At 37.5% G+C, this 109,229-nt stretch overlaps 5 protein-coding genes and 1 long non-coding RNA gene across 7 annotated transcripts; 4 read left to right on the top strand and 2 right to left on the bottom strand.

Annotated features, from left to right (window-relative positions):
• Positions 1–7,218: 7,218 nt before the first annotated feature.
• On the top strand, positions 7,219–14,628 carry LOC115918572 (proteasome subunit beta type-2-like). Its single transcript, XM_030983401.1, has 6 exons — positions 7,219–7,398; positions 8,930–9,052; positions 9,871–9,941; positions 11,100–11,262; positions 12,338–12,387; positions 13,299–14,628. The coding sequence occupies exons 1-6, from the start codon at positions 7,308–7,310 to the stop codon at positions 13,404–13,406; spliced, it is 606 nt and encodes a 201-aa protein (XP_030839261.1). The 5' UTR covers positions 7,219–7,307; the 3' UTR covers positions 13,407–14,628.
• A 928-nt stretch (positions 14,629–15,556) lies between these two features.
• LOC588659 (MRG/MORF4L-binding protein) lies at positions 15,557–21,219 on the bottom strand. 2 transcript variants are annotated; one of them, XM_011682704.2, is made up of 4 exons: positions 20,921–21,219; positions 19,358–19,479; positions 18,489–18,624; positions 15,557–17,751 (listed from the first exon to the last, which is right to left on the bottom strand). In XM_011682704.2, the coding sequence occupies exons 1-4, from the start codon at positions 21,033–21,035 to the stop codon at positions 17,588–17,590; spliced, it is 537 nt and encodes a 178-aa protein (XP_011681006.1). In that variant the 5' UTR covers positions 21,036–21,219; the 3' UTR covers positions 15,557–17,587. The 2 variants fall into 2 exon arrangements, with proteins under 2 accessions (XP_011681006.1, XP_793425.1); XM_788332.5 differs by having other exon boundaries at positions 17,523–17,745; positions 20,921–21,074.
• A 3,884-nt stretch (positions 21,220–25,103) lies between these two features.
• On the top strand, positions 25,104–42,322 carry LOC588613 (probable ATP-dependent RNA helicase DDX43). The gene is made up of 20 exons (XM_030983402.1): positions 25,104–25,718; positions 26,236–26,291; positions 27,251–27,416; positions 29,461–29,500; positions 29,929–29,996; positions 30,550–30,631; positions 31,427–31,527; positions 32,073–32,128; positions 33,000–33,118; positions 33,493–33,603; positions 34,604–34,677; positions 35,235–35,302; positions 36,008–36,108; positions 36,670–36,757; positions 37,298–37,357; positions 38,027–38,094; positions 39,650–39,759; positions 40,470–40,608; positions 41,110–41,197; positions 41,632–42,322. The coding sequence occupies exons 1-20, from the start codon at positions 25,163–25,165 to the stop codon at positions 41,899–41,901; spliced, it is 2,421 nt and encodes an 806-aa protein (XP_030839262.1). The 5' UTR covers positions 25,104–25,162; the 3' UTR covers positions 41,902–42,322.
• Positions 42,323–43,276: 954 nt separating this feature from the next.
• Positions 43,277–47,599, top strand: LOC115923132. The gene is made up of 2 exons (XR_004063806.1): positions 43,277–45,635; positions 45,822–47,599. It is a non-coding gene; the product is annotated as an uncharacterized LOC115923132 (long non-coding RNA).
• A 1,309-nt stretch (positions 47,600–48,908) lies between these two features.
• Positions 48,909–58,828, top strand: LOC585265 (armadillo repeat-containing protein 1). The gene is made up of 8 exons (XM_030983403.1): positions 48,909–49,086; positions 50,281–50,554; positions 50,916–50,990; positions 51,399–51,490; positions 52,754–52,973; positions 53,997–54,113; positions 57,026–57,100; positions 58,573–58,828. The coding sequence occupies exons 2-8, from the start codon at positions 50,480–50,482 to the stop codon at positions 58,777–58,779; spliced, it is 861 nt and encodes a 286-aa protein (XP_030839263.1). The 5' UTR covers positions 48,909–49,086; positions 50,281–50,479; the 3' UTR covers positions 58,780–58,828.
• Positions 58,829–64,645: 5,817 nt separating this feature from the next.
• LOC586439 (vesicular inhibitory amino acid transporter) lies at positions 64,646–103,344 on the bottom strand. Its single transcript, XM_786222.5, has 2 exons — positions 103,027–103,344; positions 64,646–67,616 (listed from the first exon to the last, which is right to left on the bottom strand). Exons 1-2 carry the CDS (start codon positions 103,342–103,344, stop codon positions 66,441–66,443), a joined length of 1,494 nt encoding a protein of 497 aa, XP_791315.4. The 3' UTR covers positions 64,646–66,440.
• Between the last annotated feature and the right edge of the window lie 5,885 nt (positions 103,345–109,229).

The following is a 109,229-nucleotide window of genomic DNA, read 5'->3' on the forward strand; positions in this document are numbered from 1 at the left end:
TCCAAATAATAATAGTAATAATAGCAATAGTAATATTGATAATGATAATAATAATAATATTTACAATGTTATATTGTTTTGGTAATTACTCTAAATACATGAACAAATATTAAATATAATATAAATTCAGAGAAAATATCTATATAATGTGCTATATGTTTATTCTCTCTATATACTCGTTTTATGTTGTATGTATCATGTCACATGTACATTTTATCTATTTTTTCTCTGTGAACAATGCATGTAAACGAAACGAATTTCCTTCTGGACCAATAAATTTGAATTTGAATTTGAATTTGAATTTGAATCTCTTTAAACAAAAGTAAAATTTCCACCATATTTTTGTTCTGATCGTTTTGAATAGGAACTTGATGTTTTTTAAAAAGGTTGATTCACACCTAAATAAGCGCATAGCTGACTGCTGCACAGTGACGTCATTCGCGTATCTCCGTTAAATGGGCGATCGACAGTGTACCATATTTCGTGCACATGTTCCTTACAACGTGTATGCTGCTATAGGCAAGTTAGTCGCACGCCTTCATTGCGCACCGTAGAAACTCGGGCGATGGAAGACGGCCGTTGTGTCTAATAAGCCACTGGTAACAGGGGGGCGGTAACTGGGCAGGGTACGGTACGTCAGCCAGCCTAGTCTAGACTCTCCGCGAGCGGTTTCATTGGAATTAATGGAGCTTTTCCCCTCGCTGCCGTGTAAATAAAAAATACGCTGCCCGGACGGTCCGGGGCGGTCCGTAGTGGTACCGTGTTGGGTCCGGGGAGACGGTCGGCGGTTGCGATTTTTTGAACAAAACATCCCGGACCATCCCGGATCACCCCAGACCATGGTCCGGGATGGTCCGGAGTGGTCCGTGCTCGTCCGTGCTGGTCCGGCTTTATATGGGACTGGGGCTTTAAGTCGATTTGACAACTAATAGTCGTTATTTTCCCACTTGAAGACATTTTCAAGCCCCACCTTTTTGGGGAAGTTCTAAATTAGTATTATCTTTCAAATGCAGTTGGAATTTAACTTTTTCATTTTTTTGGCCTGCAAATGGGACATAGTACCTTTAAGAAAACGATGAATGTCCATTCGTAATAGGTTCATGGGCTGACAAAGAAATAACTATAAGACGTCTATTCTTTGATGAACACAATAGTCCTTAAAACTTTCGTTCCGTGGTTATCACAATTTGCTACAATGTCCAGACTCCAACCAATTCATCATAGTTTTTGTACACGAGGGAGTGGCGTACGCAGGATTTGTTTCAAGGGGGGTGTTTTAAAATTTGAAAATCGCGCCGAAAATTTCGCAACGACTCAGCCAGCCGCTGAATAAGCGGGGGGGGGGGGGGTGTATGTGTGTGTGTGCGTGTGTGTGTGTGTGTGTGTGTGCGCGTGTGCGTGTGTGTGTGTGTGCGTATGTGTGTGTGTGTGTTATAATTGCTGTGTCTACCCGTTTTTTGTCCGTGCCTTTATCACTATTAGTAGTAGTATTAAGAAATCAATCAGAATAAGAAATCAATCAAAATTATTTCATGACAAATTTCTGTGTTTGATCTATTTATTATACATTATTTAATATGAAAATTATTATGTTCATCAAAATCAACATAAAATGCATTATCATTACGTTATCATTCATTTTAGGGACAATTTTAATTGCAGATGTTTTCATGACAACTAACATTAATTGTATTGATAATTTAAACCATATAGGCTATTTTGTTTAAAGAGAGAAGAGAAATACAGGAAAGAGTGAAAGGTAATTGAAGGGAGTGAGAGAGAGAGAGAGAGAGAGAGAGAGACTGAGAGAGCGAGAGATACTAGATTTAATATGAATAACAAACGAAAGTGATACCAGCTCTGGCTTGCATCTGAAAGTATTACGCACGGACACAGTCTTGAGTTTTAGGCTTCCGATTAGAGTTTGCTATAACCCCAGCTACATGAAAATCTCTCTCTCTCAAGTGCCATATCGTTTGACTTTGGCGATCATGCTGTTCCACAACCCTCGGCTCCTAGCCTTCTGTATTAGTAACACTCCCAGTTCTTTCACTCCTCTCTCTTCCAACAATTTCTGCAGACTGTCCATCCAAAGTATCCTCCTTCTTCCCCTACTCCTTCTTCCCACAATTTTCCCTGTCAAAGCAAGGTTCTCTAGGCCTTCTTTACGTGTAATGTGACCCATGAACTTCAACTGCCTAATCAACATCTCACGTATCATTTTCCTTTGCACTCCAGCTCGTGTAAGAACTTCCTCATTACTAACTTTATCAGTCCAGGGGATTTTCATCATTCTTCTTAGAAACCACATTTCGCAACTTTCCAAACGCTTTTTAGTATCAGAGGCTGAAGTCCATGTTTCACTACCATACGTACTGGGTAGATGTAACAATTCAATATCCTTATTCTGGTCCTCATACACATTGTTCGATTTGTCAGAATTTTGCCTAACTTTGAAAATGCAGATTTAGCGAGAGCTATCCTTCTCTTGATCTCTGTCTCGCATCTGGCATCCTCGGTAATCATGCTGCCGAGGTAGTTAAATGAGGAGACTTGTTTAATAGTCTGTTCTTTCAGTTTCAAGTTACATTTTGGACTGCTCTTCTTGGATACCACCAGGCACTTTGTCTTGGTATAGTTGATCCCTAGTCCCATTCTCTCACTTTCTTTTACAACTACATTCAGGAGTCTTTGGAGATCTTTCTCTGATTCAGAAAATAAAACAGTGTCATCAGCATATCTAATATTTGTGATTGAATGACCACCCACTTGTATCCCATTTTCATCTTCCAATTCTCTTAGAATGATTTCACTATACATATTGAACAGGTCTGGCGACATAACACAACCCTGTCTGACTCCCCGTCTGATGTTGATATATTCACTACACTCTCCTTCTACCCTGATGCATGCAAACTGATTCCAATATAGACTCTGTAGCAGTCTTAGATCTTTCCTATATATATCAAGCTTTTTCAGCTTTTCAAAAAGTTCTGAATGTCTTACTTTATCAAAAGCCTTTGAATAATCAATAAAACACATGTACACATCCTTTTGCATTTCGACTGCTCTCTCCGTTATATTTCTAACCACAAATATTGCATTTCTTGTGCCCGCATCCTTTACAAAACCAAATTGTTCCCTTCCGACCATGGGAGTTATGCTTCTTCTTGCTCTCAAAAGCAGAATCCTCAAAATAATCTTAGTGATATGGCAAATAAGGCTGATTGTCCTATATTGCTCACAATCCACGGCTCCCGGTTTCTTTGGGAGAGTAATGAAAATGGATCTGCCCAATTCATCTGGAAATGTTCCGTCATCATATATTTTGTTGATAATTTCTGTTAATCTATCAACACCATATTCCTCTAATGCTTCAAACATTTCAGTGACCACACCATCTGGTCCAGCTGCTTTGTTTTTCTTCATCTTTGACATTGCCCAACGGACTTCAGATTTAAGAATTTTCTCCCCTTTGACTTCATCTGCAAAACTCGGCATTGCTTCCCTACTATCCTCAAAAAGTTCGCCAATGTATTGCGTCCACCTACTCATTTTGTCCTTCATTTCAAACAGGATTGACCCATCTTTTCCTTTGATACAGCCAGGGTTTGAACAACCAGACTTTTTTATCTGAAATCTCATTTATTCTTTGGTAAACATTACACTCTTAATGTCAGCGAGTAAATTGTGCCGAGTAAAACAAGTAGAGTAACAAAATGAGCAATTCAGTACTCAAGCTGGAGTAAGACCTTGATTTTAGTGATACTCGTCACCCGAGTAATTTGTTACCTTCGATAAAGAGTAAATCAATGACTCAACATTGAGTACGAATTTCGTTTGTATCAATTTTGAGTAAACTACGGTTGGGTATTACGCTGCGGCAGGTGATAAATAAATCAACATTGATCTCTTACCCGAATTTACCTCGGGTGCGAGTGAAAGTTGGATCGATGGAAAGTGCAACTAGCTGTCAATATGCATGTGACACCTGTTCTACACATTTTTACATAATAGCAGCTGTATGTTCCTTTGTCTACCTAAGGAACTGGATATTTTGTACTCTTTCATTGTCCGTCATGTGCATGTCTCGTGCATGCATGTGCGCGTGCAGAAATATGCGAAAGAACTGAGATACACTCTTAGAAAAAAGGGTGCAAAAAAGGGTGCAAGATAAGAGTTTGCACCCTTTACATAAAAATGAACCCTATTGAAGGAAAAGGGGTTAAAAAAAGGGTGCAATATAAGATTTTGCACCCTTCCCACAAAAATGAACCCTATCGACCAAAAGAGGGTGCAAAATAAAAGTTTGCATATTGCATGCATATTCATGATTACTTTCCACGTGTTCACATAAAAATACATTTATCATGATTTGTTAAGCAAATTATGACAATGCACATCAATTTTTTGATTTTGTATTTTCCTTTGGCAATCATTAACCAATATATTATTTTGTCTGATCATGTTACAATTACATTCACGTTTTAGCAATAGATATATTGATTATATGATTACTAACCAAGAAACATCATGCATGTTTAATATGTATTTGTGTACGAGCAAATTTTACCAGTATTCCTCGATGATGGGTGCAGGATTGCACCTTTTAAAGGGTGCAGGATTGAACCCCTAAAGGTGCTGCTATTGCATCGGTTTGCACCCCTAATGGAGTAAAAACATGTACTTAACTTAATACATGTTTTTACTCAATATTGATTGAGCAACTAAGCGTTACCCAGAAAACATACTCAATAATTGAGCAAAAAAATCGCTCAAACAATTTGAGTCAAAACATGTACTCGTTAATTGAGTAAAATTTGGCTCAACTCATGAGCAGTTCCTTACTCGACATGAGTTGATTACGTTTCTACCCAGTACTGAGTAAAAAAGGAAACCGCTAAACAAAGAGTAAATATTGAGTAAAGGTTGACTCATTCAAACTGAGTAGAGATTTAGTCTTTTATTGAGTAATATTTTTACTCAACAGATGGGTAGATTTGTTACTCAACACATGCTGAGTAAAGTTTACTCAAAAGTCGGGTGGTTTCCTTTTGACCACCCAAAAGAGTAACATTTTGACTCAAATTGAGCAGTTTTTTTTTAGAGTGTACTATTCTTATCGAATTGATTTTCAATTTCTACACATTGTTCGTTTAGCCAGCTCTCTTTTGCCTCATTACATTTTTGCCTAATTTGTTTGTCTAGGTCCCTATATTTCTTGCATTGTCTATTTCCAATTTTCTGTCTATCTTTCATCATCAAAAGAATCTCCTCTGTCATCCATTTGTTCCTTCTTTTTCTCTCTTTCGTCGGCACATACTCTTCCGCTGTTTCTACCAGAATATTTCTCATCGTCTCCCACGTGTTTTCTTCACCTTCATCTATGAGCAACTCAAACCTATTCGTTACTTGTACAGTAAATTCTTGACGTATGTCCGGTTTACTCAACTGTTTAAAATCCAATATTTTCACAACTTTTGGTCTCTTGAGTTTCTTTAATTTGCACTGTAGTGTACATATCACCGGCACATCACTTCCGCAGTCAGCCCCTGGATACGTTTTTGATTGTTTCACTGCTCTTTTAAATCTACTATTTATGGCAACAGTCTATCTGGTTTCTGACGATGTCGCCAGGACTCTTCCAAGTGTATACTCGTCTAGGGTGTTCTTTGAACCAAGTATTAGTGATGACCATGTTCTCCCCCTCACACCACTGAACCCATCTGTCCCCTCGTTCATTCCTTTCACCAATTCCATGCGGACCTACTGCTTTACCCTCTGTACCTTGACCGACTTTAGCGTTCAGGTCTCCCAGGACAATGACAATGTCATTCGATTTGCACTGAGATTTAGCTTTATCTAAGGAATCATAAAAGGTGTCAATAACTTCGTCAGCACTATCTGCCGTTGGTGCATAAACCATATGATTGAGATGTTAAAAGGGTGTCCCTGCAGTTTCACTAGGAGCACCCTATCACTTACACACCAGTGTCCCAACACACTCTTTGAGATATCTGGATCCAGCAGTAACCCCACACCTCTTTCATGCTTTTCACCTCCTGCATAAATCAATCTGTGCTCATCTATCACAAACTCGCCGTTATTCAGCCATCTTGTTTCATTTAGTCCTAATATGTTGACATTTAGCCTCATCATCTCTTGTTTAACATTTTCCAGCTTGCCGCTCTGATACAGTGTTCTCACATTCCATGTTCCAACTCTGATGGTATTCCTATTGCATACATGAAAATAACAATTCTATTCCCTGCATCGTCCTCGAGAGTTCTGTCCCCTCTATTGTCTTTCACAATCTCCCATATCTCCCTTTCTTTGCCCAGTTTTCTGTGTCTCGTTTCACATCTGCCTGTAATATGCCCCATGACCCCCCCCCCCCCCCCCCCCCCCATCTCTCTCTCTCTCTTTCTTTTGGGAAATGTCATTACAGATCATCAAATAAACAAGGATAAAGAGAAGAAGAAAAATAACAGTGGTTTGAGTCTTTTTACATTGGTGGTCAGTTTTTCGAAAAAATGAGGGGGAACTCAGTTTATAATCATATTTATGAACTTGAGCAAGGTCTAAGTAACTCCAAAAACTTTGCAATCGTCTAAATCATTGTTTCAGTTATTTTCCTTATACAAATATAATCATATCATGATAATGATAATGATAATATTACTTGTTTACCTACGGTAACCTGATCAGCATTAATATGGTTATCATTGGAGGTCCCTGCCTGCAATCATATTATTACGGCCCTGCTTTATACACTCAACAGACAAATGCTATATATCGCATGAAACCTTCTTCCGCAATGAATAATACAGGACGGCCACGTACGTTGAACATTTTACAATAAAGTTTTGAATTATCCAGACTTTTTTTAATATCATTTACACTGGATGACTATACCTTAATAATTTGAAGGCAGACCAATAAACCGGATTGTAACTTTCTTTCTTAGTTTCTTTTTTCATTTTTGTTTTTTATATTTATTTATTTATCTGTTTTTCTTTCCATATTTTTTGTTCTTTACCTCTATTTTGTCCTTTTCTCTCTTTCTTTCTTAATTTCGCTTTTCTTTTTTCTTGGGGGGAGGGGGGGGGGGTATAATGATTTGTATGAAAGATTTAAAATAATAATAAAGTAGATTAGCTGAAGGAAACAATATTATTTTTGTTTGCTCCGATCCGCAGATTGTTTGGCAATGCTGCCATCTACGGTCAGAATCAACCATTCCAAGGTGAATGAAGTTGCATGTTTTATCCTGTGGTTGATATTTTTTATCATCATATTCCTACAAAATGGAGTTTCTTTTAGGCATTCAGGGTCCTGATTATGTTTTACTTGCATCCGACATGAATGCAGGAAGAAGTGTTTTTGTCTTCAAACATGGTAAGTGTTACACACAACCTTTTGTTTTTGGAAAAGTGTGTTGAGTTTGTGAATGTGATTTGTAAACTGAGTGAACGGTGAATGAAAATGCAATCTCCTCTTTTGTTAATCTTTAGAAAATCTAGATCTATTTCTTTCAAAAACTAGAAATCAATGTGAAATTTTATTTGTGGGAAGGGGGAAGGGGCGATAGACCACTGACAGAGGTTTTTATTTCATGATGTAGAGGGGGAAATGAACCGTTTTGATGACTGTTATCTCGGAATTGTGCCACCCTAGATCATGTAATGGTCCCATTGCCTGTAATTCGCGTTCGTTAAAATGGAGTGTTGTCGACGTCGGGCGCATGACAACTCGGCTTGCGCTCGGCAGCTCGATCCAACCAGACAAGTCCGCAACCTGGCAACTAATGAATTGATTGCTGATCTCTGAAACCAACGGAGGAGAAGGAGGAGGAGGAGGAGGAAGAACAAGAAGTTGGATTTTAAGCGCACGCCACAACGCCCAGAAAGAAAATGAGAAGAAGAAGAAGAAGAAAAAAAGAAAATGACAAGAAGAGGAAAAAAGAAAAAGAAAATGACAAAAAGACCTAACGGCTAACCATCTAAAAACTCAAGTAAGAAGAAGAGAAGACAAAGAAGGAGCAGGAGGAAAAGAAGAATGAAAAAAGAAGAAGAAAATGATGAAGCGAAGAAGAAGACCCAACCATCTAAACTAGTAAGACAAATTTGTGGGGGGGGGGGGGGGGGTTGGAAGAAGAAGAAGAAAAAGAGAAAGAAAATGGGGAAGCGAAGAAGAAGAGAAGATCCAACCATCCAAACTAAGACAAATTTGTGTGTGTTTTTTGTAAGAAGAAGAAGAAGAAGAAGGATAAAGAGAAACAAAATAAGGAAGCCAAGAAGAAGATCCAAACTAAGACAAAGTCAAGAGTCGTTTGTGTTTTTTTTAAAGAAGAAGATGAAGAAGAAGAACAAAGATCAAGAAGGTGCTGGAGGAAACGAAGAAGGAAAAAAGAGAGAAGGAGAAAGACAAGGAGAAGGAGAAGAAGAAGATATAGTTGAAATGTAAAAAGATGTTATAATCCAACCCGTCGAAACAATGCCAAATTTATGAACAATTGAAATTACTGATCCAGCTAGGTAAAAGCGATGGTAGACTACTATTGTAGAATCTTCCTTGCTCCTAAACTAAGCGTCAGAGAAGAAACTTCCTAACAAATCAAAAGTTGGAATTGTACATCCTAATTTACACTTAAACCTACATGTTCACGATTCAAGTTTTAGTGTTGATAAGACTCGATATATACAGAAATTTGTTTCCAATTGGTGTCACATAGTATACAAAATAAGGTGAGCATAAACATGATATTGCATGTTGAGAATCAGCATCATAAATGCATTCATATTTCAAATGCAAATTAATATAGATAACAATAGCAATATGTACAATCACTACAAAAAATAACAACTCTCCACCTTTTCCTTCATTCTCCTCCTCCTCCTTCATTCTCCTCCTCCTTTCCACTTTTTAGACCAAGAGAAGATGTTTCCTTTGAGCAGTAAGCTCCTCATGTTGTGTGCTGGTGAGTCCGGTGATACTGTCCAGTTTGCAGAGTATATCCAGAAGAATATTCAGCTCTACAAGATCAGGAACGGTAAGTAAATAATAATAATATATTACATTTTATAAATCCCCTTTTCATTAGATACAAAGCGCATAAACAAGAAATACTAACAGATAACAAAAAGAGAGCACATTATGATATGAAGCTTACGTTAATTACAAACAGAGAGGAATATTACAACAAATTAGAAAATATGTGTTTTCATACATTTCTTGACAACTGTTAGAGTATGACAATTCTTAAGTACAGGGTGCAAAAAGTCAGTTTTATCGGTGAGATGGCCATGTTTAGCATTCAGCAAAAATGTAGGCTAAGGGTTACCAACCTAAAACACTGCCAGGCTACCAAACAGCTCTTTAATTGACCTCTATCTTGTTGAAATTCTAATGCACTGCATACAAAAATGGGTGCGCCACATAATATGTGGCATGACAATTTAGTCCAAACCAAAAAGCAGCTATTTCTTATCATATTTTTTATAGGAGGCTATGTGAATAGCAATCCTTTTCAGGGATCCTTTCTATTTTGATATTTTATTAAACTGACATAAAAAGAGTGAGAAAGCAATTAAAAAAAACCCAACCAAAATGCACTTTACCTTTATCATTGTAGCTGGCAGCTTACAGCTTTGTGAAAAAAGTAGAACGTATTTTTGGACAATCGTTTGCATGGTAAGAAGTTTCAGAACTTCATTCAACATAAAGAATATCAAATGGTTGGTAAAAACTGATTGAACAGCAGAGCAGCATTGATATACACATATACTTGATATGTTTGACAATTGAAGGATCTTTTCTTAACAGTGATTTTACGTTACCGATAATTCTTCTCGTTAAAATCTGTTACAGGTTATGAACTGTCACCCAAAGCAGCTGCTAACTTCACAAGGAAAAACCTGGCAGACTTCCTACGCAGTAAGGTAAGTAAATCTTACATGATTTTCAACGCATATCCTTAGTGCAAAGACCACAGCAAAATTCAATATATCTAGCTGTACGAGACAGCACATGCTCCTACGACGATTGCTCAGCGATCAATTTCATCCGTTAACTGAATTTCGAACAGGACCAATCCGACCAAACACTATTCCAAGGCCTTACCATGAACCTAATCTAAGGCTAATACCCAAATGCAACCTTAACCCAAATCCTACATCTAAAGCTACATGTACACGTATGTCTTTGAGGAAAAAATGTCTGATCACTATATTTTTTTCCTTGTTGCTATCAGTAAACGGATGTTAATAGCATTTTGTTAAGTGACTAAATGCTAAGATAGGCTGCAATTCATGTGAACTTTAAATGTTGCGTAAAGAATGTTTAAAATGCAAAAAAAGCTGATGGTCAGAAATTAATCCTCCATCACAGTCTCGAGTATAAATTCTAGGTACTCTTAATTCTTTCTAATATTGTTATGCAATTTTCTTGTTTTGTTGTGTTAATCACATATTGTATGTAAATTTTTATATATATTTTATGAGAAGTGGAACTAAATAAATGAAATGAGATGAAATTATTATAACTTTTTTGTTTTAATTTTTTTAAACCAAATATATCAATGCTGCAGTCTGTTTGAGAAATGCTTTGCAGTCTCACACATTGATTTAAATAATTGCCAAATTCATGAGGCCCCTATCAACAGTCAGGTATTGGTAATAAAATATGTACATTTAAAGGGGCATGTTCCCCGTATTCCAGAGGGCGTTCAAAATACGTACCCGCTGGCGGACGGTGCTAGCTGCCTATTGACATCAACAGAATACGGCTCTTACGCAGATGGCATGTTCCGAATGCCCGGACAATGTCGATTATCGCATACATGTGCCGAAGTAATACCAATCGCAGTTCGGCTCTAAGATTCGGCTGCTGTATCCGCCCACTTTCGTGACGTCGCAATCGGCAGCAATCAGCTGGCTTGGCGAAGGCAGGCCAGGCTGCGCGTACTTTGATTGACAGCTGTATGCAAATTAGAAGTCGACCTTCGGAACCAAGATGGCGATGACTAGAGCAGCGATAACTACACTGGCGGGAACATGCCCCTTTAACTAATAATTGAGTCTCCTGTTTGCCCATCACAGACACCATACCAGGTGAACCTACTCTTAGCTGGTCATGATGAGACGGATGGTCCTTGCCTGTTCTACATGGACTACCTGGGTTCACTGCAGCAGGTCCCTTTCGCTGCTCACGGCTACGGATCCTACTTCACACTGAGTATCCTTGATAGGCACTACAGGAGAGGTGAGAGTTGGCTAGTATATTCAATTCAATTCAATTCAATTCTGGTTTATTGTAAATAAAACATTCTGAATAAAAAGTCCAGAGACTCATACAATTCAGTTTACAAATTATAAATACACACAAGAATATAAGAAATCAATACTATTAGCAATCTTCATATTAATAACTAATTCTAATTAACTAAACAACTTATATCAAATAATCGTAAAATAAAACATGTTGTAATTATTCAGTTATAACATTTAAATAATGAAATGTATATGTAAATAATTCATTGTGATTGAGCTCATTATACAATCTATCAGCACCTGAGGTGAGGCTGCGTGCATCAATTTTATTGAGCCTTCATGCTGAGTATGATAGGTGCACACATCCTCAGTGAGAGCAGATAGATTTCATCAAAAGTAGCGAAAATCATGTGTTTCATACGACACTCCTAGATGATTTTAAAAGGAGTCATTTGGAGATTACTCAATGTCATTAAAAAAAAATTGAGTTTAGTGCGCTTACTTTGGCGCACACACACCATATGCTGAGATGCCAACCCTCCCTGATTTTTAAGGAGGCCTCCTTATTTTTATTTTTTTGATACGGCACTCCACACAAACTTGAATGCCTCCCTGATTCATTGAAAGATTATCTCTATTATGGTGTATGCAATCGATAGAAACCTCCCTGATTTCGGAATGAATCCTCCCTGAAAGCTGAATGTAAAGGTGGGCATATGCATATGAGGACACTTACCTCCTCGAGCACTGCTGGACATCATACACTTACCAATTGTTTGATAGTACTGGAAAGCATTTTATTTCATTTTTTTAATTGAAAAAATATATTATATTCTTTGTGGTTCAGAATTACTGCCTTCACCAGATCTTACAGGAGTGAGTTGTATTATATTGGATAGAACAGCATGTGCTTAGGTTTATTTGAATAAGAATAAGTGGTATGACATGGAGAGTGAGTAGATCACAGACTAGTTTGGCTTCTGCCACCTATATTTCTGATTGTACTTAAATGTAAATGTCTTTGCTCACTCTTTCTCCATCTTATCTTTCCTTTATATGTTACTCAGATATGACTCGGGACCAAGCAGTTGAAGTGTTGAAGAAGTGCCTATTAGAGGTAAGTGGCCCATCTGTGTGACATCTTCATCGTCGGCTGTCCACAACAAGGCCGTTTCTACTGTTGACAATGTCGTTACGGCCTTTTGCGGGCAGCAGCCGATGATATGTCATTGATTAAACAAATCTCACATTTTAGTGCAATTGGGACATTATGATTAAAAATGGTGCTAGATGTACAAGTAAAGATAATCTGAAAGTTTGAGTGAAAACAGACCATTATCAATGATAAAAATTGGAAAAAACTGATCTGATCGATTCCTTAATTCTCCCAACTATATTATTACAATTCAATTACATTTTAGGTGAATTTAAATTGTCACAAAGCAATTAATTGGCTCTATATACCATTCCAGACGTTGAAGTGTTGAAAGATTTGTAAAAGCCTGTCTTATGTCTTATTTTCATAGAAAAACGGTTGGGTAACATTTCATACAAAATTACTCAATGTTTTCATCCACCTTCAACAATTTTACTGAGTCACTTTAATGCTAGCTTCAATAACAAACTTCAAGGGAGGGGGGGGGGGGGGGGGGGGGATGTGCATATATCCATGGATTTAATTTTCAAAATACATAAGGTTAGTCACAGGTAAAGGTTGTGTTGGGTTAGGGTTAGTTATACAGTGAGTCATAAAAACACAGTTTACAATTGGGAAAAAAGTCTCTTCACATACAAATCTGGATATTCTCATACATATAGATGTGGATTGTTCAGGGTCTGTCCTATCAAATAGAACCAAAGAATCAGAGCATGTTTAATGCTTGAGTGAGACGCAGAAATGAATTCATTTGATCCCAGTACAAGTTTTCATCACTCTGGCTTGCCATAACCAGTGAAAAGAATTTGTTGCAACTCATTATATATATGCCTATATATATATTTTTCTTCTGTCTGTCTGTGTTATTACAGGTCCAGAAGAGGTTCATTGTCAACCTCCCAACGTTCCAGATCCGCATCGTCGACAAGGATGGTATTCATGAATTACCCAACCTCCCTTTAAAGCCTGCAAAAGCCTAGCATTACCATGGCAATCCATGAAACATATTTTGTAAATAATGCATACTGTATGTTCTTTTGTTATCGTTATTCTCAAAGCCTCTTAGGCTGTGGACCATTTTGTGAATGAGACAAGACGAGAAGGTAGTAAGGAAAAATGAAGGAAACTTTAAGCTCCCATGAATAAATGTTTTAATGCAGCATTGCAGGTGCAGTGATCTCCTCCCTTCCCTTTCTTGCTTGCTGTTGTTGCAAGTTTACATCTGTAACAGTAGCGAATCACACAGTGAAATCTAATCAATGTGTAGATTCATGTTTACAAGGGATATACATATATATTCTTTTCTTCTATTTGATAAATCTATTATGCCTCCTTTGTAGAACATACACCCATGTATTTCTACAAAAGGACACCAGTTTGAGTTTGTAAAAGAGAAAGAATGAAGGGAGATCCATGTCTCGGGCAGTTGCTGGTAGTGTAGTAGGTACATAGATGATGTTTGTGTTGTTGGGGTGTAGCTGGGAAACAGATGAGATTCGGTTTAACTGGATTCCAGGCCCACTGATGTAATTATTCTACCAAGATTAACATTGATGTGTAACGGTCTCATGTGGCATAAATACTTACCATTGCCTTGCTACAGGAACCTGGTAACTCCAGTACAAAGCCTATACACAAGAAAATCCAGGAGTCCAATAAAAAGAACACAAGGTGTTTCCCTATCAGTGTCGTAGACTTATTCAACAGTATACATGTAATAATAATAATGGGTTAAATAATATTGAAGGAGTGATGCAGGGTGAAAAGTTTTTGTTTATTCTCATCAGAGCACACAGAATTTTGCCCAGCCACAATGAATGAATTTACTGTTACTTTTATCTTTCTTCCAACCTGTCATCAAATTCCCTGCTAAAGTGGACTGTATATTTTCCCTGGCAGTTTATGGATAATATGATACTTATGCCCATAAAAAAAACAAATTTCTTAAAGATTGTAACCATAGCACATGGCTATTGTCACTTTTTGTTCTACACCTGATCATTTTTGTAATGATTAAAGCGAAGATACATGTATTTTGGTTCAGCAGTTTTGGTTCATAGTTCATCTAGTACATTTTAAGTGGAATGTCAAAAGTAAATTTTGAATTCTCTTACACTAGAGTGACTAGACCTCAAGTTAATTAATGTGAGATGTTGATTTGTTTTGTACATGTACAGATGTAATAAACTCTTCAAACTATTATATTCTGTGATTTTGTATCGTATGTAAATGTGCATTAATATTAGGTTTTACTTGTACAGATTCCCTGCCTGGAAAAATGCAACTAAAACACTTTCCAAAAAACCACTTGAGGGAGATGAGAAAAGCAGTCCTTATCCTGAAGCCAGTTTGGTCTTTGTCGGCAGATGGTTTTCTGTAATTTTCACACACATTAGGCCTTTAAGCCTGTCTGTACTAGTTTGGCCAGGAGGGATTAGACCACCCAGGGTGGTCACTGACAGGTGGCTATCTCATCAACTCAGCTCTCAATTAACATTAGAAAAAGAGGATCATGGGGAACCAATGGTCACCAATTAGGTATAGAGGGAGCAAGTACCTACAAGTAGTACAATGAGGCATACTAATATTATGTCTAGTCATGAACGCGGATGTAGTTGGACAATATTTCTTTGAACTATTATTTTTAATCAATTTTGGCAGCATTCATGTAGATGACCATCCCTGCTTCTATATCTTTCTCATGGGTATTATTGAACGACACATGCTCTAGAGCCAATTGCTCCATCATCAATTTCCGACATTAATCAAATTCCTCGATGCAACTCTAGACCAATCACTGTATCCAGCACTAACCTAAACCGAAAATTGAAACCATAATCGCATCTCAAGTTCTAACCCCTCGGGCCAGTTTCTCAAAACCGTCATAAGTCTAAGTTCTAGACATCCCATATAAAAGCATGGTCATTCTATGACACGTTTCAATGGGAAGTCAAAGAAGTTAGACTTGTGATGGTCTAGAGAAACTGGCCCCACATCTCAGATGAAATACAGCCTGAAGCAATTGTCAGATCAATGAATCCTCCTCCCCCCCCCCCCCCCCTCCCCCTCCTCCACCTCCCACTCATGGAAACATTGCACATCATAAAAATCTATCCTTACAAGCATGTACTTACAGTACTTTTCTTTAGAAATTTTATTCAATTGTCAAGATTAAATAATATACAAATGTGAACAAATTCTGTATTCCTTTTTGTCATACAACGTCCAACAGAATACAAAAGAACAGAAGTCAATATCATTTCTTTATACACATGTAAAAAACAAAGTGCAATTTTACTGTGGCATGAATGATGTATCCATTTACAATGCTCAAAATTACATGTACATGTATATAAATACACATTACACAAAACAGGAGAAGTGTGAAATCACTGCACATTTTTTTTGTCCAATTTCTCTGACTGCAGAAAGCTGTTCTTATAAATGTAGTGCATACATGTACTTTTAACAGGCCGAGAGATTTAAATTTGCCTACATGTCTAGTAGAGACACCCTAAATATAGTATAGGAATCATAAGATCCACAAAAAATGCAACTTTCAGGTAGTGACGGGTTGTCCAATAAAAACAAAAATGGCAACTTGAATATGATTTAACAAGATCGAGCATTTTAATGACTCATAAAATCTAACTTTCACAACAAAACTAAGAATTTTATTTTTATAATAATTCTATTTATTTTGAATAAAACTCCAGATGATGATCATAATGGATGTAATATGTTATGCATTACTGAAGGCTTTTTCGGTAATCCATGCAAAAAGAAATTGTGGTTCAAAACATTTTTCTGAAGAAGTACACTCAAATTGTGCTAAATGTAGAAATTCAAATTAAATCTTAAAATTGGCAACACTTTGCAAAGGAAAATGAAAAAAACTCCCTGTTGGCAATTTCTCATACAGGGCCTGTACATGCACATCAAAATCATAGATAAACAATGTAAATAAATATTCCAAAACAGATGTTGCCCACATATTTATCAAGCCATAAAATTAATTTGAAAAAACAATGAAAACTGGGCAATTTTGCACACTGAAGATAAAGAGTTACGGTACATGATACGTGCCTCTGAGGACAAAGCGGGAAAGCATTTGAACAATATTGCCCTTTTATGTCATTTATGTCATTTTGCTTAACAACCGTTTATACACTAGGGGATATACATGTACATCTGATGGCATAGAAAAAAATGCTTTGACAAAAACAAAAAGAGGGGGGGGGGGGTTAAATATGTCCAGCACATTTATCTACCCGTACTAAATAGGCATGATCAAAACAACCTTCATGTTTGTCAAATTTTCAACCTGATAAATCATGCCAATATCGCTTTTCAATTTCAACCAGATAAAATTGTTGATTTTTAGAAAGTAATAATCTATTTAACTTGGAAATTAACTGTCTGGTTTGAACTTTGAAGAGGAATTCTTTAATAAAAACAGCATTTGCCAACCTTCCCTGTACTACAGTGGAACCTGATGTACATGTAATATCAGTTGAACAGTGGTCGCTATAAGAGACTGAAGTATTTGGGTCCATAATCTGTGCATGAATAATCTCAACTTCTATAGTAAATCCCACAACAGGTATGATGAAACTTTAGCCCTATTCCCTCACCCCAATCCCTTCAGATATCGGCAGTTGGTCGAGTTGGCAAAACAGCATTAAATTTGCTTCATACAAATAAAGCAATCCAACAATCACACAAGAACACCTGATGTTTTAGATTAATTTCTTTAATAAAACAAAAGAAAATCTATTGAGGGTCAGTTATACAAAAGGAGGAGTCCAATATCAAGCTCAAATTCCTTCTTTTTCACCAAACTCTGAGATATCCACACAAAAACCTGATGAATCCATGATTGAAGACTGTACAAGAATGTCCAACATAAGTGAAAAACAATACAGTTAACCAGATCACTGCTATCATTCCCTTAGACCGACAGTCGTTGTAATCACAATACAGGCATTGAGGCAATGAACCAAGTTGTGACTTGCGACAGCTAGAATTTGCCTTTGAATCAAACTTGATCCGAACAAGCATCATTCCTATTCATCTTAGAAGTTCTTCTCCGAAAGGCCGAATACATACAAGGCTACTGACAGAGCTACACATGTCCTTTCTAGCTTCCAGAAGGCATCTTTCATCTCCTGCGTTTAGTTGAGGGCGTTTCTGTTGGAGTACCAGCTTGCCGCGTTCTCTTCCTCTTGGGCGAGTTGTCCTTCTCCGATGGTGTGCCCGCAGTGACGCCGCTCGGTGTGCCAAATTTGATGGATGATCTTGCAGAGTCCGATTTGGAGCCTTCACCAAAAAAATTAAAAGATAGAAGGATTTGAATTGATTTGAATAGAAAATATGAAAGGTCAACAGGCAAATTTCCCTCCAGAAGTATTGAAATACTACCCTTAGACACATGCTATAATAAACATGTCGTTAGGCCCTGTCTTACAAAGAGTTGATATCAGTCGCATCGTATTTGCGATTGATATCAATAGCAACTATGTAAATAAGAGATGGGAGACTGCAAACTTGCGATTGATTGGAGGACTTGCAATTGATTTGGATCAATCGCAGCTCTTTGTAAGATAGGGCCTAGCTGCGGTAAAATAAAACAGTGTAACTAGAATAAGGATGCATGGAGGTGGTGAACGAAAATTGCTGCCTGAACAATACTCACAGCCGCATACTCACCTTTCTGTGTTTTAGAGATGTAGGACTGTAAAGCGTACTAGACTGTAAACTGACATTTAAGTTTTTTGGGGGCTAGTCTTTGATAAACAGTTAACATTGGCATGTGTCAATAAGGCATTAGCCTACATGTACATATTGCCCCTAATCTTTACACTCTATTTTATATTATAATTGTATTTTCTCATTGGTTTTACATTTTTAATATGATATTGGATAGTTGAAATACAGTTGGCAAATTCCATTAACAAGATATTTACACAAGCTTTATATCGAATTTTGTTGTCAATATTTTTGAGACATACCACTCAGTCCCATCTATTTCCTTTCACTAGAATGTCTGATTATCAACTTACTATCATGTGATGAGGATGAGAAGCCTTTGAAGGGTTCTCCAGACTTGCCTCTCTGTTGCATCATCTCCTGGAATTCACTCGTCGGTAGAGAGAAGTCCACCTCTTTGTTGGGGAAGGGCAAGATCTCTGACTCATGCTGGTATGAGAGAACAAATAATAGAATAAGTCATGATGTTACAAAACAAATTCTTTCTATGCCATTATTAAAATCATCTCTTTGTGCCATATTAAATTTATCATGGGGTAGTTTTACCAAAGGCAACAAGTTTATTAAAATGTTTCATGTATAAAATTAATACAGACACTGAGGGAATAGTAGTCACTTGTCAGGAAGCTAAATCAGAAACAAGAATCAAGAATTCAAGACCAGATAAAGGGTACATTCAATACATTGCAAAGTTTTTGAGTTGCTCAGATCGAGAGCAATTATTCTATTGATTATTCTATTTTTCTCTGCTGATCATCATGTATGGCAAGAAAGCAGCTCTGCCAAATGGCAGCGGTAGTAAACAAAAGGTTATTTTCATACATTAAGGAATTAATACATCCAAATCTGGATCCTAACAGTAATTAATCATAACCCAAAGCCCACCAGCAACCCCAACACTAAACCCTTGACCCTTGATATACTAAAGCCAGAAGCTAAACATCAGGGCTTCATTTCACAAAACTTGTCATCAGTGACAAAGACAATTTTTGTTATAAGCTAAAATCCTTGCTTCTGATTGGATATCAGCAGATTTGTCACTGATTTTTGTCATTTGTCATTGAAAGAAGGCTTCGTGAAACGGGTCCCTGCTGCTTACAATGCCAGAGGAAACAATGGATAACCCCTGCTACATGTAATACCATGACTGGGTATGACTTACCAATGCCTGCATGTCATACAAGGTTTCCAGGTGGTCCCATATCTGTTTGGAGGTCACCTGACGACCTGTGGCCTGGTTGAACTTCTCGTGGATACACATCATCTGAAAATTCTTGTTAACACCTGCGTGAACAGAGAGGTAGAACAAAATACAAATGTATCAACATGTTACATTAGTGCTGCCTTAGTGATTCATAATATTATCTGTTGAGCAGCAAGGAACCAATGGGACTTGTAATTTGATATATTATATTGTGCCTTCTCATGCTTATCTCCTATCTAATGCACATTTCTCTTTCCTCATCTTCTTCTCAACCCCACATGCAGCTCATCATTTCGTTTTATTTTCTGTACCCCCGATCTCTCACTCCTTTTTTTGGCATTGTGTACTCTTTGTCTTATGACAGTGTTCTTCTATCTTTGTCATTTAAAGTACTGTCTTGTCTCGTTCTTGTCTCTGTTGGCAACCCCCTTTTTTCCCTATGTAGTTCCTTTTGTAGTAATTGCTCATTATTCTTAAGTATATCACTTGAGGTGTACCGTGTTCATACTTGTACAAGCATTGCATCTTAGTGGACCCCTCTGTTTCCAATATGTATTTCTACATTTGTTGTAAATTTTTATGATTAATTTGTAATGTTTTGGTGGAAACACAAATAAATTGAAATTGAAATTGACTGGACTATAAATTAGAACTCTCCTTACAGGGACCATTGGTATGACCAGCTGTCAACAATAATCTCTTGATACCTGAACTGGCAAAATACAAGGTGAATAATATACAGATTGTTGGGTTGTCATGACTTTCTGCATTTTGTTCTCCTTCTTCTCCGGTTTCTTTGGCTCTTTAGGAGTTTTTCTTCTATCATCTGTAGATTACCTGTTCCTTTTTCCATTTCATTTAACTAGATTACTAGATCTATAAAAGTAGTAGGTCTAGTTTTGCTTTTAAAAAAGGATTAAAATTAAAAGTTAATCAGGTTAAACAGTTAATCAGGTTAAACAGTTAAAAATTACAATGGCGAACGTGATGAACAATTTAATTAGTGGGATGAAAATAATCGTTGAGGGCGACAATGTCATTTATTGTTATTTGTTAACATGCATGGTCATCAATGATCAATCATCATGAAATTATTGCTTGATTTTCCGAAACATGACTGAATGAATGAAACATGATTGAATGAATGCAAAATTCACATCTGACTGAGCGGACTGCACTGCATCATGCAAACATGGTCAACGCGCCGTGATCACATAGGATTAGTGCACTGAGATTGACTGACACACAAGATCAAGACACTCCTGGGGTTTGACATGACTCGGTCTCAGATTCAGAGTCTGAAGTTATTTATTAGACTTCTTCTTCTTTGCTTGGCCTTGGCTTCCTCCAGTTTGGAAAACTGCAGCTTGGTGCAGAGTGCAGGTATTGTTTGTACACAAAATCATTTACATGCATGATGCAATTACAAGACTGCAACTGTGCGGTGCATCATTTTCATCATGATTTTGCATGTGCTACAATAAATTTTTTGAAAGGCAAAAGCCTAAACAAATGACTCACCAACAGGTTTGTGTCCTCTCATAGCATAGAAGAGACTGACTTCAAGCTCAGTGTTCCAGATAAGATCTTCACCGGTTACTTTCACGCTTTCTCCAGACATTTTTCCAATCGCCATCTCTAACTCGGTCTTTCTCTTCAGTTTTTCACTCGAACTATGTGCAGTCGAATCTAGTCAGCGAGGCTTTATACACGTACAGTATTGTCGCTCGCACAATACGGCATTCGCATGCGGCATAAATATGCATGATGCATGTTGACATGTGTTCGCCGTCGCGTCATCAAACAGCTGCCGTTCACTATGGTGGAGGTAAAGAGACTAGGTAAAAGACTAGTTGTGAAGTTTTTAAGTTGTATGAGAGGGGGGGGGGGGGGGGGGGGGGGTGAGGCCTGAGGGGTGAGGGGGTATACAGGGGTGTGCCGCTCTAATGGTAACGTTTTACAACAAATCCCTAGTGTTTGCCATGCATGCCATGCAAACACCCAAAATTTTGGAAAATGGGCTTTACTTCGAGAAAAATCCTCCAAAATGACCCTTAAAAATATGTAAGGGTTTTGAAGCTTCAGCGGCACACCCCAGTTATAACCAAATCTGAGTAGTCCCGCCCCCGGGTATGAGAATATTAATTCCCCTTTTCTCGTGCCATTACTTTTATATATTTTTTGTTTCATTGTATATTTGTTTGTTATAGGCCTACCATGTTGTATTTCCTTTGGCAAATGATGGACCTTCTACAATCTTAAAGCTTATCAACACTTGTGTGGCTAGGAGGGATTAGACCACACAACGAGGTCACTGACAGGTGGCTATTTCATCAACTCAGCTCTCAAATAACATAAGAAATAGAGGATCATGGGGCACCGATTGGGGAAGTTTTCTATATAGAGGGAGCAAGTAGCTACAACTAGGACAGTGGGGCTTTAAACCCAAGCATGCATGGTTCGTTACAAAAGCTCAAATTGAAATTAAAATGTTTAAATTTGGGTGGAGCTTTCCAATCTCATCCGCCTCCTGATGGTTAACTTTATAGTCGATAGGTCGGAGACAAATCATTAGAGTTTGCTACTGAGTTCCTATCTGACTCTATACTCAATAAGTTGAAAGTTTTCCTTACATCTGCTTATCGCAAAGACAGTCATGTTTCAATCAATACCAAAAAAAGAAAAAAGAAAGAAATATCATTGACATTTCGTCCTATTAGGAATAACAGCTCTCGTCTTCGAAGTGTTTCCAATTATCGAAAGGCCTCTTGGGAAGAAGTCAGAAAGAGTCTCGGCATTTATGAAGCTCATTTGAAGTTTTTGAAGGCTCTTCAGCAAGTATACTTTCAGAAGAGGAAACAATGTACTGGGTACTTCAGCAGTAGTAAATTTTCATCTTCATTTCTCCGGGGGTGAGGGCAAGGGGGACAATGCGTCAATTTTTCGGGTACCCCCAAAGCGCCTTTCTACATAAAATGTGCCCCTTTTTACTTCAGATAAGTACACCCTTTTCTTTCTAAAGAGTGCCTATTTTCCCTTCTCATAAACTGTGACACTTTATATAAAGTGCCCCTATTCAAATATGACAGGTGCCTTTTTTCTTTGTAATAAATGCCCCCTTTGCCCTACATTTTAGCAGTGGCGGATCCAGGATATGCTGATGGGGGGGGGGGATAAAATGTGAAAATCACGCCGTCCGATTTTGCGTTCAGTGGGGGGGGGGGGGAGATAGTGTGAGCACTAACTAAATATATATTTTTTTAAAGGCCAGCCCCCCCCCCCCCCCCTCGTGGATCTGCGGCTGCATTTTAGAGCCCACTTTCACCTGCGACGAGTGCCGTTTTTTCAGGTGCGAGAAGTGCCCTTTTTCTTTTTGTAAAAATAGTGACCCTTCGATTATCCACCTATCCAAATCTGAGGTGGAACATAATTATGCAATGCCCAAAATTTCATAAGAATTACGAACACTTGTGTCCCATTTATGTTTGTTTTCAGCACAATCATCAACAATGTCCCTTCTCTAATTATAGGTCATAGTATGAGAAGGGGGACAATGCGTCAATTTTTCGGGTACCCCCAAAGCGCCTTTCTACATAAAATGTGCCCCTTTTTACTTCAGATAAGTACACCCTTTTCTTTCTAAAGAGTGCCTATTTTCCCTTCTCATAAACTGTGACACTTTATATAAAGTGCCCCTATTCAAATATGACAGGTGCCTTTTTTTCTTTGTAATAAATGCCCCCTTTGCCCTACATTTTAGCAGTGGCGGATCCAGGATATGCTGATGGGGGGGGGGGATAAAATGTGAAAATCACGCCGTCCGATTTTGCGTTCAGTGGGGGGGGGGGGGGGGAGATAGTGTGAGCACTAACTAAATATATATTTTTTTAAAGGCCAGCCCCCCCCCCCCCCGTGGATCTGCGGCTGCATTCTAGAGCCCACTTTCACCTGCGACGAGTGCCGTTTTTTCAGGTGCGAGAAGTGCCCTTTTTCTTTTTGTAAAAATAGTGACCCTTCGATTATCCACCTATCCAAATCTGAGGTGGAACATAATTATGCAATGCCCAAAATTTTATAAGAATTACGAACACTTGTGTCCCATTTATGTTTTTTTTCAGCACAATCATCAACAATGTCCCTTCTCTAATTATAGGTCATAGTATGAGAAGTATGCCATTTTTACACTAATTGAACGTTTGCCCTTTAGTAAACTATACCATCTAGCCAATACCAATACTCAACTGACAACTTAGCATCCTTTAAGCCAGGCCTCCCAGAATGGTATGGCATAATTGCCCTTAGGACAATACAATAATTAGGAAATGAAGGAGTTTTCCAATTCAAGGCAACTTCAAATAAACATGACCAATTGCAATAATGTCAGTTGACATTATCACCACACGCGCTTATAAGGTGTTGTTTTATCATCCTTTATCAGGCCCGAAATAGTCATACCCATTAAATTTAAAGCTACTGAGAGGATTTCCACCCAAACTCACCCACTACCCTCGCTCGCATCATAGTTATCTAAACAAGAACAAACAAATTAAAACACACCCCCCCCCCCCACTTCGGGGTCGGAATGACCGCATGCGTGTTACCAAAATCGTCTGGTATAGGGGTACTTTCCGTGCGACAAAGTCCGGCCCGAGAATTGTAAAAAAAAAAGTGTGTATTTGACTTTTCACCCGGAGATTTCTTTAAAAAGGGGTGTTTTTCTTTTTTGCTCTCATCTCTTTGGACTCCTTAGAAATTATTCCGAATTTAGGGGGTCTCGATCCAAGGCAGGAAAAGCCCGCGAAAAGCCCGCGAAAGGGGGGTTCGGAAATGTTGGCAGTCCTCAGATAGGGGGTGCTTTCAAAAAGAGGGAACGAGCATACGCGTACCCTAAATAACACTGAGTGGGGGGGGGGGGCGGGGGAGGGTGGCGGGGAGAGGAGTAGGCCCGACACTGATTTTTGGAAGAAGAAACAAAAAGTACTAACTATCAACTCAATTCTATATTCATTTGCTTACATTTTTTTGTCATAAACTAACCTCTCTTTTCTTTTTTTTTCTCTTTCTGTCATCCCTCATCTTTATCTTGTCTCCCCCCCCCCCCTTTTCCCTTCTCTCTCTCTTTCAAATTTGATCTCTCTTTATAAAGGCCTTTCATCCCCTCTTCCACTTTTCACTCTATTTGTCTTGATTTTCTTTAAAATATATAGTAAACTTATCCTTCACATTAAATATATCAATTATCAATTTTAATATCTTTATATTGTTGTATTGATATTGATATACCATTTTATAATTTACATTTCGTGATATTTTTTCGTACTTCAACTTATTAGTGAATTTCAAAATCTACTCGTTTTAATGCATTTTTATATGATACAATGTGAGCCAAGTGTTATTAGGTATATTTTTAATAAAATCGAAATTGAATTGAATTGAATTAAATTTAAAAGTTTTGCAAATATGCGATGTACTTTAGTCTGAGAGGTTTCTTCTTATTTCTAAATGAAAGGTTAGGGAGCTCGGAGGGCCTAGGGGCTAAAAACTTATCCGGGTTTTTGACTAATGTATCGAAGTGATAATCGTCGTGACATGCCCTGCATATTCCTGCTGAGCTGTGTCAGCGGAGCACATGCGTATTGTAATGTCACTTCCGTGTAAATAAACACATGTGAACCCAGGATCAAGAGGCCAAACGCGAATGACAGTCTGCACCTTCTTTCACACCTCAGAATTGTGCGTTTTATAGCACACTTTACATTCATAATGAGCGACTGGGAGGAAGAAATCGAGAATGACATGCGAGGAATGTCCTTCTCATCGCAGCCTCAAAGTCAAAACACGAACCGTTGGAGCAATGATGATTATTCCAACTCGCAGTCGACCAGCAACTTTCGGCAGGACCGTTCCGCGCCATACGGCCAGGGCCGGGCGAGATCAAGCGTGGGCCGTGGCGGCGGCACTGGATACAACGGTCGCGATGACGATCGAAGCCGAGCCAGGACGACATCATCTGGCATTGGTCGGGGCCGTGGGATTGCGTTGGAAAGGAATAATGATCGTAGAAATGATGGCAATGATGAAGGAGAATGGAGAGGTGAAAGTAGAACTTGGAATTCAGGTCGGTATGACAGCAGACGATCGTCAAGTCCCAATTGGAGAAAGAATGAACGTGAGAATAACGAAGCAGGATCGCAAGATAAACAAGAAAGATGGTATGGAGAAACAGGAGGAGGAGGAGGAAGGAGAGGAGATGACGAGAGATCAAGAGATGATAAAGGATCTCTTTTAGTGGACAATCAGTATCTGGGCAGAATAATAGGTAAAGTTATTGTTGCAGGGAAAAAGGAAGATTGTGTAGGTCTACGGTTATGTAAAATTTGTAATTGATTCTGAATTTTGTTTGTTTAAAAATGTAAAACTCAATCAAAAGTCAGTTGCCAGTGTTCTTTTCAAAGTCAAGTTCAAACAAGATGCTGCGCTTAATTAAGATTTTATTAAAAATCAGGTTCAACATTATCATGATTATGAAAGGAATTTGGTGTGATTTGGATTGAGTATCCGATTGACAATATTATTTCAAGCAAAGACAAAACAAACAGATGACGAGATGTTTCATCAAAATCGGATGAAGTTATGGGAATGTGAAAGTTTGGCATAATTCCATCAAAGATGAAACGGTGATATGTATCACATACTGCATCCAGTAGCAAAAAGACTCCATTTGAGGGAATGTCTTGATTGAGTAGAGCTGAAAAGTGAGAAATGCATAATTTGTCAAATTGTGTCTCATTGATTTGCATGCATGTGTGTTTATAACCAAAGATTTCTTTTTCCAGGAAAACAAGGGGCAAAGATCAGGGAACTAGAACAAGAGAGTGGTGCCAGAATAAAGGTAAAGAGATGAAAAACAAATGTCTGTTCAGAGCCAGAAGGGTGTTAACTCTGTGTTAAATAATATGAGTTACCTAATGCCCTTCTGTCTCCAAACAGATTATTCATTTTCTGAAAATATTGCAGGAAATAGAATAGTTCACAAATAATTCTCTGTGTGTGTGTAATTCGGTTTTTACAGACGTATCAATCAGATATGATTATTTACGTCTGGGGACCGATCTTTAACGTCACCATCCAAAAGACGTGACTCGGTTTCGAACCTGAGTCCTCGTTTGTAACTTCCATTGTTAGCTGGATTACAGACGCACTCCACAACTCCCCTGTAAAAAGGTGCTATTAATTTAATGACTTATTAATACATAGGGAAAAGATGTTTTTCTTCTGTGAATTGAAAATAATTGGAAACGGAAGCTTAAAACAAATGGAAATGACATTGGCAGTACAGTACTTAGTTAAGTTCTATCATAAAATCATGTTGTTAATCCTACACTATGTGATTGTTGATACAGGCAAAAGGTTTACAGGATTAAACCAACATCATATATTGCATTTTTCTCTATGTGCTGGAAGAATTGTGAAATAATTCCAATGTGAGTCACAGGATTGCGCAATCCTCAAATGATTTTGCCTCGAGCCAGGGGCTTGTTTGGAAATACAGTCTTGGATTCATTCCAAATGTTGTCCCTTGAAGAGTGAATGTTGAACATGTGGCAAAAGTGTAACTAGTCTACAAGTCCAAACTCTAATTAGATTTAAATACTAACACAAAATTTCACATTTAAGGGTTGAGTTTAAGAAGATCAAAATTTTGTTTTCTTACTAGCACAATTGTATCAACCAATATTGTATTAACCAATATTAACTTTTCAAAAGGGGAAGAAAAAGGTAGGGGGAGGAGGAGCATTTGGGGTTCCTTCTGGTTAAGTACTTTGACCTTTATTTGAACTTTCCTTTCAGATCATGTCCCGAGAGTCTGATGGATACGAGACTACAATCAATCTAGAAGGAGGAGAAGAAGCACAAGCAAAGGCCAAGAAATTGATAGAAGAACTGACGGATCCAGACTTCAGAGGCAACACTAGAAAGCCACAGTCTTCAAGTTTCAGCTTCAATAGTAGAAATGGTAAGATATTTTTTGCAGCAGAGATTCTCCAAAAAGTAAACAAAACTTTGACTTATTTTAAATGGTGTTTTACATCTTAACTTTAAAAGGAGAACATTTTTTTAAAGAATTTTGATTAAAAAAAGAAAAAAAACAACAACAAAAAATAAGCCAAATAAAACAAAAACAGAAGGTTGTGCAAGTTTAAAAAGAAGTAAAAAAGTTTTAAAAGAATTCAATTTGGGCTTTATGTAAAGTTTCAGAGAGTCATAATCCTTGAAATATGATAATGTATGATAGATGACATGGACATATTTCATAATAATTAAAATTAAAATTACACAAATATAGTGCTACACAAACAACAGTTTGAAACTTAATGTATCATATCTGTTATTGATCTTCAAGATTATTTAATTAGTGTATTTAATAAAAAATTGCATGCTAGTGGTGTTTTCTTAGATTTAAGCAAGGCATTTGATACAATTGATTTTTCTATATTATTATCCAAACTTGCCTGTTATGGGATAAGAGGTTTACCACTCCTCTGGTTCAAAAGTTATTTACATAATAGAACTCAATGTGTATCATTTAATGGTGTTTTATCTGATTATTCGGAAATCTCATGTGGTGTGCCCCAGGGGTCAATCCTAGGGCCCCTTCTGTTTTTACTTTATATTAATGACCTTCCATATTGTTCTGATAAATTGAAATTCATTCTTTTTGCTGATGACACCAACATCCTCTACACCTCAAATGACATTGGATCTTTATATAGCACGTTAAATATTGAATTGCGGAAAGTATCGAATTGGTTTAAATGCAATAGATTAATCTTGAATGCTGGAAAGTCAAATTTTATATATTTTCATTCCAAATATAAACCGGTTTCTACAGAGCTCCTTAATTCATATCAAATAAAAATGGATGATAATGTTCTTAATCGTGTTGTTAATACCAAGTTCTTGGGTGTTTTTATTGACGAAAGCTTATCCTGGAAAACACATATATATATCCCATATTAATAAGATAATGTCCAGGAATACTGGTGTCATCAGCAAACTCCGCCATACTTATTACCGTTTCTTAGTTATTGCAACATTGTTTGGGCAAACACATACCCAACCAAACTGCATCGTTTATATATTCTACAAAAGAGGGTTGTAAGAAATATAATGCTATCTCATTATCAATCTCATTCAAGACCACTTTTTAAACAACTTAATATATTGAATGTATACGAGTTAAATGAATATTTGTGTGCTATACTTATATTTAAGAACGAAAAAAGTCTGCTTCCTGAAAACTTATCCGATATGTTTATAACAAACAGTACAATACATAACCATAATACTAGAAATAAGAAGAAATATCACCGATGGTGTGTTAATACAAATTTTGCATCATATTCTTGCAGACATCATGCACCTGAAATTTGGAACTTGCTTCCAACTAATATAACTTCAATCTCATTTTACAACAGTTTTAAACGTAATCTCAAAAGTTTCTTGATTGCGCATGACTCTCACTGAATGTATTTATCTAGCTTGTTACCCCTCTCTCTTTCTCTCTCTCTCTCTCTCTCTTTCTTTCTTCCCCTTTGCTATCTTCTGACTTTTTCATCCTACCATGTTGTATATCATGTACTGGGTTTGTGCCGGTTGTTATGCAATTTCTGAATGATACTATCCGAAACTTTACTTCCTACTTGTTTTCTTACTATGTTTATTATATCTAATTTGATAGGAAGCTGTCCAGACAAAACCTTTTTTTGGTTTTTTTACAGCTGTGCCTTATTCTGTTTTGTATTAATTCATTTCACATGTACTGTATATACTATCCCAATTTATGTATTATATTGTACATGAAACTGTATGTTTTTACTTTGTAAAAATGGTTTTAAAGATGGAATTCAATAAACTGAACTGAACTGATATGATAGTTTTCAAGAGGTACACGTAGGAGCCATTTAAGAATTCAAACCTCCATTTTTTTTTTAATATGATGCTCTTTAAAACCTTTTTACTGATTGACTCCTTTTTTAATCTCTTTTGTCCGTCTTCAGGAGCTGATAGCAATAGCCAAGATGATGCACCTCCAAAACCGTAAGTAAATGTACTTTGTTGTGGGGAAGTCAATGAATACACTTTACATACCATGGTGTAGAGCTGTAGCTTGTTTAGGGCCTGTTTCATAAAACTTGTCGTCGATGTCAATGACACTATTTTCTTCAGGGCTGCCCCCCTCCGAACTATGCTCGTCACCAAAGAGAATCCATCATTTCACAGGTGATTGTTTTTTGCATTTGCTTGTGCAGCCCCAAAACTCTGGAATAACTTACCATGTGAAGTCAGAAAATCGCCATCTGTGAATATCTTTAAATCAAAACTGAAAGCACATCTTTTCAATTAACTGTAAATCTAAGCAAATCAGGACCTCTTGTAGCACAGTAGAATATATACTTAATTTTAGATAGTTTCTGCGCTCTGTAAATGTATTGTTCTAATTATTATTTTATTAATTTCTCTACCAGGAGGGGGCCAATCGACTGGAAGAATCTACAGGCAGAGCAGGATATATATCTAGCACAAAAATGGAAAGGTATGGTGCTTCATTTGTTCACCAATGTATTCATACTTGATGCATACATCTGAAGACATGGCATATTTTTTTGTAAATGGTATTGCTGATAAGAACGTGCTCTCTTGTATGGCAAGAACAAGTGCCCAACCAGATGGATTCTCGCTATCCAACTTTTATTGCACAATATAGTATACATGACATGTGTAATGTACAGAATTCAAATAGTTAATCAATAATTATAGGAGGGGAGATATGAGGGGTACAGGGACTAAGTTCGCTCCTCTCTTATTAGGCACAGGTGATGCCAAATACAGTCAAACCTGCTTTAGTGACCACCTGTCTACAAAGACCACATGTTTTGTTTCCTTTGAAAATGGCTTTTCATTGAAACATGTATGAAAGTAGCCTGTCTACAAAGACCACTCTTGTGTTTCCCTTGGGTGGTTGCTTAGACAGGTTTGACTACACTTGCATTTAAAGATTTATACACATTCAACACCTACAAGTTTTTTTAATTGAAATCCAGTATCTTTTAACCTTCCCAATCATTGTTGTAATTTTCAATTGGCAGATTACCCTGAAGTCATCAAGGATTTCTACCATGAGCACAGCTCTATCAAGGCCTTATCAGAAGAGGAAACAGATGCTCTCAGGTAACATATTATTAATTTCAAAGTCATGAAAAGGCACTAAATATCAACAAAAAGGGTCTACAACAACTCCAAATGCCAAAATAATCTGAGCTATGCATGTTTTTTAGCATTTGATAGCCCAAAACTTGAAAATTTTTGGCATTACAAAAGGCTGTTATTGATCAAAGGTGCGAGGGTGTCACTCTGATCTTCCGATCTGATCAAAGCCCCAACTTACTTGCCTCAGACTTGGTAAAGCTAAAGAAATGGAAATCTTTTCCATGCAGGAGAGGCTACAGCTTTCAGAGCATGTGTTTTGTAATGCATTAATCTCACATCCATCTCAATAAATTAATATCAACACACAGTTAACAACTAAATTATTCATACCCCTTGTAAATATGTTTGTGCACAGGGCCCCGTCTGGAAAGTTGATATCAATTACAACTTATTTGCGATTGCAACTACATTTGTATGTACATAAGAGATAGTAGACTAGAAACTTGCGATTGATTGGAGGACTTGCGATTGATTCGGAGGACTTGCGATTGATTCGGATCAATCGTAACTCTTTGTAAGACGGGGGCCCTGGCTGTATTCATTTGATGTTAATAAGTCAATTCTATGAACGTATGTATTTGTTTGTAAAGCGCTGTGATACCAATACTATTACTGAAAGATGTACTGATAATTGCCAATCATATTATGATGTTAACATTGCAAAATTGAACAAAGGACATTAAACCTTCAACTGTATTACATGGGAGAGAACCTCTTCTAATATCTGTGCCTTGTTCCTATCTGATTAATACACAGGGAGGTGATTGGTGTGTCAGCTGTAGATGACAGTGCAAAGGAGCTCAATCGTATCATTCCAAAACCAGTCAGAACATTTGAAGAAGCATTTGAGGATTATCGTGAGTTAAAACAATTATATATAGCCTGTATATTATGGGTCATGTCAGGGGTACTATTTTTTTATCCGCAGAATTTAAACACAGAGATGTCTACTGTCTTTCTAATAATCCTTCATGGTCTCTTTGGTGGTGAAAGTAGTCTACCGTAAAACATCAATCCAAGCCAAACACTATTTTATGACAATTAATGTTAGCATAGATGGGATATACTGGTGCTAGTGGGTAATTGGATGTGGATGGTGATGTGATAATCACTGAAAGGATTAATGCAGGGACATAGGTAGCCCATTTTGGATAGGAGAGGGGGGGGGGGGTGGAGGCAGACCAAATTTTATGACAAAGGGTAGTCAGATTTTCAAGCTTACTATTAAGGAAAAAGATGAATGTCAGATTTTGATTCAAAGTGATGTTGGTCTGACAGAGATTCTTTTCACCATTTTCGGTTTAGGCATTGCTATTATTTTGTAAGAGGGTGTGTAAAGTTAACGAATTGTGTTTCTTTGTCTATATCACATGTAATTTTGTGTCAATAATTTTCTCTGTAGCTGAAATCTTGAGGGAGATTTACAAGCAGAAATTCACCAAACCATCGCCTATACAGGTAAGATATTCCTGTCTTTGAAATGTAGCATGTGGTGTGTAATTACATGCAGTAGACCGGTTTGAAGATGTAGAAGAATTCACCTATGAATTTAGATGTATTTTTATTTGATGAAAGGTTGCCCTAATCTTGTTCTCCATAGCTACATATGGAGTGTGCATTCTACACTGTAAATGATATCCCGTCAAACATACTAGGCATGCGGGCATGAAATGATATTTGTTGTTATGTTGGCTTCTCATACAGTACTGACATCTACTGTGCATTGTGCTCAGTTGCTATCTGCAGGCTAACAATTCTGTGCTCACAGGATTAAAGGAAACCCCTCTTCCATAGAGGTCCCTCTTCCCAGGAAAGCATTCAGCACACCAGGGTGGAGAGTGTCAAATATAGATTATCCTGTCAAAGAAACATTTACAAATCAACTCTCTACACTCTTGACCCCCATTTACTACACCCTACACCCTGGCGGAAAGTGGCAAATGTAGATAAATATTTTGAAAAAGGACATTTAGTGACCATGACACCTCTTTATGTTATTATAATATGTGCTTTGTATCCTCGGTGAAAAATGGCTCTTTAATTGCAAATATTATTGTCATCTTTTTGTGAGTGTTTTTGTGTGGGTGTTTTGCTCATCTTGCTTTGAGAGGGAAAATTGTGGGAAGGAGTAGGGGAAGAAGGAGGATACTTTGGATGGACAGAATAGAAATTGTTGGAAGAGAGAGGAGTGAAAGAACTGGGAGTGGTGCTAATAGAGTAGGCTAGGAGCCGAGGGTTGTGGAACAGCATGATCGCCAAAGTCAATCGATATGGCACTTAGACAGAGAGAGATTTTTGCTCATTGTTACATCATTTTCTTTTGTTCTAGAGTCAAGGTTGGCCCGTGGCGCTCAAAGGTCATGACCTGATAGGCATAGCACAGACTGGGAGTGGGAAGACACTAGCATTCCTCTTACCAGCTCTTATACACACAGACTTACAGCCAGGGTAAGTCAGACCTGATAATTACCAGATTTGAATTGGTTTCCCGATTTTGTTTTTCTTATTTCCCCCCCCCCCAATTTTCTTACTAAAAAGGAGGGAATGTTGTTAGATGCAATTTTTCCACTTAATCCTTTGTTTGTTTTTATTTTTTTACTCAAAGGGGGTGGTTGAGGACCAAAACAACCTTTTTTTTTTAGTGCTCACTATTATCCCTGGTATACCTATCCTCTACCAGGGCCGCCTTTTAAAGAGTTGGGAATTTTCCAAATAGATGTCAAAAGAAAGGAAATTCGCAGGTAATTCTTCAACCTTCACTTTAATAGTAAAACAAGATAAGAGGAAACTTATATAAAACTACTTTGTTTCAATTTTTGCAGGGCTCGTAAGTCTCGTGGTGGACCTAACGTTCTTGTGCTCTCACCAACCCGTGAACTTGCCCTTCAGATAGAATCAGAGGTCAACAAGTATTCCTACAAGGGTATCAAAAGGTGAGTGTGACCTTTGACACTTGACCTTTCATACTGTGACCTTTGACACTTGACCTTTCATACTGTGAAATCAATGCTCCTACAAGACATGAAAAATGTCAACAAGTATTCCTGTTAGGGTATCATAATGATAATAATGAAAATAATAAGGACTATTTACAAAGTGCCATATCCATTTCGCAGAAACGATCAAGGCACTGAGAGTATCTATCAGGGATGCCATTTTTCAGGGAATATCCTGAATTCAGGCCCTGGCAAGTTATTTTCAGACCGTAGTTAAGGCTCTTTTCTGTACAAAATAGCTCATTCTAGGTGATTTTCAGGCCCTCTGATTAATTCTAACTAGCATCCCTGATATATGAAAAATCAAAAAGTAAACTATAATTAGATGTAAATTGCAATACAGAGCACATGAACAATACAATTATGAGTGCATTAAAGGAGTAGGTTGACACAAACATACCCTAGGAATATATACATGAATGACAAGATGAAATGTGGAAATATTGAATTAATCACAAAGTTTTAAAAATATATTTATTTAAATCCCAACATAAAGGAATATTCCCAATTTTCAGCTTATAAAGAATGACAAAAATATATATATACAGTAGGCTTGCGGGAGCACCATGTGTGAGAGAGAGAGAGAGGATTGAGGAGTCCTGAAAAGGACTCTCTGTAATCTTTCTTGAGGATGTGTAGTCCTGAAAAAGACTGTTGGTTATCTTTCTTAGCTTATAGTTCTAACAAATATATAAGTTCAATTAAGTTGTAAGAAACTTTGAGTGGCACGGGGACAGCTGGGGTACATGTTTTAATTACTTTTCTTTGCAGTATTTAATGCGTCTGAAACTTATATACACTATTGATATCACCCCAAGAATTGAACCAGAATTGGCATTTACTATGTGCCATGTACAAATGCATAGTTGTTAACAATTGCCCTGCAACACTAATTTTTGTTCTTTCTTTCTTTCTTTCTCTCTCAATATTCACCTAGTGTGTGCGTCTATGGAGGTGGCGATAGGAGGAAACAAATCAAGGTAGTGTCTGACGGAGTGGAGATCATTATCGGTAAGAACCATAGCTAGTTTCCAAAGATAGTTGTGTCACTGGAAGTTGTTTCTGATTGGTCAGTTATTTGATGGAGCCTCATATATATTCCCTTTGTGACTTTGAACCATTTGCCATTTTCAATTGCAATCATGTTTAATTTCTAAATGTTAGGTATTAAACTACATGTGCATGCATATAATAGATTTTAAATGGGATATTTAGTAGAATCGTTAGTTTTAGAGTCACAATGGTGATAGATAACGGGAAGGTTTCAGGGTATACATTTATGTTTCAGTTTACAAATGATCATGTTTGATATACATGTAGTGTCTCTGTGTACACGTCTCACATTGCGCGATGGCTAAGTGGTAGAGCAGTGGTCTTGTAACCGGCAGGTCCCTGATTCAAAACCAAGTTGTTTCTAAACGACTGAATAAAATTTTCTGTTGGTTAATGAATGCATGTTGAATTTGAAGTTTATTTGATTTTTTCTTCTTCTAAGGAATGAAATTGACAAAGAAAGTATACCACAAAAAAATCTATTCTATACTTATATTTTATTGTTTGTATTGTAGCTACACCAGGCAGGCTCAATGATCTCATCATGAACAAGATTGTGAATGTCATGTCAGTTACATTTTTGGTAAGTAAACTAAAGGCTTTGCATAGCTAGTGCAATTTATTTGTACAACTATCCAGTGGCTACCCCATACCAGTGGATAAGGGTTACGTGCACATGGGGTTAATGTCCTATTTTGTGTTGTCTCAGTATTTTGTTCAGGTCAATGTTATTTTTCTGGGTTGTTGTCAAGGGGTTTGGAAGTTTAACCCCCCAAAAAGAAGTCAAGTATGATCCTGATTGGAAGTCTGGATTTATTTGCACTTTCAAAATGCTTGAAATGATTTTTATTGGGATAGTGCAGAAATTAAAAAAATAAAGGAAGGAATAATAATCAGATGATATGGTCAATATTGAGCTTGTTGTATATTGTTTTTCTCTAATTAACTTTTCTTTTTACTCTATTCCAAAATAGTCAAAAATTCAAAGCTGTAAAGAAGTGTAGAAACTAAAGTTTAAATAAGCCAAAATCGTACACAGACATATATTTTGTGCTTTGCATATGCAGTTAAAACCTGCTTTAGTGACCACCTGTCTACAAAGGCCACATTTGTTGTTTCCCTTGAAAATGGTTTGGAACCTGTCTACAAAGACCATCTGTCTATACAAAGGCCACTTTTCATGTTTCGCTTGGATGGTCGCTATAGACAGGTTTGATTGTACTTACATTCTACATTTGAAGTGTAGCTCATAAAGTTGTTTATGTTATCTTCCAAACGCTCTCTGTAGGTGCTAGACGAAGCTGATCGGATGCTTGACATGGGCTTTGAACCTCAGATCATGAAGATTCTACTGGACGTGAGACCTGACAGACAAACCATCATGACAAGGTCAGTGTTAGCTTTTAAAAACTTGACTACTGTCTGAGATTTCAATGGAAATGCAAACAATTTGGAGGGTTTTATTTCCTTCAATCTTGTAATTAAAAAAAATGTATTGTTGGGTCAGAAATTGGGCACCACATGAAAAGGAGCTAGCGATTCCTTTTTTAATTATCACAAAACACGAAATCTGTTAACAATATTATTATCCCTGTCATCCATAAAATTTCTTTTTCGCAATAATATTGGTAGATTTGCCATCACTTTTATTAAGACATATACAATGTGCACAACTGCACATGAAGAAAAGAAATGTCAGAATGTGGACGTCAGTAGTTAATGACATTGAGATCATTTGCAATAACTCAACTCTGTATACAATGTAAGAAGCATGGTGTTGCGCCTCTTTTCCAGATTAATAGAAAAAAAATGATGACCATAATCACCTCATAGAGTGAAACCTTTCTTTGAGATACACTGACAAAGCGAAACAAAATCCATGGTTTCCATAGACGGGTGGTCGCTGACGCAGGTTTCTCTGTACTAACATGGTTTATTCTTATCTTACAGTGCTACATGGCCAGAGGGAGTGAGGCGTCTGGCTAAGAACTACATGAAGAACCCGATCCATGTCAATGTAGGATCATTGGATCTATCTGTAAGTTCTTGACGCACTTCTGTGTCCATTTTATGTGGATTGGAGTACAGTGAGAAAGAGAGAGAGAGAGAGAGAGAGGGAGATAGGGAGGAGAGAGAGAGCAAGAGAGAGACAGAGAATGAGAGGCAGGAGAGCTTTAGGGAAAGAGAGGGAGAGAGAATGGAATCGATAGAAGGAAGATTTCGAGAATACTTTTTGCTTTAGATAGTACAAAGAATTTTTATGATAATGAGGAAGCTGTGTTATATGCAGGATATAACGTAGCGGGCAATATATTGTAAAACATCTTTTATCTTGGCTTGCTTTATTTGTCGTGGCATGAGCAAATTAATTAGGTAGTTAACAACAAGTACAAGCACAATCTCTGTATTAAGAACGATCAATATTATGTACATGGCCATAGTTCAAAGTTTACCGGTACTGTTTTTTGTTTTGTATCTGTTTTTTTATTTGTGATATTTATTTTGTACCTTGGTTTCATTCAGTGTCAAAATAGGCTTTTATACAATGATTACAATTTTATTTTTTGTTTAATTTTAGGCTTGCCACAATGTAACTCAACTCGTTGAAATCGTAGACGAAGAGGAAAAGAGAGACAGGGTATGTATGAAACAGTTTTCACTCCTATGTATTTAATGAATGATGATATTTAAAATTTTTAATCTATATGTCAGTAATCCACAAATTTGCCCATTTTCCTTTCCTTAGTATCCTATCATTGATCAATCACAAACAAGATGACACATATTTGAATATATGTTGTGGTAAACTGCCTCAGTTGACCATGGCATTTTGTGTGTGTGTGTTTGTTTTATAAATGAATTGCAGGTGGAATACAAAATGGACAAAGAAAGTGAGAATGCAAATCTGAACAAGCCGTAAAGTTTATTATGTTGTTTGTAACCATTTCATTAAAGGAATGCACTATGGATTGTGAAAGGACTTAAGTTAGTTCAGCTAATTAAAGTTAACAACAAAATTATTTATACCCTTATCAATTTTTCTAAATCTTTGAAGTTGTTAAAATTTGATTTATCCTGATTTACATTTCTTAAAAATGTGACACACTATAGCTTACATCTAAAAGTATTCACCTAAGGCCCTAATTCACCCAATCCACCTTTCATTCTTGAGTTACGAAAAGCACGAGAACATCAAATTTACAATGGGTATGAATAATTCAGTTCTTAACTGTTCATGCACATTTGCTCACCCCTCAAGGCCATGCAATGTTTTATAAATGTTGTTTTCATCCTGTTTTTCTTCCAGCTCATTGCGTTCTTTGAGACGATGACAGAAGATGAGAAAGTACTAGTCTTTGTTGGAAGGAAAGTCATGTGAGTAAAGCTATCCCTGGATGAGTTGATAGTGATTAAAGGCATCGTTTAACAATGTTAAATCCGAGATGCATGGCCCTACATGTTATCAGTCTCTGTGGTATGGTGTAATATTGAAGCCCTAAACAAATTGCGCTTCAAAATGAACAAGAAGTGCCTCAAAAAAGTAAAAATCTTGGAGTGACCGGTTTTACCATACTCGTTTTTCCCAATAGACTGTAGTGTTATGAAAATCGTTTGGGAAACGCAAAATCTGATTTTGATTTTCAATCATAAATATCTTGATAATCAGACAGGCGATTGGCTTGTAAAATTCATGGGGTTCTTGACTGACCTAAAGGTTTATAATTATCATTGCAGCATGAGCTAAATCAAGGATTTTTTTAAAGGATCTAAGACAAAGTTACCAGATCCCTTTAAAGCTTAGGTGGTAAGATGAAATATACTCATTAGGAATTCATGCAAGGAAAATTCTACAATGTCTTCTCACTTTTTTGTCAGTGACAGAAGAAAATTGAGAGCAGCAGGAAAAAAAAAATTATTATGGGATGTATTTTTGGAATTTTTGTTGTTGACAGGTGAAAGGAATAGTATGGAAATACATGCATTAAACTGTCAACTTAGTGTTTGATAGGCTGTGCTACAGGTTGAATTCTCGCTACCCCAAATAGCGATTCTGCCGAGATCCGGGGAAAATCCTGAAAACGCGCATTGCATTATGGGATAGCTTTTCGACATTACAGCTTCCTGTGCCGTCCTCCACAACAACAAAGCGTCGCTTTCGCTCGGAAAGTTCGTGATCACAACCCTCTCTTTCATGGTAGAGTTTAACGGCCTTTTGTGCTAAAGTCACTAATTCTGCCCGAAGCTTTCCATTGCATGGTATTCCTCTGTCCGTTAAGATTTTTTAAAGTTCCGAAACTGTTTTTTTATCCATTTTGTGGTCGACGAGAAATACATGAACTGAGTGTTGTCTCTACACTGTTTACTGTATCGTCTGCTCGTGATTGTGACGCTGGTCGCTACATGCACAATTTTAAGACAATTATTTTTTTTTTACTTTTAGATTAACAGAAAAAAAACATGAATAAAAATAAAATCTTTCCTGTAAACTATTTTTTGCTTTTTATTGTATATTCAAATTGAATAAAAACAAACTAAATTTAATGCATATATTATAATCTGTACAAATTACACTGATTGGCATCGATTTTAGCGTGCGTGAAAACTCTGCACAGCGAACACAGGCGCTAGCGCCAGCGGGATGGGACTCTATACCGGAAGTTGTAGTGACGACCCGAGAGAGTGAAAATTACCTCGTCTCGCGAATTTCGAGATTTTCGTACCTATTTAGGGTAGCGAGAATTGTAACATGCATTAGATTTGGATCGCCTTTGATCATAAGCTGCATACATTGGAATGCAAATCTGGGGAATCAAAACAGGACTCCATGTACTAGTAAGCAATGTTGATTTAGAACTAAAGCTAATTGGTAAGTGTATTAAGAGAATTTAAAAAAAGGAGCTTAAAGTTGATGACCTTTGACCTTTTGCAGGGCGGATGACCTGTCATGTGACATGAGCATGAGGAACCTGTCTGTACAGAGCATCCATGGAGGGAGAGAACAGTACGACAGAGAACGAGCGCTGGAGGATTTCAAAGATGGTGAGATACATAGAGGTGATGGTGGTGGTGGTGGTGGTGATGGTGGTAGTGGAGGTGGTGTTGGATGTAGTGGTGGTGGGGGTGGTGTTGGAAGTGGTGGTGGTGGTGGATGTGGTGGTGGTGGTGGTGGTGATGGTGATTATGATACAGCTGATGGTGATGATGATGATAGTAATAATAATAATATAGTTTTGGAGGCGAAATGGGAACCTAATCACTGTAACCGTTGGGTCGCGCCCCCTGGTATAACTGGTTGGTGGTGTGCAGGTGGACCACTACACCAGGGTTACCCCCTACTCTTATACAAATGGTACAGTGGGAACCTAATCACTGTAACCGTTGGGTCGCGCCCCCTGGTATAACTGGTTGGTGGTGTGCAGGTGGACCACTACACCGGGGTTACCCCCTACTCTTATACAAATGGTACAGTGGGTTCTTAAAATGCAAAGGTGGTGACTCTTCTGTACACTGGGCTTCCATTGAACGTCCTTCCAGAGGGACAGAGTGTTTTCCACTGTGACATAGCCTGTGCCTATAAAATGGGAGAGGCACGCACACAGTGCATGCTTCAGTCATCCATTTGAACCCACAACCTTTGGTCCGACAGACAGACGCTTTACCGACTAAGCCAACTGGCCCCCTCAATGAGCCATTTCACCTCTATATTCACGTTGTCATGCTGTTTTTTTTTTTTCTTTTCCCTTTTTTAGGCTCTGTACGTATCTTGATTGCAACTGATGTGGCCTCTAGAGGATTGGATATCAAGGATATCACACACGTCTTTAACTTTGACTGTCCTAATCATATAGAGGAGTATGTCCACAGAGTGGGTAGGACTGGAAGAGCTGGGTAAGTTAGAGGATTCGCCTTTTCAACTGGACAGCACTATTGTTAATAATCTACATCTGCATATTATGCAATTAGATGGATTTGAAAATCCCATTTAGCTCTTCATATTCAAGTCATTCGTAAAGTCTTGCATAACTTTACGCACAGCTTTATGAAACATCCCCCGGGTGCCATAGAATAAGGATCATAATGAAATAATACAATATCATTATTCTTTATAATTGATTAAATCCAAGCTGTACAATTGTTGGTTTGATATATGTGATCACAAAGAAGACCAGTATACCAATATATAATTAATAACATAAGGGATCAAATTCCTCGGATTTGCAGACAAGCATGAAACCTTTAGGTAAAGAGGGAAGCGGCATGTCTAAAATTGTGACAGATATCTTTAGGTTGTATCTGCCCCCCCCCCCCCCCTCAGACTGGTGTAATCGTAATGACCGCTGTGCATGTAGAACTGTCTGTGATATCTTTATGTTGTATGTTTCCCTGCAGGCGTACCGGTACCTCTCTAACCTTGATGACGAAGAAGGATTGGCGTTGGGCTGGTGACATCATTAAGATCATGGAAGAAGCAGGCCAGGTACAGATTAGACATCATTCAATCAATTATAAACAACAGACGCCTTAATCTCTACCATTTTGTCTCAGACCCTGGTTAGGCTTTGATTGCCTTTATGTATGAATTATTATGGTTTTGTTTGCATATATCTAAAATATCATTTTTTGGAAACCTTACCCAATCATAATACCAGCACTATCTCAGATGCAGCATGTAATTTGAAGTATTATTTTCTGTTTGATTTGAGTGTACATGTCTGTCTGTTTATTCAACAACAACAGCATTAAGATTTAACAGTACAAAAAAACAAGAGAAAATACAATGTCAATACAGAGCATAACTATAATGTCAGAAGTAGTACAGATATAGCAAACACATTATAGCACAGAGACTGTTTTATATACGTAATTTTTTTAAGTGAAGTAAAGAATGAGCGCCTTTTTTTTTCTTTGCAGGAAGTACCGTATGAGCTGATTGAGATGGCAGAGAGGTGGAAGAGACATCAAGCTAGGATGGCAGATGGCGACAGGAGAGGAGGAGGAAGAGGTGGAGGACGAGGAAGAGGAGGAGGAGGAGGCGGGTTCAGAGGGGGGCGTGACAGGGACTCCGGAGGGGGAGGCTTTGGGTTCAGTAGTGGTGGTGGTGGTGGTGGTGGTGGGTTTGGCTTTGGAGGTAGGAGTGGAGGAGGGGGGAGGAGGGGTGGGGAGAGAGATGAGTGGTGGTAAGATATAGAGAGGAGGGAGAAGAGAGAAAGGAGGAAAATAGGAAGGTTAGAGAAAGAAGGATGAAGAGGTAAAGAGAAAGAATACTGGATATAAAGAATGCAGGCATCAAAGATTAAAGGGCCATCCAACCTTTATAATAAGCTCATGTGTAGGTATTTTCCTTTAATATATAAAGATAAAAGATATTGAAAAGGAGATGTCTGAATGTTGGAGAGGAGAAGGAAATAGGAAGAAAGAAAAGGGGAGGTAGAAAGATAAGCGGAAGGAGGAAAGGAGGAATGGAGAGAGAGTGGGGGAGAGACAGACAGAGACTGAGACAGACAGATCTAGCTTTACAATATTGACGATTTTGGAAGAAATATGAAAGGTTCGGAAAAGAGTAAAGGGAAATGTCAAAAAATGGTGCATATGTGGATAAGTTTGTTAACCCTTACTGTACTGGGCTATTTCGAGCACTCTCTGACTGGGGGGGGGGCCTCGGAGGCCCCCCCCTATGATCTCGGCCGTTGAATGTCCGATGAACGCGAAAATTTGCATGATTGTAGATATTTACGTAAGGAACAAGATGGTATAATTAGTTTTTTCCTAATATGCAAATTTTTGTCGTTATAGCCTAATTAATTATGCAAAATGCTAATTGTATGCATTTTACAGAAAACTCTACATATTTGTCCGTAGACTTGTGAAGAATCTTGAAAATGTATTGAATAAATGTTTCCTTCATCTCAAATTCATGAGGTTTCATTATTTTTATGATATTTGAAAATGCATAGGTTAATTTGCATAAATTATGAATACGCAAATTACGCATTCATGAATATCTAATCTGGTAATATACAGGGAACTAGAATCATTACAAAAATTGTCAGACTCCACTTTTGTTATGTTGAAACTCATTATTCATATGAAACTTCTTTTCTAACACAAAAAATAGTTATTTGATGTAATTAATAATGATAATTTATGCAAATTTGATGCGATTTTCAACTTTTTATTTTCTTATGTATTTCATTGTTTTTTATTTGTTATTATATCTATTGTTTTATTTCTAATGTATTCTTTTGTTCTGAAATACATCAAGTTACTTTGAGAAACATATAAAAGCAATTTGATATCAATTCATATCTTCACATTTCTGCTTGTACATGAATATATGCAATTATAGCACTTTTTTGATGACATGCGCATACTAATTGTTATGTAACACCTTACAGGTATATCCGATTTCGACGAAAATGGTATCAAAATGTGCGTAAGACTTGAAGGAAAAAAGTCATGAAACGACAATTCAAAATTCCGAGCGGTTGCGGCGCGATCTCCAAAAATGTCGAGGGGGGGGCCTCCCAGGCCCCCCCCCAGTACAGTAAGGGTTAAGGATATGACTGAGAAAACAACAAATTGATGAGTAAAAAAATGTTAATTGGTGGAAAAGCACTAAGAAAGATAAATTGTACTGGACAAGTGATCAACAGTGCGTTAAATCTTGATTTCACTTGAAATCACTGAGGAGTGCCACATTGTGTGGAGTATCAGGTTTCATACATGTGTGTGCCAAAAGTAGAGTATGGCACTCCACTTGTTGTTCATTTGTTTACAAAAGAGGGCAAAAGGTTGAGCAAGAAAAGGAAGGAGAATGTGGAAATGATGTTGATCAAATGGCAGTTAATAAAGGAAGATGATAGAAACACAATAACCAAAGAGGTAGGGAAAATAAAAAGTATGAACATATATTTCAGTGTGTGCAATCTTTGTTGCAGGGATCAGTGAGAAGCATAAACTGGAATTTAAAAAAAAGTTGTTTAAGTATTTAATTTTTATAAAGTTATTTTACTTTTTCAAAGCTTCCGCATCTTCATTTTGTATGTATTGTACACAGCTTTTTTGTTAACCTTTATCTCATGCAATTTCATTTCTTTAAATCAAATAAATGTTTTTAAAAGAAAAATAATAACATATGTTCATGGGCACAGTATCACTTGGTGCTTCAACACTTTTTGAGGGCTCCATATTTGTGCTCACAGAACAGTCCTTTTGAGCTTCTAATAATCAGAGATATAAAATATTCTATTTGTTCCAAAGATTGAAATTAGTGGAGTATGTACATTGTATCTGTCACTTAAAGGATATTAGAGGGTCAAGTAAAGTTCCAAATTGTTGGAAACCCAATTCAAAGAGGAAAAATATAGTTAGTATCGCTTGAGTGCAGTACATTTCTTGCCATGGATTTTGGATATATACTGTGTATTGTAGGAAACGGATTATATATTTTTTAATTGTTTTATTTCATATCTAACACATTTTGAGTTGTATTTTTATGTCACGGGTATGTTCTTTTCATCTTGAAGCTGTAAAAGCTGAGAGGGTATGGCACGCTCAAGGCTCATTCAGATATGACACGGTAAACCAACACGATAACAAAACTCTCACTTCAAAGGGGGTGTAGCATGACAAGACTACATCTGTTTCCTGGGGCCAATTGGGTATAACACAACTATGAACGACGCGACCGCAGTATTCATGTGCGTGCAACATACGCAAAACTGAAGCGTGAGCAGAACTTCGGTCTGTTTCGCGAATGCTAGCGCTCTCTGACCATTAATCAAGTCCATTCGTTTACGTACAGTTGTCCAAAATAAGTTGTAGATGGTGTTAACCAGTATTTGCCATGCTACACCCCCTTTAAAAAATTGTACAATGAATGACATCTGAATGCAACAAATGACCTACGTGTATTCACTTAGCCCCGTATTATGATATACAGAAATTGGAAGCATATTACGCTTTCCTACTGTTTACTGCGACTCATCTGAACAAGACTTTATCGCTGGTGAAGACTTTATTTCACACAACTGCTAATAAAGAAGGTATATGTACTGGGGTATTGTAAAATGATGTTTATCCAATGCACCTATGGCAATTCCTGTCCGAGGGACTTCATGATCGAGGAAGAATGACTATGTCATGACCAATCGGGTTTGTGAGTAAATGTTTTAGTTGGATGAAACAACGTACCTATGACTCTTTCTTTATGGGTTGTATTGTCAATTTGAAATTTAGCAGAGAAAAAAAGGGGGAGAAAAATGCATTTACATGTTTTACAAGACTTGTATCTAAAGCACCATAATAAATAATGTGTGCTGCAATCATACAGTACCACTGGCCAAATAGTATGTCATCGTAATGCTAAGAAGCTCTGCCTGACCTTGCGTTGATCAGAAATATCATTACACAAAACGCTGAAGTATATTGTACATGTGTATGTGCCTAGAATGAGCAGATCAGTGTGGAGGTGTTGTGGTCTAGTGGATGAGTCTCCGGACGATGAGCCACAAGATACAGGATTCAAATCCAGCCGCGGCAATATTGTCCTTTGGGAAGACTTTAATGTGCATTTGCCACACTCGACCCAGGTGTAGTAAGTGGATACCTGGTAGGATATATATATATTCCTTGAATACACTGAGCGCTACAGTTGCCAGAGATGAAGCCGGCGTAATAAATAATATTCAAAGCTCTGTGGAAGCCTGTGGAGACGTTATATCATAATGTGAAATGCGCTACACAAGAACGGCATATTATAATTATGATTATTAGTAACTATAACTTAAAATTGGTACATTCTATTTGAAAGTACAGATACGTGGCCTTCACTTATTATCTCCATCCATTATTTGATATGTTTTAAAACTGAATGTGTGTTGAACTGTATTTACCTGTCACATTGAGTAGATGAGGTGTACTATATGGAATAATATCTGTTGATATTTGCTAATTTCATTACCGGCTATTGTTCATAACTCTCTATGTGCCAAAGATTAAATGTTAAGGACCAAGTAGTAGCATTTATGCATGGTATTTAGGTAACAGTTATATCATAAGAAGTTATTATTGGTATACATGACACATATTGAGTAGATGAGGTGTACTAAATGGAATAATATCTGTTGATATTTGTTTATTTCATTACCAGTAATTGTTTCATAACTCTCTATATGCCAAAGATGAAATGTTAAGGACCAAGTAGTAGCATTTATGCATGGTTTTTTAGGTAACAGTTATATTATAAGAAGTTATTATTGGTATACATGACACATATTGAGTAGATGAGGTGTACTAAATGGAATAATATCTGTTGATATTTGTTTATTTCATTACCGGTAATCGATTCATAAATCTCTTTGTGCCAAAGATGGAATGTTAAGGACCAAGTAGTAGCACTTGTGCATGGTATTTAGGTAACAGTTATATTATAGGAAGTTATTATTGGTGTACATGACACAAAACTTCCTTGCAGAGAATGTTCAACAGGAACATCAAATCTAGTTTGTTGTATGTAAAACCATTTCTGTGCCTTTGATTGTTTAACATTTAGGTGATAAAACCATTACGAATGCATTCCATTAGTACATACTGTGTGCTCTTTAGCAAAATGTTGATTGACAAGTGCAAACGTCCGTTCAAGTAATATTGTTCTTGCTAACAATTTTGAAAAATGAAACTCGTTGGGAAGTTTCAGTACCCTAGCTAGCGTATATTCCATTGAAATCATGTTCAGATTACTTGATGCATCATTGTAATGTATGTACGTTTCAACAGGTAATGGCCGGGCTACTGATATAACCATAGGTTGACTTTTTGAAATCTTTGAGATCTTGTGTAATGTAGTTACCTGAATCTCTTTTGGCTAAAAGGGAGATATACTTGGGTTAATGGAGAAAAGAAAAGAATTTATAACATTACTTTCACGTTTTAGAGAATTTTAAAAAGTTTTTTCTACATTGCTAAGCGTTGTATTGATTTCTATTTACCCCCCCCCCCCCTCCCCTCTTTTGTTACAATGCCGGATCTGCATTTGATTGAGGTTATTTGTAAAACTTAAAGTTGTAAATGAGAATAGAAATCGTAAAAAACATTGTAAATGCTGTGTTCTTGTGGAAAATTTGGGCCATCTCTAGAGACCTTTCTTTGAAATACATTAGTCCAACTTAACGGGTATAGATTTTAGAAGGTCATATGAGTGGAATGTGTGTTTTTGCCAAGTATACTTTTGTTAAAAATTATAGAAATACCTGAATAAGGATTTACAAGTGTATTTTCAGCTCAAGCATATTTGATAAGGCTGTTATATTTAGAGGCTGAAGCTGATATTGAGTTCAAAATGTGATATAATGTAATCTTGGGACCTTTTCCTTACAACTCTATTGAATTTTTCACAGTCATACGTTGGGATGGATAGATTTAAACAAGTAGTTGGTAACAGGTAGCTATATTGTTATGCAAGTATTTTGTAAGATCCATGTAAAGCACATTTTATTTGTTTATGAATAGCATAATTTTGCAGAAATAAATTTATTATAAAGAATGTTCATACAAATTTTCTTTATATTAAATATGACAAATATAATTTTTGCATTATCCAGTTGAGAAAGAAGAAATGCCTTGTGGTATTTGATTGTTACAATGGAGCTTCCAAGCAGAATGATGCTGCATTAAAAAAAAAAGATGATTTTCGTTTTGTGAGAGTCTTCTTTTGGATTTTGATACAAATAATGCATAGCTGTCTCAACATCCGTCCATGCTATGGCCTAGTACATGTTTATGTATTTTTTTAAATGTCAATTGACAGTATTCAAATGTTAGTTTGTTATTTTTTTAAAGTTAGAATTTGTAATAAAATATTATATTGCAGATCAGAAAACCTTTCTTGTCATGAATTATTAGTGGTATGTTTGAAATCACATATGTATTTGTATTTTTACTGGAACTGTTCGGTTTTTGATGAATAGTGGCAAAGAAGTGAGAGAGAAAGAAAGAGCCTGAAAGAGCAGGAAGCTTATACCAGTGAGCAAAGAGAGAATTTAAAAATTTGCACCCCCCCCCCCCTTGAGCGCCAGGGGTAAAAATCACGTGTTTTTGCATGATTTTTTTTCTCAAGGGGGGGGGGGTGGGGGCCCCCCGCCCCCCCCCCCCCCCTGGATCCGCCACTGGGGTGAGCAAAGAGAGAGAGAGAGAGAGAGAAAGAAAGAGAGAGCAGCTAGGAAGACTATATGGGTGAGCAGAGAGAGAGAGAGAGAGAGAGAGAAAAAAAAGGGGGGGGGGGGGTATATACTCGTAAATAGTTTGACTCTCAAGGGAGATAAAGAAAGAAAGATGAAGACTCCTATAATGCCCATAAATGAATCACCCAGAATATTTGTGTAATTAATCATTTTGGATGGAAAAATACAAAAATCTCTTGATCCTTTCAAATGTTCCATTTCATTTTCAGACAAAATCCTTTTTTTTTCTGCTGACGTTGCCACTATATTATCGTTCATCATCATTCATTGTTTTGAGTACAAATCTACTCAATTTGGAAGAAAGGAAACTGAATTGTGCATAATGATATCCTTCATGTAAAAACAAAATTACCTTTGCAATTAAGGAGTATTATGTAAGCTTATTTTTTGCTCTTACATTTTGGGTACATATAGCGGCACCCCTTGTGAAAATAGTTTAGATATTACATGTAGGCCTACTATCTGGGGTCATGAATGTGCCTGGAATGAATTAAGATTGAGGGATATCTAGGCCTAATTCGCATTTTTATCTTTGATATATGTATATGTTTAGACAAACATGGGAGGAGGATAGCTTTCTATGTTTATTATAATTATAAAAGTAATAACAATGATAGGAATTATTATTAATACTAGACCCTATTATCATTAGGCCCTATTATATTATCGTTATCATATAGTTATCATTGTTATTATATTATTATTATTATTATTAGACTATTAGTGTTATAATTATTATCATTATTATTATTATTATCATAATTACAATTTTTTTTTAAAATTATTATACTTTTATTATTATCGCATTAGGCTAGGCTGGAAAATGTTGTGTATACGATTTTCCTCAGATCAAATTGAACGAAAAAACTTTGTTTTGAATGGCCGACAGAGTATTGACCAATAGGAAGAGAGCATTCAGGAAGCTGTGACCAATCAGAGACAACAATTTGATACACACCGCCATTTTTAAATACCCTGTGTGAATTGTATTTTGTGTCGTGCAGCTGAAAAATAAACGTGTTTTGATCTAAACCAGAAGAAATATCATCATTTCCAGTAAAAAGTTGAAGTCTCTGAGCCACAAGTGACCATTGCAGATGTATATCACCATTACGCCATTGATTAGGTAACTAAAACCCCTCTTTTTACCGTAAAATATAGAATCTACATGCAAGGTCGTGCCGCACCGTGAGGTACCGACGCACGCAGGTCGCAGCCCGACGGGCCGGCCGCGACCGAGGGAGTCAGACCCGCCGTATAGCCTCACGCCCGTGAAGTGACTTTACAGACAGTTTTTCTTATGTAGGCCCTAGTTAGGCTACACCATTCCAATGTGAATATGTTATTGTGTGAAATACAGGAAGAAAAAGATATCTGCATGATGATCTAGTGCGGCATTACATTTTAATGTTGTTTCATGTAAAAACCCAGGGCCAGGCCAGCGCAGAGGCGCAGAATTTAATCTTTACACTAGGGCCTACAGCCTGTGATTTTTTTTATGGCTTTAAATAATGTCAATAAATGCGCTCGTGAAGTGTCTAGCTAGCTCAGCTAAAATAGTACTGGGTTATAGACTTGTCTAGTCCGCAAAAATGCAGACCATCCTCATTTTTGAGGACGCATTTTGTCAGCGTTTATAACTTAAGGAAGATCCTCATTCTCGGACCAGTGCAGTGCAGTGCCCCTACTGATAGTAGACCTAGTACTACTACTAGTACTAGTATACTAGTAGGGTGTCTGAGAGACTCAGACGATGGACCACATCTTACAGTGCGGTGGAACGGGTTGCACAGACGAAGACCTGGCCCTTGTTAATTAATGAAACGGCCATTGCAACAATCGGGCGATTGAAGAACTTAATTAATTTAATTTGATTTTAATTAAGGAACTTTACATAACTATCTTGATCTCAGCAGACACGAACGAACGAGCGACTCGGTGTTAGCTCAATTGGTAAGGACAGTTTACATTTTGTAGTCTAGTTAATAAAACGTTGGGTTTGTTGCTGTTGTCATGCAATGGTAACTTGCGGGTTCGAATCTCAGTATTTATTCAGTTCTATTTTTTGCCTTTATAAATAGTGAGGCAAAGCAATTAATTTAAAATGAACAAAGTCTACTTGTTTGTGTTGTTACCTCTTTCCAAGCTGCTAATGGTGTAAAACTTATCAGCCAATCAGTTTGTAGAATCTAGACACTTTGCGAGCACGCTTATTGAAATTTAAGCCGTAAAATTATTCTGCTTTGAAGTTTGAAGTAAGTAAATTCTTTTAGTGGAGCTTTAGATTAAATTGTTTCATCTTTCTGATTTTCAAATACAGTGAATGCTGAATTCACAGAAAGAGCTTGGCGGATCCAAGGAGATTTGTTCTGAATTCTTCAAATTGGGTCCAAGGAATATAAACTGATTGAATCCGCTCTATGCTACGCCGCTTCTAAGGATTGACCAGACTTCACACTTTCAAAGATAATCACTTTTCTCCAGAGACTGAAACAGTATACCTCAAGGATTGAAGAGACATGGCTGTTCAGGGAGTTGTCAGACAACTGAGAGATTTGGCCAAAGATCCACAGAACAGGGAAAAGATTGTCAAGGTAATTACATGTTTATGTCTTGTTTGCTTTATTTATGTTTTCTAATGCTGTTTCAAATCAATCTAAAATGTGAATTATACAGTGTACATAGTGCAAAGTTATTTTACTGGGATTTTAAATGTTTGTTGTTTGTTACTTTCATCCATCCAAAAGATATTTGATAAAGCGCCTTTTCCTTGCAGTTACTTTGTCTACTTAATTTGTACCATATTGTTTCCCCCTCTCAATAATTGTATTTCTCTCTCCCTCTCTGTCTCTCTCTCTTTCTCTCTCTCTTTCTCCCCTTCTCTATTATTTGAAGGATATTACTGTAGATCAAAAAAAGATTATAAATTATTCTCTTCCCTATTATTTCCAACAGGATCAAGGTTGTTTACCTGGCTTAGTTTTATTCCTGGACAACGATGACCCTATTGTTGTGTCAACTGCACTGGAGGTTTGTACATTTCATTTCGAAATCTGGCTCAACTTGTATAGGGGAGAAGATGGTTGGCAAGTTTGTATAGAAATTATTCTTGCCTTGTTTCACAAACAAATTAATTTACATGTACTTACAATTGTTATGTTGTAAATGATAACAAAATTACAAACTTGGAACAAATATTTAAGAAGCATGTTGGGGCAAAACATTCCAATACCAATGCAGAGTCTGCTGCCGATGCAAGTAAATACATCTAATTCTATAAAAAAAAAAAAAGAAAAAAAAAAAAAGAAGAAGAACAATTATTGTGCTTTTGCATGTATTTCATCATTGACTGGGTACACATCTCTTTTGGGGGAAAATTTAAACTTATTTCACTGCACAGAGTTTTAATACACATGTACAATGTATTCAATCCAACAGGCTATACAGTACCTATCAGAGAGCGCAGTCAATCGTCCACTCATGAAGAAAGAACTTGGAATGCTGGTTAGCCTAGAAGCTATCACAAACAAGTAAGAAATCAGTAGATATTGTAGTTTCTACTTTCTACACATGTAGGGGGGGGGGGGGGAGGGGGTAGGATTTTTACGCCACGTGTTCGTGTAGTCCCATATACATCTTTCTGTGTACAGTGTTTGTAACTTTACCAAGACTTGGCCAAATTTCTTATAATTTTGCTGATTCCAGAACCTTGCAATACACACAAATTTTTATATGCTAGATGATCAACCTTTTCTGGTCGATTCCACACCGTTTCTTTCACAATGCAATCGCATGACCAGAACTCAACTTCATCTTTAACCCTTACTGTACTGGGCTATTTTGAGCACCTCCTGACTGGGGGGGGGGGGGGGGGGGGGGCCTGGGAGGCCCCCCCCCCCCCCTATGATCTCGGCCGTCAGATGTCCGATGAACACAAAAATTTGCATGTTTGTAGATATTTACGTAACGAACAAGATGGTGTAATTAGTTTTTTGCGAATATGCAAATTTTTGTCGTTATAGCCTAATTAATTATGCAAAATGCTAATTTTATGCATTTTACAGAAAACGTGCCAAACTCCACTTTTTGAATGTTGAAACTCATTATTCATATGAAACTTCTTTTCTAACACAAAATATTTATTTTGATGTAATTAATAATGATAATTTATGCAAATTTGATGCGATTTTCAAATATTTATTTTCTTATGTATTTTATTGTTTTTTTATTTCTTATTATATCTATTGTTTTTATTTCTTATGTATTCTTTTGTTCTGGAATACATCAAGTTACTTTGAGAAACATATAAAAGCAATTCGATATCAATTCATATCACCCACTTAGGAAGGAATACATCTAAACCTGTATTCACATTTCTGCTTGTACATGAATATAAGCAATTATAGCATATTTTTGATGACATGCGCATACTAATTGTTATGTAACACCTCACAGGTATATCCGATTGCGACGAAAATGGTATCAAAACATGCGTAAGACTTGAGGGAAAAAAGTCATGAAACGACAATTCAAAATTTCAAGCGGAAAATGTCGAGGAAGGGGGGCCTCCCAGGCCCCCCCCCCCCCCAGTACAGTAAGGGTTAAAAACCCTGCCATGTTTAAAATCTATACATTACAAAAAACAAAAACAAACAAATATTTTACATCTTTAAAACTAACACCCTTTTTTTAGTTCATGTTTGCTTTCATCAGTATGATACTAGAGGGTATAGAGGTGTTATTTGATTCTAACTACAGTTACAAATTTCCATTGCTCCTATCTCTTTTTGCAGTGCTGAGAGTGACACAAGGAGCAAGAACCTCGCCCGTAGCATCCACAATCGACTGACTGCCCCACCCACCCCCGGCCCCTTGAAGGAGAGTAGTAACCCCAACATACCCAAGGGGAGCAGGGGCGGTGGAATGCACCCTGGTAGCAAGTTCTTTGTCGGTACTAGCAAGAAAAAGAAATCGAAAATCCTCACACTACAGATTAATGGCCTTATGAACATTGTGAGTATATTGTTGAGTCATGGTGATATATTTAAGATTTTATTAATTCAGGATTCCCAGCTGAACCCTGGAAATAAGGAAAAAGCTGGAAAATTGAGTTCCCTTTTTTCCATCGAGTTGAAAGTCAAAGAAAATGAGGATGAAAAAGATCTCTCAAGTCAGGAATTTCCTTGGCCCATAAAGAAACTAATTGGTCTCTTATATTTTGTGTCGTGCCAACAAGGAGAAGACAAGGATAATGATAATATGTTGACATAAAACCCCACCAGGGAAAACTCAAAGACTTTGATAATAATCTCTATTGAACCTTGGGTCATGCATGGTAATGTGAATCTGTTCAGACAGTTCAAGCCTAAGATGAAAAAGGGCATTAGCTCTTGTTCAAACAACCTTCTAGCACTATGAACATGACAGACAAAGAAAGCGGACAAAATATACAGTTCCTCAGGTAGACACAGGAACATCCCTTCACTGCCATTATGTAAAAAAGGTGAATATGCATGTGACACCTGTTATACACATTTTTACATAATAGCAGTGAAGGGATGTTCCTTTGTCTAACTGAGGAACTGTATATTTTGTCTGCTTGCTTTGTCAGTCATGTTCATAGTGTAGCTTTTTAGCAGATGGTAGGCCTACATTGTTACCATATATGAAAGAATCATGCCATTGATACATGTGTCTCCTTTCTAGGCAAAGATGGTATATTGCAGACTGCCCTCTATTGACAGAAATATTACCTTGGACCCTCTGCAAGACTGCAACATATTTAGCCTTAATTATTCTCTCTGCCTCTCTTTGTCTCTGTCTCTCTCCATCATAGCTTTGTGAAGTTAGTAATTTTAGTTCCATACCTGGAATAAATCAGTTAATTTTGTTTTCTTGTCTTTGTTGTCAAGGTTGCTTGTACAATATTTGAGTCATGCAGAGCCATAATGAACTACATCTACTTGTAAAGCCATGCCCTTCATTTACAAATGTGACGTCTTTATTAATAATTCTAAAAATCTCTTTATTCACCAGGAGTGCCGTAGATCTTGCGAAGAAGAGCTGTTGAAAGTCAAAGGGGTTGTTAGTTTCACCTTTGACCTTTTGAAGAAACGTTGTGAGCTGAGGACCAGAATAGACATGAAACCAGAGGTGGGTATACATACACATGTACATGTACATGTGCACCCTGTAATCAATCTATTTTTCAATTACATGATAAATTGATTTTAATTAAAATGAGATCAAGTCCAATAATTTTTTTTTTTTTTTTTGTGTGTGTAGAAAAACGATTTGCAGAAAGTAAAATCTGATCCCCCACCCCCAAATTTAGATGTAGCTTGCTTAAAGGCATCGTTTAACAATGTTAAATCTGAGATGCATGGCCCTACGTGTTATCAGTGTCTGTGCGGTCTAATATTGAAGCCATGAAGTGCCTCAAATTCAAAAGGGTAAAAATCTTTAAGGTTTTACCATACTCTTTTTCCCCATTAGACTGTAGTGTAATGAAATCTATAAGGAAAACAAAAAATGAAATTTCGATTTCCAATCATAAATATCTTGAAAATCAGACAGGCGATCGGTTTAAAACAATGAAAGTCATGGGGTTCCTGACTGACCTAAAGACTTATAACTATCATTGCAGCATGAGCTAAATCCAGGATTTTGTTTCAGAATCTAATACAAAGTTACCCAATCCCTTTAAAGAATCTTGAAAGCCATCTGCACATGTTTCTTTTATCACTTTCAAATACCTTGCAGGCCTGCCCCAAAATAAACTGTTTTTTGAAAGACCTTGATCTGTGTATGATAATCCAGATTTTCTTCTTCATGAAATCAATATTTAAAATCCCACTTCCTGCTGCGAAGAATGCAACGAGAATAATAATAATATAATATTCCGCTTTGATGTAGCACCCAATACAGTACATCAATGCAATGATGTGTCTAAGCACTTTACATATACATTATTACCCCGGTCATCAAATTCAGGCTTACCCAAAATGAATGCTTGCTTTCGTATTAACTTCTGAAGTTCATATTTGATGACCTAGAAAACTGATGTATGCAGTGCACTTTCCTGTTATGATGTAGTGAAACAGGAATTTACACAGGTATTGCATCAAACGGCTATGTTTGTGAATGTTCCACGTACATGTGCATCTGTGCCAAGGTTGAAAATTGGTCTTTTAAAGGGCACTTTGTCCTGTATGTGTACAGGCATTGTTTCTTATCTCCACTTATATTCTACCGATAGATGGATGATGATTGATAGAATAGCACAGAAAGCTAAAAATTGATTCTATCTTTGAAAGAAAAATTGAAATCCCAAAGAAAACTGAAATTAATGTCATCATTTGGAAAGCGAGTACATGAACATGGAGTATCTTTTGATACCAAATTTGTTAGGGACTATATTTTCGATCAAAAGAAGGAATAGCCTTCAATTACATTTTAATAACAAAAATAACCAGAAAAATTCCTGTGACAAGATCAGAAAATTACTGATCACTACTGAAGAAACAACCTTGCAACAGAAATTCCTTTCCTCCATGTATTATTTCTCCCTATTATGTTGATGCTATGTACTTGGATAAAGCACAAATCTTCCCACATCTCCTTTATTCCTTCTTTTGATTGAAAAATGTAGCCCCTATGCTAAAAAGTTAGTATGGAAAGATGCTACTTGGGATAAAGCACCACCCCCTCCTCCCCTAGCGGCCCCGCCTCCCCCATTCATTAACCCTATCTTAATGAGGTAGTTTTTACGGAGTCAAATTGACCCCCCCCCCCCAGTGGATAAAGACTAGAGTACACCCCAGCAACCCTGCAGCTCATGGTTATAGGAACAGCTGAAACATGTCAATATCAATTATAAGCTCCATTAGGTTTTCCCAGGCTGCTCAAGATTTGTGTTTAAGAGGGACGTAATTTGATCTTTATTGGCAGGCTTATCACGCAGGAAAGTGCAGTTCAGGCAGAGAATTTCATTCATTAAAGGAACAAATGATAGGATCCTAGTATAAACCATTTTCTTTACTTTGATGAATAGATCATTTCGAAATGACTAGATTTGAGTTATTTGTATCCGAAAGATATTGAATAATCTTATACAACCAGCCATCCATTTTTGTCCATTATTGTTTTAAATATATACTATGATTTAATTCAGATATTTATATCACCCACATCTTTATGAACTTGAATGAAATTGACAGATTTATCTAATTGAACTGGACTCCCCACTAACTTCTGGGGTCCAAAACATTTTCGGGCATTTTCGGCCTCTCCGTGAGGTTAACAGAAAAACAAAGGTAGAGAGATAAACCCTACTGTTCCTAGAAGTCGCCCCAGTATTTCTTCCATGCATGATTCCGGTCTCATGTTGAGGTTTCGGAATAAATATTAAATACTTCATCCCGGCTAAGTCCAACAGTAATTCCAGCCAAATCCCAGTTACACACCAGAAATCTCAGCATAAAACAATACAATTTTGACCTGTTACACATGTATCAAATATACAGTTGTTATAAGCTATTACTTTCATGTATTATATTGACGAGGTTATAAGTATAGGCTAATTGTATTAAGGTTTATGTAATATAATGTTGCACTATCTTGTATCTTAATTATGCAATTAATGTTTTCGATTTTGTTTGTTGAGGGAAAAAGTATTTCAAAACAAAATCACCCCCCCCCCCCCAATAAAAGAAAACACACAGCCACTGTGGAATGGGCAACTCTCTTTGCAAGCACAGCGTGTGTTTGTGTGGGGGGGGGGGGGAATTGTGTGTATTTTGGACAAAGGTGTGAATTGATAATTGATTTTTGATTTATTTCTTTATAGTTTACATTCTTAGTTTTTCATTTCTTGATGAAGGATATAAATCAAATGTACCATGCACTCATAGTGTTCGAGGCACCTGTAAGTTATGGATATAATATAGATTTCCTTGTACCAATATACAATATTTGAGGCCCAATGTTTATGAGTTGCCTATTGGTGTTGAATACTGAATTGATGAGGGTTTTATTTCTTTCTATTTTCTCTCATTTTCTTTCAGGTGCTTATTGCTGCCATTTCAAGGACGGAGACAATGTCAGCCGAGCAAGTCGTTAAGAATGAACATGGTGAAGAGGTAAGAACAGTAAACCTAGTCATTATTTGTTAAATAAGGTACATGTATCTTGTAATAGGGACATTAACTAGTCAGAGGGGAGAGGAGGGGAGGGGGGGGGGGGGTTATGTTCAATTGGGCCAAAGTAATTTGTTTTTAAATCTTGGTTCGTTATCTAGAAGAACCATTCAGGGCATGAAGTTTATATTATGCATGCTTCGTTATAGGTGATTTTATTTGGAGGCCAGACAAGTATATGTAGGTTATTCAATGAGGTCAATTTCTGTCTGTACATGTTAATTTCCTGATACTTTATTTTTGTCTTTAGAAGAAAAGAAATTTAATTATGAATCAGTAATTTATTTAAAACTAAGTTTTGTATCTGTGGACCAAGAATAGCATTTGTTTGGTTTAAAATCATATATCAAAAAAGTTAAAGACTAAACTTTTAGACACATATAGATGTACATGATAGAATCTCGGTTTGTTTGACTCTCGACTCAATCTCTTTCTCAATCTCCCTTTTCTAGAGCTTTTGTTTTTGTCTTCTACTATTTTCCTCCATTCATTTTTTTTTTCTTTTCTTTCTTTTTCTTCCTCATTTTTTCTTCTTTTTTTTCTCCTTCTTCCTAGCTACATATTGTCTATTTATTGATCTATAAGCATACTTTGTTCATGTTTTATTGTAAAATTTGCATCTGAGGAACTAACACTTCAACAAGCTCTGCTTCAAGTTAGTTCCTCTTTTCTCGTGCTATTTCCACTATATTTATCGTTTCATTACATATTTGTTTGTTATGATATAATTATTTTTGTATTATGTTTTGCATGAGAAATAAAAATCAATCAATCATATCAGTGTATACCCTTCTGGCTCCAAACAGACAATTTGTTGTAAAATGCTGTGGGGGCAATAAGGTATATATTTAGGTATCAGTCACAGGGAGAGAGAGGCCTTCACTTTTTTGACCAACCGGCCTTACGTAAATCACTGCTCCATTTTTCCTTTCACTCTATAAGGAAAAGCATCATGGTACATTTCCTTCACCCAAAGGCTCTCTAAAAGGGTAGAGGGTGGGGGGGGGGGGGCATTTCTTGCTGGGACATCCAGTTTTCTCTGTGCGAGAAACTTGTACACCCATTGATGGTACATGTATTTCCACTAAGTCCAGTGTCAGCGAATAGATATGGAAACTTCCTACTACATTTAAATCTCTTTAAAGCCTATCAGTACTAGTTTGGCTAGGAGGGATTAGACCACCCTGCAAGGTTGCTGGACAGGTGGTTATCTCATCGAGCCAGCTCTCAACTAACATAAAAAAAGAGGACCATGGGGGACCAACAGGCACCGATTAGGCATTGTTTGCTATATAGAGGGCGCAAGTAGCTATAAGTAGTGCAGTGGGGCTTTAATCATTATAATTTATCATTAGTGAAGAAAAACAGTATAAATGAACGCTCTTGCTCTTTGGCTTGGTATCATCATCACACAGGTGATCCTATCCTTCGGTGCCAACCCAGCCATGGCCAACAAGGAGAACAGCCATCACAGTCTACCAGACTACCTCCCGGAGGACAACAGTCCTATCAGAGGGTGCCACAACAAGGCCATCAAGAACATCGACCAGGGTGACGAGGAGAGGCGAGGTAGTTGGATCGGTGCTGCTGCATCATTCATATCCACCAATTTCTACTGGTGATGGGTTAGAGAGTCAATGTCGTGAACTTTGTACTGTGTGACCGAAGGGTCGAAGGGTCTTTGTTTCACAAAGCCTTTTATTAATGCAAATAACAAAAATTAGTGACAAATCTGCTGATAACCAATCAGAAGTAAGGATTTCAGTAGCTTATAACAAAAACTGTCATTTGTCACTGATGACAAGTTTTGTGAAACACCCTTTAGGGCTTCTGCATTTCATATTCATCTGCTACAGGCTTGTCCACATGTATGCTTTGGTTTACTACAGAAAGTTATCTCGTGTACTAAATGAATACCAAGTAGGGTAGAACAAGTAGCTTAATGCAGAAAAGGGCATATACATTGTATGTGCACTGACTGCACTCACATATCTGTGTGAAAAAAAAATACAAAGTGTGAGTAGTCATGTGAAGAAACCTCATGAAACCACATGATGATATACAGGGAATAATTTTCCTGGTATCGCATCGCAATTTGCTATGCATTTTTGCATGACTGCTATACAAAATATCTTTTGTGTAGCAGTTTTCTTCCATAGAAATGTACAGAATTTCATTTGAAATATTCATCCATCGCCTGAAATTGCTAATCAAAAAATTTGAGGAAAATTATTCCCTGATATAGTTTAAAATGCAATCATGAGTACCGTATGTATTTGACAAAATAGCTGGTACCTTTGGGAACCACACTTTATAAGAATTATTTCAATTTCTCTTATTCTCAGAGCATTTCTTTTATGTTTGGTTTCATTCACAGCCCTAAATTTTCATACACACATTTAAACCCCATTTACCTGTAATGCTTTCATGCACAATCCAGTACTCTTTGAACTATATATACATGAGTGTAAAAGAATATACACATATGATGTGTCATATTTGTCTTTGACACAAGTTCTACAGGACTGCCTGTCAGCAGATAGGAACAGTGTTATTTTGTTTTCTTATAGAACATTGAATCGAATACTAATTCTCATCGTATTTGTTCGACTGGGGGTGGGGGGGGGGGGAGGAATGTTTTTGCAATATAAATTTATTTCAAAAGTTAACAATACTAAAAGTTCAGTGCTTTTAACTCTATTTTAATAATTTTAGATATTTTAAATTCAGGAATACAATTTAAAGATTTCAATATCCCAACCAGGTGCTAACTGCATGTATTTGATTAAAGGGGAAGTCCACCCTGAAATTAAGTTAGTTTTAATAGGAGTAGAAAAATGAGAGAAACAAGTCAGTGAAAGTTTGAGCAAATTCCGATTAAAAATAAGGAAGTTAGGATTTTTTGAAAATTTTTGAAGTTGTGATCAATCAAACACAAATTGGCAACTCTATGACGTATCATGCGAGCTCAACTTCCATTTGCTCAGTACTGAAAAAATCTAAAATTTTCATTTTCCCTCAAGAAAAATTTCAACCATACATGCACCCTAAATATAATAATTGCAAATATGTTTCTATACTCCCCCTGCAAGGAACAAATATATATTCCGTCATCAATAACGAAGAAAACATGATTTTATGGAATATTATGCACAAAGCAAATGAAGGAGAGCTCGTATGATAAGTCACAGAGTTGCCAATTTGTATTTGATTGATCACAACTTCAATAATTCATAACTTTCTTATTTTCATTCAGAATTTGCTCAAACTTTCACTCACCTGATTTTCTTATTATTCTGCCTCTATCGAAACAAATTTATTTTGGGGGTGGACTTTCCCTTTAAGTAATTGTCCAGTCTTTAATTGTAATCAATGGACTACATATATTTGTATTTTTCTCTTTTTTATATTCTTTTGTTTTACAGCAAATCATATATATTTTGTTATTATACAGGTCAATTTTAGGGTTCTTTTAATTCGGTCGTGAGAGGGAATCGGTCGACCGGACCCATAATAAAGATTTCTTGTGTAACAGACTGTGTACATACTTTGTAAATAAGATTGATTGTAAAATTGAGAGACCAATTGTAAATAGATTGAATGGATAAGAACTCAAAATTATATAATGTGTCATTATTGTTGTTTTAATTAAGGCGATTGAAGCTGGAATTTAAAATAGTGATGAAGATGATTACGATTGTCTGAATGATGATGAGAAGGAGAATGGTGATGATGATAGTGATGGTTATGATGATGAGGATGATGGTGATGGTGATGAGGATGATGGTGATGGTGATGGTTATGACGATGGTGATGGTGATGGTGATGAGGATGATGATGATGGTGATGGTTATGATGATGGAGAGGATGATGATGATGGTGATGATGATGATGGTGATGGTGATGATGATGGTTATGATGATGGTGAGGATGATGGTGATGGTTATAATGAAGGTTAAGGTGATAATTAGCATGATGGTGATGGTGATGATGATGAGGATGATGATGATGAGGATGATGGTGATGGTTATCATGATGAGGATGATGATGATGATGATGATGATGATGATGAGGATGATGAGGATGAGGATGATGGTGATGATGATGATGATGACGATGATGATGATGAGGGTGATGATGATGATGATGATGATGAGGGTGATGGTGATGATGATGAGGATGATGATGATGATGATGATGATGATGATGAGGGTGATGGTGATGGTGATGATGATGGTGATGATGAGGATGATGATGATGAGGATGATGGTGATGATGTTGATGATGATAGTGATGATGATGGTGATGGTTATGATGATGGTGATGATGGTGATGATGATGATAGTGATGGTTATGGTGATGATGAGGATGAGGATGATGGTGATGATGATGGTGATGGTGATGGTTATAATGATGGTTAAGGTGATGATGAGCATGAGGGTGAGGATGATGATGATGGTGATGGTTATGGTGATGGTTAAGGTGATGATGAGCATGAGGGTGAGGATGATGATGATGGTGATGGTTATGGTGATGGTTAAGGTGATGATGAGCATGAGGGTGAGGATGATGATGATGGTGATGGTGATGATGATGGTTATGATGATGGTGATGGTGATGGTTATAATGATGGTTAAGGTGATGATGAGCATGAGGGTGAGGATGATGATGATGGTGATGGTGATGATGATGGTTATGATGATGGTGATGGTGATGGTTATAATGATGGTTAAGGTGATGATGAGCATGAGGGTGAGGATGATGATGATGGTGATGGTTATGGTGATGGTTAAGGTGATGATGAGCATGAGGGTGAGGATGATGATGATGGTGATGGTGATGGTGATGGTTATAATGATGGTTAAGGTGATGATGAGCATGAGGGTGAGGATGATGATGATGGTGATGGTTATGGTGATGGTTAAGGTGATGATGAGCATGAGGGTGAGGATGATGATGATGGTGATGGTTATGGTGATGGTTAAGGTGATGATGAGCATGAGGGTGAGGATGATGATGATGGTGATGGTTATGGTGATGGTTAAGGTGATGATGAGCATGAGGGTGAGGATGATGATGATGGTGATGGTTATGGTGATGGTTAAGGTGATGATGAGCATGAGGGTGAGGATGATGATGATGGTGATGGTGATGATGATGGTTAAGGTGATGATGAGCATGAGGGTGAGGATGATGATGATGGTGATGGTTATGGTGATGGTTATGATGATGGTGATGGTGATGGTGATGGTGATGGTGATGATCATGATCCTAATCATAAAAATGAGGGTGTATTGATAAAATTGAATCTAGTTGATGATAATGATTAAGGTGAGAAGGATTATAATGGTAACAACAAATTAAGATGAGAATAATGAGTATGATGAGATTCATTACCCCCCCCCCTCTCTCTCTCTCTCTCTCTCCCCCCTCTTTCTTAGTCTCTCTCTATCTCTCTATCTCTCTCTCTCTGTTAGTCCAAAGACAACTGAAAAAGGGGGAACCATCCCATTGGTCCTCGTAACCCCAAAGACTGACCGGTCATTGAGCATAGCATAAAATAAAAATAACAAAAGGGGGTCAGAACCCCCATGTCCCACCCAGAATCGGGTAACGGATAGTGCCATTTGAGGATCAATGTTGAGTATCTGTACTAGATTTTCTTCTACATGTATATTCGTTTGCCAAACGGATGGAAAAACAAAGAAAATCATATTTATATTTTGAAACATTTAAAACTATTTTGCAATGTACATGGTGTACGAACATTAATAAAGGGAATTCGTGCACTTTTCAAGGAAGATATTTTTTATTTAAAAAACAAATCTTGTTCAGTTTCATTTTAAGTTCTTTCGCGGTGCCTTATTTTAGCCATGTCAGGGCTAGGTAGCTAAGTATTCTACTCCAAAACACCAAAACATTCTCGCATGCAGTGAAGGGTAAAAACCATACCAAAACGAAAAGCGTATATCAACACGATGAAGTATTATAACCCGCGTAATGCGTGCACTTAACAGTTACTGTGATTTATTTATACATGCATTTCATTACCATAACAATGCAACAATAGAGGGTTAGAGACGCCTCATGAGCCTGTGATATTAGATGCATCCTTTATATTCGTATTTCAATCTGACGTGATTGATAGACGGTGTCTTTTATTCAATGCATCCAATATTCCCTCTTCCATAGTATCATATATACAAGCAGTATTCGTATACGTTTTATCCAGGGCATTGTTACCTAACCTCTTTCTCAGATAGCATTAATTCGGATGCATCTAAATTCATGAGTTGTAAATCCGTGGATTAGTCAAGCTATTATACAATGGATATTCTGATGAAGGATTTGATGCAAAAGTCCCTAGATAGCTCAGTAGTGTGTTTGACGTTTGCTCTTTCTCTACACGCAATTTTCGCTGTCTACCGAAAAAGGTAATTTCTAAGGTAATAGTTATATGAGGAATAATGTAAAAAAAAGGGACACATTTAGTTTTCATGATATTTGATACTTTTTTCAGGAAGTGTGTGATCCTCGAGAATGGGAGGAAACATTTCCACTCCACAATGGATTTAAAAAGCAATTTGTTTTTTTTTATTTTGAACAAAAATGAACGGACAAATATCCTGTGGAAAATTTGGTTTTGTGTTCCCCTTTCCAAATCGACGAGATGGGGAGGGGGGGGGGCGTAGCCTGACCCACATAAATGCTTTTCGGTCTATACTGTGGCTTCCCATCTTGGCCTAATTAATAACCTATTTTGTTTTCTGATTTCTTATGAAACTGCAAGCGAGGCGCCTTTTATCTTCTCTCCATTCGCACTTCAAAACCATAACACTGTGAACAAAGCATTCATAGTGTTTGCAAGGGAGGGAGCTTAGTGGAGGGGGGGGGGGGGGTAATTGACGTTATGTACATTTAATTAGTCCGACGTCAAACGAACTAGAATGTTAAAGCAGAAAAACAAATAAGCAAGAAACAACAACTAAAATATATCAATACGGAAAAAATATGAAAATCATGGGGAAAGACAGACAATCACTAGTGGTGACTAGATTTCTGTTTCTCAGTCGTGATTTTATTTTATTCTAGTTTTGTTTGCATCCCCATCTTACTGGGTCAAGTTCCATATAAATCAATTGAATTAGAATCTATTATTTTTCATTAAAACAAAAAACCTAACACGAATGGATTATCATCAAACAACTGTAATATCATCAAAGCATTTCAAACCAAACTATAGCATTATCAAACATATCAACATACACAAAAAAGGTCAACAAGAATAAAAACAAATCATTACTAAGTGACAGAACACAAACAAACAATAATCAAAAAAAAGACATAGGCCAATTGAGTCAATGTATTTGTTTTTTATGATGTTGGAGCTATAGTTCATCCAGACGTTGGACAAAGCCCTCCTCATAACATTTCCATTCTCTTCTGTCTCTAGCTGTCCTATAGTCCAAGCGGCCGTTCCCATGTATGATGTTAGGTCATCTCTCCATCTTCTCTTCTGCCTTCCTCTTCTTCTCTTTCCCATCCTTGGTTGCCATTCTGTTAAACGATTTGTCCATCTATTGTCCTGAAGTCTTGCTACATGCCCAGCCCATCTCCATTTTGATTATCTGACTTTCTCCATGATGTCTTTAACCTTTGTTTTCTGGCGTATGACTTTGTGGTTGATTTTGTCTCGCAGAGATAAATGCGAAGAAGGGAGAAAGAGTTAATGTACTTTTGAGGTGATCTGCTTGATGAGAGCCAATCGGGCACTAGCTTTGTGTTAAATCATATGAGTTAGCATCCGCTCCTAACAGACATGAAAGTGTAAAGCTACAATTTGCATGATTTGCAGACAAAACAGTATATCAAGACAATAAAAAGGCTTTCATGTAAATAATAAATTCACTTTTATTAGGCTATTTACTCACTTCCGAACCAACTGACAAAATACAACGCTTACATCGGGCCTGCAAAGTGCACTGACTCACACATGGAATTATCGGGATATTGGACGAAATATCAATGTTTAACAAGTCATAAACGTCATGAAAGTCGAATTCATCTTATCTCTCAAATCCAAATCTAGTCATCTGCTTGTTATCATTGGTTAGTTTAATCAAACTATAATACATGGATTTGTTTATAAAGATCGATTTCTATTAAAAAAAACCTCCTATACTGATATAACTACCATGACTATCTTGATTGTACGGGCATAATGATTTCCAAAGCGCTAAATCGCTTTTTGGGGGGATCCTCCCCCCCCCTTTCCTTCTCCCCACTTATCCTAACTGATATTTGTTATCATTTTAAAAGCACCAATACTGAATAGGCCTATTTACATTAATTTGTTAAAATGTGTAAAATAGAGCTATCACGTTGATCTATTTTACATCATTTGCAATTTGATTATTGATGGTTATTAAAAAAAAAGAATTCCTCTCATCTTTACCATCATAAATTATATCTAACATGTCAAACGGACCATAAGTGATAGCAACATTATTTAATGTCACAATCAAGCGGGACGGATATTGATACAAGAACAATTCTGCACTGTAAAAACATTGGGTAAAATTTGCCTAACATGGACGTAATGAGATGCCCAACCGTATCGTAGGCAACTTTATGCACAACTCTCCTTGATTTCTTGCTAAATAAGCCTTTATTTGTAATGTAACCAAATTTTATGCATAGTTTGTGAAGTGCCCGATACGAATTGTTTCACGAACCCACTATTCAGAATACGGATTGCCTTATTTACCTATAATATAGTAAAGGTGACATTGCCCAAAACAATTCGATCGGACACAACTATTATTTCTCTTAAGTTGAAAACAACAAAAATGACCAGTTCTTAACATGAAAATAATGTACTACCTTATAACGGTATGTAAGATGATTGTTTCGTAATAACAATATGTCCAAAATGTACAGGTGCCTCCTTACGTTCTTTGCTACTTGTGTAGCCAGCTATGGATTGTAACCTAATTTTCCAGCATATTTTATCTGTTTATCTCGAAGCTTGACTCTAATTTTTGATGATAATGTTGCCCTCATGAAAACATGAGACTGATGATATTGATTTCAACTGGATGGAGTGAATGTTTACATTATTATTCAAAAGAATCAGGCATCAAGAAACAATGACAGAATATTGCACTACTAATTACCCTAACAACTCGTACGTGACAGTTCTCATTCTTAATTTATATCACTGTAATAAACATTTTCAAGGTATTTACATCTATGCTTAATACGGTTGGTAAATCTACTCTAGCTATGACTCCACATACGTTTTGACAAGAGCTTCAAATGAATAGATGATTCCTATACAACCGCACCCAGCACCTGCTAACATAATAAGAATATCTATCACTTTGTTCCACAATTTTAGTTCATGCCACTTTAACCTGAGATGGAACCAACATGGCCAGATAAAGGACAACATGGTCCCTGTAACGCTTCCTATAAGCCCCATCAGGATTGCAAAATGTGGGATGAAGACGGCTAAGAGAACACTGACGCAGATTAGGAGTAGCCGGAGAGGAATGGACCAGACGGTGAGCATGCCATCGTGGGAGTAGCAGGAGGGGAGGACGGTTGTAGGGCGGCCCTGGAAGAAGGCCCGTTCCAGGAGCTCCACGGCTGCGAAGTAGGGAAGAGGGAAAGACAGCAGCGCTTTGGCTACAAGAACTAAATTGACGATAGATCTGAAGGAGTGGGTTGGGAGGTTGTCCGATATGACCTCCTGCGTGCTGAGGCCGAAGGTAAGGTAAGCGACGTAGCCGAAGAAAGCCTTGAAGAATCCTGCCAGACCGTGCGTCCATAGCATCATCCGCTTAAAGTAGCGCCGATCCACCATGTTGCCTTCCAGACTGGGTAGGAAGATGTGCGAGGTGTAACTGAAGACGACGATCCCCAGAGACACGGGGAAGTAGTGGATATGGATCCGAAGACTCGTGTCCTTCCAGTGCCAGTGTCCAGCCTGAGCGAAACAGAACCCCAGGATGATCACGTTGATGATGACGTGGGCGATGGCGTTACCGAAGCTGGAGCGTGAGACGGCCTTGAGGTTGCGCAGGAAAGCACAAGGCAGCACTAGAAAACAGGCTATGAGGGTCCAGGCGCTTTCCCGAAGTGGAGTGTGTCGGATGGTGTTGTAGAGCAGGTCGCCGCAGAGCACCAGGTATAGGATACAAGTCATGATCAGCTCTATGAACTGCGCCGTGTGGACAACCCTTGAGGCGAAACGTTTACCCCAGACCTCTTCGGCGATGGACACGTAGGTCTCACGCACCCGGACCCTCTCACCTGTGATAGCGTTGGTGTCGTAGAGACAGTCCACAAGGATTAATCCAGTGTAGCATGTGATGATTGCAGCTAGTACCAGGGACAGGACAGTCCAGTATCCACCGTGCATGACAGCATAAGGGAGCGCTACAAGGAACATACCCTGCAGAAAGACAAATGATAGAGAGTGATAATATTAAACGAATTGTTATACAAATTCTCCTGTGAAAAAACACGCACAACAACACTAACATATTAATTATAGGCCTCTGTTGTCCTTAACGTGCATCCACATAATGCTCCCGCAACAACCGCTCCAGACATTATTTCGTCAAAGATTATGGTAAGGGTAAAGTATAGCAACTTGTCCAGTGTTGAAATCAAAAACTCGGAAGGGGATTACCGCGAATCTTTTCGCCAGAGCAGGTACTGTACTACGGTACTAAAATCTACATCCGGCGCTAGGTATGAGCTTGGTCTAAAGTCGATTTTAACAAGGGAACTTTGTTAAAGGTCTAAGATCTAATTTCTCTATTTCGTTAATATAACCTAGACCCATTGTCGGGTGTGAATGGATTTGGAATATGAGTCAATAAGGATTATTTTGCTTGTTGTTAACAATTTCTTACTATTCATATTTTAAGCATGATTTCCCCAAACAAAAAAGCCCCATTAGCTAATCATCCAGTGGATGCACTGTTTGGAGGCAAGAAAAAAACACGAGTTTGACTTTTTTTAGGGGCCATCGAAGTTGCCCGCTATCCAAGACTTTTCTCTTGTTTCCAGGTTGAAATCCCGATATAACAGCATTATTGTTGTAACGTGACAATTTATGTTTGTTCACCTAACTAACTTCGTTTGACAATTCGAAATTTGTTTTATCAGATGTAGCAACCAACATACCCTCCAAGTATTTTCAGTTGTTTCTCCTCAACGTCCCACATCGTTTCTTTTTTTGTAACCATTAAACTTTACTCGTCTTTTCCCTCAGTTTGTCATAGTGCATACTGTGTTGAAGGTCTCCTGTTCCTCTAGCATGACTAAACGGTAAAAGTGTCCATCACGTTTTTGAAGCATTTCCTGTATCTTTATTCACTTTTTGTCTATTTCTATAAATTCTTCAATGTACCCCCCCCCCCCTGTCTCCCCCTCTCTCTCTTTATTGCTTTATCAATCAGCTATTACTACTACTACTTTTCTTTCGTTAAACGAACTTACAATATTGAACGTACAATACTTGTATTTGAGAGGAACTCGAAAAGTTTGATAGAATGAGAAAAAAACATTAGCTTCGGGCATTCAGATCTTTTAAGCAGAACATGAATCACATAACAGTATTATACATGTAAATACAAACTTCCAGGGATATTGTATATAAAATAAATAAAGAATGCTTAGTTAAATATCTTCAAGAGATAAAATGATGATCCAACACAGTAGAAGTATGTGGTGAACAACGTTAATATAATGCGAATCGCACCATATAGTCAGATGGTGAAAGGGAAACGTTGAAAACATGCTCATTGATATTGTGTCAGTCTGCCTTTGATTTCTCTCAAATCATCGTTCTCCGTCGTTAACCCCCTCTTCTCATCTCCCGTTTACCCCCTCTCCCACTTTCTCTCTCTTTCTCTTTACGCATGTTCTTTTTCCTCTCAATTCATCGTTTTACGTCGTTAACCCCCTTTTCTCTTCAAAGATATATATAAATATTTTGCTTTTTCCACCTCCCCTACTATCTCCCGTATACCCCCTCCCCTTCTATCTCTCTCTTTCTCTTTCTCTTTACGCACGTTCTTTTCCCTCTCAATCATTCGATTTATCTTTCTAATTCGTCAACCTCCTGGCAGTATTCTGTCTTTATCCTTCACTGTTCTCCCTCTCCTAGATCCCTTTTGCTTAATGCTCTCTATCCTTCTCCCCCTCACCGTTTCTGTCCCTCTCCTAAATACGCACACACAGGCAAATACACCCTCTCTCTCCCTCTCGATTTATTCCTCTCTCTCCCTCTCTCTCTCTCTCTCTCTCTCTCTCTCTCTCTCTCTATTCCTTCTACCTTTCCTATCTATCTTCATATCGCTCTCTCAATCACTCCCCTCAGTATGAGTTCCATAGACGTAGTCTCCCGTTACACGGCAAACGTACGTCTAACATGGCATTAGATCTCAACTTGATAGATAAGTCTGTCATTTGCCGGCGTCCCAAAGTGCGCTGCGATGACAATCCCAATATGTACTTTACCCAGTTGTGTAATCACAGACAGTAAACAAAGAAAAACAAAAAAAATCAAAGCAACGTTGAAGTGAGGGGAATACCTTTAGGAATCAAATTTAAAAAGTATTGCTTTCCCTTGTTTTAAAGTTATAATAATTAACCCACTTGAGGGCTATGCCACAATATCCATAATAAAAAGTGGAACATCGCAAAAACCATTTATTTATTTATTTATCGACATTTCAAGATGATAAAAAAAAGCATTCTAAAAACAAGATTTGTAAAAAAAATACAATAAGTTAAAAGTTAACCTTTAGAGCAATAGTCGATAACCATTACGCAATATACTTTCGTCATGTTTTTTTTTTCTTCAAGCAGTGATATATCGAAGGCATAATATAAATTTTTAGCAAGAATCAAAGATTATACACGGTGATGACATGCAAGCAATGCATTCATGGCATTGGCGCCACTAGGAACCCTCAAAGCAATTTGCATATTGACATGTCCCGGTATGGACTTAACCCCATTGGTTGACACACCTGTCGCTAATCCAATCATAAGGCGGCGAGGCTTGGCGCCCAAAATAGCGTTACACATGCATTAGCCTAATCTACCTCATGTTGGATGTCTTCATGTCGTAAGTATGTGTGGAGAGAGAAAGAGAGCGAGGGAGAGATAGAGAGAGCGAGAGAGAGAGAGAGAGAGAGAGAGAGACAAAGAAGGAGAGAGAAAGAGAAAGAGAGAGAGAGAGAGACTAGAGAGAGAGCGAGAGACAAAGAAAGAGAGAGAGAGGGGGGGATAAATGAAGACAAATAATTGGGACGGAGGGGAGAGAGAGAGAGAGAGAAAGAAAGAAAGGAAATTGAACGAGAGGGACAGAGTAATATAAACAAAAGGGGTGCAAAGGGAGAAATAGAGACATAATTATAAAGGATAAAAGATATGAGGAATTAGAAACAGAAGGAGAACAATAAACAAGGAGAAGAAAACAAAAATAGAAAGAGAATTAGAGATAAGGGAAAGTAGATATAGAACGAAAATGTGAAAGGGAAGGAGATATAGAGAAAGAGAGAGGAGAGAGGGGAGAGAGAGAGAGAGAGAGAGAGAGAGAGAGAGAGAGAGAGAGAAAGAGAGAGAAAGAGAGAACAGAGAGAAAGAATAGAGAGAGAGAGAGAGTTAGAGAGAGAGATAAAGAGAAAGAGAGAGGAGAGAGGGGAGGGAGAGAGAGAAAGAGAGAACACAGAGAAAGAACAGAGAGAGAGTTAGAGAGAGAGAGATATAGAGAAAGAGAGAGGAGAGAGGGGAGGGAGAGAGAGAGAGAGAAAGAGAGAGGAGAGAGAACAGAGAGAAAGAACAGAGAGAGAGAGAGTTAGAGAGAGAGAGATATAGAGAAAGAGAGAGGAGAGAGGGGAGGGAGAGAGAGAGTGAGAGAGAAAGAGAGAGAAAGAGAGAACAGAGAGAAAGAACAGTATAATTTACATATTTATTCTTTACTACTTGCGGTTTTCCATATTTCAATTTCAATGTCAATTTCATTTATTTCCACAGATTCATAAAAGACAGTATAAATTAAAATCAAATATAAAAGCATTACAACAAAAGATGAACCTGCAGCAAGGGGGGGGGGGGGGGGGCCGGGGGGCCGCCCCCCCCCCCCCTTGAGAAAAAAATCATGTAAAATCACGTGATTTTTACCTTTTTTGGGGGTTGGGCCCCCCCCCCCCCTGGCGCTCAAGGGGGGGGGGGTGCAAATTGAAATTTTTTTGAGGATCCAAAAATAAAAAATGTGCTCACTACCCCCTGAAAGTGTAACATTTAAGCACTATCAAACTTTATCACACATGCCCATACCACATCACGCACACACACACGCACACGCGCACAAAATCACATTCGTACACACCCACGTTATAAAACAAATGAAACAAATAACTTTTAACGACGCACCTAGGCTTCATGGATGATCATTAGACCTACTCGGATGTTAATACTGGTAAAGGAAAGATATCAACTGATATAAATTATGAAGGTTACAGAGAAGGAGTGTAACATTTAAACATTGTCAAACTTACGCACACCCACACACACGCCCCTCTACATGGCAAACTTCGCACAAAGGCATACACACCCACCAAACACGCACACACAAACACACACACATACCTATATACGCCCACACCAAAACAAAATAAACAATCAAACATATCATAAATAATTATGATGACCGTCCCTGTCTTCAGTAGCTTTGCAGTTAATTACTCGAATGATGGATGCGGAAGCTACCGGGAACCGAATGGATTTATGCGTATTAATCATCATCTATCTTAATATCACTGCTTTATATATGGTAGCCATGAACGTAATTGAATTGTAGAATATTTTCCTAACTAATAAAAACCCGACCGCATGCGTCTCTTCGACCGGTCTAGGAAGAGGTTAAGCTTGCCGAGCCTAAGAAAACACCCTCACATTACTAACCCAGCTACTAATTGTCTCCTGAAGCGGGATAGCTAGAGTACCAATGACTGATATGTAGAGGAGGGATGGGGTACTGGGAGATAAGATACGTTCATCCTGAAAACCTTATTTTCTTGTACCATAAGTCCACACACGGATATACACAAAACATTACCCATTAATGTATCCAGCTGCAAATCTAAATCCAAAATAGGCATTGAAAAATGTAACAGTCTTTATATTTTGGGCCCCCTCCCACATCAAGGAAATCCTGAATCTGCCACTGTATATTATGACTACTTTGTAGAGTACTTTGTGAAGAAAAATAAAGATGAAGCCTTCACAAGATTGATCTCTCAGATGTATATTTCCGCCTTTCTTACTTCATTATTATATTATCTCAGTTATTTTTTGGGTTCCTCCAGTCATTGATAGTTGTGATATACAACCTGGATACATTTGCAATATTACTTCAAATTGTAGAACTACCAGTGGTCAACGAGCCTCGTTTCCGGTTTACCAAACGCCATTAATTCACAACCAACCTGTAAATGTTTATTGGTAAAGCAAAACTACTCTTCCGATTATGCGACTCACTTGATACCCCAGGCCAAGTTTAAAATCTTAAAATGGATACATGTGGCATTCTACGAACGTTTCAAGTATATTCTTGAAGGTTGATATTATATTCTTGCCTGCAATGACCACAGTGCAAGTGATGACGGTAGTTTAAAAACAACAACATGCCGATATAATATCATTCAATGTATCATAGCATTTAATCATGGTAACATAACGATGACATCTACATCTCTCCGTGACTCCCAATTTCCACAAGACTATTCTGCATAATTACGGACACTGTACTATGCGGTTTCCAGCAGCTAATCAGATTTATCTTTCTTTCGCCCTTCTTACGAAATCCCCAGAAGATAAATAGCCAGTCATTATGGTACTGGAGATAATACCTACAGCTCCATATTGAGCTCAATAGGATTCAACCATAATCAAATTCTATTTCCCGGGCTGAAGGGAAAGAGCGAGTTAAATAGTTTATTCAAGAAAACTACAATCATATTACAATCCTCAGGATTCATAACGTCATTACGTCGTAATTGCAAAATAGGTTCAAGAAAAATGGCGTCGGGGAAAGAAACATTTTTGTAGAATGATTCGTGTTGTATCCTCGCGAGCCAGAGGGAGGGGTGGACTAGGGTTAACTTCCCCCTCCCCGAGGATATTGAAATTACCAATAGTTGGGCTACTGCAACCTTTGGCACTCTCATATACCATGTCATATGCAGGCACCCACCATCTCATATTTGGGCAGTAGCCACGATTCGGACAGTGAGGCGGTCTTATCATAATTTTATATTTGTCTTGCTTATTTTATTACAAAATGACATTCTTCCTGTAATAAAGTCTTGAAATTTGCTCGCTCGCTTCGCCTTCCCGGATAGTCTTTGAAGCTACAAGGTATGGATAACCGAGATGGAGGGAGGGAGGAAAAGAGAGAGAGAGAGAGAGAGAGAGAGAGAGAGGGGGGGGGGGGGGGGGTATGTGCCAACTTAAGGCCCAATCACAACGACCCTCGCGTCGTCTTCCGGTACAGCTAAGGTAAAAGTTTGCAAGTACCAATCGTTTAACCTTGCATTTCATTTTTACGTGAATAAGGTGCGAGTTTCCTACACGAAAGTCCTGAGCATCATCCACGGGACACACTGTTTTACATGTAAAGCATAATAATATGAGTATTTGGAAGTTATGTCAGAATGTGGGTGCCTACTCGGAAGAAGACAGAGAGGAAAAGAATGTAACTAGTATATTTTTGTTCCAGTCATTAATTTCATCAAAATTTCCTTTAACTGCTTGGGTAGACTGTTAAATGGTATTGAACTCAAGTGCACTGTGACGGAATGGAGGAGGAAAAAAATATATTACCGTTTTTATCAGAATTACCAGATAGTCTCATGAGAATGCGCTGGAAATAAATGCATGGACGCATCGATTTTAATTCCCAGGTAGCATTCTTACATCGATCTTCAATTTTATGCTATCATCTGTTAGCTTTTTTCCCCTATCGGATGTTTATGCAGTTTTGTGTCAGGTTTCATCAGACATATACCCTATACCAATGTTATAATGAAAATATTGATCTTTCAGTCTAGCATTCATATCTATAACATCGGAGGAGATATAACATTTTTAGTATAAACAAGTATCTGCACATCTACAAATTTAGATCAAAATGCTCACATTGCATCGGGACTAGACTTGATTCGAAGAAGGGTGAAGCTAGCTTTGATTTTGTGGTCCAAAACTGTGGAATAGTTTGCCAGCACACCTACGGTCGTGTATATCTACAGAATCATTTAAGCGGAATCTAAAGACACATTATTTTGTTTGTATTGTAGTTAAGTAATCTTGGAGAGCTGTATGTAAAGCGCATAGAGCAGTTTTAATTGATTATGCGCTATATAAGTGACAGTAATTCTCATTATTATTATTTGTCATAAGACTTGCTATCAGTAACAGTTGCAATATTCATTATATACTCATTTAGATCAATTTTTTTTCTATACTGGTATACTTTTTGATGAACATTTTTATCTAAAAAAGTTCCCTACTTGATAGTTCCAAATGTTTCCAATCTGATTATGCTGATGGATGGGACGATGTCACTCGACCAATAAGTGAAAACTTTTTATAACACGTACTGCAGAACAAAGTTGATCTTCCCATGGGTAGTATGAATGTGCAGCAAATGAGTTGGAAACGTCCCTTATAGTGGAAAAGGACCTACATGTACATCTTCCACAATGAAGACAACTATTCGGATTATCTGTATAATTGATCGTTTTTGTAAAATTCACATAATATTATTACTAATCGTCTATCTCTCCCTACCCCCCTCTCTTTCTCTCTCTCCCTTTCCCTTCTCTCGCCTTTCTATTTTGTTGCCCTCTGTTTCACTTTCTCCTCTGCTCTACCTTTCCATTTTCATAAAGTATTTTAAAAAAAACAGAAACCGACATTGTGGGTACAATCCAAATACAATAGAAATAAAATCTCTGAGAACCGAATATCATGAATATTGTGAAAGAGATTTTAAGATTGGAAAAAAAAGTATCAATATATAAATGTTGGAGTCTGAAACGAGGCAACGTACTCCTTATAGTGATCGATTATTGGATTGCAGAGAACGGAATTTTTCAACCAATTAGATTGATCGGAAAATGTTTATACCCCGCCACAGGGTCCCTGAATCGCGGCCTGTCCTCTTGGCTTTTGAAGTAGAATGATTACGCTTAAAGTCTGATCGATCAATAAATCAAACTTATATCGTTACCATGGCAACTAGGACGTTGCGCTGCTGTGGGAAGCTAGCAGTGTGTGTTTTATATGGGTAGGACATGGATTCATCGTCTGCAAATATTCGTTGTCCTTCCGTGCAATCTCCGGCTAGATATACGGGTGAAATATCAATATGAGTCGCTGAGGTGAGATGGAAAGGAAAAGAGCACAATAGCGAAAGAAGAAAATAAAGATCAATAGAGCGAAACCCTTTTTTTGGGGGGGGGGGGGGGTTGGCGGGTGGAGATGAGTGCAAGACATCTGAACCTATGGTATAGCGATTGCCTTGCATGGATATTGGTGTTGTTATTTATATTTTGAGAAAAAGCAGAGAAGTAGTATAAAACAGGAAATAAAAAGTCCGATATTTGTATAGGTCGACACAGATAATGGCCGTGGCGGATCATGCAACGACAACACTAACAAGCCTTTTACTCCATATTACTCTATCCAACTGACAGAGCTTGTTATTTCGTTAACACTGGTCCAGTGTCGATTAAAATGTTCACAAACCCACATGAGTCCACAAACTGGGTAGAAGTTGATAACATTTCAAATCTGTTCATTCATATACAATTAAGACTCAAATAAAATCGAGACTCAAAACTTAGTAACAACGTCGTTGGCACAAACATAGGTGAAAAATATCTTGCGCCGCAGAACGTTATCCTCTTTTATACACAGTGGGCCTACAAGAAGAAGAAGTGGCAGAAAAGCAAGGGAAAAAAGAAACAGAACAAGAACAACAAGAAGAAGAAGTAAAAGGATGGTGAGAAGAACATTAAAAAAGTGAAAAGAAAGGGATGAAATAGAAGAAGAAATGTAGTAAACGAAGGAGAAGCAGAAGGTAGAGAAAAGAGCGTAAGATAATAGAAATAGAAAAGAAATACAAGAACTAGAAGAAAGAAAAGAGGAGAGGAAACAAAAAGAGTGAATAGGAAAAGAAGAGAAAGAAGCAGAAGAAGAAGTAGAAGAAGAGAAAGAAGAAGAAGAAGAAGAAGAAGAAGAAGAAGAAGAAGAAGAAGAGAAAGAAGAAGAAGAAGAAGAAGAAGAAGAAAGAAGAAGAAGAAGAAGAAGAAGAAGACGAAGAAGAAGAAGAAGAGAAGAAGAAGAAGAAGAAGAAGAAGAAGAAGAAGAAGAAGAAGAGAAAGAAGAAGAAGAAGAAGAAGAGAAAGAAGAAGAAGAAGAAGAAGAAGAAGAAGAAGAAAAAGAAGAAGAGAAAGAAGAAGAAGAAGAAGAAGAAGAAGAGAAAGAAGACGAAGAATAAGAAGAAGAAGAAGAAGAGAACGAAGAAGAAGAAGAAGAAGAAGAAGAAGAAGAAGAAGAAGAAGAAGAAGAAGAAGACGAAGAAGAAGAAGAAGAACCAACAAGAAAGGGAAGAAAGACAAAAAAGTAGGCGAAGAGGGAAAGGAGACTCCATCTCCGTCACACTATGAGATAGAGGCGTGGGTGGCTCGGTAAATAAAGCCTGCTTTCGGGGTCAATGAAGGTTTGATGGTAGCGCTTAATCTGCTCACTACTCAACACCTTGCATTAGAATAAACCAAGTACTCTCACGATCAATTGAAAAGCAAACAGACAGAAAGGTTTCCCGATTGTAAAATCGAATCAGAGACGAGCTGCTGAGATGCATCATCTTGGGTACGAACGAAGCAACTAGCCTGGTGTCCATGGGTATGATGGCAGGGAGTGGAGTATACATAATACACGAGGATTTGATAGAAGATGAATATAAAATAGGTAAAAATCATGCATCTTAATATTTCTTATCAGAAAATTAAGTGATGTGGACATGTGAACATGTTCAAGGTTTTTAAAATGTATGTAATATATGGAAGTGTTTAACATCTGTCTCCATGGTCAGCCAGAAGAGAGATGAAAAAAAAGAAAGACATGAAGGGAGAGAGAGATGGAGAGAGAAAGAGATGAAGGGTGGGAGAGAGAGAAATGAAGAGAAAAAAAAGAGAGAGAGAGAGATAAAGAGAGAATAAGAGAGGGGGAGAATAGAAAAAAGAAGAGAGAGATAGAGAGAGATGGAGAGAGAGAGATAAAGAAAGAATAAGAGAGGGGAGGATAGAAAAAAGAAGAGAGATAGAGAGAGAGAGTGAAATATATATATATATATAGAGAGAGAGAGAGAGAGAGAGAGAGAGAGAGAGAGAGAGAGAGAGAGAGAGTTAGAGGGGAGTGAGGGGATAGAACTTTAGGGGACTTAGTTTTAGACTTAGGAAAGGGGGAGGGCAAAATATTAAAGAGTATGTGGGATTTGGGTGGGGTGGGTGTGTTCGCATGTGTGCGTGTGTGTGTGAGTGTGTGATATAAAGAGAGAGAGGGGGGTGTGTGTGTGTGTGTGTGTGTGTGTGAGAGAGAGGGGGGAAGATAGACTAATATATTTTATCGTTGGGGCTACGAAAGGCACATACGGGGCAGTGATGTAGGGAACTATAAAGAGAAAGGAGTTTAACATCTAGCTAAGATAGCAGAAAAAAGCATGAGAGAGAGAGAGAGAGAGAGAGAGAGAGAGAGAGAGAGAGTTATATATTCATAGAAAGAGAGACTATATAGATAGACATATATATTTTACTATTAGGGCTACGAAAGGCACATGAGGGGCGGTGATGTAGGGAACTATTACACAGAGAAAAGAGTTTACCATCTAACTAAGATAGCAGAAAAGGCATGAGAGAGAGAGAGAGAGAGAGAGAGAGAGAGAGAGAGAGAGAGAGAGAGAGAGAGAGAGAGAAAGAGTTATATATTCATAGAAAGAGAGACTATATAGATAGACATTAAAAAAATATTATTAGGGCTACGAAAGGCACATAAGGGGCGGTGATGTATAGGGAACTATACAGAGAAAAGAGCTTAACATCTAACAAGATAGCAGAAAAAGCATTCAGAGTAAAAAGCAATGCGTTTAACACAACCTGACTCATGCAATTCGGGAAATACGGTCTAAATGTATAAACTTAGCTTTCAAGCCTCAACATGACTAATTGGCCACTGGTTTAATTAAGACATAGTCTTAATGCAATAATTGAAAGTTAACGGAGAAGGTTTTTGAGAGGGAAATGACATCCAATTCAATTAGGAATTCGAATTTTCTTGTACGAAGCTTTGTTGATGATGTTTATAGATTTAAAAAATTTGTATAAATTCTTCCACCTATTGCCATAATTGCGAAGGCTACAATAGCCTAATGATTTGGAATAAATTATTGTGTGTTCTGTCATTGTCCTGCCATTGTGCACACCAGAATTCTCGAATTTGCAAACAATTTACCTATTCACACTTAAATAGAAAAAGACTGTATGGAAACAGTCACAAAAGTATTACTTCATTTGCACATTGCAGAAAGAGAACTTTCTTATACCAGTGCACCATTCGCTGAAGAGGGGGGGGGGGGCGACTGAAAGTGGAATTTCAGTTACATATAGAAAACAATACGGAGAGAAAATAAACTCGACAAGATAATTATCATATTTGGTCTAAAAGAGAAAGCATATAAATAGTGACAACAGAAAATGACGAAAGGGCAGAACAGGGAAAATTTTGTGTAATAGGTAGAAACAGAGGCACAAAAACATTTAAGGAGAGAGAGAGAGAGAGAGAGAGAGAGAGAGAGAGAGAGAGAGAGAGATTGTGTTGCTATAAAGTTATTACGCGACCTTCGACTGCCCATAGTTGCTAGGAAGGTTACGCAAGTGCTGGCTATTAACAGCCTTTTGAAAGAGGGAAAATATGAGGTGATGGGGAAACACATTCATAGATATTAAGATCATAAAGTAAAACACATACATGATATAGCAAGAGAGAACGAGAGAAACATGGGAGAAAATTGATCATGACACACTGAATGACTGGATAAGTGCTTTCCGTCATTTCGTAGTCCTGTACTTTTGGCTGTCACGAAATGACCAGACTATAAGCTATGAAATATTTGTGCTCCGGGCATTGTCCATGTATAAAAGACTGCTTTTAGAATGGATATCGTTGGCACTACTTCGAATGGTACAACACCTATAATATCATTATCTCCTGTATGCGATAACAGTAAATCTGCGGATAAAATGCATGATATTTTGGAATACCAAATCGGGGGGGGGGGATTCAAAATTTATTGGAGACCCGTTTTCTCTTCTTGTTCTCTTCCTTCTCTATTCTGTCATGATTGCAGGGGAAAGAGGTCAAATAATTGTGAATGCACTGTAATCCCAAATCTTTAGAAGCTAAAATAAGAAATGTGATGAATTGTTTTTTGTTGTTGTTGTTTTTTTTTTGGGGGGGGGGAGGGGAATAGGCTTGAAATCTAACATGCCCCTGTCAGTTTCCTCTTTTAAGCAGCACAGGCGGCTTTGCACAAAGCCTTGTTGTGTTCTTTTTTTTTTTTTATGTTCCTTCAAAAAGTCATTTAAAAATCTGACTTTCAGATTATGGATTTCTGGGGATCGCATCTTTCCAAAATTGTCACTAAAACTAGAACGACAGCTTACTCATTGGCTTACATGTTAGGAATATGCAGCTGCATTTTTTTAAGGCGCTGTCAAGAATCTTTCAGTTCCACAAGATAAATTTGCTATATTTCCCTTTAGAATAGTTTTTACCATAACATAGCAATCGTACAAAACAGGAACAAAATCCCCCTCCGCCCCCAAAAAATAATTACATTTTGATATAGGCAGGGGGTAAAATCAAAGTAACGAATACTTCATCACATACACAACGATATTAACATGATTAAGTACATTCTGTACATCAACACAACACATAATAGAATCGTTGAAACTTATTCCAACCGAACAATACCGCCCCTTTCTCTCCTCCTCCTTCTCCTCCTCCTATTTCTTCTTGTTCTCCTTCTTCCCCTTCTTTTTCCCCTTCTTCTCCTTCTTCTTCCTCTTTTTCTTCCTTTTCTCCTTTATCTGTATCTCATTTCCATCCTCCCCTCGCCTTAACCATGCTAATTCTTCATACTTCGCTTACAACGTTCTATGACTTTTTTATTTTGGAGGGTGGGGGGGGGGGTAAACTCTCGATTTCAGCAAGGACATGATGCCATAATTTGGCAGGCTAACTTACTCCTCTTCTAACCAAGCAAAGATGCAAGCATCCTCGACACGTTAGCAACCCTACACGAGTATCGAGGGTGTCTGGGCGAAAGTAGAGACTCGACAATGTGCTACCAAAGACCACTAATTACATCAGGACGGGCTTGAGAGGGGCCCCGTTATTGCTCCATTTCAGGGCCAAAATTGAATCAGAACTACCTAATTTGCATCTGGCTTTGCTAGAATGTATCTAAGCATGACAAGACAGTATCAAGATGCAACTATACGAATACGGCATGATTCAAGCCTTCAATATTGCGACATGATAGCTGTACGTTACACTCAACGATTTTATTTTTCATTGATATACACTGTATAGCATAAACCCCTAAGGTATTTTATACCCCTATATAATTATGACAGAAAGTAATGCCATTTTGTATACAGGTCTTACACAGAAACAGGACGAGAAAGAATCAAAACATTATCAGCTATGGCTAAATAATAATAGAATTTTCATGTAATATTTATTGCATAAAGCAATTTTGTTAAAAAATTCTGATAGCCGTTGTCACGACATCATGAATTAAAAAACACCAAATAGGTCTTTTCTCCAAAGTTAAACCAAACAAAATAGAAAATAGTATATCTGTAAACCGCTTAGAGACATTTGTATTAAGCGCTATATAAAAGCGGAATATCATTATTACTTTCGATGTAAAAAGTTTAATGATTTTTATACCATGATACTTTTTTTTTCTTTTTCACAACCGTGTAATTCTATCAAATTCTTAAGAGATGATAACAAAATATTTCATAGTGATGACCCAACCTTTAAGATCTTTTCTTGAGACCATGTCGTAGAACGGTTTGACGAGATGACGACAGCTGATCAGACCCTTTTGTAAACCTTTCGAGATAGGATATCAGTACAAGTGGTGCCTTTGAGGAGTATGTCATAAGCCGTGTGACGCTGCGGGAAGATTTGATAAGTGGGGTGCTCAAGGCAAACGAAGAGCCCACTGCAGGGAAAGGTTTCTTGGTCAAGTGGTTTAAACAACTGGGAGGAGACGCGCAGGTCATGGCTTCGAGCAGCACTGTCTTTTGCAAATTAAATCTACATTTGCCATGTTTGCATATCTCGTCCCTAGGATTTACTTTGGTACCTGGTAGGAAGATATTCTAAATGCTATTCACTGTTAGTGAAGCACCGTATCTCGTAATGGTTTTGGTGGGGTATTATTATTGGATCTCCAGACAACAATTATGCCCTAACTCATTATATATTTATCATCGTCATCATCGATACAATCATCATCATTATCATCATCATCATCATCATCATCATCATCAACATCATCATCAACATCATCATCATCATCATCAACGTCATCATCAGTATTATCATTGATTCATGCATATGCGTCAAGTGTTAGGCAAAAGCATGCGGAAGCATCGATTGACTGATTTTTTTTTTATTCGCCAAGCTTTCAACATACACAAATAACAGATCAAAGTTAAGTCAGCTTGAACAGGATAACCCACGTAGGCTCGAGAGCTTATTTCCAGTGGGGTCCCCATGAAATCCCCACAATTCCTTCTCCCCCTTACCCATTCTTTCAGACTTTGATGTGAGCTATTGGGGAAATTGCTTAGGGTGATGCGTATGGTATGAATATCGTCTTGAAACTCCCACCTCCCTATCAGTATAGTGAAAGAAGAGAGTACTTCAAGCAGGTGCTTTATGCGAAGACAACTCGTGGATTACTTTTAAAGCTTCTTTACATTTTATTTGTTCCCACATAAACATACAAAATAACAGTCAGGATTCATACCAGCTGAAGAGTTTGCGACAAAGATATACGTTAGATATGTTATATGTTATATGTTATATGTTATACTTAGGTCAAGTATAACATATGGTTAATATGTCAATAGTTTTGATGGAAGTATATAGAATACGCTCGCAACTATTTCTGGAAAAAAAAAATCTAAGTGGATTCCGATCACCTTTTTGAAATGAGCGAACATGACAATGATATATTATGTAATCTGAACATGTTTTCTTTGGTACATACAATAGGGTAAGCATACTGAAATTGCCCTTAAGTTGGTGTTTCGAAAGCAGTTGCGATCGTGATATAGATAATATATAACAGGAGTTCTTCTGCGCAATAAAATATATTCGCATAGTGTCTGCGCTTTTTAAGACGTGTTTATGATGATTATTGTTATATTTATTATTATTATTATTATTATTATTATTACTATTATCATGCGTAGTAGTAGTAGTAGTAGTAGTATCAGTAGTATCAGTAGTAGTAGTAGTAGTAGTAGTAGTAGTAGTAGTAGTAGTAGTAGTAGTGATAGTAGTGGTGGTAGGAGTAGTAGTAGAAATAGTAGTAGTAGTAGTAGTAGTAGTAGTGGTAGGAGTAGTAGTGATCGTAGTGGTGGTAGGAGTAGTAGTAGTAGTAGTAGTAGTAGTAGTAGTAGTAGTAGCAGCAGCAGCAGTAGTAGTAGTAGTAGTAGTAGTAGTAGTAGTAGTAGTAGTAGTAGTAGTAGCAGCAGCAGTAGTAGTAGTAGTAGTAGTAGTAGTAGTAGTAGTAGTAGTAGTAGTAGTAGTAGTAGTAGTAGTAGTGATAGTAGTGGTGGTAGGAGTAGTAGTAGAAGTAGTAGTAGTAGTAGTAGTAGTACCCTAGTAGTAGTAGTACTAGTATTATTACTTAGTTAAGTATTTGGATCTAAGATTTCGGTTAGAGTAGGTACATATACCCACGCGTGTTTATGGAAAAAAGAATAACAAGTTTGTATCATTGACAGATACACCGACAGGTGACACGGTAAAAATAGGAACCAAACAGAAACACTCATACTTTGCCAATAAACAGTATCCAATCTAACATAGCCCCAGTGATATTTAATGTAGGGCATTTTTTCTTACAGTTACAAAGCGCTGCAGACATTACCCCACATGTTTGGGCCGCCTAAACATTGATATATCAGTTCAAGAAGTATAAGCCGCCACAGTACATGTAAAACCCAAACAAACATGTGCCACAATAAATAGAGCAATTATTTTGTAGGTACGTTTATCAACCTAAATATACCCATTCCATTTGTAGGTCAATGACGAGAAATGTACTCGGCGTCGCATCATGTTATGTCGGTAATAAACATGAACTTTTGGGAACATCAAGCAAATAACAGTCAATGTCCTAATAATGAATCAAAAGCAGTGTCGAATCCAGGATTTACTGATAGGGGGAGGGGGGGGGGGGGGTTGGCTAAAAATTAAAAAAAAGAGAAAAGGAGTATGAATAATTACGTTGTTAACTGTACATAAACAAGGATCGTTGGGCACAGAGACGTTTTAAATATACTATGACTTGGCATGTTGGGAGAAACTTCTAATTCTTAAACATGACAAAGGTACGATTATGTGGTGATCGAGAGAAGTCAGTGTCAATTGTTGTAATAATAAGAATGACCATTTCTTTAAACTTGATTGATATTTATTCCCGGCAAACGATCCTTTCTGATCAAGCCTGTCTATATCATAGATCCTTCGAATCACGTGATTCTTAAACATGACAAAGGTACGATTATGTGGTGATCGAGAGAAGTCAGTGTCAATTGTTGTAATAATAAGAATAACCATTTCTTTAAACTTGATTGATATTTATTCCCCGGCAAACGATCCTTTCTGATCAAGCCTGTCTATATCATAGATCCTTCGAATCACGTGATTCTTAAACATGACAAAGGTACGATTATGTGATGATCGAGAGAAATCAGTGTGAATTGTTGTAATAATAAGAATGACCATTTCTTTAAACTTGACTGATATTCATTCCCCGGCAAACGATCCTTCCTGAGCGAGCCAGTCTATCTCATAGATCCTTCGAGTCACGTGACCTGTATAGTCATGACTAAAAATCTGTGCATTTCCCGCAGCAATGCTCTCCAGTATAATGCTCAGGATCAATAGCCAAACTCTGACTCGAGCAAAATGTGTCTAAATCCTAGATCACAAGTTCACCTGTCTCTTTATCTTTATTGATATTTTTATTTTGTATCTTAGTGATCATTTTCATTTGCTTGTAGGAGGTGGTTGTGTTTTTTCAGTTTTCTTCTTTTAAAAACAATTTCTTTCTCTTCCTTTCTGTATTTCGTTCTTCTTCCTGCTCCTTCCTCTTCTTGCTTTTTTGTTTTGTTCCCTTTTTTAAAAGCTGACCTCCTTCCCAATGATGAGGGGATTATTTATTTTTAACGCGATTGTCAAAAGAGAATGGAAAAGGGCGAATTTGAAATTCGGTGACAACACGCACGTCTCTTTCGAAGTACACATAATTGTTATGCCATCAGTAATATCCCATTGAATTATCAATATATACATCAGTCGTCATGTTTTCTATTTTATTTACTTCAATTACAATTGTAACAGTACTAATAATAGTTTCCTTTTTTAAGGGGGGGGGATTTAGTATTTTACGTTTGTATTCCAACACGTGTCGTCTTCTCAAACACCGTAGCTTAGAGTTAAAAGAAGATATGACCCTCTCTCTCTCTCTCTCTCTTCTTAAATTTTACACGACCTGTTTCCCTCTATGTTGGTGTCATTTCTTTCCCCATTCAGTACTTCAACCATATTACACTTTATGAAATACCGTCCACTAAGATAATTTTGGACGCTTAGCATCAATTTCCTGTACCATATAAGTGTCATACAGGCATACAAGTACTTGCTATTGACTTTTTACAGCGACTCGCAGTGGTAAGGAGTAAAGGGTCAAAATTGATCCATCGGCTTTACTGAAATAACGATCTTTCAATGTCTACTTTGAAGGGCATTGAAATCATCTACGATTACATTGCCTTAAAGGGAATAATTAGAAGCAAGACAAGGCATGACATTTCTGTGTTCTTCATGTGAGGAGCAACTATTCGTCATTCTGGGCAGGGCTCGGCGACCGAATTATGCCTCCTTAATTTGATTCAACCAAGAGTTGTTTTCACAACGGTTGCAGAGCTAACTGGTTAACCCGATTCGGGATACACTCATATCGTTGCACAAGTACACAATCTACATACGTCGGAAATAGGGGCGGGTCTAAATTGCTAAAAGGAGAGGGGGTTGCGCGATTTCGAAAAAAAGGAGAGAGAAATCCCTGCCGAACAAATGCTGTCCGTCCGAAACTGTAGTGTATCATTTGTTTAAGCGGTAAACTACCAACCAGAACTAACATATCTGCACCATAGTCAAGAATTTAGTTCTGCTTATTTAACAAGTTCGCAAAAAAGATAGAAACATAGTCGTTCCCAAGATATAGGTTGTCGGAACTAAAGTGGTAGGCTATCTCTCACATCCACTATCTCACATTCTTATATCTTTGGATGTCGGGATACCTTCTTTATGTTCACGTTCAGTTGTTTGTATCTCCTTCTCTCTTTCTCTGCATATCTGTCTAATCAGCACCTGATTTTTCTCTTTCTTTATCCCCCTTCTTTCTCTATTTTTCATTTGTATCTCTTTCTTTTCCTCTTCTCCCTCTCACACTGCACTTCTATCAATGGGTTCGTTTTTAAACATAATTACACAAGTTTTATAACTTCGCGTCCGTCCGAAACTAGTGTGTCATTTGTTTATGAGGTATAAGACTAACATTTCTGAAACATGGTCAAGAATCCACTTTTGCTCGTGAACAGTTTGCTGCAAATATGGAAACATTCCATTCAGAGAACAAAAACGGTAAGCTATCCCTCGCATCCGCTGCTTCACATTCTCATGGTGGTATGTCTTCGAATGTCGAGATCACTTATTTTTTGTTGTCGTTTATTTCTTCTTCGTCCGTTTGGCGGGAAACTCGAGACGGTGCTAATCTCAATCATCGATCAGATCGTTGCCATGCCAACAAGATGAGACGGAGAAAAGCTGTTGCAATTGATGCAAGTGAGAAATTGATCTGGAGAGGGGGTGGGGTGGGGGGCAACATGAAAATACAGATTTCTGAAAGACAGATTTAGAAGCATACACGTGGGAGGGGAGAGGATTAGGGTTGAAAGCAGATCAATATAATAATCTATGAAGATGTAGGATAGAAAGTGCACGAGAAATAGAGTCGGACAAGGGAGGGGAGGAGGGCAAAGGAAACAGAAAATACTATGGACGATTATTACAGGTAATTTTTAAGAAAACGAGATACAAAAGGAGAATGCATTCAATCGCTAATTCTTTTAAACGTATAATAGGCACCCTCGAAGCTTATTTGCATTCAGCTCAATGAAAGAATAATGATCACCGTTTAAAAAAAGGAAACAAAAAGGAAGACTTGGATTTATGGGATTAACACGATTCATTGAATAACTGTTTAATATCATTTAAACCATACCTATGCAGGAGCAGCAAACATACATGTAGATAGTTTATACACCATCATTATTCGGAGCAAGCGACAAGAGCGCCTGGTTGGTGGATAGAAGACATCGTTATTATTATGATGAAATACAAGAGCGATACAAAAAATATAATTTTGGGGGTATAAAGGATAGGAATCAAGCTCTATATGATATCTTATGGGGATGCAAGAACAAAGGGCTCCTATATATCATGTATTACTTATTCGCATTTCCGTCATCTCTCAATAGGGCCGGGGGCAGCAAAAAAAAAACCGTCGCAAAGCCATCGCAGTTTTTTTTATCAAGGGTTAAAGACAAGGCAAAGATAATTATCAATAACGAGAAATCACGGATCAATTTAGATAAATCTTACAAGTCGATAAAACATTAAATATTCACAAATAACAAACAAGGTAGTTAACTACAACATTACATTTAAAGGTACTATGTCCCTTTTGCAGCCAACCTCAAATTCTGCAGAACTTTGCAGGAATTATGAATATGTCATGTATGTCCTATCTGTGAAATTTAAACGTTAGCAGCAATATTCAAATTATGCAAGGAAACCCGTTTACTTGTTAGACTTCACTGTCAGACACTATTGAGTGACTGACTGGCCTTTTTTTCTTCTTTGGTAATAACATACATGAAAAGAGTTGTAAAGGGTACATGAGCATTTGTCTACATCAATAACCCACTTCTTGTGATGGCCAAGATTAAACTGATTGAATCTTTGCGCAGCATAAAACGTATGACCATTCGGTACAATTGTCTGAAAAATCAAGACTATTACTTTTGGGCTCTATAGCCCTAAAGTCGATTTGACAACTAATAATCATTATTTTCTCACTTGAAGACCTTTTCAAGCCCTACCTTTTTTAGGGAAGTTCTAAATTGGTATTATCTTTCAAATGCAGTTGGAATTTAACTTTTTCATTTTTTTGGCCTGCAAATGGGACATAGTCCCTTTAACTTGCACATATCGGTCAAATTTTTAAAAGAATTTTAAAGGTAAAGACCAGTATTGGAAACGCCAAAAAATGAAATGGAAGCTCTTATTACCAATCATGTGAAAGAATATGTTTTGACTAATACATGATGATAAAAAAATTGCCGGGAAACCGCCTACTAATTCATATATTTGGTAAATTTGTTTCTCTCATGGACTGTGATAGATATAGAGTAGTCCTATATACATCTTTCTGTTTATAGTGCTTGTAACTTTACGAAGAATGGGCCAAATTTCTTATCATTTTGATGATTCCAGAACCTTGCAGATGCTAGATGCTAGATGATCAACCTTTTCTGATCGATTCCACAACGTTTCTTTCACAATGCAATCGCATGACCATAACTGGTCTTTACCTTTAACAATTCCTTTTGTAAGTCATCCTTTTCATTTCGTTTGTATTCTTTCCTTTCTGCTATTGTATATCAGCTCTATTCTTTTTCTGAATTCTCTTTTAAAGAAATGTTACAATATAAAATCTCTTTTATCTTTTCCATTTTTGTAGCGTTTCGAAATAGCTTTATGTATATTCCAGAGCTGTCCAAAGTAAATTAGGCTGGCGATTACTTTCTGATTTTTGTAAGTAAATGATGCTAATCTTGGTTGTTCGTAAATTGTAAATATTTTGCAATAATTTTTCTAAATGCACGAGAAAAAGGTTTGTTAGAGAAGAGGCAATAGATTATTTTTCCCGTCCCAACAGAATTGGTCTTTACTCCTTCATTTGTTTCCATATCAATCCACTTTCATTGCGCACCAAGGCAAGGGCTAAAAACAACCCTAGAAAATTGCGACTGAGCGATGGGTATTGTCCAAAATTGTACAAATCGCAGCATAATTGAATTGGAAGTAGGGCATGATTGATCGCAAAGCCAATCGAGAGGCCGCGAAAATTTGGAATAAAACGCGAAATGCGGTTAGTTTTGTCAAAAAGTTAATCTGCGCATACGTCTAGTGGGTTTTAATATCGCGGTGGTGATATTCCTCGCATAGACATTGAGCTTGAAGCTGGTTATGTATACCGTCATAAAATCCTTTGGGAACCCATTAACAGGCGTGCACAATTTTTGTTTTGTTTTGTTTCGTATATCATTTTTTTATTCATTTGAACGCGAAAACATGATTCATCGCTTCCGATAATTTTCAACCGTGTGATTGTTTGTTTGTGTTTCGATGGCAATATTGCTCTTTAATGCATTTAATTCAGAATTACTGTAAAACTGTAGTTTAGTTAATATACAGTATCAGTAATTATGACAATACTAATGACAAGTGATTGTCAATATTTATGTAGCATTTAATAATCCTTCATGAATTTGATTAGGGTAGGGCCCTCATGAATGAGAAATGCTTCAACAAATACGAATAATTAGCATATGACGTTAGTATTATATCTACTATCGCTTTCTTAAAAACGTTATAAAATGTATTTAAAGTGCGAAATATAATATATCAATCCCAGAGGTATCGATCTCTCGAGCTAATGAATGCAAATATAGAACAACAGATGTTTATGTCATATAGAAATTAGCAACTGTTGGCTGGGCATGCATGCCCAAATACTCCAATTCATACATATTTCGCTCTACATAATTATAAATGGTTTGTGGAAAATATTCATTACAGTTCATAGCTCTTTGTTTATCATGCCATTACATGAAGTTTCCGCTTTGACTGAAATTAGAGTGCTCTATATAACATGACCCCATAGCAATGCGCATTATGCTATGATTTTGTATTTGTGGGGCCCAATGCATAATTAGAGCACAGGTTTGTCACCGAATACATAAAAACATAAAGCATACCACAATCTCTGAGCAGTATTGACATTTTCCGTTGGTGGAGGAAATATTAAAGATAATAGATGTAGGTGTATCATGTGGTGGGGGAGGGGTGGGAGGGGTGAGGGGAGGTAATGGGGCCATGTCCATCTTCTCATCCGCAAAAAATGAGGTAATCCACGGAATCCTACGACTATGATTTTCCGTGTAGCCTCCATCATTCTGTGCACCCCACCCGTTCAACAAGGCTGGCTACGCCAGTGCCTACAGTGTTATCCGTGCAATATTATATTCACATAAATAGTACGACGACGTCATGTTGTAAGTGTTAAATGCCCATGCTAAAGCCGTGTATACATCGACATCTTAATGACCTCTCTTGATACATCTCACTACATACGTGTGTGTGTTTATCAAAGAATCATCAATACAATTTGTATAGAGTATCACGTTCTTCTCCTTATTACTTTTTCAGCACGTTCTCCAAACAAAAGGATACATTCTCAAAATCGCTTTCACTCTAAACATGTGTATTTAAAGAAATGGAGGGGGGTGATGCTCAAGCGACGTTAGCTCGGTAATTTATTTGATCTCACTTTCCTCGTAAGATGTCGTCATAGTTTGTAGGACATACAATAACGACTTTAACTGGAACGCAGCGTCTTTTTCGGTTTTTCCTGCACTAACAATTCAATGAGAAATGATGGAACAAACTGATAAAAATGTGTATAATAGTTAATAAAAGTAATTTACACTGGATAGGTAATCAATGTAAATTTCTTAAGACTGGAGATATTAATTAATATTTCTTTGTTCGTGTTACGAATCACGCTGCTGACTTTTGAATAAGTTGTAATCTTTAGATTTGATAAGACGGAAGACCAAAAAGCAAACTATTACAAAATTCAAAATGGCGCATAACAAAAGTATGAATTAATTGGGGAGAACCTTCCCATAGTTGCATTTCATCACCATAGTCACAATGTATCAAATAACTCCATTGAATCTGCAATAAGCGTAGAGCACTTGCGATTCGTAAAATTGGCCTTACGTGAATACAATTTTAAGCTACTGCTAATTTTATGCATCAAGGCAAACTATTGGGTAATATTTTATAACACCCTAGTGTAAGCTATAATAATATTATGATTATCAATTCTTTATTTGTAAGACATGCTGTGAATCTAATCTTTATTATTCTTTGCAAAAATTGCATAAATACTCCTCTTATGACTCAGCTTTTTGTTTTTTGAACTTAAGAGATGCCTTGAGGACTTAATGATGTCACGCTCTCCTTAAATTAATATGCGACGTATAGTTATTTCACATTGGCTCCTTTTCTCCGTATTAGAAATCCGTTTCATGCAGGGGAAAAGAGGGAATACCTGTATGACCTGTGTCCCATTCTCGCGTGGAGCCGAACCGTGCACCTTATTGTGGACTGAGCTCTACTTCATTGCTCTTGAAATGAAAATCAAATACACCCGCGAAATATCGAGGAATGTTTTATCTCCCGTATCGCTCAGTTTACCCAAATCGAACGGCTCAAATGTTGCCGAGTTTGTAACCATCCACCCTAGAGATTTATATCTCATCTGACATCCGAATGATGTATCAAATTAATGTCCTGCGTCCTCCCTCTTTCTATTTCTCTCTCTCTCTCTCTCTCTCTCTCTCTCTCTTTAAAGTTCTTCATCCTCCTCCTTCGTCTTTTTCTTCTTCTCGTCTTCTTCTTCTTGTTGTTTTGGTTTCTCGAGCCTCGTCTGCAATCCTTCTTCCTTTTCTTCTTTTTCTTGCTGCTCCTCTTCGAACTGCGATTTTTCTTCTTCTTCTCCTCCACCCTTTTCTTGTCTGTCTTCTTCTTCTTCTTCTTTTTCTTTTTCTTCTTCTTCTTCATCTTCTTCTTTTTCTTCTTTTTCTTCTCCTTCTTCTTCTACCTCTTCTTCTTTTACATCTTCATGCAGTCTATATTGTTCGGAAATCTGAAGTGGATATCACTGTTGGGGATTGAGGCAGATACAGTAGCCTAAAGAGACGCGAGAAAATGAGATAATCATGTCGCGCTTTTGAATGGGAATGTTGCGCTGCAGCTGCGCTCTTTACGATGGAGATCGTGCTCACTTCAAGAAACGGGAATTATGAGATGTTTAATTTCTTCGGAAATAACGTTTTCGTTCAAGAATATTCTGCATTTAGCTGATTCTCTTCCTTTTCATATTTGTTTTGAAATACCATGGTTGTCATATCAATGTTCAAACTGTCTTAATGTTCTTGCGTTATACTGTAATAAATCATTGGAAACAACATACTTCTACTCACGCCGTTGCTTTACTGCTACGACTCCAATGAGCTACACCATTATTAATATATACTATCGTCATCATCACATAATATTTCCACCATCATATTCAACACAAAGCTGTCATTAAATTAATGTCGTCATGATCTGATGATTGTCATTAACTGCATGAGTGCATGAGTAGTGACCGACCCTGAAATTAATCTACCGGATTTATTAAACGATTACGGGGGATTCGCAGGCTCAATTATCGAAAGGCAAAACCAGGGGGTTTCTATACATTGACCTGGTTTTCTAGAGGATTTTGACTTTTATAATGAACCATTTCCATTAATAGCTGCATTTACACCGCAACCAGAAATCGTCGATTTTTCTCACATTCCTGTGTTCCGACAATTTCACCGCAAGCATAAACCGTCGGTTTTACTCACGTTCTCGAGTTCTGTCGGAAGTTGCTAGGCAACAACCTATAAACACGATTGTCACGGAAAAACGACAATTAAGCTTACTGGTTTTAGGTCTCGGCTCAGAGAGGCTTTAATCATGGTGTAACTGAATTCCAAACACCAAAGGAAAAACTCACCCTATTCAGGGTAACATCATTCTTAATTCTCATGTCACAATAATTAGCCTCCCATTTTAAGAACAATTTACTAAAGTAAATTTTCTACACAAAACATAGAATTATTGGCAAGCCAGACTCGGAAAACCCGCTTTTTGAGTGTGGTTTTATAAACGCCGGCCAAAAATCCACCGGCTTTTGCAGTGTAAATGCTCGCTCTCAAAACAACAGCGAATTATTCTGGTTTTGGGTCACGTGACTCTCCTTGCAAGCAGCGACAAGTGGCGCAAAAACCACCAAAAACAGAATTATCAAACACCGACGGTCTTTGTTATGGGTTTTCCAATAGTATAATTTTTGTTTTCTTCTTCAATTTTTTTTTTTTTTCTGCAATGTATTTTGGCCTTATTACTTCAGAGATAGAATTTTTAGGGTTAGTGTTGTGTTTCGTCCAAGGATGCAGTGATGAAGCTCTTTGCTAGTATGGGATATGGACCTCGGATTAATTGTCTTCTTCTTCTCTTTCTGCCGTTTACCCTCTTTCCCTGTTTGTCACTCTCTCATTCTTATTTTCTTCGTCTACCATTCTCATCTTGTCATTCTGCCACTGTTTTTATTTGTTTTTGTTTCGTGTTTTTTTTTTCTCCGTCATGTTTCTCTGACTCCGCAATCTTTCAAAATTCTGTTATAAATGTATGAAGTTTAAATTATTATTGTGCGAACCTACACCCAAGAGGCATTGCTTCCAAGTAGGTTCGTTTTACATTTCCTGTAACTAAACTCGCAAGACTATAAAAAAAACAACGTGAAAGACGTTTCTATGCTAATTTTCTGTTTTATAATTACGTTTATTATTAGGATTATCTTGTCCTTGTTCATAATGTGGAGAAAATAAAGAAGACCTGAAATGATTATTTTACCCACAAAAAAAATGTGGAGAATGAAATAAATTCGCTTTGCATAGAGCGACTACTACCGACTTCTACCCCCTACCGCCATCGTCACAATACCAACCTTACATCCATATCCTAACACAGGTAGGTAGACTGATTTCCCCAATGATAGCTGTGGAATTTGATTGAGAGCAGGCAGACAGGTAGCGCAGTATAAAGTAGCAAATTTAATCAAATTTAGGGATGTCCTGCCCGATCTATAAATCATTCCACACACTTCATATTTGCATTAAACGCATCTTCGAGTGCCTAATGTCGGTCGGTCGAGCTAAAAACCAATGCTTGCTTGGTCGTTGCCTTAGTCAAACGGTGATGAATTATTGCGAGTTGCCACCCACACTATCATCATGTGGGAATTAGATGAGGAAATGATGAAAAACCACCTTAGCGAGGAAGATGATGTTGATCTTTACTCTTCCTGCTCTCAAGATAATAATGTTTTACTCCTTTCTTTCGGTCTTCCTTTCTTTCACATTATGCGTCATTTTTTATTCAATGAACTAACGAAATAAGAGCGACTGATTTATTGTGAAATAACTTGCTTTACCCTAAACGATAGTAGCTAAAATGTCATTGTGTGTACATTAATTTCAGGGCATGCTCAAGTTAGGTGCTGAAAGCATTCACGGAATAAGCTCCTACCAGGTGCCCATTGTACCTGGGTGGAGAGTGGCAAATGTAGTAACCGATGTAAAACCGTTCATGAGCTCGAAGATATTTCAATTAACCTTTTTGTAAAGTGTTATGGCATCTCTATGTCTATACATTCAAAATGTGTAATTAAGTTAAGTAATGAGGTCCCGGGTTCGAAACCAAGTCGATGCGCTAACGTCCTTTGGGTATAGGTATTAAGCCTCATTACCAAGTCCCTCTGAGAGGACTCAAAGCCTACGGTCCCCTGGCTGCCTAATTACATGTACAAGCATACACATGCTTTCTTAGCAGTCAGGCAAAACAAACAATAAACATATTAACCAATTTAAGCAAGTTTAGCTAATATCTCACTCCATACCACCCTTCCTTCTCTCTACCACATCCTTCTCTCTACCACCCCTCTCTCCCTCTCTCTCTCTCCCTCTACCATCCCCCTCCCCTCTCCCCATTTCTCTCTCTCTCTCTCTCTCTCTCTCTCTCTCTCTCCCTCTCTTTCTCTTCTTGTGATACATACATTTCTATGGCATAATTAAATTGTTTCTCTTATAGAGCGTGATCATCAAAATGCATTAATGAACACTTACAGCACTACTACCATCATCCAAGAAACATACATTATTTACTGATACCAAACTAACTGCTTACACGATGAAAATAGAATATCCCCCTTCCTTTTCTAGAGGTGCTGAAAATACGTTGGCTTACGCTCCAGAAGGATGGCGTTAGGGTGTGCCAATTAGTTCGCTTGGTTGATATACTGCTGCCATAACTTCTCCGTAATTTGATTTCCAATGGCAAACACTTACCAATAAACGATTATTCATAATACTCCTCCTCGTTACAGTTCATCAAGAGCTCTATAATTGTGAGGGTTTTTTGAGAGGGGATGATGCTAGTGTTCAGAGGAGCATATCTCAATCCCCCCTCCCGTCACACAAACGCACACACATACACACTCATATATATAATATTGTATATGACTCTACGATGCATTGCACAAACCTGCCTTGACTGCGAATAGTTTTATGGACTTTATTATGATTATTGTCCGTGTATTTGTGCCAACGCGTGTCTTGTTATACATTTCTTTTAAATAAATAGATGATTACAACATAATAATAGATAAATCCACTGATATTTAGAAGAAACAAGTCTTTTAGCCTTCTTTATATATCCAGGAATTAATATTTTCACTTGTTTCAGTGTATCCCTGTGATAAAACATCTAAAAGGTGAAGGGGAGAAATACACCACAAGACCTCGGGTCAGCCATTATGAACATATTTATGATTAATTTACAATGCACGTCAAAATACCGTTTGTCCACTCACAAAACAAAAACAATTATTCCATGAAAAAGAGGCCCACGTTATATATATATAATATATATCATTTCATCGACAAATGAAGTCCTTAAAGAATAAGAAAAAGTCTTAATTCGAATTTATGAAAGGAGGGGGGGGGGTACACCAGACAACTTTTTATTTAGACAGCTCCAATGTATTACCACTTGCTTTCACCTTTTCACGTATAAACACATCTTTATTTAAACAGCTTCCATCAATTATGAGATTAGGTACAGAATAGTCCATTTTCACACAGAATCAAATAACGAAACTTCAGAAGGACACACTATAATTGTTGTTCTCCAAAGATCCGTCATTTATATTGTGACGGAGTGGAATTCGGGATGATTTCATTATGAACATCTCCTTCAAGCAAGTGCGTTCGAGTTTTTATTTGGAGATGTAATTATGAAGGGCTATCATCGAAGTCCTTCAACATGTTCAAGTCCATTATGAGCCGAGAAGATACCGAAGGAAATGCATCGCTGACCAGTGTGTGCGCGGGTGTGGGTGAGTGTGTGTGTGTGTGTGTGTGTGTGCGTGTGTGGGAGCGCTGTAATAGTAGACCAGCCAAGACACGATTTTGTTTTTTGTTTTTACTTCGGACGGCATTTTGGGGGTATTGAATGGCAAAAATTCTTGCGAAAATATTAAAAAATAACACAGGGGTGGATGCCACCTGCATTTATTTTTTTACTATAAATTTGGAAGAGTGTCGAAAATCATGATTTTTCCTTTTTTGACCGAATACGTATTATTTGAGTAAGAACTTTCAATTGATATAATTTCCATTATGAGTTTGAAGTAATAAACCTGTTTGATATACATTTGAAAGTTGGATATTACACATAATGTATTGCATAATGAAACATAAAAGTACGATTTACTCAGAATATGGGGATATTAAAACTAATCATATTTCAACGCGATTCAAAACCATAAAGCTGTCCATTAAAACACTTTTTTTTCTTGATTAAACATAATAATCATAATATATGGTGTTATGCCACTCAAAGAAAAGAAATGACCAGATAATGTGATGGATAAGTCATTTTACGCTATCCCAAATGAGTTGATGTCTTTTTACAGGATATTTCTTTATCAGATAATTCATATTCCGATCGGTCAAAAAATATCATGACATTGACATTCTTTCAAATTTTGGGCCCAAAGTGAGATTTTTAGTTTTAAAAAGTGCGCGTGGCATTCAGCCCTATCTTGTTCCGCAGTATGTTTGCAAGAGTTTTTGCATGCTATGCATTACCCCCTAAACGCCATGGAATCTTTTTATAAAGCATTTTGGTTAATGTTTGGCTGGTCGATTAGTAATATGGAAAGTTCTCATGTTTAACCCTTATATCATCTGCATACGAAGGGTCCCGGGTTCGAAACTTGCCCGATGTTTACATGATATCAAAAGGCCTTTGGGCAATTCCACGGTAACGGAAGGACACTCAGACAAGATTTTTGAACTTCAGGTTCATACTAAAAGAAATGTTTTATTAGTATGTATTAAACTATGGGGAACAAAATGTGTTTCAGTCAAGTGGAAAGCTTCATCAACTTCACAAAGTTTGGATAAACACTAATTAACTGGAAAAACCATGTCCATTTTTATGTCCTTCCGTTACCGAGATAATTAATATGCACATTCTTAAACTACTTAACTATAATGACAATTTTTTGGGGGAGAATTAGAGGCACTTATATAGGTATTATATCTGTACTGTTTCACATCTTATACTAATAAAACAGTTCTTTTAGTATGAACCTGAAGTTCAAAAATCTTGTCTGAGTGTCCTTCCGTTACCGTGGAATTGCCCCTTTGTATAGCTTCATTACATTCAATCCACGTTTATTAAAAGGGTACCTGCCAATATTGAAGTAATAATAATCATACTGATGTGGCTAGGCGTGGGTAAATAAAACCGCGAATCAATAAGATTAATTGTGACGGACTGGTTTCCATAGTCAATACCACATGTATTTGCTGCTTGTAAGTGTCGGCTTGCATGGTGATGTAGATATACAGTATGTTTGCGGTTGCACCATGTGAGAGAGACAGAGAGAGAGAGAGGGTTGAGGAGTCCTGAAAAAGGACTCTGACTCGGTAATCTATGGGGTGTGGTAGTCCTGAAAGAAAGATTACCGAGTCAGAGTCCTTTTTCAGGACTCCTCAACCCTCTCTCTCTCTCTCTCTCTCTCTCTCTCTCTCTCTCTCTCACACACACACACATGGTGCAACCGCAAACCTACTGTATACATGTATTTGGGAAACTGGAATGATTTAATTATGAGTATCTCTTTTTCATCACTGTTCATGCAAGACTAAAAGTTAATTTGAGTTTTTATTTAGAGATGGAATTATGAATATCATGGTCCTTGATGTCCATTATCAGATGGGAGAATACTAAGGAATGTATCTCGGGGTACTTGAAAAAAGGGTCACGGAACATGGATGCATGGATAGGGGGAAAGGGGAAAGATGATACCATAGCCTCTTGAAGTACTTCTGATTCAGTGCATCCTCACATCAATTTCTATGTCTCGATTGGAAGGCTTAAGAAGCATTGTGACGTCATGAGTATTGATTTGCACTGAGACCCTCCGTATACTTCCGTACTACAAGTAGAGACAGCCAATGATTGAAATGTTACAAACTTTGTTCTGAAATTGGAGGCAGTTTTATTACGGTATGGGAGAGAATGGAATATTTGATTGAGCTATACCAGCCCGCCAACCAAGCAAAATACCTACAGGCTACAAAGCAAAACGCTCCTTTCCACAAGGGTACAAGAAAATAATAAAGAAACAAAGAACGATAAAGGCCAACATAGATAAGAAAATAAGACATGCAAGTGTATTAACAAAAATAAAGACAGAAAATGCTATCATTTCTAAAGTTCGCAGGAATATTGTAGACATTACAAATAAAAGAGCACTCAAATGTATTATCATTTCACAGATGTAAGATATTACTTACATTATAATCTATTTATCAGTTCTAATTAAATCTAACATAATTTTGTTACTAGGCCTAACGAAATTCTTTTTTTTTTTCTTTCTTTTTTTTAAAACTTTGTAAATAGTGTAAATAGTTCACTACAAAACTTTAGGAACTTTATTTGTCATATATTATATATTTGAAAGGTGTTGTAACGATTCAAGCTCTATTTGCTTATGTTTCATCACCTTTGTGTGTTCATTCTTCAAACTGTATATAAGTTGCAACTTTTTCACGTGAAGTTAATTCAAATGTATTGTAAAATTGAAAATGATTTGTCATCTTATATTAATTTTTCATGTGATGTTAACTTCAATGAATTGTGAAATTGTGAACATCCTTAAATAAATAAATAAATAAATAAATATACAACTGGTCTGGATACGAATTCAGGAAGTCAGACGGTAGTATTTTCGCTTCATAGGCCGATATCAATATTTCAAATTGATATCGCCATGATCGTAGTGCACACACATTAAGAGCCATTTCACTGTAACCTGCAAAATCATATAGTTTGTGGGCATATCGTTAAAGGAAAATTAATTGTATGGTTAAGAAAAACGAAGTGTATCTTAGGGAATTTGGAAAGCTTTTTTGTCATAATGTACAGGTATGACTTGTGATAGATGTGCTTTTTTGGTTCGATATTTAGAACATGACTCGGGGCTAACCGAATGTTATGGATTTTAGAGAACCTCGACTGTGTTTAGAAAGCACTTGTAGATGAAGAGAATTGTAAAATAAACCAGCAATAAGATCGGAAAGTTCAAAACCACTTAAAAAGAAAGAAGGAAGAAAGCGAAAATCGTATCAGTTTTCATATTCGTACACTTATTTGAATTCGGCTAAATCATTTCAGCTAAATATTTTAAATAGAGAAAAAAAAATCGTAGAAGTGAGATTGTTATGTTGGTTTTAATTCATCAGATATCAGGCTTATCGTCTCGATAGCCGTTGTTTAGTAGTACGAAGCTCAAGAGCATAATTGTATACGGTGGCGATGAAATTATTGCTCGCTTGTGTCATAGCAAGATCATTGTTCTCCTTCGGGGGAGGGGGGGGGGGGGGGGTAGGAGACCTTCGATGTGCTTCACGCATACTTCCGGTTGTTACATATTGGGTAGTCGATAATAAGGAAGCACGGGAAAGTGTAGTATACAAAGCAGGAGCTTGCAGAATCTGAGAGGATCATAGCAAGGTAGCTTTAATATCGAGGCTAGAAGCAAAGCGAAGAAATGAGAAGTGTTAGCATCAGGGATGACATACAGACTTGCCAAAGGCCGAGTCCGATCTGACAGTTTTATAAGATCAGATTGGTGTATTGAGTCAGAGGACTCAATGAGCAAGTATTGTGCAGCATTTATTAAATATGAATGTACTATTCTAGTTCGTCAAGACTAGTGATATCAAACAAAATTTGACAGTGTAGGAGTGTGTTTAATGGGTTTAGAGAGGGGTGTATGTAAGCAATTTATCATTAAGGATCGACAGCGGTGAATGGATTAGGATAAAGTTGAAGAAATGAAAGAAAAAATACCATATGACTATGTACAAACATGTATACTATGCAGTATCACAATAGGTAAAGTGCATGCCCCGATTTGGCAGTCCTCCTGCGCAAACTTGGTCGTTATCAAGGTCAGGCAAATAAAGGTGCTAAACCCGGGCAGATGGATGCCTTGAAGTATCACATGTGATGCGCTGGTGCCTCCGCCGATAAATCGCCTCAATTACGCGTTCTGCATGCGCGCATCAATCACAAATTCGGAAACCACGGAAAACCTTACCGAATCGCCTTAATGCAAAGCCGAGGGAACTGGATGACCAGTCTACACTTTTTTGTATCCGTCTATAAGATGAGGCGTTTTCGACCACCACAAAACAAATGGGTCGGCCTACGTTCTACGTTTTGCAATATTGTGTACTGATTCAATTCTATTTCTTGCATTACAGCTACATCTAGTGAAAATAATATCTAACAATGCACTTTTGCAACCTTGAGACTTAGAACAACTCTTTATTTCTCATCTCATTCTTTCTCTCTCTCTTTCTCTCTCTCTCTCTCTCTCTGACTCATAAAATGACACACGCACATACACACACCACACACACCCATCATATTCCAGACATGTGCACACTCACACTCGATTGTCTATTATTATCATATACATATCTTTTATCTATATTAAAATTTTCTCTTCTATATCCTTCTTCTCATCTATCCCCGTCCCATCTTCTCTCTCTCTTTCTCCTCGCCACCCCTTCTCTACACCACCTCTCTCTTAACATTACACTCATCATTTTCAATAATCATCAAGGGTTACACTTCACGTCTTTCTCCCCGTGGCGTGTGGGATGGACACAGCCGTGGGCCCCTCCTCACTCTTCGACAGGGTTTGCTTGACATTTACTCATTTACTAATTTGCTGCTACGCCGGGGGCTGAGTTTTCGGTACATGTCATTTTTTCTCTCCCCCTCCCCATTTTTCTCCTTCCTATATGATTATTCATCTTTAAGACATCAAGAACTGTTTCGTGGATTGTCGTGATGTATTCTCTCGATCTATTTTGCCCCTCAAGCATCAAAATAAGCAAAATGACAACCAAATGCTTTTTTAAAGTAGAGCATATTTCAACCATTGGCAATGGTACACAACATATTGTCTGACCTAGATTGGGAATTTTCTCGAACATTTTCGTTAGAAAATCAAATCAAATAATAATAATAATAAAAATAATTGCATTTACATAGGGCCTTTTCCAGATGATACAAGGCGCTGTCCCTTAGTCAATCAACAAATCAAAAAGAATTGCAAAGGATTGTTTCCAGATTTTTTTTAAATAATAAAAGTGTAGTATTCTTGTGAATGCACAGTTTATTCCATAGGCGTGGGGCAACATATATCTTCACCCATTTCAATTTTATAGTTTATCTAAAATCATTATCGGATTATTTTTGACCGAAATTTCCAAGTCTAGCAAATCTACCAAATCGATATCATGTCCTTTTGAAATTATCATGAATTCATGATTATCATCTAACCAATAATAATGATAGTCACATTTGTATAGCGCCTAATACTACGTTTCTAAGAGCTTTACATTGTAATTATTATCATCTGGTCATTTGATTTGATTGCTTATCCACAGATGAGATTGCACACACTTCACTCCATGAGGAGTATTTCGGTCAGGCGCCACTCTACAAGCGCCATAACTAGGCGTTGTGGCTTGCGCCTGTAATCCAGCTAAAAGTGGAAGTTACAAACTGATTCAGCCGAGGACACAGGTTCGAAACTGAGTCACTCACTTCTTTCGGATGGTGACGTTTTAAGGTCGGTCCCCAGACGTAAATAATCCCATTTGATTGATACACGTCTGTAAAAACACAATACACACACACACAAGCGCACAAATGCCAATCCAACCACTCGATTATCACCAATTACAATGGGCATGCTATAATTATGATTCACGTTGACGATAAATTTAAAGGTCTATTTATTGAAAAGCCGCCTTCAACAAAAGTGCTCACCCCCTCAAAAAAATAAAACATACAAACAAACATAGAAATAAGTACAGATACAAATATAGATACCCCTTCACAAACCCCGCTCAGCCATGGTTTTCTTCACATCTCTTTAGACCTATATGGTTCCCTTTTGGACCTACCCACAATAAATCATTATTCTTGGGTAATTCAACCGCTATCATAAATAACACGGCGTATGAGGTACGCCCCCCCCCCCCGCCCCCGTTCCCACTCCAATTGGCGAAAGAAAAAGAGATAGGTGAAGAGGATGAATGGGAGAGAGAGGGAGAGAGAGAGAGAGAGAGAGAGAGAAGAAAAAATATGACACGACCCCTTGTACTGTCAAATCCTACCGTTAATCGTTGACCTTACCACCATGCTTACTGCGTTTCACCTATCCACCATGTCCACGCATCCCCAATAAATATAAGAGCCCCCTCAAAGGCTTGACCCACACTTCGCCCCTGTGCATTTTGAAATAGCCAAAGGGAGACAGACTCAACTCCACCAAGTCTTGGCTATATGAACGGGCTTCAAATTGGTTCTTCTTAATATATTTTATATTTTTCCCTTTTTTAAAATTTAGTATATAGTTACTCTTTACTGAATAATATATTTGATGCTGTCTACGAGAATTTATTATTTCACATTGAGTAGAGCATGTCTTGAAAAGTCTCGATCCTGTAATCTTAGCACGTCCCTAATATCTACAAAAAGACAAAACTGTGACAGCCTTCAGTGAAAACATTTATTCAAGGGCTAAGCTCGACGGAAACTCAAGAACTCGCGTCAAGTGTTTTGTCTCCAAGCTACGCCGACATTGAAGGACTTTGTCATAGACTTCAAAATTAGAAACATGCATAAAATAAGTGGTCACTTCAGCTTGCGATGAAGGACTCTTAACAAGACATTTTCAATTTGTTTTTTTGTTTTTCTGCCTTCTTAGAGATTGGAGATCATCTTACCTGTATGGCGTTAGTCACGTTCCAGCCTGCGTCCCAAGCTGTGATCTGTTTTCGCATGATGTTGGAGTTATCTCCTTCCCCTGAAGGCTTATCATCCACTCCGTGCTGCTTCACCGCGCCACCGTTACTCGAATCCCGCAGGCCTCCCGGCGGCTTCCCATTCTCCACAGTGGGGGAGTCGTCGCTATCGCCGCTGCTACTGGCGCCCGGTATGACCGTAAGTTCCGTCGCATCTTGCCGGGCGAAGGGAACGCTTTCGTCGCCTCCCGAAAGTCGAAAAAGATCCAGGAACCGATTCACATATCGGCTGTTCATCATGTTACGTTCACGGTACAGTTAAATATCCAAGTTAACTTAGCAGAATGGCCTCATTCTTTGCATAAGCTACACACCAAGAAAATAATTTGTATCGTGAGCTGCGGTGGCCGGACAATTTAGATCTCTGATCGCTTCCTAGCAGACGACAGTTTCGGAGTGTCTTTACTTTTTTCCAGTGAATGCGCACACGACTGATCGATCTCATATTCTGCTGACGCTTTTTACTATCTTCTCGATTCCCGCGCTTTTTGTGAGAACGCACTTCTGAATTGGTCAAACGCTATCTGCCACCGCGAACAACAAGAGCATTGGGTTACGACATCCCCACCCCACCTCCCCCTCCTTTATAGTAGTAACTCTCTCTCTCTCTCTCTCTCCCCCTCTCTCTCTCTCTCTTTATCTCTCTCTCTCTCTCTATTTCTCCCTGCCTTTCTGTGTCTAAGTCTCCCCCACCTCTCTATTTTCGCTCTGATGATTCCTCTTCTCCATTTCTCCTTCCCCTCTCTCTACCATAATTCTCTTTCTCTCTCTCTCTCTCTCTCTCTCTCTCTCTGCCTTTCTGATGCCTATTGGCTTTTGTTAAAAATCACTATGCTTTATCACTTTTTGAACATGAGTATTTTTTGGTAGAGTATCTACACATCTAACTAAGATAACAGAACTGATAGTCATGCCATAAGCTATGTACTATCTGGAATTGATTCTACAGATTTAGATATCTATTTGATTTAAAGGGATTGGGTAACTTTGTCTCAGAATCTGAAACAAAATTCTGGATTTCGCTCATGCTGCAATGATTATTATAAACCTTCAGGTCAGTCAGGAACCCCATGACGTTAAAGAGCCGATTGCCTGTCTGATAATCAATATATTTATGATTGGAAATCGAAATCAAATTGTTTTCCTAACGGTTTTCATAACATTACAGTCTATTGGAGAAAACGAGTATGGTAAAACCGGTCAATCAAACATTCTCACTTTTTGAGGAACTAAATGATCATTTTGAAGCGTTTTTTTTAGGGCTTCACCATTATCACAGACACGGATAACACGTAGGGCCATGCATCTCAAATTGAACATTTCTTAACGATGCCTTTAAGTAGTGCGATGCAATTACACCTTCAAATTTTGTTCACCATAATATCTTACCCATGAAATTATGGTGAGAGAAGTATTAGTAAATAGTATGTTGGGGGAACGGGTACTTTAAACGATCATATTCACTAATTCAACACAATGAAACATTTAATGATGCTAAAGCGGCTTATAGATCATGGCAAAATAATTCAAAATGCTTTTTATGACGCCAATTAAGAGGATCATGATTACCGTGTAGAAAATAATATATAGTAGTTTCAGTTTCAGTTTATTTTATTTTCCAAAAGAATTGATAACTATAGATATCTGAAATAGATAGAGCAGTATAAAAAAAAAAATGGTATTGTATGGCCTACATCCGATTTATCGATCGTGCGTTCTTTAGTAAGTAGCAGTGATTAGTCAGGTTTGAAGAGAAAAGAATACCTTGCGAAAGATGTTATTTCTATAAATTCCTTTATTCATGTTATTGATGGGTAACGATTTACACAGTATTTTGATATTTGTTTTAATCACAAATAATGAAAATATTGTAATAGGCTAACTATGCCTAAAATTCTATGTAAAACAAAAATCAATCTTTCCATAATGAATGCTCCCGGACTCGGACCATTGCCATGGTTACAAAAAGGGAGTAGATATGACAGATATAGGTTTTCAAAAAGAGAAGAAAAGAAAAAAGATCTTTCTTTCGCAGACGGACTTGTTTTCGTTTCGCTTCATGTTGAGAGCATTGCGATTCGGGATAGAATGGATATATATATATATAGAGAGAGAGAGAGAGAGAGAGAGAGATATGCCCTATAGAGATATTTTAAATCCTCTGTATTTTCTATATTTTGTTATATTCGCCTGACAGCCCGGCTTGGTCGCTAGCTGTCAGCTGCACATGCAGACGACCTAGGAGCGATCGATACAGACCGTTTATCGGTGACGTGAATCGGTAAACTGCATTTTGGCGATCGGCTGCTGGTTGCTTGCATGGACGAATGCATGGTCGCCCCTGCGTGATGCTATGCTTGATCTTAAAGTTAAACACCGTGTTCAAATACCGAAGGAGAAGTAAAGAAAGACAAAAATTATTGTGGGATCTATCTTGGCAGTTCGATGTTCCGGTGACGCCGTTATGAATTAATTTAGATATTGTGACAATTTTTATATCTACAACACTTTATTGTAAAAGGCCTATTGTCATTATTGTTTGATAATAATTAATATTGCGGGATTGAAATGATGTTAGGGCCGATTACAAAGCCATTGCTAATTCATTTATTTTCCATATTATTATGTAAATGTAGGCCTACTCCGCTTCAACTATTTTTGTTATCATTTTTTCCATTTCCTTCTCTCTCTCTCTCTCTCTCTCCCGATCCCTTTCTTCTGTCGCCCTATATTTCTCTCTTCCACCCTCTCGCTCTACCCCTCTCAGACTATCTTAATCATAATTATCACGAGGTCCATTCAGCTGTCGGAGTGTGATTTACATGTAAATATGAATTCATGAAATACATGACACCACACAATGAACTTTAAACATGTTACATGATTATCCCTGGGGGAGGAAGCGTGCTGGGATGTGACGTAAGTCGTAATTATAGATGTACAGTATCTTATATTCATCAAATCGTTTTTACAGAGAGGGAAAGGAGGGGAAAAGAGAGAGAGAGAGAGAGAGAGAGAGAGAGAGAGAGGTAACATGGATAAGCAGGGGGGAGATAGAGATATTGTTAGATAGAGAGAGAGAGAGAGAGAGAGAGAGAGAGAGAGGGGGAGAGAGGGGAGAGAGGGGGAGAGGGGGAGAGAGAGAGAGAGAGAGAGGGGGGAGAGAGAAAAAGTATATATATATATAGAGAGAGAGAGAGAGAGAGAGAGAGAGAGGGAGAAAGAAAGAAAGGAAAGAGGGGGGGGGAGGGGCAGTAGAGGTGGTCGCAGATGTTCATCCTGTCACCATACAGATCTAATTTTGAAGTAATCATCACTTCGTAGTGTGTTACATCACGCTGACAAGGATAAAGCAACGATTTAACTGCAAATTACAAATTCCCCGTTTCACCGAGTTCCTCATGTCTACAATGTTCTGCGTTGAAGATATCCCCCTTAAAATGAGCATCTTCAACCTAAAGCTCCCCCTCCCCTCCCCTCTGTCTCTCTTTGTATCTACCTTCCCTTCTTCTCTCTCTCTCTCTCTCTTTTACTCTCTCACGAACTTTTTCTGTCTGCCTTTTCCTGTAAATTAATTAAGAAAAGTGCACATAATTATACGCGTTCGTAGTACATCTTCCAAAAATATAGTTTGATAGAAAATGATTAATAAATATTTTTTATTCTAGTATTTTGTTTATTGTGATACAAACACGTACATTTAATTGAATGCAACATTTTGTATAAAGTCCATTCTCCTTCTCTTCGTTAGGTCAATATCCACAATGTGTGCTAGATTACTCATCATGACTGTCTATGCTCATTTATCATTACATTTAGACTTTATATCTCTCTGTATTTTTTAAAACCTGTCTTTGAACATGTTCCATAGAGTTTGCTTCATTGATTCGTGTTCGTGTCATGTTTTTTCTTCATCTTTTTGATAGGCAGATAGGGAAACAGATCTTCCGAAAGTCACTCCCTAGCCATTAGCCCACCCCTCTTTTCATTCTCTCTCTCTATTAGTATTACATCCTTCTCACACACTCTCTCTCTCTCTCTTCCTATCTCTTTGTCTCTCTTATTGATAAAACCTCTCTTTCCCTCTCTCATAAGAAAATAAATCTGTACTCGGATCCTTTCTGTCTATTTACTCCCGTCTTCATCTTTCTAAAATTATGAGAGAAAACGTCAGTTGTCACATTATCTAGGGCTGTAAAAAATGATATACAAACAAAATGAAAAATATGGTATTTTCGGAGACAAAAGCGCCATGGTAAACGACAGAAAAGTGGAAAATACTTTACAGCTGCACATTTTGATTGTGTTCTAATACTGCGTAGTTTTCGAACATATTGACAGGTGTAGTATAATCTCCAAAAAGAGGGAGAGAGGTTGAATGGATCATAGAAGTGATCATTAAGAGGAGAACAAGAAGGGTAGAGAGAGAGGGGGGGGGGAGAGAGAGAGAGAGAGAGAAAGAGAGAGACAGAGAGACAGAGAGAGACAGGGAGTGAGAAACATAGAGAGAGTGAAACAGAGAAAGAAAGAGACAGACAGACAGGCACAGAGAGAGAGTGAGAAATAGAGAAAGAGAGAGAGAGAGAGAAAGAGAGAGAGAGAGAGAGAGAGAGAGAGAGAGACGGAGGTCGAAAGGAAGAGAGAAGAGAAAGAAAGAGAGGAAGATTGTTTGGAGATACGACCTTGAGGCATAGATATATTCTCGATTACATAAATAATCACCAGGCAGGGATAACATCAATTACAGATCTACCCTTTCTTTAGACACTTATAACATGAGCACCAATTATTGTTGGTATTATAGTTTCATAGTCACGTCAGCTTTTCACTGTTATTACTAAGAGTCACAATTTATAACGTAATGGATGTTTTGTCCTTCTACAAAATATATCCTTGCTCAAGTCTCTTTTACCCTCTCTTCTATCTTATTTTCTTTCACTATCTCTCATATCCCCCCCCCCCCATTTCTCTCTTTCCTTCCTTGTTTATCTTTTTCAGGCTCTCACTTCTCTCTTCTCAACATATTCCACTTCATCTTTACTATGTCACTTTCCCTATTTCATCTCGTCAAACTTTTCTGTCATGAGCAGACAAGCGGCGGGGGAGGGGGAGACTGGTAATATGAAGTGAAGGTGACATTTTAACGATCATTCAAACTCTTATATTGATTTAATCATTTTGCTACAACTCGATGTGTCATTGTTACCATGGCCAACATTCCGTAAGTACTACTTGAACTATGTATCTTTTGTTTTTATTTTCATATATTTTGACATGTACCATTTACATCTCCCTCTTCTGTTATTTCGTCAGGAAGTATATTCCTGGGCAGCGTTCCACAAAACTTGTCATCAGTGACAAATGACAGTTTTGTTATAAGCTGGTGAAATCCTTGCTTCTGATTGGTTATCAGCAGATTTGTCACCGATTGTTGTCATTATGTTATTGAAAAAAGGCTTTGTGAAACGGGCCCCTGGACTGCCAAACTATTATGAGTAAAATCCATAGAAACAAATTTGTATGTGTGCCGAAAGACAACACATTGTAAAAGTGGTCCGATGCATGCATGCTCTGCAGACGATCACATTGGAGAGAGAATCAACATAAATCCTAGACAAGTCTGGTATGACTTTTTGTACGTTTTTATTCATGGAAGTCGAAATGAATGCAAACAGCTTGCTCCACATTTAGAATGAAACGAACATTATATAGCAAAACATAAATATTGCACTGAACATTAGATGGCATTTTTCTCATATATATGTACAAATTAACATGTTATAGAATCTATTCCTTTTTTCTTTTTTTTTTACTGTTCATCAATCCTTTACTGCTACTTTGTTTCCTTTTAATACAAGAATATAATGTACAACTGCAAACAATAGCTACTTCAGGTAATTGATAACAGATAATTGTTGATACTTGGTCACACCAGCAGTCCTTGTACGGAGAGTCCCACATAGGTCAATCAACTTGGCTCGCTGCTGCTCAGATGATATTATGTATCACTAATCCAATTAACAAATAAAATCACATCTTTCTATGGGAGATGTTTTATACAATTTACACCATAGTCTTAGAAATGTACCTACAGATTACTGTTTTCTGTATGCATGAATGATGAA

Source organism: Strongylocentrotus purpuratus, unplaced genomic scaffold, assembly GCF_000002235.5.
Source record: "Strongylocentrotus purpuratus isolate Spur 01 unplaced genomic scaffold, Spur_5.0 spur5_scaffold_13, whole genome shotgun sequence".
Classification (NCBI taxonomy): Eukaryota; Metazoa; Echinodermata; class Echinoidea; order Camarodonta; family Strongylocentrotidae; genus Strongylocentrotus; species Strongylocentrotus purpuratus.

What these genes read in the sequence shown, in the direction of transcription:
- LOC115918572 (XM_030983401.1), top strand. Translation starts at nt 7,308, where the DNA reads ATGGAGTTTCTTTTAGGCATTCAGGGTCCTGATTATGTTTTACTTGCA. An exon ending in TGTTTTTGTCTTCAAACATG is followed by an intron (nt 7,399 to 8,929) that starts GTAAGTGTTACA and finishes TCCACTTTTTAG; the next exon opens with ACCAAGAGAAGATGTTTCCT. An exon ending in TGATAGGCACTACAGGAGAG is followed by an intron (nt 11,263 to 12,337) that starts GTGAGAGTTGGC and finishes TATGTTACTCAG; the next exon opens with ATATGACTCGGGACCAAGCA.
- LOC588659 (XM_011682704.2), bottom strand. Translation starts at nt 21,035, where the DNA reads ATGGCGATTGGAAAAATGTCTGGAGAAAGCGTGAAAGTAACCGGTGAA. An exon ending in TGTATGACATGCAGGCATTG is followed by an intron (nt 18,625 to 19,357) that starts GTAAGTCATACC and finishes CTCTCATACCAG; the next exon opens with CATGAGTCAGAGATCTTGCC. An exon ending in CTCATCCTCATCACATGATA is followed by an intron (nt 17,752 to 18,488) that starts GTAAGTTGATAA and finishes TTAATTTTTTTG; the next exon opens with GTGAAGGCTCCAAATCGGAC.
- LOC588613 (XM_030983402.1), top strand. Translation starts at nt 25,163, where the DNA reads ATGAGCGACTGGGAGGAAGAAATCGAGAATGACATGCGAGGAATGTCC. An exon ending in CCAAACCATCGCCTATACAG is followed by an intron (nt 32,129 to 32,999) that starts GTAAGATATTCC and finishes CTTTTGTTCTAG; the next exon opens with AGTCAAGGTTGGCCCGTGGC. An exon ending in TTTGTTGGAAGGAAAGTCAT is followed by an intron (nt 38,095 to 39,649) that starts GTGAGTAAAGCT and finishes GACCTTTTGCAG; the next exon opens with GGCGGATGACCTGTCATGTG.
- LOC585265 (XM_030983403.1), top strand. Translation starts at nt 50,480, where the DNA reads ATGGCTGTTCAGGGAGTTGTCAGACAACTGAGAGATTTGGCCAAAGAT. An exon ending in TTAATGGCCTTATGAACATT is followed by an intron (nt 52,974 to 53,996) that starts GTGAGTATATTG and finishes TTTATTCACCAG; the next exon opens with GAGTGCCGTAGATCTTGCGA. An exon ending in GAATAGACATGAAACCAGAG is followed by an intron (nt 54,114 to 57,025) that starts GTGGGTATACAT and finishes ATTTTCTTTCAG; the next exon opens with GTGCTTATTGCTGCCATTTC.
- LOC586439 (XM_786222.5), bottom strand. Translation starts at nt 103,344, where the DNA reads ATGATGAACAGCCGATATGTGAATCGGTTCCTGGATCTTTTTCGACTT. An exon ending in ACGTGACTAACGCCATACAG is followed by an intron (nt 67,617 to 103,026) that starts GTAAGATGATCT and finishes GTCTTTCTGCAG; the next exon opens with GGTATGTTCCTTGTAGCGCT.